We start from the raw sequence: 128,486 nt of genomic DNA on the forward strand, positions 1-128,486 counted from the left end.
CTGATACTCTCGTATACGGCATGATGGGCAAAAAAAAAAAAAGGGAAGGGATGGTTTGTCTTTGATTGGGTCAAATTTGCCAGTCTATTCCCCCGCTGCTTCGGTGCTATCCGAAAGCGCGGGTTCCTCGGCCATCTCTTAGAGAAAAGCTATGTACTATGGTAATGAAAAAGAAAAAAAAAGAAAAGAACTGTGGAGGGAAAAAAAAAAGTAACGACCGTTGTGAACACACACACACACACACACACAAGTCTTGCGGTGACAGTTTCCTACGTCACCCAACCTTTTTGTACCGTGATGCAAGTCCGAGTTATTCCCCCGCCCCGCCGCCGGCCGTGAACCAGATAGCAGGATCTGACGTGATCTCTGGATATCCCGCCCGTTCCAGAAAATAAGAATAAATAAATAAAAACAAGTACCAAGCCGGCCAAGAAGGCAAGGCATCGGTGTTTCCCAAAACTCCGTGGCGATGCTGAAGATCAAAAACAAGCGATAGAGAAGACAGCAAAACAAGCTCTGGCTACTGTGTAACAATGCAAATCGTGGGCCCGTCTTTTCGGTTAGACGTCCTTTCCATACCGCCTTTTTTTTTCTTTCTCTCTCGCTCCCGCCCCCCTTATTTTTTTTTGTATTTCGGCTATGCTGCCTCGTCTAGATGCAGAACTTGCGGTCCAGGGCCTGCAGAGCCTTGACGTCGTGGCTCATGTTGGCCGGGCGGTCAACCGGCGGGGGGAGCCCAGCGAGGGCGCCGCCTGTCCGCGGTGAGCTGTTGGCACTGTTGATGCTGTTGGGGTTCACGCTGCTGGCCTCGGAGGCGGAGGGAGTAGGGTGCAGAAGCAGCGCCGACAGGCTGGCCTTGTTGGGTAGAGGCGCGACGCCGTTGGCATCGGAGTGGGTGCTTCTCGGTGGCGAGACGGACAAGGTGCGGTTGGGCGGGGTGCGCGCGAGCGGGTGGCCGTTGAGGGGAGCGCTGGAGACAGCGTTGATGCCCGGCAGGGTGTTTCCGTTGTTTCGCGGGCCGAGTCTGGGGTCCATGACGGCCTGGGCAGCTTGGGCGGCCTGGGCCTGTAGATGGGAGATGCGAGGGGACTCGGAGGCACGCGACTGCTGGATCGAGGCCAGGCGAGGCGACTGGTGCTGGGGCTGCTGGATGTGGGCCAGACGGGGAGACTGGTGCTGCGAGGCGTAAGGGGCCAGGGGCTTCTGAGCCGTCGGCGGCGGTAGCGGCGCGCGCTCGTAAGGAGAGAGGTGGTGAGGAGGAGGAGGAGGAGGCTGCTGGGCGTAGTGAGGAGGCTGCTGGGCGGGCGAGTGCGAGACCTGAGGAGGCGGCAGCTGATGTTGCGGCTGCGGCTGGTGTTGCTGTGGCGGGTATGGAGAAGTGGTGTAGTGGCTGTAGGGAGGAGTGGCCACGGGCGAGGGAGGCCACGAGTAGCCCTGCTGTTGGGCGTACTGAGGAGGGTAGGGCTGCGGCGGCATGGGCTGTTGGGGTTGTTGTTGCTGTTGTGCCATGTAGGGAGTCTGCTGCAGCATCGGTCCTCTCGTCAGGGCGGGTGTAGGGTTGCTGTCGTGGAGGCTCGACTCCGGGTACATGCCCTTCATGGGAGTGATGTGCCTGAGCTGCGGGTCGGTGCTCGGTTGCTGAAGCTCTGGTGATCCGGGGTGCGGTCTTGAGTAGTAGGAGATGAGGTGGAGGTGCTGGCCAGTCGAGGTGGTGATGCTGAAGGACTGCTTCATGAGGCCGTCGGCCTTGTACCGGTAGCCCTCGGGCTCGCCGTCTTCTTGGTCCTCGTCGCTACCGCGGCCCGAGTCGGGCGTCTTGCCGGCACCGCGTCTGCCGCCGCCGAAGCCGCTGCCACGCTTGCCCTCCATCTCGCGGTAGGTCAGGAAGCTTCCCGACACCCTGCTGGCGCTCCATGACTTTCCGTCGGTCCACCTCCGCATGCCCGCTTCCCGCTCGTCCCAGACGAAGACTGAGCCCGACCGGATAGATTGGCGTTCCTTCTCTGATAGTCTGCGTTGGACACGAGGCAAGAGGCCGAGTCTGCAAGCCTCGAAGAGCTTGATGGCGTCTGCGGGTGTCCGCACGAATCCGTGGTATGTTTCCATTGTGATGGATGAATGTGTGGTGAAATGAGAATGGGGGCTTGTGGAAGGGAGGAGGAGAGATAAGAAGAAGAAGAAGAAGAAGAAGAAGAAGAAGAAGAGGAAGAAGAGGAAGAGGAAGAGGAAGAGGAAGATGGATATGGATATGGATATGGATATGGATATGGATAAAAGGGAGTTGGAGAAAGATGATAGAGATGGTGGTGAGGCTAGCCAAGAACCTTTAAAGTCGAGTGGTAGGTATCTGGATGGGAAGGGGAACCTTTTTAAGAGGAAAAGCGCCCGCCCTTGGAAGAAAAGAGTGTGTACCAAAGTAACCTTCCGATAGTCCTCCACTACGGCCCCACTGAGTTCGCCTGGGACAGGGATAGCTTGAATAGGAATCGGCACAAGTTGCCTTTGACCAAACAAGATGCTTGGCCGGCGTGGATGGCCACCCCTGTGGGAGCGGGACGGCAAATCTGCGGTATAATACGGTGGGGGAGAAGATAAAGAGGGAGACAGGGAGGATTTTGGGTTAAGCCGAGCTTGTGTACTCGTCGTCTAAAAAAGAACCCCCCCGTGACCAGAACTGATGGTGTCCTTCTGTCACGCCAAGAGATGACCCAAAGACAAGCCAAGGTGAGACGTCTCGGCGGCGGGAAAGTCGAAGAGGGTCTAGGTCTAAGCTTTTTTTTTTCTTTTTCTTTTTTCTGTTACTCGATTTAGAGAAATAGAGAGACGGAGAGATAATCCGTTTATGTTTGTTTTTGCCTCAAGACTGGGGCAGATGCGTGGTGGTCAGGGGATGCTGACCAAGCAAAGAAAGCTGCTTTGGGGATGAGAGAAAGAGAGAGAGAACGAGAAAGGTAGTTGCGTATGCTGGATGACGCAAAACGGCGTCGTATAGGTTAGCTCCTCTTCATGCCCTCGGTGACCCAGAGCGGCGGCGGCAGCAGCAACGTTGTTATTGATGAGATGATGGGGGGGGGGGGTTTCGCAGAAGACGACGGGTGATGATGACAGGAGCTTAATGGCGACGGGCTAAGGTGATGATGGGTTGAGTCGCATTGAGTCGTACGTCAAGCTTCGAAAGGGTGGAGTTTGGGTGAGAGGGTGAATTGGATGTTGGACTTGCTTGGGTGAGCGAGCAAGAGAGCGAGAGGGACGGACGGAGAAAGACAGCTCTATGCTTGTGGGGGCAGGCTTGCGAGACGTGCCGGGTATGGAGATCAAAGTTGTCCGTCAGACTGACTGGAGCAGCACCTGTACCATATATATCCTGATACAACACGCGCAAGCCCACACTAAGCAGTCGCACACCCCGGCCAGGCCAAGCTTTCGCCGACAGGGGAGTATAGGTAGGGGACAGGCCAAGGAGACAGGGGTATAGCAGAGTTCAAAGGGGGGCGTGTGGGAGAGAGAGAGAGAGGAGAGAGAAAGATGTACCTACTCTGTGAAGGGAGCATGGAATGGGGGGGGGGGAGGGGTGAAAGGGGGAAAAGAATGGGGTGTCAAGGAGTGTGGCCAAGACATGAGGATTAAGGTGACTTTGGGACTTAAAGGCAATACTAGGTAGGTAAACTACTCCGTACTCCTAGTGTGTCTACCTGTATGTAGATTAGATTACCAGAGAAAGTGGAGGCGACCCGAGTGACCCAAAATTCCTTCTGGAATTCCCCTGCACTCTCGCTCAAGCACACACCACACACACACACACACCTCTGTCTGTGACTCTCTCTCTCTCTCTCTCTCTCTCTCTCTCTCTTGTGCTGTCATCCTTTGGCGCGCCGTCACAGCCGATCCACTGAAGAAGATGACCAGGGGGTGGTCTACGACCTTTCTTTCTTTCTTTTTTTTTTTTTTTCCCCGACTAAAATTGCCTCTTGGATCATCCCTGAGCGGCCTCTGCAGGAGAGGCCGAGCTGGCCGATTGACCGAGTCGCACCTGGGGCCAACCAAGGAAAGACAGGCGATGTGCATGAATGGTGGGAGGCAGACAGGGCGAGTTGCGCGGCGACTTGGGATGACGATCAAGCCAGCCCAAGGCATCGAGGGCAATCTTTCTAAAGGACAAGCTCTCGTACATTCAAGCAAACCCCATGAACAGGGCTAGTCTCGTCGGCCGAGTGCGTGCGTGTGTGTGTGTGTGTGTGTGTGTGTGCGTGTGTGTGAGGGTGACGCAGTCAATGGAGGATCCCATTTCAAACCATATAGACAGATTGTGAGCCTAATGGACGAAGAAGGTCGCCTGTGACAGAAAGAATGGGGCCGGGCTGGAGAATGTACGGATACCATACGGGTTGGTAATGAGGCTCCTTGAAACGATGGAAATGCGTACGTTGCCTCTCTCTCTCGTATAATGGATGCTGAATGGGCCACAACTATGACGGCCTCGGCAGCGGATGCCTGTGTGTCGGTGGTCTCGTGTTGGATCGTCGTCCAAAGCCTGCCTGCTTGCCTGGCCTTAGCAACCGTCTATGGGGAATCTTGGCACTTGGGGATATAAGATTGGGACCTGCGGGAGATGAACCGACTTAGCGACAGTCGAGATTGGCTGCGGCGGCCTGCCGATTGCGCCCGTGTCGTTATGCTTGGTTAGTAGATGATGTGAGCGCTACCTATGCTACTACCTAGGTAGATTGTCTACATACTATGTACTATTATATGTAGCGACAGTTGGAACCCACCGTTACGGATACGTGAGTGATTCCTAGTCAGGGTTACCGCCGCAAGTCAAGCTTCCAGGGGTTGGAGGCAATCGACAGGAAAAGGGCGAGCGTGCGCAATGCCACACACACACTCCCTACGCAATATGTAGACCCGAGGGAGAGGACAGGTGTCTGGGATAGGTCCTCGACTTTTGCCTTAGTTACGCTGACTTAATTGCCGGGGGATGTTTTTTTCTTCTTCTTTTTTTTTTTTTTTTTTTTTTTTTTTTTTTTCCATCACTGGTAGCGGGTGCGCGAGTGTGTCGGTAGGACGGCGCCGATCAATAGCCCAGACAGCGGGAATCCACGGTACTACGCAACAAGCAGAGTTGAGAAATTCGACAAACTCCGACAGCCGTCAACTGAAGATGGGCAGACGTGCTTAGTGTACAGCAAGTACCACTATCTTAGAAAGCTTGGCGCTGGTGCAGGCAACGACAAATAAGGATGACAATGCCACCAAACAAAAAAGTCGGCGGTAAAACCCCTGGACCCGCCGTGGTTGCGTCAAGTTCTCGAGGAGTCGTGGACGGGAAGTGGGAGGTGGAGTACCCGAAGGAACTGTTCAGAATCTCAAGTTCCGACTGTTCCACGCCGCCACATTGCGATGAGTTTGTTCTGATGTGCCGTCGCGAAATAAGCTTGGTGTGGCGTAGTGGTTGGATCTACTCTCTCTCTCTCTCTCCCTCTCTTTCCGGGCAGGGTAGCATCGATGGCCATTCCACATCGCCGATAGACGTATGGGCAAATCTTTTTTTGGGGTGGTTTTAAGGAACGCGGCGTGGACTATTGAGGCTGATGACGACGACTCTGGCGTGATTGGATAGAGTATGATTTGTTTGAGTCGAGCATGCTCGGATTGGTGCAAGCTCCAGGCCAGAACTCCCCATCGGCCGGTGGCCGTAGCCACGGGTCCCCGGATAGCAGATACGGTTACGGGTATGCGGCAACGGCAGCGGCAACTGAACAGGTTGAATGGTGACAGGCGGGGGACGTACTACGTCTCGTGTGTGTCAGCGGGGGAGGGAGGGATGGGCACCCTTGGGAATAAGCTTCAAATGGGCTGGCTTTGGGATTGGCTCGGGTAGGATTGGTTGCCTTCAGGGTCTGGCGTGGGTGCCGACTGATCCAGATGGCGCGTTTGTCGTGCTTCAGCCCTCGACCATTCAGAAACCAAACAAAGTGGCGCCGGAGGACGGGTGATTGTTGGTCTTTTGGTCGTGCTCGGGTTCCCTCGGCAGCAGCGGGCTGTGGTTCGCACTGTTACTCCGCGGTGAAACTCGCCCTAGATCAGCCATGGCAGCAGGGCAGGAAAAAGCCCAGTACACAAGCGGCAAGATGGATGACGGTGGGAGTCGGGATGGGAGTGTCAAAAGTCGGAGAGTTCCAGCGTCGGAGGGTAGTTGTGGCAGGTAGGTCTATGTATGTACACTATGGCACGACGTCAAGTGGCCTCGGCGGTCAGACGACAGCCGTGCAAGAAGCAATTTGCGTACATGTACCCTCGGGAGGAGGCAGTAGGCCACCATGGGCAAGACTGGATGACAAGAGCGAAAGAAAAGCAGGTGGACGATGCGGGTGCGGCCTTGGCAGGTTAACGGGTTGGTTTGTTGGTATCGGTTGGTATGCGTTGATTCAATGCGGCTTGGTTTGGTTTGGTTTGGCCGTGGCTCGGTTAGCTGAATCAAGGTCGCACGGGATACGAAGACTTGGGACGGCGGAATGGGATGGGGGGCCTTCAAACGCCGAACACGCACACGTGTGGATGGCGCCGCCGCCGGTTCGAGGTTAAGTTTTCGCGGCAGTTGGGTTGAGTTGACGAGGCGAGGCGAGGCGAGGCGAGGCGAGGTGAGGCGAGGTGAGGTTAGGTAGGAATGGAATGGAACGTAATGGATGGTATTGGACGAGATGATGCGCCTCACGCACGGAGCATAGGTAGTATCTACTGTACGTACGTACGCAGTATACGTACAGTAGGATCCTGCAAGAGAGAGAGGCTGCTTTTTTATCCAACTCAAAAGTACATTTTGTCTCTTTGTGAGGCGCAGGGAAAGGCATGTACCTCTCATCCATCGTGGAATAGAAGGAGCCATGGCCGTCACTCGAGTGCATCCCTAGGCAGACACACACGTGCCCACCTCTCAAGGCAGCAGGTACGAATAGGTAGGTACCTCCCCAGGCAGGATGGAAGGAAGGATGGATGGATGGATGGAAGGACGAAAGATAAAAGCAGGAAAGAAGAGGGGGAAGCACAGGCAGGAACAAGCAGGCAGCAGGTACGTACCTCCGTTCCAAACTTTTTTTTTTTCCCCTTCCCCCTTCGCTTCCCTCCTCCTTCTCGAAAGAACAAAAAACATTCAAGCTTATTTCGACAGTCGCTGCACCAAGCTTTTTTAGAGTGGAGGCCGATGTATCCGAAAAGGTACGTACTTTCTCCCTTTGGCGATCGGCTGTCATTCCTTGTGGCTGGGAAAAGTCTGGCTGAGGGCAAGGGGGTGGGTGGTGTGGGTGGTGTGGGGTGTAGATGGAAACAGGCTGGCGGCGCAGAAATATAATATGGAATTCAATAAAAAGCATGGGCAGTGCAAAGTGCCTCTGTGCATCTCACTAACACTTACTTGCAATGGCAGCAAGCAAGCAGCATTTGGTGGCCAAGGGGGAAGAAGGGTGGGAAGGGACCGACCGACTACACTACGATATCACCAATGCCAAAAGGCCTTCCGTATTCCCGATGTGCATCTTGCACAGTACAAGATGGAGCATGCCGACTCAGAGTAACTGTATCTGTATCCGTATCTGTATCCGTATTTATGCTCGTACTATCCGTACAACCATTACATGCATAGCGCCGGTACCGTTCAGCTTTTCACCGCGTATCCACTTGCTTGACATTTCCACCCTTATCCCTGTCCCCTGCTACAGACAAATAGGGTTTGAATGTACCTACGGATACTACTACATACCCACATATCATGGTACACTCCCAAGGCCATAAGATACATCATACGTAGTATAGTAATCGTACATTTCCTGCATGTCTAGTATACATGCTACTTTCGCAGACCCCACTGCGGCCACCGTAGAGCTCCACTAGAGAAGGTAATCGTATAGCATTCCGCTGCCTCTACTCCGTACTCCGCATATACCGGTACCTACGAATGTTGAGTTGCGTCTTGCCTTTATTGCCCATCCTACCTCACCCTCACCCCCTTCCCCCCACTAGAGAGAATTGCATTATCATTCGTTCCGTCCTTTCCGCCAGGAGAACGTCACCGCCACCACCACCACCACCACCACCACCACTGTATCCGACATTCAGCCTTCTCCACCCGTCAGCCCCATCCTTCCTCCTGATTGTACAGGTACTGGTATAGGTGTTTCGTACGCGTACATAGTCGTGTATCTGTACACTACCCGATATGCATCCTTCTACTTGTGCCTTTGTGCCTACTACATCGTACGTGTCCCTATAGCCACGGAGCGTCTTGCCTCTTTTCGCCTTGTTCTTCATGCCTGGAATTGGTCGCCGGGTTTCCTCTCTCTCGTCCTTCCATGCTTCCGTGATACTGTCCGCGCTAATGTAGCCACTCGCAACGAACGGCACGCTCGCGCGGTCTGTCCGTTGGTGGCTGAGCCCCCTCTGTCGTAATACGGGAATCCCCGTGTCAAGAAATGCCACCATATCTCAGCATAGTGTATGCATCTCGAATAGATAAACGCCGAGCCCGAGATCGTCAGCCATTGACAAAGTAACGCTTACTAGACTCTCATATAGGGGCCGGTCGGTGCTTTTCTTACTGGATGTACGGATACAGTAAGTAGGTAGTGCGGGCATAGTCTTACACATCACTTGTGTGCATGCCTGTGCCCATGCCCAGAATGTCACATCGGCCTAAGATTAGATTAGTGCCACACACTGCCAAGGGCACATCCTATCTGTCGTACTTATGCATACATGCTTACTACGAGTGCCTTTTTGGCCAAGATCAACCCATTCGTTTGATTGTGACTAGCTGCTGACTCCAGCCTGTCTGCGGATAGTCTGTATTTAATCACCAAAACCCTTCTCCCGTCCGTCATGAGGTTCTTTTTTTTTTTTTTTTTTTTTTTTTCTTTTTTTCTCATCTCCGCCAGCGACCCCCAAGGATTTCTACTTTTTTGGTGGGGAAGGGTGAGGGGATCGGCCAAACCTTGTTATATCAGATCAAGCATTTTTGCCGTCGCTAGAATAACTGGCGCAGGACACAAATCATAACATTGCAACCGCCATGGGTAAAGGCGAAAAAGAGAAAGGGAGATTAGACTTCTGCTATCCCACAAACGGTAGCCGCTAGCAAATACCAGTCCGATCACAAATCAACCTAAAAAAAGGCTACAATTCAAAATGCCACCGCCGCCCTGTGTGCCCGAGTGGGCTGGTTCGACTCTCCCCTCCCTCGTTTCCGCAGAACCCTAAAATCTGCCACCAGTTGGCGCCCATCGGCCCAGTCTTGGCGTAATTACACATACCAAGAAGGCTACGGGAGAGGGGAGGGGAGGCAGCGGCACCAAGACCCCCGAGAGTCAGTCCAGACGGAACTTTTCTTGTGCTTTCATGTCTGGTATGATGAATGACGATGATGATGATGCCTGCAGGCCAACCACAGCGCAGGGAAGTCCTGCTCCGCCTGTGTGTTTATTATGGTATATACGCTACCTACGACTGCCACAACAGAATAGCCTCCATTATTTGGGCTTGGCCTTTTGCTTGGCCCGATCCAGCCATGTCACTCGCAGAGACATTTCAAACTGCCAACCCGGAGCACAGCCACCCCTCCAAGACATTCCAACCCACCGGCCCTCAGAAACTGACGGACAGCAGTGTGCGTACACTTAAGTCCACATTTGGCGCCGCTTGCCAAGCGCCGAGGGTGGTCGGGATATCACCCAGATGCAGGCGTTGGATTATACGCGGCCGCTCAGCAGACACACACACACACACACACACATACACACACGTATATGCACACTTGCGCAGATACGGCGAGAAAGAAAAAGGGGGAAAAGTGCAACTCAAAAAGACAAATGCATCGCCCGATGCCACGAGGGGATATGCAAAAAGTTTGTTCACGGCTCAGGCTCGACATATTGACTCCATTCAACCCTTCCCTCCCGTCGATAATAAACCATCTAGTCGCTGGTGGCAAATGTCCAATACGATAACTTCCCACACACTTCCGTTCGCAAACGCACGTCCACGGCCAACCAAACCCCCCTACCCCCCCGAGATGGCGGCCGACGTCTCTCCCGGGCGATCGTTGCACTCCAAGACCCCCCCCCCCCTTCATCGCCAAATCCACCACATCTGGCAGAGAAATGGGATTAACCATAACCGCAACCGAAGAAGCAGAACCAGATCCATAAAAGAAAAGAAAGAATTCCAAGACAAACCACAACCACCCACGCTGACCAGGCTTGGAGGGGCCTTACCTTCAAGCTGACGACGGCCACATTCCAAACAGGCAAATTCCTGGTCATCAGGCCGAGCTGGTCATGAGACATTCCTCAACCAAAACCCCCCTCAACCTTGCACAGGTCCACCACGCCATCGGGTTTAGTCCAAGTCAAACCAACGTTAATTTAGTGCTTCTTTCGAGGTCCCGGTGCGCCCTCCCCCCCCCCCCCCCCCCCCTCCTCCGTATCCTTGGTTCCGCAATACGCGGCCTCCCTGCTCATCTCTGTCGAATTCTCGTGGAATCACTTGTTATGGGGGAGGGGTTCAGACAAACTGGGCCTCAAAACCTTATTACGCAGGCGCGCGCGAGACGAGAAACCACATGATTCATTTCGGCGATAGAGTGGCTCTCAATTCCGCCGCTGGCTGGGAACACTTTGTCTCACTGTGTCCGTCTGTCTGCCTGTCTATCCATCTGTCGTCAAAGTAAAAATAGCGACGGTCGGAATTATACCATTGCTAAGCCCCCCCCCCCCCCCCCCAGCGCCATTAAATGAGCCCACTATTATGCTCACTCGGAAGTTCCGAATGAATCAAAGGCTCCAACTTCCGGCATTCCGTACAGAGTGCCTGGACCTTGGATTCCTTCCAACCTCGCCATAACCGACAAGTCTGCAGCTCGTGATGCGCGCCAAAGGGTTCCTTATGGGCCTCCCTGTCGCTCTCCCTCTCCCAGGACTTGCCAATACCAAGCTTTCCTGCTTGGAAACTGTATGCATCACACACTTTCGTGCAACTTGTCCGGGTTCGCGCTAGCAGAACAAAAGGCGTCAACCCAAATAAGAAGGGTGCGCATCCAAGGCCTTGCCCTTCGCCAAGTCCGGTGCCCTCCCTGGTCACCTGCTCTTAACTCGAGTCAACTAAGCAAGAGCCGTGTCAAAATACACAATAGGTGCTTACATCGAGGCGCTCTATTCAAGGTAAGGTTACCCAACGGATCCAAACATTAGCACGCCCCCCCCCCCCCCCCCCCCCCTCCTTAGCTCGTCCTTCTACTACGTAGCCTCAGCTCAGCGACAATGAGGAGGACAAGGAGGAGGACGACAAGGGTGAGGGAGAAAACGTGTCCTTTGCATACCCGTTCAGACCGACCTTGCTACAATCCGAGTCACCTTGCTACAATCCGAGTCCATCGGGTCGACTAGTTCATATGCGGCAAAGCCAAGTGGGCAGCGCATAACCAAGTAAAAGAGAGTTTCCCGTGCGTCACCATTTTGCCCTCATCGGGAGGGCCATATCCTCTCTCGGTGCGCGCGCACTACCACCAGAGGTTTCATGTTCATTCGAATCGTTTGCAAAGAGAAGATCACCAGTGCTAGGGATCGGGCAAGATATCCCCCACGACGACGGCACCGCCGTCGCCGCGTCGATCGGCCACGACGCTGAGCTGGGGGAGGGGGCACGCCAGCCAGCCGTAACTAGGGGCGCCAGCGTCGAGACACACACTCAATCAGCTGTCCTGCTTCTCCTCTGACTCATATTCGCATCCCTCTCCGTCCAACAATAGGCGGCGGCGGCGGCGGCGGCGGCGGCGGCGGAGACATGGCGAAAAGCGTGGGGTTCTGTCATGCCGTTCGCCTCTCATGACCGTGACAAACTTCTGCCGCCAGTGAGTGACACCACACCAGACATCAGACAAACAGCAGTGCCCGTGGGCGTCCAGGCCGCAGCACATCTGAACGAACGGACCGCCGCCGCCATCCAGCCGTCCGGTTCCCGACTTTGGTTTCCCTCTCTCGCCGTTCTAGCGGAGCGCAGCGCCCGGATACCTCCATCCAACCCCGTTTTGGAGCTCGTAATGACACTGACATTGAAACCCCCCCAACTCACTCCCCGCTTCTCGAATCATTCCTATACTGTTTTCAATTCGATGGGGTTCAGGGTGGACATCAATATTGACAGGCAAAGGATAATAAATCTCACTAGAACACCGCCTCACTTACCTTGGTTCATTGTCGCTCGTCTTGGCGAACGGGCCTCCACCATACAGCGGCACTACCCACCCCTCGTTCTCGCTCTCGGCCCACCGTCGATATCATCGCCGACAGGGCACACCTCTGCCCTGGTCGGACGGCGTTCCCCATAACGTTAACGATGGGTGGTTGCCAATCATGTAAATCAACCCTGTGTCGCGGCCCTGATTCAGCAGAACACCGCCGCCCCGCCTCCATACGTAGCTCGCTACTATTGGTATAGAATCTATCTCTCGCCAAGGGCCGTCGTCCAAGCGTAAGCCCGTTCTGTTCTTATTCCTTTGGGCCGCCCGTACTGTGCTGCGTGTGCCCCTCCCTCCACCCTACCGGAACGTGGCTGAGGCTGTGTTTTAAGGCCGACCTGTCAAAGCAAAAGCCAAACCCTAAACTGCAGCAGGCGAGTCACAATCAGAGGGGAAAATAGGTCTTAACAGCACCAGTCATCTCCCCTAGCGTCGCGTTCGATCTGGGGTCTGGTCTCCCTTCAGTCACAAAACGTGTATTAGATATGACACACGGTGGTGACCTTAACGGGGGCTTTGTGTGCAGTGAAGCGCAAGGGCCATATCGCATGGTATCGGAGTACAACGTTGTTATGGTCTGAAGGTGTAAACGTGTAATGGTATACCGACGGACTCTCTCTCATCCGCGCGGCTGGAAGAAACGGCACTCGCTCTGAAGGCAGCCTGTTCGAAACCCCCTCTTTCCCCACGTTTGAAACAGATTGTACAGGATGGGAACGGGGAGGAAGAAAGAAAAGAAAAATACGCCATGTCTTTGTTATCTTGCGGCAGATAATTCCCCGGCGGTTGGGTGATGTTGCTCGGACAGCCTCTCTTCCTCCCAAAATCCGATTGCAGATCTCGCATGAATAGCTGCTGATCAGTACGGCTGACTCTGCCATCCTTGTTCTGTGTAAGCTTGGAAACGACGAAATGGTTAGAAACCCCAAAAGAATTGGGATCGGTTGGAGTTCGAGAAGCGCCCCCCTCGGGTGGTGCGACCCAACGTGTTCTAAAACAGAGTGAGCGCCAAACGGTCCCGTGTTACTCAACGGCTATCCCTCTCGCGTGCGGCGTACTTGTGTGGGCATGTTCATCATTTCGTCCCATCCCCTGCCCTCTTCCCAAATATGGCTACAACTGCGCAATGTCTGTGACTCCCAGCAACCATTCCCCGTCTCATGTTCAGTGTAATGGGACGGACAAACATGGTAAGATGATGATGGTGGCGGTGGTGGTGATGATGGTAGTGATAACGATGATCCAGTGATCGGGGCGGTTGCGCCCAACAAGTCAACCTCCTCAGCCTTCCGGTGTCATCAGCCTGCGCCTGGACAAGTATCCGGGAACGGCCACGTCATGCGCCAGTTGACCATCGATCAATCCAAGACCGTCGTCGACGAGCGCCGAGGCCTTCTCTCTTGGCATCCGACGACGCCTTTGCAACCGTCATGGGCGGCGCCCGGCTCACGTCCACGGCAGCGCTTCAGCGAACGGGGTGGGATGCTACTCTTCGCCGCCAACTCTGAGGCTGAATCATCCATGCCACCAAAGGCCCAATGCTCCATGTAGAGAAGACGAGACAAGACACTTCCCCCCCCCCCCCCCCGAATGCTACTCTCAAGCCGCAAAAGATGGACGACGCCAGCCCACGAGACGGCGCATAGTCCGTACCAGGTGCCAGGCCAGTCAGCTAGCTTACACCGCCCTCCCGAGTCCGGCGCCGTGTATCCGTATACCCCGTCAAGCATCACCCACCAGCCCCCCCCCCCCAAGGTTGCCGTCACACCGTCCACGGTCCGCCGTTCCCAAGGGCGCAAGAGATGATGCGCGAGACAGCCCGGCTGACACCTGCAACGCAAACACGCCGGCATCGCCGGGCACGTACACCTAAAACGCACCAGCGCGGCAGCACAAGACGGTGTGCACGATCGTGGGACCGCCGTTGGTACGCTCGGCGGCCGAGGCTGAAACCCTCCCAATCACTCTCCTCTTTTAGGGCAGTCTGCCTCTCTCTCTTTCTGCCACTCAGGGCCGGCCTCGGATTGCTCATCATCATCCAGCTACAGATATACATGGCCCGGCTTCTAGGTCCTCCCCTTCCTTCCCCGTGATACGTAAGGTTTCGGTTGATTTTAACCTTTTGGCACATTCGCTGGCAGCTAGAGTACGTCCGACCCAGACACTTCGTACGCCCGACCGCACCGTAGCTTGTGGAAGCGTGCGTGCACACAAGCCCCCAAGCCTAGGAGCGTCCCTCGTACAGCATACGGGAGCCGGCAAGGTGCAATGTAATGGTGGGTAAATTACGAGCATAATCTCGTTGCGGAGAGACGCGGCAACGTAGCCGTCTGCGTACACATGCGGGACACACACACACACACACACACACACAGTATTGCCGTTATCACCACTACACACGGACTGTAGTTTGCTTCACGGCGTTACGAGTCCCCGTTGGCGATCGCCGTCTGGGACGCTGGAGAACCGCTCGTAGCGTCGTATTGCAGTGCCGCGCACTCCGGAACCCCCCCCCGGGGGAATCCAAAGCAGGCATCCCTCAAACCCAACGTCTCCCGTCTTATCCGAGATATCACCTCGCACCCCCCCTGCCCCCCCCTCTCTCTTGTGGCTGTCCTCTTTGACTTTAGATTACTGTCCTTGAGCTTAAATGGCCTTCATCGAGGGATCATCCCAGGTGCTTTCGGCTCCCTGTCAAGGTCAAACCAACGGCTGGGGGGTTCTCCTGAGGCGGCTACGCGCACAAAGAGCCCAGTGCCAAGAAATGTCAAGTCTCAGCAATATTACCGGTCGTACCGTATCATTTCAAAGGGGGCCACGGTCGGTGACACTCCCAATCACAAACATGGCTTGGGCAATCTCGAAATGTCCCAAACCGGCCGGTGCTCTTCTCCAACTGGAAAGGCAGAGAGAGTCTCGAAGGGTTTTGACGTGCAGGGAGTTGTCCATTTTGAGGAATTAAAAATAAAAATAAAAAGGTTACGAGGACCGTCCTGGCACGGCCTCGTAACATTTGTGAGACGGAGCGTCCTTCTCTTTGTTTCCCCCCCCCCCCCCCTTCAGCTATGCTAGGGAGGGGGTGCAAACACCTGGTTCTCGTGAGACGCGGCCCGCAAATCATGACAGGTTGTGTTTGGGTCGGACAAATCCCAGAGAGACCCGCCTAGCAGAATCAAGCTTCAATGAAGTGGCCATCAATCACGGGGAACCGGGGGGGGTGTCGCCCTGGGTTGTATTTGCAATGGCGACGATGCGAAAACGGGACGCGCACAATGTGCTTGGTTGCCCGCGAACCAATCGACCAGCAGAATCTCCTGCTGCTCGTGCAAAATACTTTTCATGGTACTCCGTACACATACGGATACGGATATGCGCAGTGTGAACTTTGGTCCGGCGAATCGGGCAGTTTTGGCACCCATGTGAACAGGTCAGAGGGTGTGTATTGCCGCCATGCACGCACGCAACTACGTAGTACCATTCCATTTCCAGGGACTCGACTTCTTCAATCTCGCTCGAGATGGCCTCAAGGTCCCCCCGGTTGATGGTCATGCGTGGTGATGGCCGGCCCCCGAGCTGCTCGTCCGTACGCGTTGTAATGTGTCGAGCACTCGCAGCACGACTGGTAAATGCTGCTCGTTGGCAAATTAAGGTGTATCGTTCCCAAGGTTTGTCACAATCTGCGTCCGCGCCTGGTGCCATGTACCAACAACACCATTAAGGTTAGCCCAGAGCGTGTCCCTACTCCCACCATAACCGGTATCCCTCTCCCATCCCTCCTCCCTTGCTCCCAGTCATAGTTCCCTAAGGTCGAATCGGACGAACGGGTTTCCGGCTCATAGGAGGCGCACCACCTGGTGCCAACCGCGGTCACGCCTCCTCCCTCGTTCCCAAGGTCTTAAGGTTCTCCATAGACTATTAAGGTCTATTGGACGTCTCCCAAGGTCTCCCTTTCGTCGCTTGGCCGGTTCGCTCGACGCCGAGAGGAGAATGGCCGGCGTCAGACAGGTAACCCCCCCCCAACGGACCAATTGCCAGCGCGCCGAGCAGCCGGCAGACGACTCACGACCGCCTATGCAATTTCAAGGGGGGCCCAGGGACAATTATTGAACGACGCGCGTGGTAGTCAGAGTGAGTGGTGCTGGGCAGCACGGAAGGACACGCAATCGTCGTTGTCGTTGTTGTTGCTGTTGTCGTCGTCGCCCTCTTCCCTCTTCCATCTTGGCCGGAACCATGCAGCTGCACTCCGCCAGCCTGGTCTAGGTTTCTTCGCAGCCCAATGGCATCTACTCGGATTGGGCCTGCGGCATGGCGGCCCCTCCAAATCGACTTTGTCCGCTCCATTGGCCGGTCTTGGACACCTTCATGCTGCTCCTCAGCAACCCGGCAGTAAATACTAGATACCGGTAATCCTCCTGCACAAATCGTATGCTACCTAGTAAAAGGGGGAGGGCAGAAAGGCTTATTTGCAGAACCATCAGCCCTGTAGGCTGCTACAGGGTGGCACGCGCGAGCAGTGGTAGTCGGGTAATGAGGCACGCGGCGCTGCGCCGACGGTCGGCCGGGTCAGCCAGCCCCAGCCCAGGAGGAATGCTGATCGATAGAGCCCAGCAGCCCCGTCCTCATCCGAGCCGACTGTCTGTCTGTCTGTCTGTCTCTCGCCCCTTACCCGATCATCGACCATTGGCTGCCGCAGCTGGTTCATCTCGAAAACGACCGTTCGGTGTGAATGGGGTTTATTAAGCTCGAGCCCAGTCGAGCCAAATAGATGAACTAGTAATCATCAATGCCCATGATAGGGGGGGGGGACCAGGACGATCCCTTGGCGGCGACTAAGCCGGCCCCCTCCCCATGTTGCAGAGAGATATGCTGGGTAAATGCCGGGTCTACAGCACGCCGGGGCACCCACTACAAAAACAAAACAAACCCCCCCCGGACCTAGTGTCTCCATGACTCTCTTGCTAAGAGGGACAGGGGAGAGGAAGCAGAGAAACGAGGAAAGCCGGCAACAGCCTGATCGTCGGTCACCAGTCTGTGGGTTGAACGGACACCGTATCATCCGCACAAGACAAGGGGATGGACGCCTGTCCACCGCTTCCCCTCTTGGCCTGCCCGACCGAGCTGCGACTTCTGAGCTTGGCGGTGATCCTCCGTAAGGTGCTTTCCCTTATGACGAGGGAGCTGATATCGTAGGCCTTGGCACATGCGGCAGCGACATGTGCGCCCACCGGGGGCAAGCTCGGGGGCACTGACGAGCGCCCCGCCAAGGTGAGGTTAGTGCCACTGGGCATTCCGTGGCATATGTTTTGGGCCCGTTCGTATTATCCTTTGGAGTGCACATACAGGTATATGGAAGCAATATGTCCACAGGCCACCATCTCTCTCTCTGGGTCACTTGGACGTCCTCGGTCGGTCGACGAAGGGCTCGTAACAAGGTAGTTGTCGCAAACGCCGGCCAAAGGCCGCACACGAGGAAGAAGCAAGTTTGGCAGAGCGGGACCGCCCGTGTGTGGCCGAGGTGTTGAGATGTACCCCGTACATAGACAGAGCATAACCGGCAATCAACCGAGGGCCACGGTCGCTCTTTGGTAGAATTGCCGGGAAAAGAAGACAAGAGGGGGGGGGAGGGGCAACGAGACGCCAATCCATCTTTTGCGTCCAGTCACGATCCAAGATTAGGCAAAGACAAGCCGGGTCTGAGGCAAATGGGTGTGTGTGTGTGTGTGTGTGTGTGTGTGTGTGGCCCGCTCGAATAGCGTCGCCGAGCGGCGGCCGCCCTCTTCTTACTCCTCGCCCTCATCCTCTGCCGGTTCATGATTGGCAGAGTCGCAGACTGGCGTTCAGGTTTCTGCTGAACGGGGGACCAAACATGGTTGGCTTTCGCCAAACCGCCAAAGGGAGCCCTTTTTCTTGGCCTGCGCCGCCGAGAGGAGGGCAGCCTGCTTCTTCTGCCAAACCTGCTAAGGGCCAAGCAGCTCGCCACCACCACTGCACCGTGAGCAGTTTTAAGCATGAATTTAAGCGTTGTCAGCCACTTTCTCTAGCGCCGTCTTGGTGGTCTTGGCATACCTCACAACTCCTCCGGGATCTGTTGATGTTCCTCCTGGCCTGTTGAGCAACTGTCGGGAAGGGATGGGGGAGGGGTGATCCTAGTAGAATGATACTTACACAAGAAGAGGTACATCGTATCTGCGCCCACACCCACGCCCCTCGACAGATGATATAGGTACCGTATCACACACTAACTAGCCCATGTAAACCTCCTCCAGCATTCAAAAGGTTAGCGCAGCTATACTAAAAGTTTGTAATATTGACCATCCTCGGCGTTATGGATCCAGTCGGGCTCTTGGGCACGCTGGTGTCCGAGATACGATTCTGGAAGGGCAGACATGAGCCTGAAGGGTGGCAAGCGGAAGCAAAAAAGAAAAACACAAGGAAAAAAAAAGAAAGTAAAAAGAACAAGATAAGAAACAAAAAAAAACCAAGGAGACGGTCTGATGCCCGTTGCTTTGCTTGTCAAATACTGGTTAGGCGTGGTGCCCATGACTACTACTATCAAGCACTTCATCTCGGAAGGCTTTTTCCAAGGAGTGAGACGGTACATCCTTCAAATGTCTCTCTCACTCCCCAAGGTTGTCCGCTGCACCGGATAGAGTGTTGCCCATTGAAGACTAAATGAAGAGAGAAAAGCCTATGAGCATACTTCTATAATGTGTGGGTTATAGTAACTAACTTTCGCTTCCGTCCGAAATGAAAAGAAAAAAAAAAGTAAGGTGGCTGATCAGACGGACTTTTCGGTGATTTGTTGTTGCTCAAGCTCCCAACCATGCCCCCGCCTTGAGCTGTGCGTACCGGCGTCGTTCCCGAATTCTGTGGGAGAAAAGCTCGTTATCGAGATCGCGAGATTAAACTTTTCCCTTGCTCCAAGCCCCCCCGCCATCTCGGGCGACCCGTGAACCTCGTGCGGGCGCGTTCTACTCGACGGGATTATCCCATCTCGTGCGGCCGACGGAGGGAAAGCTTATCGGCAGGGTTTTGCGGGTGCTCTCTCTCGGCAAGAAAAAGATGGACTCCTCCTCGCCCATTGACCGAACGAATCTCGGGCCAAGACAACCCCAGCGAGAGACTGAGAGCCTGTCCCAGAGACCTCAACTACTATACTAGACTATGCGCTGCTACGTCGATCGCCGCGTTGCGTTCCGTTTGCCGGTTTCGACGACGGGCTCGAGTCAGGAGGCCAACCCCCATCTCGTCCTGGGAAGAGAGTTCCCGCGAAGGCGATAAGATGGAAAAGCCAAGAGAGGTGTTGCGACGCGACGCTTCAAAGAATAACCCGAATGAACGAACCAACAGGGCTATTCTTACAAACATTCCCCCTCCTCCCTCGGGCCAAGCAAGGGCCGCCACGGCTTGGCTTTCCTTTCCAAGTCGGCTCTCTGACGCCCGAGACGATGACTGTGCCCGCCCGTGCCGCAATGTCCAAAAGATGACGGCAGCGTCAGCCCGGACAAGGTCAGCCAGCCAGCAAGCCAGGATTTCTTACCAAACATACGGCGTTGCTTACGATATACCGAACCTTCCCGCCATCCCATGTTCGAAGTTCCACATGCGCTAGTTTAGTCAGTGGCCACAGGCTCCAACATTCCCAAGTCTGACATGCTTCCATGGGTGTCGTTGTTTACAAAGGGCGATTCAAAGTACTTGGAAGTGGATTCGATCCTGCACGAAGGGGGAGGGGGAGGCAAACTCTGCCGTCCGAGCGAATGTAAAGACTACGTGTACGAAGTATCCGTACTCCTGCACTCCGTAGACACACTTAGCAGCACGGCATCTTCCGACCTCTAGGTTGTGAGCATGTTGCTCCACGGCCATATGCTCAGCTACGTATGCTGACTTTGGGTTGTCGTAAACCTGAAGCCCGATGAAGCCTCTACTCCCAACGGACGACCGTCAGTGACCCCTCGGAACAAGGCCGATGAGAAAAAGAGAAAAAAAAAGAGAAACCTTTGAACACACCCGTCAACTCCGACAGCCCCAAGTGACACATCGCAAGACCGTGGGTCCAAGGCTCCCAACTCCATCTGGGCGCATGTTCCTAAGTAGATACTAATCAAGATCGGAATAAAGATAAGAAAACGGAAACAGCAGGGGTATATGGAAAGCCACCGATGCATAGTACACACGCCCTGCCCAAACCCCTCTTTCTATACGCCGCTCCAAACCGAGCGGCCGAAACCTGAAAAAAAAAAAGAAAAAAAAAAGAGAACAAGAATCGGCCCAGCTCAAGGTCCCACGAGCCTCTACGACAAATAATGTGCCAAAGCCCTGCTACATAAAGTAGCAGGTCATGAGTCAAAGATCAATCACACAGTGTACACCTTAAGCACTATAATCTTATGCTATATAGCTTAAGGTCTATATACCTAAAAGTAAATATATAAATATAGATAGATAGTTTAAGTATTTTAAGTATTAGTTTACTAATATACTTTTAGCTTTAGAAGCTTAGTAATCAAGTAATAAAGTATTTAAGTAATAGTCTTAAGGGGAGCTTTAGTTATAGTAGACTATAGTGTTAAAACGGTATGGTTAGTACTATATTTACTAGGGGCTAAAACTATCTCTATAAGGCTTTTCTGTTGATCTACTATAACTCTTAAACTTAGTCTTTTCAAGATAAAGTAAATTAATAAATAACTATAATAGATCGTTATAAATATATTTTTGTAAAGGGTTAGGCCCACTAGTGTGGGCGAAGTACGGCTGCCAGCATATCACGGCCTTCAGTGTATAGTGGGATAGGCCTAGCCCTCTGATGGGCCTAGACGCACGCGCACACGCGCAACACTACTAATTAAGCCACCCGGCAGAATAGTCAAAAGGTACGTAACTACAAGTCAGCAACTTGTAGTCTAGCAGCACTTATAAAGGCAACTAGCAATCGCGATGGGCTTCAGCCCATGCCAATTGACCAGGCATAGCCCGTAACAAATTTATAAGAAAAATAACGAGTTTTTTCCCTAAGGTAGTAAGTTATTAGGTATCATCAAGGTAGTAGGTTAGTGGATTTAATGTGGTGCACTGTAAGGTGATCTGAGACTTGCGACACCTCACTGTATGTCTGTACAAAAGATATATATTACCGTGCAGGGCCCTACGTCCCCATGACTCGGTGCGCATAAACGGATGTGCCGTGACAGCCCAAACCCTAACTCTAAAAATGTAAGAAGGGGAGGCCGAAGAGACCAGACGGGTGTGTGGGGGGAGGCCGGCCTTTGGGGTGGGAAATAAAGATTAACGTCGTCCGGGGTTTCTGTCCGTGCTATGCACAAATTATTTAATTCCCTCGCGCATTGAAGCCATGAATAGGATCCCGGTTCTAGACCGTACTACGTATGATGGGTAAGTATAAACTCCCTAGCAGGTAGTGTGGAGTTGTGACCCACGTACGAGAGACTCTCACTGGCCAAAATTATGATAGATGTGCACAAGAAGCTCAAAGTACCGTCGCTGGGATAATCAAAAAGCACGGCCACATTTACCTGACGAGGGGGTTAAACTTTGGCCCGATACCGTAGTAGTCTACCATGCACATAGTAGTACCAACCGCTGATTCCTCCCCCCTTCATTTGGACGAGACGGAACAAAACCAGACGCCGCTTTCGAGGTGACCGTCCTGGTCGTGACGTTAAGTGGCGCGCAACTCAAGTGGGTTCGTCACTTGTCATTTCTTGACTTGCTGCCGGGGGCCACACGTAGAGAGTAGAGTCCCTGTATAGTGTCTTGCTTAGCCCGGAGCCTGTTTGCATCGTCAAGATGGCAACTGTGGAAATGAGCGAAGCCGGGACTGGGCACGGGTGCCTCTCTTCTTTTTCTCTCATCCATTTACTTTTGTGGGCGCCCGAATACAAAGTTACGTTTGATGATCCGTTTAGTCGCCGAGAGTCACTTGAGACTGTCACCGTCCGGCCGTTTTGCCAAGGCCGAGCCCCCTCCACCTACCCAGAAAACCCGCGCACTGCCGTCATCAGCGTGATTGCCCCCTCGACGGCCTTGGTTGTCTAAGTCGGCCGGGTAGGCGCCTCCATCTTGGAGTCGACGTCGTCGACGCCGCCACTGGACGCTAAGCCTGATTCTCCCATCCCCATCATCAGGGCGTCATCTCTGGACTGCGAGAGTGTGTTTATCTCTGTTTGCCGGTGCGAGTAACATGGCGTGATTCCAGATCCGCGGAGAGACTCTCGTGCTAATCTTGGCCAGACGCTCTCCAGCTGTACGGCGCAGCAGCAGCGAGGCTTTGACCTAGTCCGTCCCGTTTGTGCATACGTCCATGATTTCTTCCTTGACGCTTCGTCGGTCGAGTCAGCCGAGGTGCGGTGCGGTGCTGTTTGCTGCGAAGACGGGCCGACGTTTCGAGGACCGAGATATCTGATAACCTTCATTTCACCCGTCAAACAAGCCCACAGGGGGGGGGGGGGAGCAAACTCGGGGTTGTACATGCATCAGCTCAGGAGTTGCACCCAGCCTCCCGGATTCTCAGCATGGCAGCCGAGCTGAGGCATCTAGCCGTTCCGGGCCAGGTCAGGAGTGATGTCAGCTCATTGGTGGCTTCGAAGCCATTCGCTAGTGCGTCGCGTGGGAAGCGGCGTATAACTCGATTTACTCGTCGACGGCCGCATGTCGATGGTGTATCAGGGCTCAACCAGTTGATGCAATCGATTACTGGCTGAGCGCCTGGCGGGCTCTGGCGCCAAGCCATTTTTTTTTTCGGAATGCGCTAGCTCGTGTGTATCTGCTCCGAGAGAGATAGAGGGATGGTTCGAACCCGTTGGTCGCATACGAACGAGTCCAGGGTCCTAGTGCTAAGCCTGTCGGTGTCGAAAGAGGGGGTGTCACCAGGCGAGGGCAACACCCAGCTGGAACTCGTAGGCGAGATGGCATCGGATTCCCGACCACTTTAGCCAGAACCCGTCTGCTGGGTTCGCGGGGCCGCACCTCGCTTGAGGGAGGGGAGGTCGCGTGAGCGCGAGGTATGTTGACAACGGTCCTGACTAGGCTTAGGCTGTCAATCATGAAAGATGTCACACGCCGGGTGACGCGAGCGACAACGGCCCGGCTGGCTGGGTGGGCGGCGGTGCGGCATCCCTCCCCATGGGAGCAATCCTTACCATAACGTGAGACCATTATCTCTGCATGGAGAAGAACGGTACGCTGCCGGAGCAGCGCGGAGCACAGTCACGGCGGCACTCGCAGCATCACCGCCTCCCCAGGTAGATGAGATATGCGCGGACGGCTGCCTTGCCCTTGTTGCCCTCGACGCCCCTCGCAGAAGACGCCTTCGAGGCACTCAAGGACTTCCCGACCCTACGGTGGCGGCCAGTCTGTAGCGCTCGACGGGATCGCGAGAGATGCGGGCGTGTCCGGACCCTTGCGCCGAATGCGTTAGCGGCAACCTCGACACGACATGCTGTCGAGCAATAACCTCGCGCTTCCCAACTCTATTCCGTCCTCTCAGGCCGTCGGGCAATTTCCCGCCTCGCTTCTTCCATCGGAGGGCGGGAAATATGGGAACGAGACATGGGTGGTTTCTTGGTTGACTTTGACTAGTCAAGCCAAGCGGAAGCTTGACCATAACCATGGAAATTGCGGCATGGAAGCATCAACTGAAGGATCCGTCACCCCAGCCCAACGAAAGTTCCTTTCAGCCCTGCTTGCTTAGGCCTCGAGCCGAACGGGCAGGTAGCCTAGGATGAGTGCGCGAGTCGGGGCGGGGCGGTGATGAATGATATTGAATGGTGATTTCTGCTTAAACGGCACAAGAGACGGTGCCGGTCGAGGACACCATTATTGGACGGTCGCCCGGCTATGTCGGCCACACCCCTCCCTTCCCCATGACCAACGGCGGCGCCCAAGAAGACCCGGTACGTCGGTTTGGCCCACCCCATACAGACTATGAAGAGACCTAGGCTATTTCAGTTCAGGTGGCCGCCGGATTTATGCATCTATCACTGAGGCAGTGCTGCTGGGCATGAATCCAACAGCTCGTAGCTCGTTGAGTGGAGATGGTGACTCGAAGCGGAAGATGAGAAATACAGATTTCCATCGTAAGCGAAATCGGTCCCGATGGCCCCTCAAAGCCATCCTATTTGTATGCACCTTATCAGGTTGACGACAACCCCAAAGAGGTATAAAAACAATAAAATAAAAAAAGTAAATGAAAAGCATCAGGGTGTCATGGCCCGCTTGCCGAAGGGGGGGTCGACATTTTGACTCGGCGCCGGTGTTCCAGTCGGCGTTCACGGGGCCTTCCCATACACACCCACTTTTCCATGTCAACACAGGTATTGTCCTCGAACCATCGTCGTACTATGTCGTCTTATGGTAGAGGACAAGTTCCCCTTAGCCTGTTGGTGGGCTTCCCCCCCGTCTCTTCCTCGTCGCGTGGTCGATGTCACTCTCGGTTCTTAGGACATGGATGCCGCCCATGCTTCCGAACGACTGGATGAAACTGTCTTTGTTGTTTTGATGGCAGGCTTCCATTCCAGTATCCGCATGTGATCAGATATGGAAACCTGGACGTCTGCTTATCGGACCACCCTGGCACTACGCCCTGTGACCTCCAAAGTATTGATTGAACTCCTTCTAATACGGCATGTCCGTTGCAACGAGTTGGATGAGGAGGGCATGATTCGCGCCATGCCTCCCTGGCTATGAGGAGAAAAAGCCACGCACAGGCCGTGATTCGGCACAAATCAGCATCCATCCTGGGCTGCTGCTCTTGGCCCGTTTCCCACAACGATCCCGAGCGTGTGCTTAAGCTTAATTCGATGCTCGATAGCAGCACCACGCCATCTCGGCCTTCATTCGTTCGATGCGCCCACCGCGCCCCACCCTCTATTCTGTGACTCTGTCATCCCCCCTGCCTTGCGTACGAAAACGAATGCTTCGTCGGCTGCGGTAGAAAAGCCATCGGGTACCTGTGTCTTGATGAGTAGGATAGGTGGTGGGACCAACGGACCCAGGGGAGGTGGAGGGGTGTGTGTGTGTGTGTGTGTGTGTGTGTGCGTGTGTGTTCGTTCTATCCAAGACGAAGCTGAAGCTCTCTTCCACTTGGTTCGCTGACGCGCGGCCCTCGGAGAACGAACACTTTAGCAATCAGCAAAGGTTGAAGGTTTCTGCGCTAGTCTCCAACGGCGGAGCGCCATCGTGGTTAGCATCATGGCGGCCCTTCGCATATTCCCTCACCATCACTAACCAACCAACCAACAAACCTGTCCGCGCCAGTCACCCCACCCACCCGCCTTTAGCATACCTATGAATCTTCCCTTCTTCAATCCACAATCCCTCCTCCACAATCGCTCGCGTTGTGGGCAGCAGCGGACTTCGGGCGGTGGGCCTTTTCCGAGGGATCGGGGGCTTGTCGATAAGTTCGATATGCTCCAGTCAGCCGTCGCAAAGAAGACGCCGCAACTAATTGCCGTGAGTAAGGCCATCTCGACAGCTGCCGCAAAAACATGGAACGCTTGGACTGGATTGTTAATCGAGGCTTTCCTCCGACTCTCCACTTCAGGCGAAGCTTTTGCGCATCTTCTGTCCTCTTCGGGCCCTTGGGGGGTGTCCCTCCCCACCGGCCGTCGGGTTCCCTGTCCATGTTCCCGCTCCTAGAATGGCAGTATCCCCGTGGCCCCCAAGTCTAAGCGGGAGATACTCTCTGGCTTGACGGTTTGACTGTTGGACATGGTGGGGGCGAACCCGTCAAGAGACGATACTGATACTACGCCAATGGCTGGTTGTTCCACGATGCTCCTCACTCTCTTCTTGACCATTGCTACATGGTGACACCATCTTCGTTGATCGTAGGAGGGTCTTGTCCCTAGCCAGGTTTCCCCCCCACACCGCTCAGGCGCGTGCCACTGTACCAACTTGTTGCTTCTTCCTGTTACGTGTATACATAGTAATATAGCCCAAGAAGCACGCCTGCCGTTGGCTCAAAACCTTTGCCAAGCAAGATCCAAGGTGCTTGGCAGATTTGGCGGATCCGTGTTCGAATCCTAGCAAGCCGCTCAGTCCCAACGGGGACTCACCACACTACTGCCAAGGTGGGCGTGCACGGAAATAACGAGGACAAAGACCTTGTTGTCCAAGAGAGGCTCATCCCTTGGCATTAGTAGAATGTCGTAGATAGTGGGGGCCGCTCTTGGTGTCTTCTTGTCCGAGTACTCAACAGTCCCGCCGGCTACCTCGTCTGGCATGCTGTCGTTGTACCACAGTTTCTGTGCCATGGTCTGGATGCGCACTGGAACACCGGCCAATTTGGGTTCGGCTTGAGACCGTGGAATGATCTGATGCTCTGCGTTTGTTGACACGGCCATGGCCTGACGTTGCCTTTTTTTTTTTCTCTGTACCCGGACCGAGGCCTACGGTGACACAAGGTAGAGGTTCAACTGTCCTCGGCCGCATGGTGACTGCATCGTAACGCTTCAGTTGGAAAAGGGTCGAATACTATCGCCCTGTCTCCTCTTCGGATACCCACTGAACCATGCGGTCTTGGTAAAGGCCGCCGTAGTTTCACGGGTCATACGGTCGAATAATTGCAGAGTGGCCAGTTTTCTATCCAGGCCGTAGCTAGCGATGAATGATCCAAAGCCGTTACGAGTCTTGACCGTCCATTATATGGCGTCGTCTAGGCAGACCTTTCGCTGTGCTTCATCTCCCATATTTAGGACCTTCTTCAACGGCATTTCAAGCATCGAGGCCAGCCTGGCTAGGCGATTGACAAGACGCTGATGTCGACAGCCAGATGCCGTCAGATGTCCTACCTGTTTGTCGCATCAGGACGTTACTTGGTTAATGCTGACTTGTTAGCATGTAAGCTGTCACAGCAAGGTGTGGTGGAAACAAGTGAGACCATTTGTTGTAAGGTATATCACCAGAATGTTCATCGCCGTGGACGCCTTAGAATCTCTCAAGACACCGGGCCCTCGAGAAGACGCCCAGTTTAGTACTGCGCCCCATTTGTCCTTGATGCCATCTTTCGCTAGCTCCCGAAAGGTATAATCTATTGACGGGAAGACCTCGAGCGTGTCATGACGATGGCTAATACCAATTCCCTCAGTCTTGACAACGAGGCAAGCTGGGTCAATAAATGAGAGATATCGAGACGTGTGATAAAGTATTGTACAAGATATTGATACAAAGCCTTGGGCCGTGGTATGTGACACGAACGTCGGCCCATGGGTTGAGTACAATGCAATTGAACATGTGTTCCGTAGCGCACACGGCACGGGGAAGGGCGACGCGTACGGGGTGAATGGCCGGGGCAATAAACATCTTGCTTGCCGCACTTCGCTATACAGAGCGTCATATCTGATGGTTTCTCCCTGTCGAGGGAGCGGCCATCGTCGGCTCCGTTCGGTCGGATGCAGTCGTGTTCTTCGCGTCTTAGGGCCAGGCTGGTACCAAGACACCGATTGCCTGTTCCCGTCCGTCGTGCAACATCGCGTGATTACCCCGTGAATTTCTCGTCCTGTCATCTGCATACTGCCGGAGGATGAAACATTAAACTTGGGAGGGGCAGGTCGTCTGGCCGAGGCAACCCACCAGGTAGAATAGTCGCCACACAGCGCACATGGACGAGGTGATTGTTTGTTCGACTTGACCACTTGAGTAGGACGAGTGAGCCGATCGCCGTGTAACGTAGATTGCGAGTGTTTCATCCGGCTCGACTTCCAGAATCCCAGGTAGGCAAAGCTTAACGAGGGCCTGTGTCGGTAGACGGCACAAGCGGCGAGCGAATTATCCAAGGCCCTCCTCTCATCCGGTAGAACTTAGCAGTCGCATCGGCCAAACCAGCGTGGAAAGGCCACAACGTCTCTGACGTTTGGAACGCCCACGAGGTAGCTGAGCAGTCTGTCGAAGCCCAGGCCGAATCCACCATGAGGGTTGGAGCCCCAACGGCGGAGGTCGACATACCAGTCCAGATCGCCACCGGAATGGCTTCCACGTCCATCTACGGATGGAGAGCCCATTCCGCGGGCTTGCATGGTTTCCAAGAGGGGTTCCAAACGATGTTCACGCATGGAGCCACCGGCAATCTCGCACAAGTCAGGTACAAGCAGGTCGAAACAGTCGACCGTGTCACCAGACTTCTCAGAGATGCTAGCTGAAGGGTTCGATCTTCGCATGTAGAATGCTTTGATCTCCCTTGGATAGTGGGTGACAAAGACGGGGGAGTAAGCGCCGGGGTCGTTGGTGGCACCAAGGCTTTTGGCGAGGAATTTTTCATGCTCTGAATGTAGACCACCTTCCCATGTAGGCTTGTGCTCGAACCGGCCTTGCTCTGCCTGAAGCATCCTGATGGCGTCGGCGTAGGTGATGCGCGGCCACTTGAGGGTTGGGTTCTGCATCAACCCCAACCACCGACGCTCCACTTGCTCCATCGGCACGAGGTCGTCTTCGGCTGTACGGGTTTGGCCAGACTCTCGCCGTTGGCGCAGTTCCTGTGCAGCCCGAGTCTTGTATAGACCCGTGGCCAAGCTGCGGAGCATGTCCTCGACGAGGTCCATGACATGGTCCATGCTGTCAATAAAGCTCATTTCGGCTTCCAACATGTAGAACTCGCTCATGTGTCTCGAGGTGTCGCTCCGTTCCGCCCGGAAAGTTGGGGACAGGGTCCACACGTCACCCAGCGACTGTGCCAAAGCCTCGAGATGAAGTTGCGACGAGACAGTGAGATACTTGGGGGAACGAAAGAACAGATTGCCTGCCGCCTTGTCCTTGCCGCTACTCATTGGGGTCGTTGATGTCTCGGCGGAGCCCGTGGTAACATTGAACACCTCTCCTGCTCCTTCGCAGTCCGAGGATGTAATTATGGGCGGATGGGTTTGTACAAATGACCGAGAGGCGAAGAACTGAGTCAAGACGGCGATGGCCTCCGATCTCAGACGCAAGATGGCGGCGTTCAAGGGTATTCGGGGACGAAGATGCGGCATGGTACGGAGGTAGTCGGGCGTCTGGTACTTTTTCTGGATGGGAAACGTCTATTCCGAGAGACATGTTAGAGCACATAGTTTGAGATAAGGTAAGGGAGAAGAATAATAATAATAACAATAACAACTCGCCTTGGCGTCAGAGGGGCCGAGAATCTCGACATGATGGACTTTCAATTCGTGACTCTGGCCTTCCGTCTTGGAGGGAACCCATGACCCGCGTAGGCGGACTGCGGCACCGACTCGCAAGTTTGCGCTGGAAGACTGTCAACAAAGCCAACTTTCCGGGACAGAGACAAGCTACTAGAGCCGAGATGAGCCCACCTTTCGTCATGGCTCCTCGGGACCAGCGCCTGGATGGGCGTCCGGGAGGAGCCATCGCCCACGTTGACGAAGCGCTCCGTCTTCATGTTCCTGACAGATCTGACGTATCCGTTGAGGACGACATCCTTGACTTCCGTCTCGGGTTTCCAGTCCAAAAACTGCGCGACTGTCTTCCGCGGCGCAGTCGAGAGCTGTCGTCGACCGAGGGGCTGCGCCGAGAGGAGGAATCCCCCGAGCCTTGAGGAGGACATGGACATGATTGCTGGGATTCGCATCTTTGGGAAAGGAACTTGACTGCCTCAACTACCGTCGCATGTTGCAAGGGAGTCAGAAGATGAGCCAGCGAGCACCGAAGGGAAGGCAAGAAAGGAGGGGTTTGGCGTGATGTTAGACAAGGTGGAATTGCGAAATATGGCGGCGGCGCAAGGGACGAAGACGAAGTATCGCGACGACATGGCAATGAAGTTAGTGACTGAGGTTCGACCTCGAAGCTAAAATAGTAGCTGATAAGCACCAATGGGAAGCTTCAATTAGGTAGTGGATACTGCTGGGGAGGACAAGGCTTGTACTCGTACGTTGAAACCGCAGCAAATCGTATGCAGAACAAAGTACATCCACACGGCCAAGTCCCGCACGGCGACAAGATAGGTACCAACAGGGAGGTAAGCACTCCTGTGCCTACCTGGCAGCCTAGGTGGTGAATGGAAGCTGATAGGTTGTCGGGACTTATATGCTTATATAAGCAGAGCCTTATCTCAGATAAGACCAAAGGAGCATCGCCAGCAGGTACGTACCGATATCTCTCAGTGACGTTCTTGTCTCTCCCCTGCGCACCTCACGACACTCTCCTCTCCGTCTTCTGCATCGCCTTCACCACAAACACCTTCGTCTCCCCATTCCAGGACCATATCCCTGGTTCTCCAGCTCTCCCGGCTCTGATCTACTTCTCCGTTTCTGTCTCCGGCAGAAAACCAGTGACAAAGATCGTCGTACAACACAGCATGAATGTTCCAAATTGCGGTCCGACTTGTTGCAGGAACCCGGGCCCGAGTCTAGACAGACTGACCGTTCGAGTCGTATTATTGCTGTTGCTCAGCTCCGCCTTCGACTCCCGAGACACCAAACAGTGGCCACGGCTGCCGGTTGATGGATGATGGTTCTCGGGGCAATGCAGTCGTTAGTCGTTAATTCGCAATCCCATGATATGGCCCTGGGAATGCGGCCGAGTCTCCGTCCACCTACTTGCTCGTCTTCCGTCATGCCATGCCCGTTTGCATCGAGACTCCCGGTGCAGCCCAGAGAGACTGTGGATCAAAGCTTGACTGGAACCTTGGTCCACGCAGAGATGGCCAGCCAGGCTCGACTCGGATTGACTCACGGGAGAGCAAACAGGCAAACATGGAAGCCTTGTCATCTCCCGACGGCATCTTTCTTGTCTCGCCAGATGAATGTCTATGCTTTTCTTCACCGCGTCTAATCCCTGGCAAATCTTCTCCTCAAGTGGGGGTCCAAGAACCACAATGCTGGGTTTCTTTTTCTTGCTTCTCTCATACCCAACTTATTGCTTATTAGCACAGAGACTAGCCCAACCTAAAGAAGCTACAAGGCATTGCCAGGCATGGCCGATCCGACCCTCGCATCCTGTTCTCCCTCGCCATCTTTCCCTTTCCCTAGACACCTTGGCTGGGACCTCGTCGACATGTCTTCTCCACCCCCCTCCCCCCCTAGTCGACATGGACCATGGACCATCGACCCTTGTTGCACTGCCTTTCCCAATGGGGCTTCCCCGGCTGGGAGGATCGCCTCAGTTCAGATCTTGGTACACAGTAAGATCTCGTATGACTGCGGCAGATTGCAGTAGTATCTCGATCGGTTTCCACTTACCAAGACCACGGGAAGCTTGACGTGACACCACCCGGGTTTCTCTATAAGCAAGACATCACAACCACGGCAAACCCACCCACCCTCTGCGCGCCCTTCCTACACACTACCCTGGAATGTCGCAGACGTGACTGAGATCCGGCAAGTATTGGTTACACTCCCCTCGTCCAGCCTTCACCGCTCTCGCTTCCTGGAGAGGCAAAGCAATTCCTCCGTAGAGGGCATTGGGATACCATGTCATTGTTTCTTTTTCTGCCCTCCACGCGGCTGGCCTACAAGCCGCATTCTATATCGACTGTAGATTTGCTGTTCGTTGCAGAGAGATATTTAAGGTCGCAGGAGGCGCCCATATCCAAGCCCACATTGGTTTCTTCACTCTCGAGCCATACACACTCCCCAGAGCTTCTCCAGTTACTAGACTTCTACTACCAGGGATCCAGCCTTTGTCCGTCACTCTTCCTTTCAAGGTACTGGTAACTCTGTCGAGCCCACAATGCCTTCTTCAAAGCCTTTAAAGATCAAGCCTTCAGAAGTCGCCGCCGATACCAAGAAGAAACTCATCCCAGAGGTCAACAGACATTTCCGCGAGGAATGGCCCCCATACTCCATTCTCTACGCCCAACCACTGCTTCAACTCCATCTCACCCGCCCAAGCTTCATTAGCTCAGACCTGCCCAAGTTTTGTGAGCAACACCAAGACCAATCCATCCATCCATAAGAGGGGCATGGCAGCTAACAATACTAGATGTCGTCCACAGTGATCCTGTCGACTGCGCCCTAGGTTGGGCTCAGACCGAAGGCGTTCGCATCCCATTCATCTGTGCCGCGAATGAGAAACGACCAGGAGGTGACTGGGAGACTGGTGTAGTTGGCTATGAGGTAACTATGGCAGACATTTGTGATCCAGGCCCGACCAGTTCTGACTCAAAGCGTTGCAGGAGAGATTATGCCGCCGCAGTAACCTGTCAGCAACACTGGGCACACCCCATCCGGAATCCTACCAGGCGACCAACTATCCGATCCCGATCGAAGGGGCCATCTACTCCCCTGATGTCGGTAGGAATAAACCCTCGGTCTTAAACCTTTGGTTGGTTGCAGATTGCTAATTCGCGCCTCAAAAGTCCGCTTCCGCCAGTTCCAAGACCGAATCGAGTCGCTGGATATGAAGGACTGGAGGTCGCTCCCGGTCATTTCCATGCCGCCAGCAAGATGGCCGAAGCTAACGGACCACGGAAGAAAATACTCCTTCTCGGAGGAGCGAGAGCTGGTACGGAACAAGATGCGAGCCGCGCTGCGCATCTGCGTCTTCAACGGCTACAACCACGTGGTCATTGGCGACTTTGGCCTCGGCAACGGATACCGCAACCCGCCCAAGGAGCTGGCCGAGCTGTGGCGCGACGTTTTCCTCTATGACCCGGAGCTGAGGGGGCAGTTCCTCGCCGTCATGTTCGCCTTCGAAGACGACAGGCAGTGCACGGCCAAGTACATTCTCGACGACATTGCCAAGAAGACGAAGGGGACCAGCAGCAGCAGCTCTTCGAAAAGCAAGTCCAAGAGTTCGTCGTCGTCATCGGGCTCGAGCAGCAGCTCTTCCAGCCACAAAAGCGACTTCAAAATCTTCAGCGAGATCTTTGCGCCTAATGAGATTGCCCGAGTCCGAAGCCAGCCCGACCCCCGGTACGCCTTCTCGGCCATTATGGACGGATCTTGACTTGACTGGCCTACTCCCGGCTCACATGCACTGAGTGGTTTGTCTCAGTCCCTGGTGTGCCCGGTATCGGTCTCTGGGACGGGCGGGGGTGGGCAGACGTCAAGCGGGCTGAGAGGGCGGCGTGCTCTTGGGGAAAACTTTTTGTCTTCCCGTGCGACCTGTCACATTGATACCTTTGGCCAACAACAAGGTGGTGTGTGTTTGTGTCTTGCAACACAACTGAGCAACACCACCAGGCTCTCGACACCCTGTCCCTGGAACCCCATTGGTCTTTTCTACCCGGGCAGGGAGTGACATTCCTGCGCTGTCTGATCAGCCCTCAATCTAGCGATCCATGCTCGTTTCTTTTTCCGCCCTCGGACGCGCCAGGCTGAGGCTGCTTGCAATTCCGTGCGACCTCAGATCTATAACGTCGGGCGTTGATTTCAAATGAGCAAAGACTTTCATTTCATGGGTTCCGCCAAGCCGCCCTTCTCCTGTTTCTTTTCTTTTTCCTCTCTTTGTCTTTCCTTCTTCCGTCCGAGTCTTCAAGGGGCTCGGGATCTTCTCATCGTTGGTATTGTTTACCGGTCGTTTCATGACCAGCGGCGTTGGGACTGGAAGCATGGTCGGGACAGGGCTTATGGGAACCGGGGTGGTTTGGAATTCGGGGTATTTTTTTTATTTTTATTTTTTGCAGGCGTTTGGTGTCTTCACCTGGTCTAAATCAATTCCCCCTTCAAGTCCGAATCAGGAAATAATATTCTAGCATGAACTGTCCCTCTTCCCGATGACGAACACATGCGTTGAACTCGCCACGAGGACATCCAGACTTAAGGGAGGCCAATGAGTGAGCGGTATGTTCGACTTCCAGGCGATGATAGGTGCCCCGGGAGGGGGGATCGCCCGCCTCGTTCTCGTCATATTACTACTGCCAATATGTCCAGGGTACGGGGTCTCACACGCGCAACAAAAATACCGTCAATGTACGCGGCGCTGACATGATGGCTAAGCGGTCAACAGTTCCTGGATGCCAACACCCAGCTCGATCGAGGGCAGTGGCCTCTCTATGCTGGACGATCCCTCGCAACAATATTCCGGCGCTGACATATCGAGTCGATACTCATCCTATACTCGGTCGTCTAAGACTCTAACTACTACTAAACTTCTCGCCAGAAGAACCCTAGCGCCAACGGCAAGCCCAAGGTCTGAGGCGGTAGAATGAACCATGACGCCCATCGGCCCTCTGTTGAATACAGGTCCCATTGGAGTACGGAGGCCGTCTAGGCACGTGCCGCAGCGCCTCCCGAGAAGAAGAAGAAGACAACAAGCTGGTCTTTGACTTGCCCAGCAATGACAAATTTGAACATATCGACACCTCCCCAGGGAGAAGCAAGTTTTGCGTGCGGTTAGAGACAGTCGTCAAGGAGCAAACAGCCTGGCAACGAACAATGGGCTCAAGGCCTGCCGCCCTGCTGGAGTATGATCTTCGGTAGGGTTGCCAACTACCCGTTGAATGGTTTGGAGGAGGCGTCCTACCTTTCTCTATGCTTGCTTTTTCGGCGGCTGGCATTGATCTAGGCATCACAAACCAAAGGTGATTAATTTCCCTGGTCATTATGAAAAACTATTGGCAGGTAAGTGGTCCGGAAATCAAACACCCTCGCTAGTCTACATCATCGGATCTTTGACTGTGTGCCACTTAATCCCCTCTCAATGGTTGGGTATTATAGGCAGCGTCCATAACCCTCCGCCGCCCATTTATCTTGAGCAATAATAGCCCCTCGGCGAATTGCATGGTTTGGGGGACGAAGCTAGTGTAGGGGCGAAAATCCCACGACCACGGCGAGCTTCTGTCAGTTATCAGTAGTTCTTCTCAGCTCCCATACACCCCTCTCCAATGAGGGATCTATCATCTGCCATGTGTGACGCTTATACGGCCGAGACGCAGAGGTACCATTACGGCCTTTACCTGAGGAACACCCATGGGTTTATCATCTTATCCCCTACCCGCCCCTTCAAGACCCCTCGGCGGGCAATGACCACAGTCCCCCAGCCCGACGGCATCGACCTTGACAAGGCACGCGGGCGAGACGATCACGGGGCCTGGACCAGGCAATACATCTCAGCCCAATACATCTCAGCCCCCCCACCCTGTTGATGGGGCGCCGGAACCCAACCGCGCGGAACCGGAGACGTGTCCGGGTGGTCATTTGGTGCCTGCAGCCTCGTGTAGTGTACTTTGCAAGGCCCTTGCATCGCCCGCCCAATCACAACCCGCGCGAAATCTACGGAGCTCAGACTCCCTGCCCATTCCCCGATATGGGCTTTAGGGTGGCACGAGACGCAGCCCGCCGCAGGCCGCCCGGGGGGGGGCTGGCGAGGTGAAGACCCGCGAGACACATTCTGCTGAGAGTGACTCTTCCATCACTCCCCTTCCTTGAGGCGTATCGCTAGGTTCATGACTTACCCCCGTCGGACGAGCGGCAGTCAAGGGATGCGAGGGCGGCGCGGTGCGGCGCCTCGGCGATTCGGCAACCAGGCGGGAATCATTCCTTTTTCGCAGGCCACCTCATGAGATGGTTTCCCCTTCCAGCTTGGCAGATCAAGGGCCGCTGGCGCACCTGCGTTATGTCACCCTTCCAGGAAACCCTTGCGGACGAAGACCGGCGCGTCTGATGTTGTTCTGTGTACTCCATACAAGGGGCCAAAAGGAGGGGGGGGGTCGACGATCTCCATGACCAGCCTTTGAACCCAAAGAAGAGAGAGCATGAGGGGGTCCAAATAGACACAGCATGTCACTACAGATCCAATTGTGGATGCGTCCCAGGACATGATCTGACGGCGTGCATCCCGGATGAAGATCCCGCCCTGCAATGGGAGGCAGCCCCTCCCCTCCCCGTAAGTGAGACGGGCATGCAAGTCTCCAAGGGAACTTGTGAGAGATCTCTCTCGTACAAAAAAAAGAAGTATGAATGCATATAATAATAAATCGTAGTGATCTCCGTCAGGGATCACACCCGCCTTCGCAGATCCGGCGTCTCTCCTTGCGCTTCCATCACATCAACACCCTGTCTTCCTTGCCTTGCTCTGCCTCTCCATCCTCCTGGGAGCTCGGGGCTCGAACAGGATGGATTCCAGCTCCATGGGAAGCCAAAGGGCTAACGCGGCCGATCCTCTGCCCATGTTGACTCTGGGTCGGAGGCATGCACGTCTACCTACTCTGAGCCCGCGAGGCTGCCTCAGGATCTGGGAATAAGTCAGCCCCAAGGGGGGGTTGGGCTGTGAGGGACGTATATACACAAACGCGGCAGGCCACATGTTTTACCTAGACACACCATCGACAACCCGCTCTTTCTGGTTTGGCAGCCGGCTGAGGTGGAAACACACAAACAAACCATGGGAGGGCAAAGGGGGGGTTCTCTCTCTCTCTCTCTTTCTCTCTCTTTCTCTCTCTGCCATCCCCAACGGCTCGCTAGTGACACGTCTCACTACGAGGAGACAATCAAAAGAGGTATGCTGTACGGATACATAGCCGCCCACTTGAATGTTGTGGAAATCTTGGCGCAGAGGAAAGGGGGGGTGGGGTGTAAAGGGTCTCGCCTCGTAATGGCTTCATTCCTCGTGATTTTTATATTGTCCATCGTCATCGTCTGACGCAAGACTTATCCTTTGGTCTGTTGAGCCGGCAAGCTCCATGTTCGGGAGGTTGCCTGTCACATATCACACCTCAAAAGCTTCCTCATGACGGAATCCGGACATTCCATAGGCCCAAAGAGCGCTAGACTGAGGGGACGATAAAGATCCCCCTTGTACGTCGAGGGGTGGGGTGGGGAGAGGCCAGTGTGTCAATGGGAAATAGTGTCTTGTGTAGAGACGAGAAGCCAGGGGCGTGTGGGATGTAGGGGCTCGCCGTTCCTTGCTTGGAAAGGAGGGGTGAAGGATAAAGGGGAGGGGGCTGGTTACTGACGGAGTTTTCTATGTGTCTTGGGCCTAATTGATCACTCCACTTGGTGGATGTTGAATACTCTCCTTCGTGGGAGGTTCAGGTGGACATATACACACATGGATATACTCACACGCATTGACGGCTCACACACATTGACGGTTCTCGATCCCGCCAGACCATCGCTGGGAGGTGTCTATCCGCGTTAGAAATATTGTTCTGTCATTCTCGTCACTATCCCAACGCGAACCGGCGCGGCGAGAGCAGCATCGCAGATTATCGTCTTTCTCCCGTCTCACAAATTCCCAGAATAGTGTCACGGAGCTTTTTCCGTCTCCCGACACGCCGAGGGGGTGAGAGGGGTGAATCACCTGCCTGGCCTAGAGACAAGAGGGTCTCCCGCGTATCTTTCTTTTCTTCCAGCCAGCCAGCCAGCCAGCCATCCCCCCTTCGTTTTCCCGTTGCCGCCGGTGACGGGATGTAACCATGAGGATGACGGGAAGATGCGGGATGGCTGAGGGGGAAGGGTGATGTTTAGGCATGAATGTCCCGGTATTTTGCTAATGCTGCCTGCCTATTTTTTCCAGCCGTACCACACAGTCTTTCCTTGGGCGAGGGCAAGGGGGAGGGGGTGACAGGTTCGAGGGCCATCATCCCCTTGCTTCTTTGGAAGCCATACACGCGAGAGTGTTATCACATGTTGCAAGGGGCAGGGACTTGCTCGGGCTTTCACATATAACACACCAGAGTGAGAAACGTAAAGAAACAAGACAATTCGATCAGCGGGTATGCCAGAGACTCTTCTTGCATAGCTGTTTGCTTTTTTTTTTTTCTCTCTCTCCCCCCTTGACACCCAAATGTATATGCAGTTCCGACAACGCTTAAACCATTTGAAAAATTCGTTCACATACCACCCACCCGTCCACCCTTTTCTCCCTGGGTCTCTTTGCTTGCCTTGACCCCTACGCGTTACCAGTAGTTGGGTCTCAGGCCGGCAAAACCTGCTAGTGCGCTGGCGTCCGTCAACGGGTCGTCCTTCTTCCTTTGGCCGGACAGCTACGAGAAGTGATTAGCCAAGAATTCGTATGAATATTGTGATGGAAGGAGCAGGACATATCATACCTCCAGCTGGACGCTCCTGTGAAGGTGCACAAGCCAGTCGACGTAGCTCTGTGCCTCGTTGTTTCTGTCCTCGACCAGCATCCTCGCGAACTCATACTCGGCACCATCGATGCCCTGTCTTGCGAGCTGGATACCCAACCCCTTGGAGCCGCGCATCGTCTTGAGAAACTCGATGATGTTGCGTACTTGCGCATTCAGGTGGGTCTGGAGTATGGGTAGCGACGACGTGTACGCGTCGAGGCTCTGCAGGGTCGTCTTGTCCTCGCCAAACAAGTCGGCGATGAGGTTCGGCGACGTCTGCGCATGGAACCACATGAGGCACTGCTGGCCATTGTCGACGAGGTAGGCGCCACCGGGCTCGACGCGAGAGAAGGAGGTACGGATCGCGGGGGGCACCCTGAGGTGACCCGACTCGTCAGGGAATCCGTCCTCCGGAGCGAGGTTGTGGATGGGGATCATCCGTGGATACAGGTACAGACTCAGCTCCTTGGCGCCCATGGACCGGATCATCCGCATCTCGTGCACTCTGCGGTCGGAGCTCTCGTTGCCGCCCTTGAACGCGCGACACTTGAGGAGTCCCAGCATGTACATCGAGAACTCCTTCAGTCTCTCCGGCATGACTAGCTGGCCGTCAGGCTGGGCCGATGTGAGGAAGTTCTTACGGTACGCTGACAGGATGTCGATCGTGCGCTCCGTCAAGTGGTTTCTGACGTCCTTCATCGACGCAGAGGTGTTGGCCAATTTTGTGCTGGCCTCCTTAGCAAGGATCGTAAAGACGGCATCTTGATCAATGAACTTGACACTATCTCTCGGGTTGTCGCAGACACTCGCAATCACGTTGGAGCAGCGCACCCTGCGCTGGCCAGAGGCTGTTGTGTAGAGGAGCGCGGATTGGAAGTGAGCATCGAGCTTGGAATCGAGCTTGCCGTCGTAGGAGAAGGTGACGCCCATGGCCTTGTCGGCGTCGATGACGCCGATCTCGAGATCGGCACCAAACGTGTGGTAGATGAAGTTGCCATGATAGCCGTTGATTTGCAGACCGTTTGAGCAGCGAACCTTCATCAGAGCCTGGAAACCAGTCTCGCGCGTAACCGCATGCTTGATCTCCATGGACAACTTGGTGTTGTCGCGGGCCCCGATGAAGTTGGGGTAGTAGAAGGTCTCGCCGCCGGTCGAGGCTGAAACGTGGCCGACGGTGGCGATATCGAGGTAGCCGCCCGACGGCGAGGCGAGGAAGAAGTCGGCACCGATACCAGTGGCCACCATCTTCTCCGCCATCTTCTTCCATGCCGGGTGCTCGGTCGTGAAGAGCTTCTTGTCAATCTCACCGCCGGGGTGCTTTCCATCATCCCTGAGGAACAGACGGCCAGGGCCCCAGGTGGGCAGCGCGGCCAGAGAGCAGACAATCTTGCCGCCCGTCTTCTCCAGCGCGGCCACGGCAGAGTTGAGGGTGGCAAGAAGGGCCGGTTCTGGGTTCTTGATATCAGAGAACATTGTGGGCAGCATGGTGAGCAGTGATGTGATGACGTCCCTGGTGCGTGTTAGTCGAGGCTTCCACTTGCAACAGGCCGAGCAAGTCTTACTTGGACTCGTAGGGGTCGACAAAGAGGCCGTCACTCAGCGGCACGAAAGGGTCTTCAAGATCAGGCATGATCATCATCTGTGCCTGGTCCAGGGCGGGCTGTGGGCTGTTAGTGGGCGATGCTCGAGAGGCATGGCGAGCAACTCACGTTGACATTGTAGAAGTGAATGTCCTTGTCGTAGGTCACGAAGCCGACCTTGGCGCCAGGAGGTATGCTCCTCTTGGGCTCGCCATGCTCGTCCCTCTCGGCGTCCTCACCGCCGTACAAGGCGGCCACAATGCCCTCACAGAAGGACTCGATGAAGCCCTTGTTGAAGGACTCCTGCGTGACGTCGATTACAAACAGCCAGCGCAGACCTGTGGGCTCTTTCGTCCAGTACTCCTTGGGCACGACAAACTCCACAGTACCTCTGGTCAGCTCTGGGCGCTGATCGCGGTCCACTCTGACACCTTGAGGAGTGAGTGCGGAGAAGTATTCGGGGGGGGTATCATTGGGGTAAGTGCACAGGTTGCAAACAAACTTGTTTCCGCCCGAGCGGAACATCATAAAGGGGTTGATGTAGGCTCTGCAGCGGCGGCATCTCGGAGGGCCAGAGTCACCAAAGTCAAGAACGGGGATCTCGAGCTCGCCGGGCTGCAAAGGAGCCAGGGGTTGCAGGAGGAGACCCATGGGAAGACCGGTCAGAGCCAAACCTTCAGCGTTGGAGGGGATGCTGTTGAGGGTCAGGCGCGCAAACTTGGGCGAAGCATTGCCCTGGTCGTAGGCTACGTATGAGACGGTCGAGGGAGGGGGCAGGTGCTTCTCGAAGGTGGGATAGACGTTGGTGAAGTAGTGCTGTTGCAGGGCGTCACGAGAGAGCGGCACGCTAGGCAGGTCATCGAGGGACAGCTTCTGGTGGCCGGAGGCTTGGACCACTGCGGGGGGTCCTGCCGAGCCGGAGCCGTTCCGAGCGGCAAATTCGGCGGGGGAGGCAGGCATGGCGGGTGTGAAGGTCTCGCCAGCAGCAACAGGGAACTGGTTCATCTGGGCGAACTGGGCTTGGGAGGGGTCGTTGAGAAAAGCGGTGGCGTTGGTGCCGGCGGCGGGGATGCCGTTGAACGGCTGCGAGGAGCCTGTCGCCTCGACCTGGTGGTAGGCGTGGCGGTCCTTCTTCTTCCTCCTGGCGGTGCCGTGGCCGTCACCGAGCGACATGCCTCCCATTTGCGCCGCCAAGCTGTCCTGGGATTGGAAACCCGGGCTCTGCGCATATTCCTGGCCCGGAGGGGCACCGTAGGGCTGACCCTGGGGCGGCACCGAGCCGGGCGGCCCGCCATAGTATTGCTGTTGTCCCGGGGTCGAAGGAGGCCCGTAAGCGGCGCCCTGCTGGTGCTGCTGCCCCGCGATGGGAGGTGAGAAGGGGGGAGGTGCGGGTTGTGTCGATCGGTTCGGGTTCGCGGGGTCCTGCTCGCCCTGGCCCAAGTGGTGATATGTGCTGAAATCAGACATGTTTGCAGACGTCTTTGGCGGTGGCCGGGGGTAATAAGGGGGGAATGTTGTCGTTCTCGAAGATGGCCGTAGTGAAATCAAGTACGGGTAGCTTCCAAGACTAGGTGGAAGAGGCAGACAGACAGACAGACAGAGACAGGTTGGCTGTTGGTAGAGCTCTTGTGCGCCGTAGTTTGCCGGAATGGGAACTCGCTGGGAAATTCTTCGTCATGCGCGCACGCAATTAAGAGTGCGCCATTCTCATTCTCTTAAGCAGACGGGTTCTTGGAAGGATTGATTGTCGGCGGCAGTTTCGGGGACCGGCCAAGCTTATCCAAGAGAGCAACAGCTTGAAGTGTGTCCCTTTTCGAGCACCACGGGTCGGGTCAGGCCGAATCCACGAATCGACAGGGATTAGAACCAAATTGACACGATGACATTCCGATACGTTTTTCCAGTCCCGATAGCCCAGTTCAAGTACCTAGGTAGGTACGGATAGATAGCTAGGTAATACACGTGGGTACCTACCTAGAGGGCGTAGCTACGCCAGACACTTAGGTACCTAGATAGGGAGGCGGTGTACCTATAGCTAGCTACCTGTTCAAGTTAACGCAGCAGCCTCCCCCCCACTTCCTGCCGAACAGCCGAGCTAGACCATTTCGGGACCGGAATAACTCCATCACCGTTCAGAGACCGGCTAATGGACCCATATTATTGGCCCCTGTACCTGCTCCAGGTAGATAGGTATCTGAAGTACCTAGTCTACCAGGTAGGTACATTAGCACTACTGCACGTCCGCGGTACGTACCTGCTGCCGATGCATCCTGGACTTTGCTTTGCATCTTGGATTCTGCTACGCGACAATCCAGATTTCCCAGCCAACATTGAATCCGACGCTCGACGCCATGGTTATCGCCTACACCACTCCATCTTGAAGCGAAGCGACTTGGTGCCGAATCAACTCCCAAATACAGGTTGAACCCCCCCAAACGATGCATCGCAGCCCCTGCTGCATAGACACCAAACATGTTTACTTTCTGTCCTCTGCAAGGCGCTCTGTCCGAGTCATCGGCGTCGCAATCAATCCTCGAGCTCGATGGAGGCGTCAAGATCCTTATTGATCTCGGCTGGGATGAGTCTTTTGACGTCGAGAAGCTCCAGGAGCTTGAAAAGTAGCCATATTCCCATAGCACTCTATTTGCGCTCCCACAGACTAACATTCCCGTAGACAGGTTCCCACGCTATCCCTCATCCTCCTGACCCATGCCACGACATCCCATCTGGCCGCCTTCGCCCACTGCTGCAAGAACTTTCCATTATTCACGCGAATCCCCGTCTACGCAACGCGGCCCGTCATCGACTTGGGCCGCACCTTGACCCAGGATCTCTATGCCTCGACCCCTCTGGCAGCAACCAAGATACCCCTCGGCTCTCTGACCGAAGCCGCCTATTCCTTTTCTCAGCAATCCACGGCCGGTAGCGAGTTCCTGCTTCAAGCGCCCTCTCCCGCAGAAATCACCCGATACTTCTCCCTTATCCAACCCCTGAAATACTCGCAGCCGCATGAGCCACTCCCGTCCCCCTTCTCCCCGCCGCTCAACGGACTTATAATTACTGCGTACAACGCGGGCCACAGTCTCGGAGGAACGATATGGCACATCCAGCACGGTCTCGAGTCCATCGTCTACGCTGTCGACTGGAACCAAGCCAAGGAAAATGTCTTTGCCGGAGCTGCTTGGTTAGGCGGTGCCGGGGGCGGCGGCGCCGATGTCATCGAGCAACTGCGCAAGCCGACGGCTCTCGTCTGTAGCAGTCGAGGCGCAGAAAAGGTGGCTCAGGCTGGCGGTCGTGCGAAGCGCGACGAGCAGCTGATCGACATGATCAAGACTTGCGTTGCCAGAGGAGGCACCGCCCTCATCCCGGTAGACTCGAGCGCCCGTGTTTTGGAGATCGCCTATCTGCTTGAGCACGCGTGGAGGGCAGACTCGGAATCCGACAGCAGCAGTCTCAAATCAGCAAAACTCTACTTGGCCGGGCGTAATATGTCGAGCACCCTGCGGTACGCACGAAGTATGCTGGAGTGGATGGACGATAACATCGTCCGTGAATTCGAGTCGGTCGCGGATGGGCAGCGCAAAGCCAATGGCACAGAGGCCAAGAGCAAGGAGGGGGTGCCGTTCGACTTTAGATATCTCAAGCTGGTGGAACGTCGTGCGCAGATTGAGAAGCTTCTCTCCGGGTCCGGTGACAATGTTCAGGCAGAAGGGCGGGTCATCCTCGCCAGCGACGACACTCTGGAGTGGGGGTTCTCCAAGGATTTGATCCGCGGTCTCGCCAAGGACTCCAGGAACTTGGTCATTTTGACGGACAAGCCGGCCAAATCTCGCGCCGAGCAGCCGTCAATAGCGAGAACGCTGTGGGACTGGTGGACTGAGCGCCGGGACGGCGTCGCGGTCGAGCAGTCCAGCAATGGCAATAATCTTGAGCTGGTTTATGGCGGTGGAAGAGAACTCGAGGTTCAAGAGGCCAAGCGGCAGGCTTTGGAGGGAGAAGAGCTCAACGTCTATCAGCAGTGGCTGGCTACACAACGCCAGCTCCAAGCTACCTTACAAAGCGGCGGAGGAGCCTCGTTACAAGCGCCCGCCGACGCCGCCGACGATGTCTCGTCGGATTCATCCACCGACTCGGGAGAGTCGGACAACGAACAGCAAGGCAAAGCGCTCAACATCTCCACGACGATGGGCCAAGCGACGCGCAAGAAGGTCGTTCTCACCGACGAAGACCTCGGCATTAACATCCTGACCAAGAAGCGCGGCGCCTACGACTTTGATGTCAGGGGCAAGAAAGGTCGTGAGAGGTCGTTCCCTCTCGTCATGCGCCGTAGACGCGACGACCAGTTTGGAGACGTCATCCGGCCCGAAGACTACTTGCGAGCTGAAGAGAGGGAGGAAGAAGCGCCGGAGAATGATGGTCTTCGAGGAGATGACGACGAGGACCGTCTCGGCAAGAAGCGCAAATGGGACGACGGAAACAACAGGTTTTCAAACAAGCGCCAGAACAATAGGGCTGCATCCGCAGACCACGTGGACGCCAACGCCGCAGGCGATGACGTTACCGACGAGCTGGACGAGGTGGAGGACACTGTCGAGGAGGAGATCCAGGGCCCGTCCAAGCTGGTCGTGTCACGAGAGAAGGTCATGGTCAATCTGCGCATTGCGTTTGTTGATTTCAGCGGACTGCACGACAAGAGGAGTCTGAACATGCTGATCCCGTTGATCCAGCCGAGGAAGCTCATCTTGGTGGGCGGCACCCCAGACGAGACGAGGACGCTTGCGGCAGACTGCAAGATGCTCCTCGCGCAGCAGTCGGGAGCTTCGGAGGAGAACGGCATCGACGTGTACACTCCTGCGATGGGCACCTGGGTCGACGCGAGTGTCGACACGAACGCGTGGGTGGTCAAACTGGCCGACAGCCTTGTCAAGAAGCTCAAATGGCAGAACGTCCGCGGGTTGGGTGTTGTGACAGTCACGGGCCAGCTCGTGGCGGAGGCTCTAGCCAAGGGCAAGATGGCGGAAAAAGACGACGGGGCCAACAAGAGGCAGAAGACGGAGGCGGAAGACGCCGAGACCAATGCTGATGCCGAAGAGGCCGTCAAGGATGAGGAGCAGGACGACGACGACGAGGAAAAGAAGGAGAAAGAAGAGGAGGTGGAGGTGGAGGTGGTGCCGACACTGGACCTCTTGCCGTCCAACATGGCGTCGGCGGTGCGTTCCGTGGCACAGCCGCTCCACGTGGGCGACCTGAGGCTCACGGACTTGCGGCGTGCGATGCAGTCGGCGGGCTACACGGCCGAGTTCCGGGGGGAGGGTACGTTAGTCATCAACGGGGCGGTAGCAGTGCGGAAGACGAGCACGGGCAAGGTGGAGGTGGAGAGCGTGAGCATCGCGGACGCGGCAACGATGATGCAGCACCGCAGCACCTTTTACGAGGTCAAGAGGATGATTTACGATGGTCTGGCCGTGGTGGCCGGAGCATGAGGGACGGGTCTTTTTCTTTTTTCCGTGGGGATGGGAATTGTCCCCCCCCCCCCCCCCCCCTCCCTTTATTCCAGTAACTTCCGCCCAAGGGGGTTTTGGTTGGGCATGTACTTTGTCTGTAGCATAAGATGGACCGGACCATCCGCGTAAGGAGGGGAAACGTCCTAGCCCGTTTTTGGTGGCCAAGGCCCTGATTAGACTCTCTTCCGATGTTGAGGTTCTCAGATACACATCACCTCGAACGTAGGCATTGGTTTCTGATAATGATGGGACGTCCCCCGCGAAGTGCCTCGTAAGGCTTGGAGTGTCGATGAGACGAACTCGGACGGCATGGAGGCCAAGAACCCAATTCGGGGGGGAGCGAGCATGACATGCGGCGAAAGTTGGTAGGGCCTTTTGATGCCGCGCATGAGAAACCTTTGCTGGTTCTCACGATATGATTCATTTATTCATTTATTTCAGTGTTTTTTTCCTCCCCTTGTTTTTCCCTTCCCCCTTTTTTCCCCGTCACTTTCTAAGCGCCGCACGGTATTGCATGTGAAGAGTGGGTGTGTCAAGATAGAGAGAGTGAGTGTATGTGTGTGTGCTTGAGGCCGACTAGGAGAGGGGGGGCATTGTCTGGCCATGGGCAAAAACAACCTACCCCCCTCCAAAGACCGTCTGGTGTTTATTTTTATTTGCTTTTAGTCTGCATGGAGGGTTTGTGGTGGGAGTTGTCCTGACTCCTGTATGGCATTGTAGGTTTCTGGATCGCAGTGACGGGAAAGCATGACGGAACGACGAGGAGGGCCGTTCTTTTGGCTTCGGGACGGGCCTGGGGAAGGCTCCGACGCGGTCGTATCCGGCCACCCTTCCCCTCCTCCCCTTCTTCCCCCAATCCAGCCAGATCTGCTGAGGCCGCCGACGGACATTACGAACGGCAGGTCGAAGCCTCGTGTCAGTGAGATGAGCTGCGAGCCCTTGGGACATTAACCCGGGGGAAAAGGATGAGCGGCGGTGGTAGGAGGCGGGAGAAGACGAGCAAGAACACGAACATGGAGAATTAGAGAAAAAGGGGGACGAAATAAGGTTAACTCGGGTATAATCTGATTTATGTTTTCTTGAGTTTTTTTTTCTCTTCCCTTTCCTTTTCCTTGTTTCCCCCTCCCATTCCATTGTAGATTTCTCTGCCTCTCTCTCTCTCTCTGTGCAATCTACACTGGGCCAGACTGGAGGGGCAAGAGTGGTTGACCAAGCCACATGAGCATGGAAGATTTTAGCATAAACGATGCCCCTTCCGTGCCGTGCCGCGACGGGCATGCGCGCTTGGCGAGGCCGCCGCCGCCGTCGTTCGCTGACTAACACCGTGACTGGGGTGGCTGCGTGTAGCGTGTATAGGCAAGTAAGTGTGTAAGTGTGCACGCCTGTGTGTGGCACGGAAACCGCCAGAGGTTGGTTACGCAACACGGTGTAGTATCGAGGGGTTCATCCCACAGGCGAGCTGGGAGAGGGAGAGAGAGAGAGATGGCCAGGGAATGGGAGGTTAAGAGTGAGGAGGGGGGTGAATAGGGGTGGTTGGGGTTGGTGATGGGGATTGGCAGTTGAGGACGTTCATCCACGTCATGTCGCGGGAGATTGCATTACGGGGGGGATACACACAGTACACCGATGGAGAGAGGTGCATCACATGGTCAAAAGCTTGTGTGTGTGTGTTGTGTGTGTGTGTGTGTGTGTGTGTGTGTGTGTTTGTTTGTTTGTGTGTGTGTGAGTGTGTGTGTGTGAAGACGACCAGAGTGGGGGATGGAATGGATAGGAGCATTCACTATGCTCACAGGCTGCAAAAAGTACGTTCGATGATGGGCTTACAGAGGGCACATTGGACGGAATATCTTTTTTAGCTGGCTCCTCCTTCGTTGGCATTTGGCCGCGATGCACCAAACGCGCCTGAACCATGGAGCGGGGGAGACAGACCCCGTGAAGTCATTGCGTGGTTTTTATTTCATTTTTTTTCATGTGTTTTCTTCTTCTTCTTTCTTTCTTTCCTTGCTTTACTGAGGTGTCCAAACGCTTTCCCCGTCGATCCAAAGGGAAAATCAGGGACTGGGATGCATCTGGTAAGCCAACCCGGGAGGAGCCCGTTGCGACGTCACCGCGCGGTTCGACGCCGGTAGGTAATAAATAGTGTGTCAGTGTATCCGCAATGTGATCGACGCGGTCTGGGGCTGCGTGCGTACCAACAAACCGGTCTTTTCACTCCTTTTTTTCTTTACCGTCCTCCCCTCCTGCGTATCATTCGTTGGAAGGAGAGGGAGGGGGAGAGAGAGAGAGAGAGAGAGAGAGAGAGAGAGAGAGAGAGAGAGAGAGAGAGAGAGAGAGAGAGAGAGAGAAGAGATATAGAGAGAGAGAGAGAGAGAGAGAGCGGCGTGACCATGGGCGATCTTGGTGCTGATGAGCTGGCACTTTGTTAGCCTGCGCGACGGTGCCCCCCCCCCCCCCCCCCCGTGGAATCTACATTACATACAAGATGAGCTCGGGGTGTCAAAGTCGGCCGAGATGTTGATGAGATGGGTTTGGGTGTCCACGGTGCTCCGCGTGACTGGCCTGTGGAGGCGACGGTGGGATCTGAATAGCCGCACATGTCTTTGGATGATGAACCACCGTCGAAACGAGATTCTTCTCCCCGCCGTCGAGTTGAGGCTGTTTGTCCTCCTGCATTTGGGTTGCTGTGCACTAGACTACACTAGACTACACTGCACTACAGATATCCGTACTACGCAGTACCTATACTCCGTAGATGGGTGCAGTTGAGATCTGCGTCCCGAAGTCGGCATCCGGGCCAGGAGGTGACAGGGCCCTGGCTCACCGACGACCAACGACCGGCGACCCTTCTTTCTTCACCTGGTCACTTCCCCTCGAGGTTTAACGTGACGACAGCAGACGACGACGACGACCCGGGCCACGGGGTTCTCGGGGTCCCCGTTCCCCGCAGCGCTAGTGGCACCGAGCGAGGGGACCTGAAGGCTGAACTGAGGCGGCCCGTCTTTAGGACCGCGTTATGGTACGGATATGCCGTAACTCTCTGTCTTGTTCTGTCTCTCGACTCAGCAGAGGCATGTCTGTACTGCAGTTTTGCAAATGCTATTCCGGGCGGCGGGACGTGACAAACCTGCTCACGACGCCTCTTCAGCTGCTGTTCTTTCTTCTTCTTTCTTCTTCCATCTTGCTTCCTCCTTCATTTGAGCCACATGTAATAGAAGATGCCCACCCATACTTACGACGTGCATGCGAAAATACTTGATAATACATACGGAGTATCCGTAGACAACGTGACAATCAAAAAAGGGGAAGGGGGGAAGGTTCGATGGGGTTAGGTACCTAGAGATGCAATGTCAACGGACCCCGCTCGGTAAGGGGAGGATTGTCCAGCTGGGCAGGGGTTTTCCGCATTGTAGGCAACATGACGGGCGGTGGTTGATATTAAGGTGTCGACGGGGGGGAGAAGAAGGGTTCGCTACCGACAGTCTCACTGTCCTTGATCCAGGGCCAGGACGCGGCCCACGGGGCTTGGCTGCGGCTCCCTTTGCTCGGTGATGTCGGCTCTCCCCCCCCTGAGTCGAATCAGACATATCATCTTGTATGGTTTTGGTTTGGGGAAGGGAGAGGGTCAGTCAGGGGCATGAGACGCATACCGCCATTTTGGTCAATTGGGACACTGCCGATGTTGGTGTCTGCCAACGGGATGGGGTACGAATACCTAGGCATCTTGGATATGCAAGTTCAAGACTTGGACGTGAGTGAGGCGTGGAAGGCTGCTTCGATACGGGACAATAGTAACGAGACACGGCGCGCGCCCCTTGGACTCGGATACGCTTCGCAGAAGACGCGCGGGGGGGAGGGTGCAGTTACATGGCGTGCTGAAGATGCATGCGCGGGCGAGGAAGTGTACATAGTACATAGTAGTGTCGCTCGCATGCATGCATGCACTGAGGATATCCATCCGTACTATGAATAGCAAAGACTGGAAAGGGGGCGGCATATTTTCTGCATGGACCGCGGGGTCTCTCCCGTCCTGAAGGGGTAGCATTCCAGAGCAGTGTGTGTAATCGCATATCCTTCTCTCTCTCTCTCTCTCTCTCTCTGTCTGTCTGTCTCTCCCCCGACGGCCCCAGGAGCGGCATCAATCTTATTTGAGAACCCATCATTCGGGGGTTACGACGCGCCCTACAACGCACGGGAACGAGCTTGCCAGATTGGGAGCGTCGTAGCTGATTGGAACTGTCGGTGTCCGAGTCGGAAGCCCAGTCGGTCGGCCGGCAATACGGCGTCGAGGGCACGTCTTGGGCCTTGGCTGGGCGGAACACGACTGGCCAGTTATTCGTCTTGGCTGGTGCTCGCTCTGTACGACTGACCCAGTGACAAATGGCCCTGTCGACCAAAAGCGAGATTGGGGCAAGACTTGGCCATGCGGGATGGATGGATGGATGATGATTAGCTAAGACCGGAGCGAGTACGGATATTTCTACGCATGTCGGTAGTGTACCTGCTACCTATGCCTAGCTATGTTAGTGCTATGTCCCCGCTAGCCGAGTGCGTTATTAGGGCGCTTGCCATCATGAAAGCCCGGCTGGATGATGGCTGGACCGGTCCACTTTGTGACGTTTCGGCGAGGTTTTTCTTTCTTTCACGGTCGAGGCATCGTGTCGGGTGCTCGTGACGATTCAAGCAAGCGAGAGAGAGGGGGAGAGGGGGAGAGAGGCTAGGAACAGGGAAGGCGAGGAAGACGACAAAGAGTGAATGAATGGCAGACCAGCCACACACACACAGAGAGAGACAAAGAAGGAGAGAAGGACCACCGGTTCATTTCCTGCCTTCCCAGGGTGGATGGCCAAGCCCCGTTTAGTCCTGGTCCACAGCGCAGAGGCCCCGTTGTTGGCCAGTCAGAGACGCCCATTCTCCCCTTCATTTGGGAGCTGTGGGTCGGCAAGTATCCTCCAACCACGCGCAGTGCGTCGAGATACATTGTTCCCGCCAAAGTCGCGCCTCCTCCCCCTTATCCAGGAACCTTGCAGCCTCAGGTAATAAAACAGAACAACGCAACACACACAGCAACGGGGTACGTACCTCAAACCTCTGCCACCACAACCAGGTCGACCGACGGTCCTGTCCTGCCTACCTCCTCACTCTCTCGAGTCTGCTTGCCTATTTGTTTTTGCTTGCTTGCTTGCTTGCTTGCTTGCTCGCTTGTTCGCTCGTTCGCTTCTCAGTCTCAGGTACGTACCCGTGAGTCGACTTGTACTGGGTAGGTGGATAGGTATCGGGTATGCACTCCCTGCCGCCCATGGTATGTATCTATACATTACGGATACCAACCTACCTATGCAACTATCTAGGCTTCTACCTATCAGTTCTGTCAAATGTACCCATGTGTTGTTCTTGCTTGCCCCCAATCTGCAACGCACCCCTTCCAGGTTCGATGCACAACGATGCATAGGCCGACCGGGGTGAGAGGCTGACTTCCAGAGGCTGGTCGGGTAGGTACCTACATACAGGTAGGTACCTAGTCCTGGACAGCTTAGTACGATAGATAGGTACACTATCCGTACAGAATGTAGTGTAGGTTGGGAACCCCATACCCATGGTTGGTTCCTCCTGATTGCGACTGGGAACTGGTGGCTTTCCTTTAGTGGACCGCTGCCCTGTTCTTGTCTCTCCCTCCAGGGCGTCCTGGCCGCCTCTTTCCCTGTCGGGAGCCCACTACGCACTGCCCACTGCTCACTGCCCACCACTCTGTCACCCTGCCCAGCTTCAGTGGTCCACTGCTCGCTGTTCCAGTACAATTTACTTAGTACATGGCATGTCTGTCAGGCCTGCTTGTCTAGGTACTCCCCCCGTAACGTAACCTACCTACCTTACCAACATAGTACCTTAGTACCCAAGTACGCAACGATACCGAGTACAAACGTCGTCTCCCCTCTCCCATCGTCAAAACCTCTCTTCCCCGGCTTTTTCTTCCCAATACCATCTTCGACCGAAATCACCCACGCCCGCCGTCTAAGCCATGCCTATCGTCGCCCTCGAGACATGCCCGACCCATTGAATTATCCTCCTACGTCTCGACTCGCAACCCTCTTCATCCTCGTCGACGCTCCCGTTGCGCCCGCAGCCCCATCCTCGACGACCTAGACGGCGTCCTCGCGGCGACAACGACGTAGCCACCACACCACCAGTCAGGAGTACCATCAACGCGCTCCCGAGTCCCTAATCTCCCGCTTCCACCCTTTTGTGACTCGTCTCGCAATCGAGCCACAACACGTCCATACTCGCTCCTGATCGATTGCATTCGACACCCTCCCCGGCCATTTAACGATACCCCTAAAAGAAAGGGAAGAAAAAAAAAAGTCTGAACCAACGAACGATACGAACGACGGCCGCAGTGTATTCTACTCTTTGCGTTGATTTGTGCCTTTTTCTCCCCCCTTCCTCTCTGCCGCTCTCTTCGTCGTCACAAAAGAATGTGCTGAGGCCTCCCTCGGCCTCTCGGTTTTCTATTAGGACAACAAACGAAGTTATACAAGGACACGGCCTCGTCTCCTGTTGCTGCTAACCTGCCCTGCCCATTGGGAAAGGAGACCAGACCCAGCGCAGGAAATAAGAGAAAAACGACGACGTCGCTCAGATTAGTCGTAATTGTTCCCCCCTGTCACATCCGCACCCACGTCCACCTGCCTCCAACCTCCCTCCCAACGGCTTGACCCCCGTCCGTCGATCGACCATGCCCACCTACCTCACCCGCGAGAACTCCCGCATCTACTCGCCAAACTCAGACATACTGGACCTCGACCCAAACAACACATTGGACTTGTCAGGCCACAAACACCCCGTTGATGGGCTCACTCACACCCTGCCGCTCCGTCCCTCGCGCTCAACCAACCTCCATGATAGCTTCGACGAAAGCTCCACCTCGTCAACACACGCCTCGGACATCTCTGATTCCATCCCCACGCAGATGAACGGGACGAGGCCGACGAGCATGAGCTCTTTGCCCAACGGCTCGGCAGGCGCCGGTGGAGGCCCAGACTTTGACTATCACGACCTCGATCACGATGGAGACTCCCATCACAACCACAACCACAACGGCTACGCCAACCACAAGCACCCCTTCCACAATGGTGCCGCCGTCACAATGCCCGATCGGACGGCGCCGCCTCCCCCCATCTCCGTTGTCAAGGAACCCGCCTCCGATACCGACCATTCGAGCCCGACGGACAACTACCTGACGCCGCCGACCATCGGCTCGCCTGCCGGGGCACCCATTGACTACACAAACAAGACCAATGGCGCCAGCAGTCCCAACTACGTACCACCGCCAATACCCTCTCAGAGCAACGCCGCCAACGGCCATGCAACGCCTGCAACCGCCGTCAGCACCGCCTCGCCGTCGCCCGTCCCCACCGCGCACAAGCAGCCCCCATCGCCACAGCCCCTATACAACTCCGCCGCTGCGACGCCCAGCGCGTCGACGCCGACGAACCTGCAACCACCGCCGCCAAACGTCGGCCTGAAACATCGACACACGCTCGAGGTCCCGGGAACGCAATCCAACAGGGCTTCCAAGGACGGCGGTTCCGACGCGGCCTTTGCGAGCGGGCGCTTCTCCCCGACGAGCACCACGCAGAGGGTTCGTAGGGCGTCCCTCAACCTGGTCCGGAGGGATACCCGCTCCATGCAATCCGATGTTCCGCGTGACGAGGTCCTCCCCGACGAGGATGCCCTGCGCTGGGCCGAGCATTACCGGCAAAAGCGGGCGAGCAAGAGGAAGAGGAAGGAGGAAGAGGACGATGACCGGGTGTTGGTGGGCACCAAGGTCGACGAACACCACGCCAACTGGGTCACGGCCTACAACATGCTGACGGGCATTCGCGTCTCCGTGTCCCGCACCAACGCCAAGCTCGACCGTCCCCTCACCGATGCCGACTTCGAGGCGAAGCAGAAGTCGACTTTTGACATGTACGTCAAGTCCCGCGTGGCCCGTTTGCGTGTCAAGCTCACTAACTTTTCCAGTGCCGGCAACGAGTTGGTGCCCTCGGCAAAGTACGATTTCAAGTTTAAGGATTATGCCCCCTGGGTCTTCCGGCATCTGCGCAATCTGTTCCGCCTCGACCCCGCCGATTATCTCATGTCGTTGACGGGCAAGTATATCCTCTCCGAGCTGGGATCCCCGGGGAAGAGCGGCAGCTTCTTCTACTTCTCCAGAGACTACAAGTACATCATCAAGACGATCCACCACGCCGAGCACAAGTTCCTGCGCAAGATCCTCAAGGACTACTACCACCACGTCACCGAGAACCCAAACACCTTGCTCTCCCAGTTCTACGGCCTCCACCGCGTCAAGATGCCCTACGGCAAGAAGATCCACTTCGTCGTCATGAACAACCTCTTTCCTCCCCACCGGGACATTCACACCACATTCGACCTCAAGGGTTCCACCATCGGCCGCGACTATAAGGAAGACGACCTCGACAAGAACCCGCGGGCGACGCTCAAGGATCTCAACTGGATGCGGCGGCAACGCCACCTCGAGCTGGGCATCCAGAAGAAGCAGCTCTTCCTGGAACAGCTGCAAAAGGACGTGGTGCTGATGAAGAAGCTCAAGATCATGGACTACTCTCTACTCATCGGTATCCACGACCTGCAGCGCGGCAACGAAGAGAATCTCCGGGGAAAGACGCTCCAGGTTTTCAACCCCGGCGGGAATAACACACAAGAGGAAGGCGAGCCGCCATCGGTGCTCCTGCGGACCCCGTCCAAGCTGGAGAACGCCCGCAAGGCGAGGGAGCTGAGGAACATGATCAGGCACGAACGCCCCGTGCCCATGGGCGAGTCGGCGACCCAGATGCCAGACGAGCTCGACGAGGGCCACACCAGGTCGGGATACATCTTCAACCAGGACGACGGCGGATTCCAGGCGACCCACGAGGACAACTCGCCTGCCGAAGAGATTTACTACCTCGGTGTCATCGACTGCCTGACCCACGTAAGACAACCCGATGCCTCGTGTGCTGCTTGACGGTTTCACTGCTAACGAACAACTCCAGTACGGAATGATCAAGAAGATTGAGCACTTCTGGAAGGGCCTGACAAGCGACAAGAACAAGATCTCGGCGCTCCCGCCCGACCAGTACGGCGACCGCTTCTACAACTTTGTCGAGGGTATCACCATGTCTCCCGAGGAGGCGATACGCGAGAAGCAGAGGAAGGACCAGGAGCAGATTGAGGCCGCCGCGGCCGCAGAGAATCAACGCGTGGCCAGCTGGAGCTCGAGCATGCGCCGTAGGTCGACGGCGAATAACATCCCGCCGATGCCCAACTACCAACCACCGCCGACACCGCCTAACGGCGCCCCGATGTCGCCGGAAGCACGCGAGACTGTCGAACGAGCGCAGCAAGACGCTCGCAGGTCAGAGAGATACGGTGCCTCCGAAGCCAACGTGCCCGAAATGGTCCTCTCGACGGCCAAGATGACGGAGCGACGGGAGTCTGGCGGCCAAGGAACGCCTATCCTGCCCGTGGTGGAGGAGGCGGCCGAGGCATCGTCGCTCGGTGGGCGAAGCAAGAGCGGCGGCAGCCGGAACAGTGACGACTACCGACCTGCCACGCCAGCGAAAACGGGCATGGACGCCAGGTTCGCGGGGCTGAGGGACTACGCACCGCCCACGCCGCCAAAGGGTCACCATCTCAAGCCTGAGAGCCAGGACAGCGGCTACGGAGCGCTGCCCAACGGCAACGGCTCCGCAGTGGGCCGGGAAGACTCGATCAAGCCTCGTCTCAGCCGGGACTCGCTGGATAAGGCCCTGCCGCCGCTCCCCAACGAAGCAGGCAGAAAGAGCAAAATGCGCGCGGGCCTCGCATAGGGCGCAAGTTTCCTGACGCGGAAGTGAGATTAGGGAGGGGTCTGCATTGTCACGAGTATGAGTAGGGGAGGGTGCAGCCGCGCAGGAGCGGAAAACGAGGAGAGGGACACGGCCGAAGCAGCGGAAGAGCCGACGAAAGCAAAACTACAATCGCATCAACGTGGGGTCTATGACGAATTCTGCAAGCTCGTTCAACGAGCCAAGGTCCTACAGCGGACCAACTCAACAGAGAGCCGAGAGAGAGAGAGAGAGAGAGAGGCGAGCCACAGAGCTTTTTACTAGTGTTTTGTCATATGGATGATACCACCATTGCATTGAGCATGCTTCGTTTTTTTTTCTTCTTTTCTTTATTCACCACCACTTATTTTCCCTTCTCTTCTCTTTCCTTGGGTTTTCTCATCAAAACCTCTTGTTTCTTGGGTTGGTGTTTTTTTTTTCTTTTCTTTTTTGCCGAATACAGAAAGTCTCTCATACATACAGGTCATCACGAATGAACAAAAAAAGCCATTGTTTACTTATCCGATGATGACCACATAAGAGCCCGGAGACGGATCCAGAAACGAGGGAGGGGTGGGAAATGGGAGGGGAAAGACGGGACATGGCAAACTCAGGAGGGGGGACTTTGTAGTGTAGCACCAACACCTACCTTGGCTGTGAAGCGGGCGGTTTACCTTTTCCCCGTTGTCGGGGTGGGTCTCGTTCCGATATAGCATTAAATAGAAAGAGTTTCTCGAACCGTCCACGAGTCTGAAGCGTGGTGTAAGTTATGGTTGGTGCGTGACGTTAGGAGAGGCGGTAGATAGACATGGGGTGAAATCCCCCGCGACGAGCTATAGTTTGGTTCATGAATACATTATTCTACATGTGTATGTGTATGTCCTCGTATCACAGTCAGTCTTTCGAGTGACAGTGTGTGAGAGAGTATATCTATGGCAGGTGTTGTACATGGAAAGACCGGAGACGAGGAAGAGGTGGGGAGATGTCGGCATCAGAATGGCGAAATGAGGTTTCCCATGACGGCCGTCGTCAGGGGAGAGTCGGGGGGAGGGTTGAGATGGTCGTACAGAAGAAGTAGGCCGAGATGAGGTCGACCTGGGTTCCTTTTCTTTTCTTTTCTTTTTTCTTTCCTTTTCATTTGGTGCTTGCTTGTTTGCGATTTTCGTTTCCTCCCTCCCTTCTCTCTCTCTCTCTCTCTCTCTCTCTCTCTCTCTCTCTCTCTCTCTCTCTCTCTCTCTCTCTCTCTCTCTCTCTCTCTCTCTCTCTCTCTCTCTCTTTTACTTCCTCCTCGAGGCAAGCATGTCCTGCAGGTCGCCCTTGCTCGTGGCGGGGGTCTGGTCGGCAAAGGTGGTGGTGACGTCCATCTTGATGGCGTTCTCGGCCTCGAGCTGGGCTATGCGCTGCTTCTTCTGGATGTCGGCGACGCGCCACTGCTTGAAGTACTTGACCTGTCAGGAAGAAGAGGAATGTTTGTCAGTGTCTGGCCGTAACTGGATGTTTTGTTTTTGTACTAATTGCTAACGGAAAAAAATAAAATAAAGATGAAGAGAGAGAGAGAGAGAGAGAGAGGCGGGTGGAACGCACCCAGGCGGCGGCGCAGTCGCGTTCGAAGACGGCGTTCTCGGCGGGACAGGCCTTGCGGGCCTTGGAGTCGTCCTTGACGGCATCGACAATGGTGTTGCGGTCGAGGCAGCCAAAGTAGGCGTCGCGGGCGTCCCAGCACTTGCGGCGCTCGCTGCGGTCCGGGGCGCGGGCGCCGGTGCGGACCTCCTCGGCGCGGCGGGTCTCTTCGGACTGGAAGGAGGAGAAGAGGCCCATTGTGCGCTCGTGCGTGCGTACGAGTGTGGCGGTTTTGAATGCCCTTTTTTTCTCGGGAGAGATACGGGGTCTGGTTCGAGAGGAGGCTCGGGAGGAAGGCTCGTGGCCGGTTCGTGTCGATTAGTGTTGGAGGGGTTATGTGTATTCCTTCAATGACGGTCGGTTCCTCTGGTGTTGAAGATGGGCTCTCGAAATGTCCAGGTTCGGGCCGGCAGAAAAGTCGAGCGGTGTCCAAAGATAGACTAGCGTGCTCCTACAGGGGTCAGAGCGGTTCCCGCTTCAGCCTCCGAGCCCTGCGGGCCTTCAACCCAGTGACTTGGCGCGAACGGGGAGCTCCCCTTTGCTGCTTCAGAAGCTCCAGCCCAGGCAGCTGTGGCGCAAAACTGTTGACGCCTCCCGCCTTTCGTGTCCAAGTGTCAAGATCCCACCCAGTGGTGTTGTAAAGTGTGGCAGCTCGGACGTGACATGAACAGAACCTACAGCAAACCAACACTTTATTACGACTCACGATAACTCCGTAACTTCTTTTACCTGTTTTTTTTTTCTTTTCTTTCTCTTCAAGAAGGGGGAAACGGAATAGGGACGGATCCTGGCGAACGGCTCGGAAATTTCCCAGATTACGACAGGGAAGCCCGATAATGCGCCGCCCGTAGCGAGATTCCCAAAAGAAAGCACCAACGACGCCGGCGCATCTCAACTTTCCATCCTCCCTCGCCAAGTGAAACCCGCCACGCTCTCTTCTCTCTCCCTCTCGACAACCCTCACATTCCTCCATCTCTCCATCCCTCGAAATCCAAGACGGAAACGCAAAAGCAGCTGTGACATCGACATCGTCAACAGCAACAATCACACAACGACCACGACCGCACGACTACACCGGCTCCGCGCCTCGGACCGGGCATAACCCCTCCTCCTTCCCCCGACAGGACACCTGCACAGCGCCGCGCGACGCTCCCCGCTAACCGGGGAGACCAGCGCTGGACGAGAGATGCCCCGCCGCCGCAAGCCGCCCCGGCCTGGCGCCCTCGCCGACCTCCCGCCGCTGCGCATCGCCTCGCAGATCGCCGCCCTTCAGGGGCTGTACTACGCCGCCGCCCTCGTGCTGATGGTCTTCACGGCGCTTGTTGCCGGCACCGGCTTCGGCCTCGACCTCGTCTTTGGCTGGGAGGCCGTCCGGGGGGACACCACGCAGGGGTGGCTGGGCGCCTTTGTGTGGGTGCTGGACGGGGGTCTCTGCATGTGAGTGCTGTTCCTCTTCTTCGTGTCTGTGTTTTCGTAGCGCCACGGCTCTTGAGATTCCTCCTGTTCTCGCAGAGAGGGGGAAGGGGGTGGGGGGCTACGGAAGGAACTGTGGACGGCTCAAGTGTATGTCAAAGAGGATGAAGAAGCTAACCGGAATAAAACAAAACAGGGCCGTCGCCATCATCGTCCTCATCGGCCGCTCCAAGCTCGTCCCCGACTTCGCGCTGACGATGCACGGCATCCACCTCGTCGTCGTGAGCCTGTACACCGGCCGCGTGCCGCGGAACACCATGTGGTGGGGTGCCATGGTCGCCAGCTCGGGCATCTGCGTGGCGCTGGCGATCTGGGGGTCCAGGTATCGCGAGCTGCAGCCGATATCGTTCGGCGGTGCGGGCGCGGGCAACGGTGGTGGTGGCGCCGCGGGGGCCGGCCGCGGCGACGGAGCGCAGAACGGGGGCCCAGGGGGTGACGAGGAGGCCGGGATCGGCTTCTCGAGGGGCCGCGGGCGCGGGAGGGGGAGGGACGGAGAGGGCGGGTACGAGATGGTGGGGATGGACCACGAGAGGAGGGATTCATGATACGGGGACTCAAGGGGTGGTTCTGTGGCGGCGCGAGGAAGAGGCAGAGAGAGAGATAGGTACTGGATTGGCACTAGCTGCGAGGCTGGAAGGTATAACATGGCATTGCTAGGCGTTTCTTTTCTTCTTCTTCTTTTCTCGGTTGTACGATTATTATAGAGAGGGATGCAATTTTCCTGGACCTTGTTCGCGGTCTGCGTCAGCTTATTTGAAAATGGGGACAGACTGTTGACTTTGAGATGCGTTGTCGAGGCGGTTGGCCAACGTGCGCCGGCCCTCGGGGCTTGCGCCGTTTGTTCGAGACTCGATGTTGCCATGTCACTCATTTTCACGTCGAGGTCTCGGTCTCTTTGCTTGGACAACCTCTGGTTTCTTGACTCTTCGTCCGTGTATTGGTACGTCTACAGGGGCTGCGCCGGCTCTTGAGGCTACATATATATAAGGAGAGTGTTGGGGGGCTTCTGAACTAATCGACAAGAGCTTTGAAGGGCTTCTCCCAGCGTTCAGCACACTCAATACATATATCTATCTGCTTGGCGCACGCGAGCCGTTGCCCCATTGCCCATCCATCGCCCTACAGCATGCCCAATTCTTGGTTTGGAGACACATCAAGCAAGGCAGAGAACTTCTGCCCAGTTGCCCGTGGGCTTTGGTTATCGCCGCCGGGCTACCTTGTGGATGGACTCAGCTTGAGGCTGGTATTGCTACGGAGGTCTTTAGGCCTTCTATTTTTGGGGCTCACCACGACCCCTAGCCAGGACCGCCAGGTGCTCTCGACTCGTTGGTGGTACGCGATGCTGAGATTTCTAGCCTGAACCCTCTTGTGGTTCCTTTTTGTTGTGGAAGTATTACTTGGCGACTACATATGGCTAGCTAGAGAACACATGCTTGTCATAAACGTAAGTAGTATGCTTTTGTGCTGAAAGTACTACATACATTATCGGCTTTGTAGATTACGCACAAGCCTGAATGATACTCAGACGGCGTTTTCCAGCCGAGTGGGTCCAAGAATAGAACGAGGCCGAGCAGGAGAAGAAGTGAGAGCGGGCGTAGACATACTGGTGTTGTACTCAAGCCTGTCGGTCGTACAAATATATCTCATCCCTTTTCGCCTGGGCGTTATGACATGATGAGTGTTAAAGCTCATCAGCCTTCAAAGCAGACGGGACAAGTCGGACCTGCGTGGCGCCTCGAGGTTGGGGGACGTAGATACAACGCAGCGTGTGTGGCTGCGCTCAGTTAAAGCAGGCTTTCTTTCACGACTATATCGGTGAAGGCCAGACCACGAAGACCTCTTCGCGGTTTACTGGTTGTAAGACTTCCTTTTCCGGTGTAGTATTCATGAAATATTGTATCTATCCATCTGGTCGGCCTTGCTTGAGTGTGGGAGTGGACGCCGGAGGTTTGGTTTCGTTCGGCATGTTCCGCTAGAAACGGTCGAATCGCGTACATGGCCTCTCTTTTGGAGTCGGGCACGAAGTAAGAGAGACATATGCCAGCAGCCACGGCGTGCCGATTCTACAAACCGCAGCCGCCGGCTGTTCGTCCGCCAACAAAAGGCATTCCCCAACTTTGTGCCGAAACAGGGTTAGGTAGCATCTCCATTGCGGACGTCAGACCGCTCCGTCGGCTTTTTGTCTTTTGCCGATTTGGATATTGGCTATCATCGTTCCCCTTGCAAAAAGAAAGAAGACGACGGGAGAGAAACGGAGCGTGCATGCAATCCCGTTCCTCCAACTTACTGGCGTGTGCTTGTTTTTCCGGACCGCTTATCGTTGTTGATATCGTCAATATCTGATGCGACTGTCATACCAAATCAGGGCGATTAAACACGGCAGCAGAAAAGGGACAAACATGTGAGACATACCAGGCTGGACTTTCTCTACTCTGTCACTTGTGGCATTTAAAAAAAGAAGAAGAAAAAAATACCCTACCAGAAAAACGATTGGAAGACTACAGTAAAGGCTTATGGCACCCGCGAGCCCGAGACGGCAACGGGGGGGATGGGGAGTAGATATCACGAGTTTGACGTCTTGACGACATAACATAAAATCAGTTTATTTACTCATCTCGCGTTGTCGTCTAGGAATTGCCACAGTATTTCCGATAAATGTAACTTGACACGTATACGCATGGCGTCTCGCCCATGAGAGGAAGAGAGTCCCCCTCCGCGTAACACTACCCCTTACCCCCCCCTCATTGTACCTATGCCCGTTCTTTTATGCCGTTTCCCCATGCCCTCTCGACGATAGCCACCGTGGCTACTTCTCCATATATTTTTCACGGGCCGTTAGGAATTAGGGTCATGCAGTCATATTGGTTGACGTAGCCGTGCCTGTTGCCCGGATGCACCGATATGTATATCACACACGCTACATGCCAACGCGCTCATACAAAGGCCTGAATACCGGTAATGGCCCGACCGAGAATGAGGCCTGTGAAAGAAAGATTGGTTAGAAAAAATAGATAGCAACCCCACGCAAGGCCACCAGGGAAAGACTCACTGTGGATGTCGCTCTGGCCCTCGTACGTCTGGGTGACGAAGAGGTTGGCGACGTGGCGACCGATGGCGTACTCGTCGCTGACGGCGTTTCCGCCAAAGATCTCCTGCAGCACGCGGGCGTTGTGCAGGGCGCGGTCGCAGTTCTGGCGCTTCACCATGCTGATCATCTCGGGCGTCGCCTTGCCCTCGTCCTTGAGGCGGCCGACCTGGATGGCGGCGACGGTGCCGTAGGCGGCGTCGGTGGCGGCGTCGGCGAGCTTCTTCTGCACGAGCTGGTAGCGGGCGAGGGGGTTGTTCTTGAACTGCCGGCGCTCGAGGGCGTAGGCGCGCGCGCGGGCGACGCAGTCCTCCAGGGCGCCCATGACGCCGAGCGCGATGCCGTAGCGCGCGCTGTTGAGGCAGGAGAAGGGCCCGCGCAGGCCCTCGACGGAGGGGAACATGTTCTCAGCGGGCACGGGGGCGTCATCGAGCTGGATCATGCCGGTGATGGAAGCGCGCAGGCCGTTCTTGTTCTTGATCGGGGGCGTCTCGAGGGTGCCGGCGGAGCACTGCGACCGCTCGACCAGGAAGCCCCTGATCTTGCCCGTCTCCTGCAGCTTCGCCCAGACGAGGAGCACGTCGGCGATGGGCGAGTTTGTGATCCACGTCTTGGACCCGGAGAGGGAGTAGTAACCCTTCTTGGTCGGATGGGGCCTCGCCACCGTCTCCATCGAGCCGGGGTCGCTGCCGTGGTTGGGCTCCGTCAAGCCGAAGGCGCCCAGCATCTTTCCCGTGGCCATCGCAGGCAGGTACTTGTCCTTCTGCTCCTGTGTACCGAACTCGGCGATGCCGCCCATGACCAGCGACGACTGGACGGACATGCCGGAGCGGTAGCCACTGTCGACCCTCTCGACGGCCTTGGTGATGAGGCCGCCAGCAACGGTCGACACACCCGCACAGCCGTAGCCCTCGATCGTTGCGCCGAGAAGCCCCAGCTCGCCCATCTCCTCGAGTATCTTCTTGTCGTATTGCTCGTCGCGGTAGGCCTCTGCGCCCACAACGTCAGTCGCGTGCTGTACGGGCGGGCGGGCAGAAGATGGGACTTACGGAGCACGCGCGGTAGCATGCGCTCTTGGCAGTACCGCTCGGCAGTCTCGGATATGGCGAGCTCCTCATCGGTTAGGAGGTTCTTGGAGTTGAGGGGGTCCTCCCAGTTGAAGACGGGGCCGTCGGAAGTCGAGGCGAATGTCCTCACGGCGGCGGCGGGCACAACACGGCGGGAAGGCGCCACGGCGCACCGCCTTGCGCATATCCTCAGGGCGGGTCGATACATGTTGAAAGTCGGTCAATTGGGTCGTCCTTACGGCGGCTTGGACGAGTATCGTGCAGACATGGTGGGCACAGGAAGCAGCATCCACGGATGCCGGCCCAGGGGCGCCTTTCCCCGCCGATAACCGTCCCGAGCGTCATCCGAGGCACAAATGGACCATCAACCTGAGGCGTCTCTCATTGGCTGGCGTATTGAGAGAAGCGATTACCTAAGACCCGGTGTCGGCGTCACGCATGACGTCGTTGCAGCCTTTATCGTCAAAGTGAACTCTTTTGGATTTTGGATTACCACCCCGCCTCGATGAGCAGCTGCGGTTCCTCAGAACAGTGCCTGCCGTATTTGATGGATATCTCGGTCCATCGATGCTGATTAGTAACTACATGCTATGAATTTGATTGCCCATCACCCCGGTGCCAGGAGATGAGGCTCTCTATGGGAGACCAGGGACGCAGCCACAATATGCATGGAAGATCAGCACGGCGCTGCGCCGACGTAGGGACAGTGGGCTAAGCCGGGAAGTAGCAACAGCATAATAGGAACCGAGGGCGCTTTGGAGGTTGAAACGTGCCAGGGACAGCCTTGGGCCTTGACTATGTAATTAATGTAGCGCAGTCGGCAACAGCCGGCAGAGGAGAGAGAGGGTTCAGACCCAAGATGGGACGCTTCGGTGGCGCAGAACAGATAAGGTACCTGTGGCGTCAGGCACCACTCGGTGCCCAAGGCATGACATGTGCAGTACACGTATCGGGTCCAGTCCAGAGAGAACAGCGGCATCATTACAGTAGGTTCCGTATACTCACTCTCTCGGGCTACGATGGGATGGAAGTTGCCTAACAGTGAGTGAATGAATGATGTCCTGAGAGTAGCGTCGATGTGTGGTGGTCGTGGCACGCCTGTAACGGGACGCAAGGCCACCGGATATCCCGTCCAGATTGCCGCCCCAGCCCCAGGCGTGAGAAGACGGCTGGTGGCCTCAGGGTCGGGCTCGAAAAGCATCGTACTGCTACCATTGCTACCGGCAGCGGGAGCCGATGCAGATGCAGATGCAGATGTAGATGCCACCAGAGAGCTGAAGACGGGGGAACATGTTGGTTGCCCTGGCATGCTTGCAATCAGATGGGCAGCAGCAAGCAGTCTAGTCATTCGTGGAAGACCAGGGAAGGACGGAGTAGCTAAAAGTACCTTACGTAGTGTGGGCCCGGACATTGGTGAGGCTGAGTTATCCGCTGAGTAACCGACTGTCATTATCAATCCCGCCACAGGTCAGCAATTGTCAGCCGTTAGCGCTCCGAGTACATCTCGCTGTGTGTGTGGCGGTGCACGAAGTGCCCCCTCAAGGTTCCTCTTCTCCTCCCCACTGTAGCTAGGAGCAACCACTAGAGTCGCTGTTTGTTTGGATTCGGATGACGCTGTGGACGGCGGCCAATCTTGACTTTGAGGATTGCATGTTCGGATTGGGCACCCTAGTGACTACGAGGGAAGGAAAAAAAAGAAGAAAAAAAAACCCAAGGGTATCTGAGGCAAAGTGATGAATGAGAATCCAACGTGTATGTACCTACCTAGCTGAGTACAAGCAGTCACTCGTCATTCGGTATCGGCGTCAGGTGTCTGTCAGTGTGTCAGTGGTCAGCCATTCGGACCAAGTCATTGTCCGCTGGCCTTTCACTGGAGAGAGTGGTGCCTTCCAGCCCAAGCCCAGCCACTGTGCCTGCCTGCCTGCCTGCCTGCCTGCCTCCCCCTCCTCTCTGCGCCCCTCCTGCCCTCCTTCCCACCTTGCCTTCCCCTCCAAAGTGGCTCCTCCTGCCTGCCTACCCAGCCCACGACTCGCCGCCCTTTCCCGTCATTTTTCGCCAGGCCCGACCGTGACTTCCTTCTCCTTCTCTCCTTCCACCCCCAAACCCAAGCAAGCATCGACATCAACCTGTAACGGGACCGGACCTAGCGAATCGGTTGCTCCACGAACACTACTCTTGACGATCGTTGTAATCTTCACAACCCAACGCGGGCCACGAAACGAGCCAACGAACCGAAAACAATAAAAAAACAGCGAAACCCCTCATTCACTCTCGGCATTTGTCTACGAGGACAAACTTCCTCGTTCAGGTACGCTTCGCCCGCCCCCGCCCGTTGCACTCCACGCTCTTCATTCCTCCCGCACGCCGACCTGCTGCTGCTGCTGCCGCCGCCGCCGCCGCCGCCGCCGCCGCCGCCGCTGCATCGACACCTGTCATCGCCCAACAGAGAGTGAAACCCTCCATCGGACGATACTATACAGTCGACGGACAATACAACAAAAGCCTCGACTCTCTGCATCGTCGCTGCTGGCAAGCTTTTTGTTTCCCTGGGCAGCGTGACCCTTTACTACCAGCCCCCCTCCACAGCACCTCCGGCGACAGCAGTAGCAGTGGCAGCACTAGCAGCACCACCACCATCCATTTTGTCCCGCATTCAGAAAAAAAAAGCCCACCACTGCCGACCGCTTTCGCTGACTTTTGCCCCTCACAACAACAGAACACAGCATCTGCGCTTCGGCGATCATCCATCTCTAGATACCCCTACACCACAAACCACATCCAAAATGGCTTTGAAGAGAATTAACAAGGAGCTCACTGACCTCGGCCGGTATGTCAAATCTTCTACCCCTCTCCCTCTTTGTTACCGCCAGAGACGTCTGGTGGGGCCGCCGGAGTGAGCGGGGGTTGTCTTGTTCAACACGTCCTGCTGCAACGCTTTATCATGGCGTCCACCCCCGACGACGGCGGTCGTTGAGGCCGCGAGATTGATCATGAGAGAAACAACATGCTGACCTGCATTCTTTGACAGTGATCCTCCCTCTTCCTGCTCCGCCGGCCCCGTCGGCGAGGACCTGGTACGTCGACCCCATCTTCCCGATAAGCGCCCGTTGTGGTGATGCTTCCAACCGTGACTCAACCGAGCACGACATCGCGTCTTCGCGGCGCTTGTAACCCGTAAAAATGCATCCAGTGACTGACGTTTTCACAGTTCCACTGGCAAGCGACGATTATGGGACCCGTAAGTTCTCACTCCCTTCCGCCTTGCTTTGTTGGTTTGGTTGGCCGTGGCTCCCAGAGCCGAGTGCCTTCCAATATCTATCCATCACCAAAACACAGCTCGAACCCAATGGCTGACTTGATCTCAGGGTGACTCTCCCTACTCTGGCGGTGTTTTCTTCCTCGCCATCCATTTCCCCACCGACTACCCCTTCAAGCCTCCCAAGGTCAACTTCACCACCCGCATCTACCACCCCAACATCAACTCCAACGGCAGCATCTGCTTAGATATCCTGCGTGACCAGTGGAGCCCGGCGTTGACCATTTCCAAGGGTATGTCTCGTAGAAACCTATCGTCGTCCGCCTTCCGTGCTAACCCCCGCCACAGTCCTGCTCTCCATCTGCTCCATGTTGACGGACCCCAACCCCGACGACCCTCTTGTGCCTGAGATTGCACATGTCTACAAGACGGACCGCGCCAGATACGAGGCCACGGCCCGCGAGTGGACCCGCAAGTACGCCATTTAGACGGAACTAGAGGCATGGTGGTTGGACGAGTATGACGGGCGACGGCTTTCCTCTCTCTCTCTTCGACAGCTCTGGCGTACGATTAGGTCAAGGTCATTGCTCTGCGTTGCGGTTTGGCATCTCTTTGGGCCAATAACTGAGAAGGCGGTTCTGCCGTCGGTACATCAATGACGGTGGATTTGGCATTCTTGAGAGAGGTTACGAGGGCGGAGTGTATAGAAAACAGACCGATCAAATAGTTAGCAGCACAGCTACCACGTACGGGCTTATCATAGGCAAGGCTTCTTATTACATCGGGGCTGCTCTTGATGCGTGCGTTTTGGTTGACCGCTACAGAAGAGACGGCCGGCAGGCATTCGCTATCATGGTTTCGTCTCTTGTGATACGTTTTGCGCTGTGATGATCTGCCCCTTTGTGATTTCGTGTGATTAACGGATGGTGCGGTGCGGTGCTGTGAGGTGTTGTGAGGTGTTGCCCTCTGGGCTAGTTGTTCCAGCGTTCTGGGCACCGACATGTTGGTCTACGGCACGCAGTGACCGATGCCTGCGGCAGCATGGGCAATATGCCTCTCACGGTCTCGCGGCCGCGGCGCCCATTCCAGCGAGGGCCAGGAGAGGGGGCTAGACGATACGGACGCCTGTGAGATGACGGCAGCTTAGTTTCCTACAGTGGGCGTGTCGACGGGTGGCCGGATGCTCTTGTTGAAAATGGCCTTGGCGGTCCCTTGGGGCGGGGAGGGAGGGACTAGAGGGCAAGTCGGTCCGGGGCGGCCGAGGTGGCCCGAGGAATATTTTTTTCCCGAACGGAGATTCGGGTGACGGACGGATGGGATGTGTGGACGGAGCTGGCAGACCGGGCCCGATGGGTCGGATATGGGAGGGGGGGAAGGAAAAGGGGAGGGCTATCTATGGCACAAACCCGCGCTCCCCGGGGTGGCCGGAGCGGCCGGGGGTTCACCGTCTATCTAGGGCCTTTCGGGTTTCCCTCCTCCCTTGATTTCCTTCGTCCGCCAGACGATGGCTCGAGGACCGGCGCAGGGACGGCGGTGACGATGGCGGGTCCCGGACCGACCGACCGAGCCCTTCGGCGGACAAGGTAACAACATCTCGGACCGTGGAGGGGGCCGGCTTGGGCGAGGCACGCATGCACAGGGGCCTAGTTCCCCCCCCCCCCCCCCCCCCCCCCGAACCCTCACCTCTTTCTTCTCTCTTGTGCTTTTCGCCTCCTCTCTTCATCTTCTTCTTCCGACGTGGGATGGTTCTGTCTGTCTACAAGGGCCTGGGGATGGGGCGGACACAGACGGACGGTCGGTCATGATGTCGACGATCCGGGGGTGGTGCGCGCGTGGTCGTGGCGCGGGCAGTGAGGTGATGTGAGGCGAGATGAGGCGATCCAAAGCCGGGCGATGATGGGTTTTCTCTTGGCACATCCAATCTCTCACGCCCCCCTTCCCTTGTTCTTTTCGTCTATTACACTACTTCCTTGCCTCTCGCACCCTTTTTGAGAGGAACGCCTCCCGCAGGGTGGGGACCGGACTGTTTATTCGCTAATGAAACTACGGTGGGAAGGGCCTTGAGGCGCGCGAGACATGGGATGGGCACAAAAGATGTGTCTCTCGTGTGTTCTAGATAGTCCGCAGACCCAACGACTTGTATCACGTACTCACTGAGAGCGGGTTAGCCGGCCAGCCAGCCAGTCGTGCCGGTCCACTGCGGCACTCTGTTTCTGGCAACTGCATCGTGGCGGGCGTGCCCGTAGCTTGGACGCCTTCTTGTCTGGGAGAGGTGGAGGCCAGGAATGCCTCTCAAACATCAGTCCAAACCAAACGTGTGAGGAAAGGAGTGGGGTAGATGAACGGGCTAGTTATGATGCCGGTGGCGGTAGTTATCACGTTCGTTTGCCTAGGTGGCAAGAAGAACCGTCCAGCACCAAGCGGGCAGATAGGTGGACAAGCCAGGATGGGATGGAACCACAATTGGGGGGGTGCGTACACACATCTACGTGTGACTACAGCAGCTGGCAGATGCTGTATGCGGAGGGAAGGCGTATCCCTAGGTCGCGCGGGTTCCATTCGTCCTAAGAGGGCGAGTGACATAATGATGGTATGTGCGGCTTCGCGCGGGCACGTGGTTTCGTTTGGAGATGCAGAGAGGGGGGGGAGTAGGCAGGGTCACTTGAAGTGGTGGGTGGACACGAGAGAGGGAAGAATAGGCGGGAAGCCGTACTGCCGGCAGACTTTGGCACTACCGCGAGTGAGCGTCCTTTACACCAAGGGAGTTCGACCTCGGAAGAATTACGTTTTCGGGGGACGGGATAAGACTGCCATGTTTTGAAACCCGGTGTTTGGAGGGCTGAGATGGATACCTTGACAGGGAGACATAGAGGGGCAGAGGAGGCCTGTGATCCATGGGTTGGCCTCTTATCGGGAACGGTTGGTTGTTGCGACATGGGGGAGCGTGAGAAGATGGGCTTCCTCGTCGGGAAATGGGAAGAGAGCAGCGACTCCAATGCTCCGGGTAGATGTGCCGTGTAGGTATACTCGAGGCGTGGTGAACCAAGGATCTCTCGTGTTTTGCAAAGGTGGGCAGGGGAGGGGTTTGTGTCGTCTGCATTTCAAGGGATTGTTCGAGCGATGGGGCACCGCAGGAAATGGAATTGCAGAATAGTGAATTAACACGTGTGATGCTGATAACAACGGCATCGAAATACAGTCCAGTCGAGATATGCAGTCGCCAAAGTCGCCAAAGTCGCTGAGGGAGAGGGGGGGGGGGGGTCGTGGTTGGAGACAGTATCGAGGTAATTCGCCAGTGAGTATCGGATAGATGGATGGGTGGAATGAGGCTCATGACGGACGAGGTCGTAAAGTGGGAAGCTCTTCCAGAAGGGCAAAGCGCAGACGTCGAGTTCGTCATGACCGGCAGATGCAAACTATGTGCCAATCTCGAGAACCGTCCACGGAGCGAGGGTTGGCCAGATACGGGCGGCGTCAAGGTGTGATTGGCGCGCGCGATGGGAGCTGGATGGGGCTCTACTTTGTACTTCTGGGATGGCTAATGTGCCGCTGCCGGCTTCACTTGCATGCAGCGGGCTAAACCCTCGTGAGTCAGTCGGGTGGCCTACCACCAACTAAAACGTAGGTTGCGAGCGCTTCGCAAGTCAAGTGTAGGCGAGCGGGTTGACAGCCGACTTAACCGTTGTTACGTCTTTGACGGTTCAGTAAGGCCGCGTCTCGACGGGTTTGAGCAAGGGGAGGCGAAGAGCGAATGCTACATCGTCGATGTGGGACGGGGGAAGAGAGAGAGATCCTAGGGGAGACTTTGACGATCTACCCAAGTGGACAGGTGGGAAAAGGGGGCAGAGCGGCTTCAGATATGAACTGATGTTTTTGTCATCTCCCGATCGGGTTGAGCTGCCACGACTGCGTACTGCGTAGGTCGTGAATGATCTCCGCCCAGGATGCTGCGTGGTCGCCAAGGGATCAATTCTGCTTGGTGATGAGATGAGATGGGAGGTTTGGCAATCAGCCGAGCCGTGGCAGGTAGCAGTCAGCGGTATCGTATCCATAGGATGGGAAGGAGAGTCGAGAGATGACGGCCAATAGGCGTGTTGAGAATGTTCCGGCAAGAGTGGGTCGATGGCCGATAAGTTCTGAGAAGGGAAAATGAGAACCAATGAAGAAGTCACGTGTCTTGGTACCTAGGGAGCAAACCAGCGGAGATGCTGGCGGATGAGTAAGCGGGCAGATGAGTAAGCGGACGGACGAGGCCGTGGAGATCAGGCCCAGGTTCCGGTACAGCGTCTGTAATGGGAAAGAATGAATGCGATATCCACCACTAGCAAGTGCAAATGGACAGACAGTATCCGTAAGTACATACCATACTTGCGTACCTACCTACCTAGTAAGAGGGCCGTCAGTTTTGTGGGAAGGAAATGCGAATCTTAGATTGTGTCAAAGCATCCCTGACGAAACAAGCTGCGACACAGGCTCAAGCGACGCATCAAGACGCACACCCCTCTTTACCGGGTGGGACTAGTGCCTTTGAACCAATGAGAAGCAGGAAAAAGCCATCGCCAAGGGTACGTACCTCAATTCTGAATCTGGCCCCTGGTGTCGGCGATGGGGCGGGAACAGGGTGGCAGTCGGCGGCGGCGGCGGCGGCGGCGGTGGCAGGCGATGGCAGGACTGTCCATTCGCGGCTTATCCTCGGGAGCGTCGAGCATGGCTAGGCTTTGGGTGCCTCCGAGGTGTCTCGAGGTGCAACTGGACGGTTTGGGGGTTGTAGGGCCTCGGGGGTTTATGGCCTCATTACCCACATGTGCTGCGGGAGCGCAGCCTTGTTCCAAACGCGGCCCAAACAATGACGGAGGTGTGGGCGGTCACTGTGAGGCGGAAGGGGGCTGAGGGCTTGCATTACTGCTGATTGTGCTGATTGTGCTGTTGCGCCAGCGGGCTTTCTGTCGGCCAGTCTTTTCTGGATGTGCTGTCGGTATGCGGACGATGATGTCTGCTTTGTCGATAGGGCAATGGCCGAAGTTGCGAAACGGAGGATGACAGAGCTCAACAATGGAGTGTTGTGTGGTGTGGTGTGGTGGTGGGGTTATTGTTTCGACATGCTCGCTCCGTAATGGCGTCCGGGGGTGGGATGATAGGGAGGTATCCAAGATGGACGACTTGAAGTAGCTTTTTCTTGGTTTTCACAATAAACATTAGCTCGACGACAGTCGATAGCCGAATAACCTTGATGCACGGCTGTCTCATCAGCCTTCTCTGTGGGTAGGAGGGTAGACGCAGCTGTTCAACCCGTTCAAACGGCCCTGCGTTCTAGTTACGGGATATACCGGTAGCAGCAGCAGGTCCACAAAAGGAGGGCGCGGCGGCGGTACCAGAAACGCGTGGTTTGGCCGGGGTCATGTGGCTGTAGCTGGCTGTAGGGGGGGGGGGGGTGTTTGGTGTTGCTCGGCTGTCTTGTCCTCGGTCGCTGCTGCTGGTGCTACTTCGTATGTAGACGCGCACACAGCGGTGATTGCACACAGTAGGATAGGCTGGCTCATTTGATCCGAGTATCTAATTTGCCCAGAGGGGCCAACAAGAAGAGCCAAGACCGACAAGACGAGCAGAGTGCAGTGGGCTTCATTCCTGCGAAAGAAGGTCGTCCATCGTTGATGTAGTAGTTTACCAACGGCCAGCCCTGGGTGATTTCCACTGAGCCCATGTTGGCAAGGAATCTGCCCATAACCTGGTCATTCTGTCTCGATGGTGTGGTGCACATAGGGCCCGTCACTTGGCCTGAATCAAAATGTCTTGATGATGATGGCATCTCAGATTGGCCGACAGCCCATCACGGCGGCAGAAAACGGCTGCCAAGAGCCATGGTTGGTCTGGTGGTGCTCGAGGCCAGATGTCGACAAGCCTAAAGATTTGGTCGGGTCGTGGCATGGATTGGAGGACGAAGAGGATGCCGATGCAGGTACAGACAGAGAGACGCCGTCACGTCACAGAAGCAGCGCGGCAAACAACGAACGCTAGAAAGGTACATAGTACGGAGACTCAAGGGTAGGGCCGTGACCGTAGATGATTGGCTGAACCTGGCACCGGACCCACTAAAGAAAGCGTGGTGTTGCTGTCTTTGCCCCTGAGGCTCCAGTGGAGATGCTTGCCTTGGCGTCCCTGCTCTGGGCCCGTGCACGGACATCTATTTTATTCTATTTTTTGTAAAAAATCTTATGTTTTGCCGTATCCGTCCGGGAAGGAAAGGGAGCATTGCTACTTTTCCACTATTGCCTCTCTTTTTCTCTCTCTCCGTATCTGTGCTTATGTGCATCACATAGTTGCGTCGTATCCTTCTTCTCCTCCTCCTTCTTCTTCTTCGCAGGTCTGTTCGTCGTGGCCATGCTGCAGTCTTGGCTTTTCGTTTCTGCACTCTGCGCGGCGCTTCGCTGTGGCGCATTGCTGCGTTATCTTGGGTCTCCGTGCCGAGTGGCCCGTTCTACGTCTCTCTCGAGTCTCGTTGTGTTGCACCGCTAGGGGGAACTCTATGGCTGGCTGCGTCATCTCATATTGTTTGCCGCCTTCGAATATCAATCCATCCGTCCATCCATCCTCCCTCTCCCCCTGCGCAGTATGGTTCCGAATCCTCCTCTTCTTCCACACCCTCCCCCTTTAGTTCCACACGGCCTTGAGTCTAGAGTTCCGACCCCGACCACCCACCTAAGCATCGGTACCTCGTTGTGGTAGGCTGCACTCCCTCGAGCTGCCGTAAGCATGATGTATGTCGAGGCCTCTTGTTGCAATGTCAGGTTGTGTTGTCACTGTGTAATACCGGCTAACTCACCCTCGAAGATGATTCCGACTGGAGGAAGTAGTGTACCTACCCTCATCTCTCCTTCGCCCTATGCCTGCCGTGTCCGTTCCTTCACGTGTACATACTTTGTACAATTTTCGTAAAATGCAGGCACTACCTACATCCCTAGAAGTAAGAAAGAGCCACCCAAGTGGCCTTAACCCCCTAACCCCTACCCCTTCTGGATAGGTATCTACCTATCTACCTACCTACCTAGTTTGCAGGTGCGAATACTCCGTACACCAAAAGGGTAAGGCAGGTACAATCTGGCAGGACTTCCCCTTAACCCTGCTGCCCCACCCCACCTCCCCCTTCCTTCCATGTCCCATCCCCCCCCCCCCCCCCCCTGTTGCCCCCCTGTTCCCCCCCACCTCCATCCGAGACTTGTCTCCCACTCCCAGTCGTCGTCCTCTTCATGCTGAGATCTCCCACGTCCATGATTTTTCTGAACCTCTTCTTCCCCTTCCTTCCCCTTTTGCTTTCTGTCCCCACGCCCCTTTCCGCCGTGCCAAGCTGGGACTCAATAATAATACTGCGCCTTATCCTTCTTTCCTTGACTGTCTGACGGTCTCTCCTCCTCCCCCGTTCAAACTCGCGAAAATACCAAGCAGTTCTAGCCAGCCGCTCAAGTGCAGGCATTGAGTGCAGGTGAGTGCCGTCTGCCTGTCTCGACCCCCTTCATCCTACCACTCGTCAGTCCAGTGCGTGCATGCATGCATGCATGCGAATGGCGACGTCGCCACGGATTGCTGCGTCTGTCGCTGTATGATCTGCACAAAATCACCTTATGTTTCCCGCACTCCCCTGTTGGTCATCTATCTCTACCCATCCCCCATCCCTTCCCTCCCCCTTTGCTGGCCGTAGCTTCCGTCTGCTGCCCTCTCTGCCTGTCTCTCTCTCTCTCACTCACGCACATCTTCCAAAACCCTCCATATTCTACCATCCTCTACCCTTCTCCCCACCCCTTTCCTCAGCCACCTTCTGTCATTTACATTCCGCCTCCGTGCTCCTTTTCTCTTCTCACCCGCTTCGCTTCGTTGTCTCGTCGACGTCAGTTGATGCGCGAAACCGTCTTTTTACTGACCCAGTGACTGTCGGATTGCAGGCTCCAATATCCGCTCTTTTCTGTGGTTTTCGCGCTCTTCTTGGATCGACGCGCTTCTCTTCGTACACTTTCATTTAAATGCCTTGTTTTCTGCGCCAGTTCAGCAGGATCTGAATCAACACCCCCTCCGGATCTCAATTATACCCGCGACCACTCGCACCGCTATTGCCACTATTGCTCCCGATCTGAACATCAACCGGACGAGAAAGAGAAACGACAACTGAGAGAACGTTAGTTGGAAGAGTCCGAGAAAGAGTCGAGAAGAAGACCACCCAACTGGGACAGTTCGGATCAGAAGGGACTTTCGCAAGGGATCGATCACCGACAAGCCCCTGGCTAGCGACAGCCAGACCAACCCGCCTGCCATGGACTACTACACCGAAAAGCCCTCGGAGCGCTCGAGATGGACGCCCCTCACTCGCATGCTTCTCTCCGGAGAGATGACACAGGAGAGGCAAAAGGAGCTGACGATGCGGGAGCGCTTCGACCGTTGGATGATTAACGAAGGATACCGAAGAGTGTACGTCTCCCCTCGTCGCACCCGTGCCAGCGACACTAACCACCCACAGCTTCGTCTTCGTCTTCCTGATTCTCCACGGCCTGGTATTTGCCTTTGCCACGGTCAATTTCTCCCTGAAGGACAACCTGCAAATAGCCAGAAACACCTTTGGCCCGACCTTTATCATCGCCCGTGCCGCCGCCCTTGTGCTTCACGTCGACGTCGCCCTCGTCCTCTTCCCCGTGTGCCGCACCCTCATCTCTCTGGCCCGTCAGACCCCTCTCAACGGAATCATCCAGTTCGACAAGAACATCACCTTTCACATCACCACTGCATGGTCCATCGTCTTCTTCTCCTGGGTCCACACCATTGCCCACTGGAACAACTTTGCCCAGATCGCCGCCAAGAACAACCTGGGTATTTACGGCTGGCTCCTCGCCAACTTCGTCTCCGGCCCAGGCTGGACTGGCTACGTCATGTTGATCGCCCTGATGGGCATGGTTTTGACCTCGGTTGAGAAGCCCAGACGTGCCAACTACGAGCGCTTCTGGTACACCCACCACATGTTCATCATCTTCTTCTTTTTCTGGTCCATCCACGGCGCCTTCTGCATGATTCAGCCCGACTTCGCACCCTTCTGCACTAGCATTGGTACCTCGGCCATTGGTGTCTTCTGGCAGTACTGGATGTATGGCGGATTCGTCTACCTGGCTGAGCGCGTTGCTCGTGAGGTCCGTGGACGCCACAACACCTACATCTCCAAGGTCATTCAGCACCCCAGCAATGTCTGCGAGATCCAGATCAAGAAGGAGCACACCAAGACCAAGGCCGGACAGTACATCTTCTTCTGCTGCCCTGCCGTCTCCCTGTGGCAGTACCACCCGTTCACCCTGACAAGCGCCCCCGAGGAAGACTACATCTCTATCCACATGCGTGTCGTCGGTGACTTCACCCGCGAAGTCTCGACCGCCCTTGGTTGCGATTGGGACAAGAAAAAGGACGACGCCAGCAAAGTGGTTGGCGTCAACAGTGATTCCAGCGAGGTGGACCCCGCCCTCCGCCGTGTTCTGCCCCGTGTCTACGTTGACGGCCCTTTTGGCTCGGCTTCCGAGGACGTCTTCAAGTACGAGATCTCGGTCCTCTGTGGTGCTGGTATCGGCGTCACGCCTTTCGCCTCCATTCTCAAGTCCATCTGGTACCGCATGAACTACCCTCAGCAGAAGACACGTCTCAGCAAGGTGTATTTCTTCTGGATCTGCAGAGACTTTGGCTCCTTTGAGTGGTTCCGCTCCCTCCTTCTCGCCATCGAGGCCCAGGATGTCGACAACCGCATCGAGATCCACACCTACCTGACAGCCAAGATCAAGGCGGACGACGCGACGAACATCATGATTAACGATGCAAACGCCGACAAGGACACCATCACTGGTCTCCGTTCGCCGACCAACTTTGGCAGACCCAACTGGGACATGATCTTCAGAGGTATCCGCAAGCTGCACTCGCCAGCTGAGGCCGGTGTCTTCTTCTGCGGTCCCAAGGGTCTGGGTAGCTCGCTGCACATCTACTGTAATAAGTACAGTGAACCTGGGTAAGTGTCTTGGTGTCAGACTCGTTGCCTTTTGCTTTTTGCTAACAACCGTGACAGCTTTTCTTTCGTGTGGGGCAAGGAGAACTTCTAAGCCAGGCTGCGATTAAGTCAGCAAATTCGTTTCGTTTCCCTCTTCCATCATATTATTTGTCAGAAAATACCAGCATCGTTGCCTGTGTGCATCGTCCTGTCTCGGCGCATCTCGTATTGATGCTACAGGATGAGCTGCCACGGTCACGATGGAGCCTGATCCACTGGGTTGCATGTGGGTGCGCCGGACGCCAATATCAGGGGGGGTCGGCGGATTCTTGGAGGTAACGAGTGGCGGCGCCGGAGGCATGCCGTTGAGGCGATGGAGAAGAAAAAGCGTTTTAAGGGGGGTTGGAGAGCAGGCGAGAGAGAGAAAGTGAGGATTTGCATCGGTGGATGATGATAATCTTTTTGGCGTCATCCCCGCACTCCCCATGTGGATATACTATTATTACTACCGACATTTACATTGTATCTAGCGATGCCATCATCAGTACACTTAGATAACCTTTTTTTTTCTTTGAGGAAGCAGAGCCCAAGACTTCTGGCACAGTAACGCGTGTGCCGTCGTCTCGGTCGTATATTCTACGTGATGTGGCGGGTGCGCATGTGCATTTACACCTGCGGAAATACGGAGAGTGAAAGAAGCTGAGACGTGCCGAGCAACAACAAGGTTCTAGCTTGTACTCTTGTCGGTCTTGCATCGCCACGAGCCACTTGGGTGAGGACGCTCGGACGGGCCTCAGTCCAGCACAGGATGACGAGCTCTCGTTTCGCGACGCTTCTTGTAAAACATGAGACCGGGATGGCATTGGATGGAAAGGAGAGGAGGGGGGGGAAGGGTGTACGCGCACACCCGCCCGCACCAGGCGTTTGTGGGCAGGCTGGACCGGAGGAGGATTTCTAAGAGGTCGGAATACGCAAGACATGATATTATCGCGGGATCATAGGAAGGGGACAGGATCTGGGGGGGTATGCGTGGTGAAGCGGGTGATTCCTTTTCTTGGCGATGTCGGGTATCTCGGACGGTACAATGGCGATGGTCGCGATGGGACGACCGGGGGGGTTGAGATGGTTGGCGTTGAAAGGGCCATGATGAGCCATTCGCCTTGACTTGAGAGGCGCGGCATGCGGGGGGGAGAGCTTTCACGTCTCAGGTGGCTTGTGCCGCGCCGGGTTGGGCTGTTCAGGAACGCTGGGGGGGAGGGGGCTAGGTACAAGAACCGTTCGATATTGCCAAGGGGATGAATACGAATATCTTGGGCAAGTCGAGAGATCTTTCGAGACGGTGTAAGCCTCTGGGCCTCCTCTCCCTCTTCTTCTTCTTTGGACTGTTCTGCTGGAGTAAGGCACGGTGGTTCATCGACAGTGAATGCATGGCCACAACTCGGCCTTTTACCTTTGACGAACGATGTATTGCACTGGCTTCAGAGAGCTGGCCAGACCCCGCCCTGCAAGAAGAGGGCCGTTTGGTTGGTGTGCATAGGAGGAGTTCTCAACTCCCAGAGTTCAGCGCAATCGAAAGGACTAAGCAGAGAAACCCTTGCAGTCAGAGCATTTCTATGCACACACCGAGGACATCCAACCATTGTACTTTTCTCGCGCTTATGGTGACCAGCTAGCGGTCTATAGCCCGTCAACAGATAGCACTTGTTAACCAATCAGATCCTTCGATCAGTGGAAGGGTGGCCGAGTTGGTTATGGCGCCAGGTTAAGGTCATCTTAACATCTATTTCCTGGTGGGGCAACCCGCGCGAGTTCGAGTCTCGTCCCTTTCAATTTATTTTTTTTGTTTTCTTCGTTTCTGAATCAAGCCTTCAAGGGCATAAAGCCTCAAATTTCCCTGGCCGAAAACCCTCATGAGACCCGAAAGTAGAACACATGTGATGGCCCACACTTTGCAGACCAATGTTTAATCATATTGACCTAAAACACGATTGCTCATCTCTTGCCTAAGCAGTATCAAGTGGAGCAACAAGTTGCTTGCTGCTCTTGCATCATGCTCCCCTCCTCTGTATTAGGCTCCTTGACTCAAAAAGATGCGGCCTGCCGAGGTGCTTGCTGCGCCGGCATCCGCGGCCGGATTTTGGAACACCGGGGAAAGTGGACCTCGGACCAGCCGTCGCGTGACGCCCGTGCCGGTGCCGGTTCGAGGCGTATCACCACCCACCGGCCCTGTTTCCCCGGTCAGACACAGACCCATGTGCTTCGGGAGAGAGAGGGGAGTTTCCAGGACAAACCAAAGCCGCGCGCCGTAGGCTGTCAAGCGTCCTGGCGATCCAGAACATCCCGCGCGCCCTCGTCCTCGCTGAGTTGGCATTCATATTCCCCGAGAGTTCCAGGTAGGCCAAACTTGCCGAACATAGTGAGACCCCCCGCGCCCGCCCATGAAGATGAATCACCGGTCGCGTCCGCGAAACTGATGGCTCGGCGACCAAGGACGGGGATGAAGAGATGCTGAAGACGCTGATTCGCCTCCTCCGCTCCGACAAAGACATCAACCACGCCTATTCTCGCGTCTTTAAGCAGATCGGTATCGAGATGCAAGATACCATGAAGTATCAGGGTATCAGCGACGGGCTCGCCATCGTCTTCTGGTCGGGGTTCATCTCCGTCACCTGGCTGTACACCTTCAGCTTCTCCGCTGCCTGCAGCCCGTTATTCTGGATCGTGATCGCCGAGGCTCTTGACACGGAAGCCCGCTCCAACGAGTTGAGCATCACCACGATGGTGTCTTTTGCCTTTGATACTAGAACTGTGGGTAGCCAAGTAGGTCTCTCTCTCTCTCTCTCTCTCTCTCTCTCTCTCTTCCCACTTGTCTCATTCTCGGTAGAAACTAACCGTTGACAAGGCCAAGTCAGTTCCGAGGGAACGAAATCCGTGGGACACCGTTCTACCTCCTCTTCGTCGTGTGCAACGTCACAAACGCCATCATCTTGTGAGTGTTCCTGCCGGAAACCGCCTGCGGACGTGCACGCCGAGGGTGCGCGCACCCAGACGAAGTAGCTTTAGGGGCAGTAACCAGGGGTTACGAGGGTTGCATTCAGAGCAGACTATCCGGGTCTTGCAGCTTCTTCAATAAATTCGAGACTGATGTGCACAATGTTATCCAGAGGGACCAAGTGGTGCACTAAAGCAGTTTGCATTGGTAGTGACGATGATTCGTCGCCCCTATGCCCCTAGATTAAGCTGCAAAGTTCTGTCTTGCCTTTTTCTCTTCTTTATCTCACTTCGTTTCGAGCAGCTCTTGGGGCGTGCCCTTGATCGCCTTCTGCTCACCCGGTGTGAGTGCAATACCAAAGTACTTTTCGATGGCCCTGACCCGCTCCGCCTCGTTCTTCAGAGTCTCGAGAAGCTCGAGCTTGTCACCAATCTTGCGTTTGACCTCGTCCTTATGTAGCGCGATCGTGCCGTCCGCCTTCTTCGTCTCGGGGTTCAGGATCGTCCGCATGCACAGGACAGTCTTGACGAAGTAGCTCGTGGGCAGGCTCATGACGGCGTAGTTCATGACCTCAAAGTCCTCACGGAAGAACTCCTGCTCCGTGAAGCAGTTACGCTGTCGGAAGGGCCCGTCGGCGCTGTCCGTGGAGTAGTACACCCACATGCGCTGACCTGGATCGGTGTTCTGCTCCAGCCTCTCGTACACGAGCTTGCCGCGCAGGGGCGCTATGGTGGTGAATTCGGCGCCGGAGTCCTTGCGCAGCGGAGCGGGGACCATGGCCCCTCCCTTGCCGAAGCCGACGTCTACCATGTAGCGCTGGCCGTCGATGGTGACGAGGTTCAGCATGTGCGCCCTAGTTGATGTGAGCGAAGGGAATGCGTCCGGGGGGGGAGGCTACGTGCGGCGTGTCTGCTTACCACCCTCCAAAGCGGTCCTCCCCCTCCTTGACCTTCCCACCGACACTGATGAGGTCGAAGCCGAGACCTTTCAGAACGGCGCCGAAGAAGGCATTGAGCTCGAAGCAGTAACCACCCTTGCCCTGAACGACCACCTTCTCGAAGAGGTCTCCCAGGTCCAGGCTGATCAGTCGATGCTCCGAGTAGTGCAGCGTCAGGCTCTCGAAAGGGACCCTCGCAAGCTGGTGAGCCTGGAGCTCCGTGAGGAGTTGCAGCCGATCCGATGCATGCTTCTCCCGGGGGTAGTTGATGTGCTGGAAGTACCGGTCCAGTTGCTCCTCGCTGTATGACATGGCGTGAATGCGATGTTGCAGAACCATGAGTCGGGATCCAAGCTCGTGCCGCCGCCTGTGGAGCTTTCGTCTTGGCTTCTGGCCGTATGACTAATGATTGAATGGCGTCACAGATCCTGGATGCTTACTCCGTACTTAGACTTGCATTGCGGTCCCAGAAGACATCTTCGCGCCCTGGCGGATCCCCAATTCGTCAGGCAAGCAAGCGGGGCCTGGATTGCATTCTTCCGCTGAAGGATTTCCAATGAATCCTTGGCGGTTTCCTGTACTCCGGACCACCACATCACCATTTGATAGGTCAACGTCAATAAAGAGGATAGGAATTCAAGTTCCGCAGAACCCTTGATCTAGGCAACTGTTTCTGAGAATCCCGCGAAATGCCTAACCAGCCTCAGCCCCTGTTTATAGTTCTGGGCAAAAAAAGGTGTGACGAATAGAATGAGATACAAAAATGGATTCATGATAGCAGTGCTGCGATTGTGGCTTATATCACCCGTGCCCGAAAGGCACCTGATCACTGAATACGGTAAAGTCACCATATACAAGGGTGGCCTCAATCACAACGTCCAATGGGGACTGTTTGTGGCGGTGGGAGTTCATATCCCGCTGCGGCGTGAATTCAAGTAAGCATATTATGAGGCCATCCATCTTTTTGTCGCGTCGCCCGACCACCTTGTACAGGGTGTTGTTCACTTACACACACTTATATATATGCTCAGCGGATGTGCTGCGGTAGAAACTGACGTCTAATAAACGGCACTTTCTCCTTTGCGCTTTGGCTGAGCATAACGCCTGGATTCAATAAACTCCCTGGTATGGCAAGGCATTTATTCCTATCGCTCCAATCTTTGACTATTCGACTCGCCGGACAGTATCTCTCAGTGACAACATCGAGAGACCTGATGGGCGAAGTGGGACAATCGAGCTGGCAATTGCCCCCGTTGGTCCCCGACGACCCTCCTCCACCATATTCCAAAGAGGACGACTCTCATGAGCTCTCGCCAGATTCGCCGGGAAGGGTATGCGGGGCATCCGTGTTCCATCAAAATCTCAACGGTTACGGCTGGAAAACACTCTCTGGGGGGTCCTATTACGAGCTCGGAGCCTCCAGGGAAGAACTGAGATTCGGCGTCTGCGTCAAATGTATCCTGAGCGCGAGATCGGAGTACCTTCACATCCACGACGGACTGGAGCCAGAAAATGACATACTCGCCAACATGAGCAGAAATTTCGAAGCAACGCCATATGGTGGGAAAGAGCAAGAGGTTTTCAACTTGACACTACATGCTGTCGAAGGCCCGAGAGAAGCGGAAGAACAGGTCGAGATGTACCAACTCCGGGACTCCGAATGGGGACATCGCAACACGCTGGACCTTGTGATCGACATCGGAGGGCGCTCGGAAAGGTTCCAATGGAGGCATTCCAAGGGGAAGGAGGTCAAAGGTCTCGCGGGATGCTCGAGCGGCTGGAAGCTGGTGCGCCTGGGGTCGCAGGAGGTCGGCGTGGGGGGGAAGAGGAAAAGCAGGGAGTATGGGTTCACGATCGACGGGAAAGAGGTCGTCGCAGTGATTGCTCAGCCTTTGAGTTTCAAAAGGGATTTTATGTTTGCATTCCTAGGATCGGGCCGCTCGGGTGCCCTTGGCAACGCGTGGGAGACTGCGGCCCTGATGTCCGGGATCTGGAGATGGTGGAACTCTGTCAACGCGTCGCCGGACTGACGTCCATGCCAGCATCAGCATGGCTTTTTGATTCCGGGTAGTCATTCGGGCGCAGCGTTGGATCAGCCACCGGGGAAAAGGTGTCATCTTTTCGGTATCGGTCAGGTGGACAACGATGAATACCGTCATGTCAGCGGAGGGTTAGATTGTGTTTTAGATACCCACGCACCGGCAACATTGCTGCCGGAGTTTCAACAACACCATTTATCATGCGTTTATTGTTTACCAGTCTTCGTGTATGGCTCGTGCTATGTTGACCAATCTTCACTATCGAGATAGCGGCCTGTTTTGGGGGCATTCGAAGGAAGTCTGATCCCAAACCGCGGTACTATTTCAGTTACCCTTGAGTATTTTCGATAAAAGATGGCCCATCTCTTCATTTCACGGAATGCTCAGCGGATCGTTATCTCTATGCTGCCCTCCCTCCACCTCGCCCCTATGGACTTAGCTGCCTCCGGTATCGGCTGTCAAGTTGTGACAACTTGCTGCTACAGATATAGCCAGTGTCTTGGTTATGTGCCTGCAACAGAAATATGAGATCTCAGAGTCTTCAACACCTGTCAGGTTTGCTCTACGCGTATAAGTCAAAGATTCGACCGGAGTTGGGAACACCCGGTTTGTTGGAATTCCCTTTTAGGACGGTGACGTGACACCGGGATGAGGATGACAGGGTGCTGCACGTGGCACTTCGTATTTGGCACGAAACCCACCCAGTTTGATTCTAACATCACACTCCATTAACTACCTCGCGCCTCGAAACTGATGCAGCTGATCCTTCTTGCATTCGTGTTACACTGGATTCTAGCCGCTATGGGCGAAAAGTTCATTGTCGAGTTCGGCAGCAGCAAGGTACGTCTACCCGGACACCTTGTCCTTCCCCGACCAGCACTTGCGACGCCATACATGAGGCAATGTAGATCTGACGACGGCGCTGCAGGAAGAGGATAGGAAGGCCCTGATCAGAGAGTTAACGGCCGACGAGAGGACCAAAGTCGTTAAGCAGTTCGATCACGCCGTCTTCTCCGGAGTTGTCATCGAGACTGGCAACCATAACCTGGACACTCTGCGAGCCCTTCCGAATGTTGGCAATGTGTGGCCATCAAGGAATGAGGGGTTGCTAGGGGCACTTGGAGGACCACAGTCGTAAAATGGGATAAGGGCATCGAGCGATAACAACAACGACATAGTCCAATTGTGTTTCGTATGTTTTTTTTGAACAAGGTCGACCGTCCACCAGCTCTCGTGGCATGCGCTCTGTTGTTCCGCAGAGGACCAGCTCGGCTCTCACTGGACAGCACCAAGTGAATGGCTCATGTCCACTTTCCTTTTCTGGCTCATCGGCGCATGTTGCCTTTGACTTGCTTTAGTCCACGTACCGACCGAAAAGAAGCCAGTCGAGAATCGACCCGTTCTTTGCGGCATCGTAGGCAGACCGGAAACCACTGGCGCCCAATGTGATAAACCCTCTCCGCGGCAAACCAGCCAAATGACTGATATCTTTCGCCCAGTCTCGCAGGCCACAACCACAGCCGAGCACTCAGTGCTTCGTTCAACATCAAGACAGTCGCCCATGCAGACAAGACTTTCCATGGCCACTGTCCGCCTAAGAGATGCTGCCCTACATATTGAGCTCCATGCATTTTGAGGTGCTAGATTCAAGAAGCGGCGGAGTACTTGGCGTTCATACTTCCTCTTAAAGAATGCAAACGAGTTGGTAAGCCAGAAGTGAATTCGATGCGCCTTGATGCTCGAGAGAAAGGGCATGCTGTCCTCCAGCTGGATTTCCGAATCAAGTATCAGTGAGATGCAGCTGTAGCCAGTGTAGGTAGATACGAATAGTGAAATGAACGATAATACCTAATAACTGATTTACGCTTCAGTTTCGTAGCTGCTGAGATGCTTTCCGGCAAATCTGTTGGACTTCTTTGTTCCCTTTAGATGCTTTCCAAACAATATGGAACTACAAACAGATACACTTGTCTTGGTCTGTCACACGCGCTCAGTTAACCTGGCCGTTAAAACTTCCGTTTCCAATGACAGTCGTCCATTCTACGTATTGGTTCACGTTGTGCGCCGAAACATTTGCTCAGGCCTGTAGCTCAAGGTTATAGCCATCGAGGTAGCAAGCCATGAGCTTCTCATCTTTCTCCACCTCCTCCTCATGGTCCTCTTTAAATTCCTCGTCCTTGACAAATAGAACCACGAGATGTCCGAGACCATGCAGATGTAGCGGAGGCGGCTTAAACTCTGGGAGCTCGTCCGCCGTCGCGCATCTGCTCCCTCCTACGCGGTGCCAGATGCCTGCCAGTGCCGCGGCGTACGCTGCATCACGTGTGACTGTGTGTGTGATGTTACAGCTCTGGGTGGTTTGACTTGTCTCCAGAGATAGGTAGATGGAACTTGAGTGAGGGTGGTGATGGATTCTCAGCCTACCTGCCCCATGGACGGTTCGACGGAGGAGGATTGGGTGACGGCGAGTCGATGAATACGACGGCTCTCATGAGCAGTGGAGGAGGGACAGGAGACCACGGCAGCAGCAGCTCGGGGAGTGGTGATTCCGGTAGTAGCAGTGGAAGTAGTAATCCCGGTGATAGTAGTGGTAACAGCTATTAACTTAGTCTATGGAAAACCAGCTCATGAGTTACTCTTCCTTGGATTGGCTAGGGCCGTGGGGACATAGGTGTCTGTCACGACCCTCGAACTTGTGATCCAGCAGTCAGAAGAGAAGGGGAGGCTGGCTGAAGTCCGGTGGTTTTGACGCACTCATGATAGTTCCTGCCAACGCGTTCCTCATCGTTACATCCATAGTTCAAACCGAGTTCAGCATCAGAGGTAGCATTAATACTCTTTCTGTTGAGTCAAGATAGCAACTGAATGAAGAGTCCAGCTGATTTGAGACCAAGTTTTCCAAGCCTGCTCGCGTGCAAAAGCCTATTGTTCTCTTGATTAGCCGTCGAGCAGCGACGGTAACTATTATAATTGCCTAGAGTTAAAGGGTAATCAAGTTTATTTTAGGTACCTGTAGATCTTCTTTTCAGGGGTTCCGGGTAATCATTTTATCACCTGTGTCTAACGCTGGCGTCTTACCCGGTTTATCGTAAAAGACAATTATTGGGCAAGGGGTTTCAAGTCGAATAAGCTGTATGATAAACAGAGGTTCTTTGGTTAATCACATATCAAGATCTGCCCACACTCAATGAATTACTATGGTGGCAAGACTGATCTGGTTCACCGTCGGAGATATGCTTTGCTACAAGCCCAATAACAAGCCGCAGGCTAATGCTTCGTCTCTTCAGACTGGACGGTAATATCAGCCTGAATTAATGGTATGTCTATCAAAGTAACGGGCCTCTGACCCTGTGCCGTATGCCCCTCTAAGAGAGCTGCTTTCGAGTGTGATGCACAAAAAATGTAGGTATTACCCATTGGTCTTTTGGCTCGAAGATCCATCCCCTCAAGGGTTCTGAAATGCAGTCACCTCGGAAACTGTCTTGAGGAATCGCGGTACATCATGCCCGAACCTCCCAAGAAATAGTCCATCCACAGCCTCTCCTAGCCTCTCAAATAGACCAGGCCCCGCGCTGCCACCGTAAATCACTCTCGTTGTGCCCGTCCTCTTCTTAACACTTTCAAACGCCCTGATTCCCTTGACCACCTTGATAACATGGTCCTCGCTAGCCGGCTGGCTTGCACCAATGGCCCAGACGGGCTCATAGGCAATAATGACCTCCGCGGAGTCGGGGACATTGGCCAGAGATTGATCGATCTGGGTCTTGCATTCGCTCAAGGCAATCTCCAAATCTCCCTCCGTCTTCTCGCCGATGCAGATCAACGGGGCCATGCCGTTCCGACTGGCCGCGGCGGCCTTCTTCGCCACGACCTCATCGGTCTCCCCAAAGATCCTCCTCCTCTCGGCGTGGCCGACCTCTACAATGGTGACCCCCGTCTCGCTCAGGACGACCGGGCTGACTTCCCCAGTAAAGGCGCCGAAGTCGTCCCAGTGGCAGTCCTGCGCCCCGAGTCGGATGGGAACCGGCGAGGATTTCAAAGCCTGGTTGACGGGGTGGAGGGAAACGAAATCAGGGATGAAGAAGATGTCGACGTTGTCGAAGGTTTGAGGGGGGAGAGACTTTAGCTCACTCTGGACAGCGGCGATGAAGTCGAGGGTGCGTTGGAGTGGGAAGTACATCTTGGTTGAGAGGCCGATGAGCCTCCGATTCGGCGATGGCGTCATTTTGGAGCTGGAAAGGGGTTTGGAGTTCTGAGCTGTGCTGGTTTCGTCAAGTCCGTTGTCCGGTCCTATGTCTACGGCCAACCGACTTGTATGCGTACCTTGGTTGTGCGATGTACGTGCGTGAGTCTGTTGCGAGGCAGACTGTGTCGCATGTCGTGGTGTTTCTATCGGTTTTGTATTGCGGAAAATCGGTCGATTCTCCGCTTAATGTGCACGCGTATATACCACCACCCCTCACCCCCGCGCGTACGTATGGGGATGTATGTACGGAGTATGCGTGTGTGTGCGTGTGTGTGTGTGCGGAAAGGAAGTCCCCGGGAACCAGCAGTTACCGGTTCTCCGGCCTCTTCTCGTTTCATTCCAAGACTGAACAAGCTCATGTCCTTGATTTGCAGTCTTATCGTAGAACGCGTAACCAGCACACCATGTGCGGCAAGGTGTCAGGGTGCTGACCTCTCTGCCATCGTTTATATATATATAAAGCGGTGCAAGCCCCGACGGCCTTTGGCCTGTATCATATTCAAACTTCCAACTTAACATACCTAGAAATGGAACTACTACACTGACTTCAGAGGCCACAGAGCCCACTGTTAGTGTTGTGGGCGTTACTATTCTGCGCTACAGCATGTACCATGCATGACTCGTAGGTGTGACGAGGTGGGATTGGAGCTCAAGATGAATCATTATACGCTAATTAGATCACTAATACCTCCAAATATATCCTTTTCATGCAGCAGCCTCAAGAGTTTTGATCACATGAACCTTCTCTGCACTCTGGCTGCTGGGATCGAATACATATCCGAGCCAGTCTTTTGCGAGCCTCCTTGCAAGCTCCAAGCCGATTACCCTCTCGCCCATACACAACACCTGCGCATCGTTGCTCAGAATCGACCGTTCCACACTGAAACTGTCGTGTGCTGTCACAGCCCGGATGCCCTTGACCTTGTTGGCGGCGATGGCCATGCCGAGCCCCGTGCCGCAAATGAGCAGGGCGCGGTCGGCTTTGCCATCGGCAACCAGCTTGGCTGCCGCCGCCGCCCTGTGGGGGTAGGCCGTCTTGTCGGCCGTTTCGTGGCTTCCGACGTCCTCGACGAACTCGACGCGGGGGTCCTTCTCGAAATCGGCCTTGATTGCGTCCTTGTAACTGATGCCGGCCTCCTGAAAGGGGTGTCAGTCCAGCGCCAGGTGGAGAGCGTAGGAGGTTCTCACATCGCTTCCGACGACAATGCGATACTTTGGGACTGAATTGCTGCCCATTTGAAGTCTTGTTGGTTGAGATGCTATGGATGCGAAGACCAATGGCAGCAGGAAATCAGGTACAAGCTGAAGACTGGGGGATGTGGCGGTGAACTACTGGGCAATTTGGATTTATGGTAATGAGAAGAAACAAATCCGGATTTCAACCTCTTTCTTAATACTTATACAGGACAGAGATGATCACCAAGGACCTCGACGTAATGCAGATGCGCTGTCGGGGGTAGCATGACGCCTAGCCGATCTTCCGCTGCGGAAATCCGGGGGTGTTATGCAGCTGAGGCCGACCGGCCGGGTCTCCGGAAAATCGCACACTAACACCCGACCGTACACCATATGATGCCGCTCGTTCAGCAGATTTTCAGGTGTGAATGACGAGTCAAAGAACACACGCCTCTTGAAGCAATTCTAGTTCGTGCGAATAAGTGTTTCCAAGCATCCACCCCAAATCCTGCTGGCCAACAACCACACAGCTCTTTGGCCCCAACAACCATGTCAGACCGGCATATCTTCACGTCCTCCGAGGGGCTTGTCGACAAGTCTCTGAGGGGTTTCATCTCATACAACCCCTCACTCGGTCTCGACCAAACCAACCGCGTAGTCTTCGACACCACATACGACAAGTCAAAGATCAGCATCATCTCCGGTGGAGGCTCAGGCCATGAACCGGCATGGGCTGGCTACGTGGGCAAAAACCTACTGGCCGCCTCCGTATCGGGTGACATATTCGCCAGTCCTTCCGCAAAGCAAATCTCAGCGGCCATTGAGCGCGTGCCATCAGACGTCGGCACCATCCTAGTCATCACCAACTACACGGGCGATTGCCTTCACTTCGGACTTGCAGCCGAAAAGGCACGAAGCCGCGGCCACAACTGCCGCATGATCATCTGTGGCGACGATGTCTCGGTCGGTAAGAAGAGCGGCGGCCTGGTCGGTCGGAGAGGTCTTGCTGGACAAATTGGTGTTCTCAAAATCCTCGGTGGAGCGGCCGGCGCTAATGCCGGGTCACTCGACGACATTCACAAGCTCGGCGTCGCAGTGGAGTCTGAGATCGTTTCCATTGCGGCAACGATGGATCACTGCCATGTGCCGGGTCGCTCAGAACACGCTCGCCTCGATGTCAACGAGGTGGAGATCGGAACCGGGCCGCACAACGAGCCCGGGTACAAGAAGGTAACCCCGAGCCCATCGCCTGAGGCTCTGATCGATCAGTTGTTGCGGTACTGCCTAGACCAGAACGATCCAGAGAGATCGTATGTCAAGTTCAGCCCAAATGACGAGACAATCCTGCTGGTCAGCAACTTTGGCGGCATCTCCTATCTGGAGATGGGCGCCCTGGTCGACGAGCTTCTTCAGCAGCTCGACGAGAAGTGGTACATTCGCCCGTCGAGGGTATTCTCCGGTCCCCTCGAAACTTCGCTCAACGCCCCGGCGTTCTCAGTATCCCTCATGAACATCACGAAGGCAGCTGAGAAGTGCTCGTTTTCAGCAGAACAGATCCTCAAATTTGCTGACGTTAAGACCGACACACACTGGGAATCCATGGCCGGCTCACAAGCTATCAGACGCGACCGGAAGCTACAGTTCGTAGTCTCCCCTCCAGAGAAACCCAAGGCGATTGAGGCGAGCAGGGATGTGAGAATGGACCCCGCGACTCTCAAGTCCATGCTGCGCACGGCCTGCTTGGCCGTCATCGAGGCTGAGCCTGACTTGACGAAGTGGGACATGGTCATGGGAGACGGAGACTGCGGTGAGACCCTGAAGACGGGCGCGTCGCACCTCCTCGAGGCCTTGGAGCACAAGGGCATTGCCTCCGAAGGCTCCATCGTCTCTGTCCTCCACGAACTGGAAGACATTGTGGAGAGCAAGATGGGCGGCACGCTAGGCGGCATCCTCGGCATCTTCTTCGTCTCGCTGAGCAACTCCGTCGAGGAGAACGCGCACCTCGCAAAATCCCAAAGCATCCTGTCCCTCTGGACGCTGGCCCTCACATCCGCCCTGGAGCACCTCAGCCACTACACGCCCGCCAAGGTCGGAGACCGCACGATCCTCGACGTGCTGATCCCCTTCGTTTCGGCCATCAGCAACGAAGGCTTCGAACAAGCCGTCGAGGCGGCGGTTCAAGGCGCCGAGTACACAAGGAAGACAAAGGCCAAGCTTGGCCGGGCGACGTACATCGCCGTGACGGAGAAGGATACCACATTCCATCCCGACCCCGGTGCTTGGGGCGCGATGGTCGCCATCAAGGGCTTGCAATCGGGCATGGCATGATGAAATCAGTTATAATCAGCGTTAGTTTATGGTTAAGATTTGTAATTGAACAAAACACCGTCTTTTGAATAAACTGCCGTATTCCTAATTGATATTGGATCAGTGACCTAACCATTATATGATAGCAATGTCCCAACTACGACCAACTCATCGACTTGTGATCAATAAGGCCTAATATCGCTACAATTCAACATTGTCTCCTCAAAATGTTCAATTGCCAAGTTATTACAGACCTTGGAGATTGCGGTTTTTTAGATACAAGAACCTCCTCTCTATCATAGCTGTGGCAGCATTCCTCTTTCATGCTCCCAAGTTCTATGGATCCCCGCGTCCAGCTCTTTAATTACCAGAAAATGGGAGAAGAAAGAAGAAGGGAACCGGATTACCGACTTTGCGATCCCCGGCTTCAGCCTGTGATGATATGAACATGCGTGTACTGACGATCATGAATTTGTCATTGCGATCGCCGATTACTACTGGTTCCTAACTAGAGGGGAGCAATTGGCACATATTGTGCGAATCTCTGACGCACCACAAATTGCCAACCAACATTCGATGTTGATCAGATCGATCGATTCTACACGTGTACAAGAACTAATAACCAGCCGACGGTGACGGAAGCATGCAGAACAATTCTGAAGCGGAGCATGCAAAGCTGCTCTATAGTGTAGTTGTTTCTCTACAGTGGTGGGTGAATGTGACAGTTCGGAAAGTCGCAACAAGCCAGAAGTTAGTTCATGCCCAATAATTAATCAATGTCCAAATATCGTATGCCGAAGCCGCACAAGACCCAAGCGTGGATGTCCGCCACGATTCATAGGGTGACACAGCATGATGGGCTCGGAAGCTCGGGGAACCACCTCGCTGCCCCCGTTCAAGAAGCGAGCCGGTCAGTCACCTGGCTTGAAAAGACCAGGGTGCTAGACGGAGCCAAATAAAGCTCGGTGGCGGCTGGGCTTTCTGCAAAAAGGCGGAACCAGGAACCGGTGAGTGAACTCCTTTCCCCAGAATTGCGGAAATGGGCTTCACACGTCCCCGCAGCGCCCACTCGCTCCAGGGTATCATCGTCCGGAGAGGGTGTGTGTAGACCTTGTCACTTTTCCGCATCTTTCGTATTAGATATTACGCACTTCCCACGTTTTTGTCCTGGAGGCTGGGGGCGAGAACAATGTGTGTGGGCGTGCGTGGGCGCGCGTGTGTGTCTGCTCTGTGTGGAGCTTTGCCTCTCCGTCGGGCGAATGCTTTCACGCAGCCACGACAGACGGCGTTCCCAACTGCTTCTTGGCTGTTCCTTATGGGGGTCATGCGACCGGATCATGAGAGGTCCAGACTTTGTCAATTCGAAGAAAACCGGGTACTCTCCCGTCCTCAACGTCGCATGTTTCTTGTTGGATGAGACCAGAACCGGAACTATTGAGGTGGTGAGGGTCCCGAGGAAATCGCATGCGCCGGATTGCCCAAAACGGTAACCCGAGGGCGAGGCACAGACGCCCCGGGGAATGGTGGCGGCGGGTTGGCTTGGATGATCCTTTTGAGTTCGACGGGTTCCAGTATGCGGGAGTCTGGGGGTTCGCGGGGGGGCAAGGTTGTGGCGTCTTGAGGGTCCCCGGCCCGGACGACGTTCCGCGTAGTGCTGGTATGTAGGTACTCCGTGTTGTACTACTATGTGAGCACTTTCGAGGCTTTCTGGCGACCTCGGGAGTTGGGTTAAACTGACACGCATTTCAGGTCCCAGATCCATATTAGAAGATAATGGAATCTCACGATGGTGTCTGAACAACGGCCCCTCACAATTGAACCCGTGGCTACGTCTGAGCCCCGAGTTCCCTAGTCAACTCGCTCACGAAGTGGTTCGCTCCGCCTCTTCACCGTTCAGCTGGCGTCGCCCCCTTTACTGCCCATCCCCGGGCTCCCCGGCACGTCTTGTCCGGCCTTCATCCCGCGCCCTCGAAAAGAGCAATTCCAACCACACCACGAACCGCGTGCAGCTCAGTTGCTGTTGGTTAATGACAATTGGCTGACGTTATGTCTTGAGCCGACATGGGGCGAGAACCACACTTCTCCCATCATCCTGAACTAGGGGGGCGTGTGCGTGTGTGTGTTGTTCGATGTTTAGGAATGGAGGTCCTAGTCCTAGAAGGGCAATGCCGGAGACTTTCTTCTCCCTCGTTTCGGTTCTATAATAGCAAACATCGTGAACTTTGAACAAGGTTCGTTGGCATCCAACATTTCTCCTGGCCTCCCGCCGCATGACTTGCATCCTCAGTCGCCACCCACATACAAACGCACCCACTCACCCACATAAGCACAAAACTCGACCGTATTGACCATTTTTGCTCCCCAGCACCGGTCATTTTGAGAAACAATCACTCAGAGAAAGACATCCAGTAGCCACCATGACCCGAACGCGACATGCCAGTCGCGCGAGCTTCGCATGCGTCCGCTGCAAAAAGGACAAGAGGCGCTGCGACATCTCACAAATTCTCAGTTCAGGAGACCAGCCCGATCGATCATGCACGGCATGCCGCAACAAGAACGAGAAGTGCGAGGTCCGGTACGGCGAGGACAAGCGCAGTCAACGCCAACCGAACGAAACCAAGGTCCTGCAGAGGCGGATGCAGGCCCTGGAGGAGTTCGTAAGGAATGTTGCCAGGGCTGAAGGAAACCCTTCATCATCAAGAGACAAGATGGACGTCGACAGCCTAATGGAACAGACTCAACGCGCCTTTGAAGACTTTCAAAATTCCAGGACACAAGCGATTCCGAGTCCCGCCAACTCCTCAAGCCCCAATACGCACATGACCATCTCGATATCTCCCCCAGACGACGAACAGGCTTGGTCGAAAACGCAATTGGAACCTGTACCAAACTCTCTTCGATCCGCGTCCTTCTCAGCACAGAACAGACCGAAGGTCGACAACCTTACACCTGACTCACATCGATCCGCATCCTTCTCCGTCCCGAGCAGACCGAATTTCGATACCATCTCTGACGACTTTCCTTCGGCATTGGAGGAGGTGTCGTCTCCTGCAAGCATACACGATTTCGATCCCTTTTCAGACTCTGCCAGTCTGTTTCCATACTCCGAGAACGCGAAGAAGACGACCGATCCGAAGGAAGAATATCGTCCATCAGAAAAAGAATTAAATATACGGTCGCGGATGGCCCTCGAGACTTTTCCCGAGCCCGAGCCCATCGTGGCCTATTTACTAGACCTTTTCTGGCAGTGGCAGTCATCCCACTTGCTCGTCGTTGACCGGGCACTGTTTCTCCGTCATAGGCAGATTTGGGACAGGAGTGATGGATTGGGGGATCGGGACTTTTACTCCCCATGCTTGCTGTACGCGCTGCTCGCGCTCGCGTCAATGATCAGCCTCGACAAAGGGGTCACGCGATACTCCTCTCAGGCGGATGGTGTTGCAGGCGAAGCTTTTGCGAAACGGGCTCGCGCGTTGTTAGAACTAGAATTAGACCATCCCAAAATCACGACAGTCCAGGCCGCGTTGATCCTCGGCTGTCGATACGGGTCCATGAAGGACAACTCTTTAGGATGGATGTATAGCGGTACGAGCCCCTCGATATCTTGCGATCGGTGCAATCACGACTGATAATGTCTCCAGGAATTGCTTTCAGAATAGCCAGCAAATTAGGCCTTCACTTGGACAGCACCAAGGCCGTAGCGTCCGGCCAAATGACTCCCGAAATGGCCGAGCTTAGGCGTAGGGTATTTTGGGGCTGTCATATGGAAGACAAGTAAGTAAACCCTACAGAAAACAGCCATTTGTCCTGCATCAAGCATGACGGAATCTGATTGGCATCAAATAGTCTTTTCAGCGCTTATTGCGGAAGACCGATTTCATTCATGGAGTGGGACATTACTGTAGCTGTTCCTGATCGAGCGATAGATGATTTCGCACAGAAAACGCCCGATTTGTCGTTAACACTGTTGTGTGCTACCTCATCTCTATCTGTGTTGTGCTCCAAGATACTGGTTGGGATTCATCGACAAAGACGCCAAACAACAACTGGCGAGCTGGGGTCGAAAGCCTCTCATTTGCACGAAGAACTATGGAAATGGCGCCAAGGATTACCCGAGGTTCTGAAATGGTCTGGCGATGAGAATAAGTCGGCAGAGCCCTGCGTGTTCATCTTACAGTAAGTGTCTCCCACACAGCAATAGCCCCCTATGTCATGGTCGGACTGCTTTGCTGGCCGACTTCCTACAAGGAAAACGAGCTAACAGGGATCATTCAGAATGAATTTTTATTTCGCCCTCATACTACTTCATCGCCCATTCATGCGGTTCCCTCGAGACTGTGACGACCTCAAGTCCAGCACCACCAAACCGTCACAATCGTCAATGATATGCGCCACGGCTGCGGCAAACATCACCAAGCTGGTTTTGAACTACAGGCGGTATTATAACATTCGGCAAATGCCGCCGTCAGTAGTCCACTTCATTTTCATCGCCGGGAGTATCCACCTGGTCAATCTCCGTTCGACAAAGCTTGAAAGCCACAACACCCTTCTCCAGAGTTCTTTGGAGGCACTCTCGGAAATCGGAAAGTCCTACCCTGTAGCTGAGAAGGCATCTTTGGAGCTGGAAAAGTTGACCGCAAAATGGAAAGCCTTGAACCTGGCCGAAGCCGCAAAGCTCCACAACAAGCAAAACAACATTCAAACGCGGGGCGTTACCTTCGGTGGTGGCGGGAAGCTCCAGGCCCCTCACGCGTTCTCCAACTTTTTGGATGTGGACTTTTCTCCCCTAAAAGAAATGGAAGGGTATTTCGATGCTTGGAGCAACCAGCAACCTGCCGCTAATATCAGCTATGACCACCTGGACTTGGGGTATACCGAGAGCGGGCCCACGCTGGACCTCGGAAATGACTGGATACACGATGCCGATTTCGGGAACATGGACGAAGGCACCTGTCCTTGGCTGTACACCTAGCTTTCATGATACAAAAAAGAGAAACAAAAAATTAATACCGGGCTCTCTCGGTCTTCAGCAGCTTGCTCCATCGCACCAGTATGACTGTCGAATCTAAGACAACAGATAGAAGACGAAACATAGAATGAAGCGAGGAAGAGACTTGGTGGTTTGGGAAAAGAGGATGGCATCTCTGCCCAAAATGGTACAAGTGATTGTGTGGGAAAGTAACGAATAAGCAAACAAGAGACCGGACTAGAGAAACAAGCGTAGTAGTATAATAATATTTCTCTTAGGGCTTGGAGGGAGAAACTTAGCCAGGTTTAGGTTCTCGTACCCAATTGTTGTCTCTGTTCAAGCCACAGAGGTTGAGACTTTGGCACTGAAATCTTAGAGAAGAGAATATGGATATACGGTCAGGTTGTTGAATGAAGATTAGCAGAACTACAATAAAGTACAATACTCAAGCACAATCTAATGGTAGTTCTCTGTATACCATGAAATACACTCGTCATAGGGTGAGCTATACTTGGTTACTCTGACGGGATATGTTCGAAGAGCTGGCTCATCAACAAGAATGAAAATGAATGTTGTTTATTATCAAGGCAGATTTAAGACCGACTATACATAAAGCCATTAGTTGAAAAGTGATTTATACATCACTAGGAACGGTTCTTCGTCGGCAATCAGTGGCCCTGACGAGAATTTGACCCGGAGACTGGTGATGTGCCGGCCCCACTGAGGATAATGAGGCTATCACAGTGGAGTGCAGGTATCAAGTGCGAGGGTTGGATGGCCAAACGTCCCACCAATAGCTGAACTAAGAAACCTAGAAAAGGGAAAGGTCGACGTTCAGCTGTTAGTGGCCAAAAGAATGGAGGAATCGAGCCTCCAATGAGACACCCCTATTCAAAAGCTACAACAGATAGTGTAATGGAGCATGGGAGATTGAGGGCTTTCGACAAGATGTTCTGTTTGAGAGGGATGAAAAACGTCTAGAGGATGAATGAGAAGAATCAAATAAGAATCGAGATCCACTTGATTGGCATGTGGGACTACGTCAATCCAGCGGTGATACCAGACCGATGACCCGTTTGTGAGAATAGCGGTGACAGGCACGTTTCATTATACCAGACTGACATTGTCATTCAATGTACGGCAAGCCCCAGTCATCTTCTGTTAATTAAGGACAGCCTAAAAGACATGAAGGGTATCTCAGTGAGTAATCAAGGAGGTCTAGTGGCCTAGTAACCACATGTGGCAATGGCGGTAGTTGGGACCTTGTGAAAGACAGGGTTCCCGGGGATATCACTAAGGCGGCAACCTAACAATAAAATACCACATTTTGATCTGTAATTCAGGACTAATCATCAGCAATAAACCTTTTGCCGTCGAGATTTTGCTGTTCTATGCTCATCCTCAAGTCTGTCATTGGCATACTAGGCTTTGAATCCCCTTGAAAGTTTCATTCGCTCTAATAACTATTAGGAAGCTACCGTCAATGAAGTTTCCCAACAGTCTTTTAGAAGTGTCTGTAAACAAAATGAGAGGATTTCATAGCCGCCCCCCACATCAGCCTCGCCGCTTGAAAACGAAAACTAATCTAACTATTTCAAGACCCAAAACATCAAGTTGCGGCTACCAAATTCAACATCAAGATAGCGGACACGCGCTCTTGGAAATACTTGGTGTATTGCTGCAGCTGTTTCATGCCTTCTCGGGCACATGGTTTTTAATCTCACTCTGCCGAATACGAACCTGAGCTAACAATGACTAGGAAATTGAAGCCTTCGATGGTATTCCTATCTATTCAAAACCCCGGCGGTCACCCTGTTGCTGGGAGTAGAATGGAGTAAGGTTAATGTCAAGGAAAGAGGACATGTGGTAGTTATACTTCTTGTGGACCATGAAATACAGAGGGCCGTTACTAATCATAAAGCTACAAGGAATTGGCGTATCATCAACACGGGGCTTTCTCTAGCGCAAAGAGATTTCAAGCACCTGATGATTTTGAAAGCAGGTCTTCACGACCAAAACTGTCCTGAAAGATGGGAAGGTAGTCGGCGCCAGTTTGATTGAAGACTCGAAGACGCGATCATCAATCATCAATACATAATCCCGCGGCAAGCACAAAATGGTAAAGAAGCACGGGATTTCAGCAACATAAGATCAATGAGAGGGGGGAAGCTAGATTTGGAAACGCAAGAATAAGTCTAGACGGCAACTTACTCGCTGCTGGCATTAGTATCCACCTCTCTTACTCAAGCTTTCGAAAAATACGAACTACCTACGGGTAGAGCGGCTACAGGGCCCCACCAAGCAAAAGCTTGTCTGTCGATCCAGCCTGGGTTGCGAGACCACCTTCCCATCTGTTGTTGCAGCTATGTCGAGGATTAAGTGATGCATATGGCGATCATAAGTTACAAGTTCAAGGTGGTAATGCCTTCTATATTTCCGGCGTTGGCGAGCCCAAATGTCAGGAGGCGCAAGTGAAAACGGTTGTGCAACACACTCATAGATGGTAACCGAGAACGATGCAGAGCGTGCTAACTGACGAAATCAGGCAATAAGAAACGCTCGATATATAAATGAAAGTAAGAATAACGATATACAGCTATAATCTGAGCTTCGTTTGGATGGTATAGAGCAACTCGAGTGTTTGTGTGATGATGGGAGCTCACGACGCAGCCTGCCCAAGTGATCGCGTCATACTGTCACTATCTCATGTCTGCAAGAGATGCTTATAAGTTTTGATGTGAATAAATGTCCGGCCGCATGTCTCTGAAGCAATTACAGTCATTTTTCTCTCAACTGGTCAGCTTGTGGGGTGACTGAGCTTTGAAACCCAATTCAATTCGATTATACATATACAAGGCTGTCGCGACTAGCAGTCGGAACCACTGTGCCGTTCATAATTCATATCTACGAAGCTCCCGCTGTTCCAAATTGTATACCCATTTCTTTCAACCCGAAAGACACCCAATCAGGTAGCCTTCGCAGCAGCAGCAGCAGCAATACCGCACTGGCCGGCAATCTGTGCGGTCTTGCCGTTGACAGTGCACAGGCCTTTGGCGTTGCAAGTGCCCGCGCCTTTTCCATTGGTACAAGCCAGACCGTTGAACTTTGCCTCAGCGGCGGCGTTGTTGTTGTTGTTGTTGTTTTTGTTCTTGTTGTTGTTGTTGTTGTTCTTATTCTTGTTCTTGTCGTTATTCTTCTTTGCAGCGGCAGCAGCAGCGGCCTTTTTCTTCGCGTCAGCATTCTTGTCCTCTCTGGCAGCGATGGCGGCGGCGTCGTTTGCTACGAAGTCATTGGCACGAGCTTCGACTGGGAGGGCGACATTGTTAGACTGGAATGTGGGGGCTGAATAGCTTGTTAGTCCAACGTGTCCATGCGGATAATACGTGTCAACAATGAACTTACCAGAAACAACGTTGCCGGCAAGGAAGCCAAGGGCAATAAAGGCAGCAGTGGAAAACTTCATGTTGACTGATTTGTAGATTTATAAGAATGACTCCAGGTCTTGGCGAGAAATAATCGAATCGAAGAGGGCCGCGCGCAGCACGGAATGAAAAATAATATTTAAGAGAAAACTGAGTCGTTGACAAACACTATGTGGAAAAGAACAGAGACGGATCAATTTCGATGGTTCTGTCCAGCACTTATATGTGCCCTTGGTTTACAACTTTCCTACTAAGTGCACACTTACTTTGGTGTCACACCCTGAAACTCGGGACGGCGGCACCACTCCGAGTGCTCACTTGATTTACTACACCAGACGAGAGTTTGGAGCCGAGATGACAGCTCTGAGCCTCATTGTGCAACGACACATGTTCGGATGCTTGTTGGTTCCATCACATCTATCTCTCAAACAAGGCTTGTTGTGACGCTGACCAGGCCCCCCCTAGTTGCACCACTCGGTTAGGACGGGTTTCCCTCCTCAATCCTGTCGCAGAGTCTGTCTGCGTCGCTGTTTCAAGCTTTGCTCTGTAAAGTCAATGCAACCAAATTCATCATTGGATCGCTGTTGGGCCAATGCCACTCAGGTCGGGACCCCGGCACACTTCAGACCAGATCCGAGCTTGTTCTGCCAAACACAAAACCCCGCACCAAGGGTTTTCGTTACGCATAATTTGGAAGAGAAGCCGTACCTAGCTGACACCAAGCCTTAAGCTTGTTTTCAGACCCGTGCTTGTGGTAATTGAAATCACCTTAAGGGGCCTTATGGTGGCGACCAGAGTCGCGGAAGCGCAGTTTCTCCAGATGCGTGGTGTTCTAGACGGGACAGTCTCGTTTGCGCCAAGAGGAGGTAGAACAGAAAAACGGGCAGCCCCAGAAAGCGATACCTATTGTCCGGGACTTAGCTTACGAGGATCAGCGCTTTTGGTACGTTCCAAGAGAGTCGGCTCGGCGATCATGGAATGAATCGGATCACACCTGTAGCTGGGCACAATTTTTAAACAGCACCGCCTTTGATCTAGCGGGAGCATTCGGATGAATCGTTCAGACGAATTATCCTCTTCAATATCATCTGGATCCGGGGTAAATTGCTGGCAAATGTCGACGGATAATTCGGCCGGCGTTGATCGTGAAAATCCATGTCAAGGGCTCGCCAGCGGCAACCGCTCATTAGAAATTGAGCGCGATGTTTGAGACGAACCCTCAAGGACTGGTCCTGGAATGTAGCTGACACAGCCATATGCTACCACATGACTATATTATAGTGCGATATTATCCGTACTGTTACAGAACTTGGCCCTGGTAGAATACGTGAACATCCCTGCAATAACACCAGCGGATTTGGCTGTGCCTGTATCAGGTTGGCAGCAGCATGTGCCGTGGGCCCGACACACCAAGTCTGCCTTGAACGTGAGTAGATAAATCCTTCAGAGGCAACTCCACGCTCAGATCGTCAATCAAGGGAGGCAACTTGTTTAGCTTGGCATTGTCTAGTGCAAGGGCCTATAGATGCAATGATTTTCGCTTGGGTATTTAGGGAAACATGTTGGGGATTTGATATCTACGCCAAGAGGCCCCATGTGGGTCGGGTCCATAATGCTTCTTGATGATGGACTTATCAATCGCGGCAGGAAGTCTTCTGTTCGTGAAAGACACCTCCTCTAATGAATTGACGGAAGCGGAAGCGGTGACATTGCCTACCTAGGCTCTTCGAGCTTCTGAAGCGTCTAGTGCTTATACAGAAAGTAGGATTGCTCAAGGAACTCCCAAGGCACCAATAACTTGCCTTTTTCTTCCCCTTAACGGTACCGAGCAAGCGAAGAAGCATAATGTGGGTGGAAGCATCTAAATCTGGCATGATGGTGCGGCGGTGCTGACGAGAGCGGAGGTTGTGGTGGAAACGGAAACCCCCCTTTTGACGCCGGGGTGTCCAACACCAAGGGCAAAGTCAGCGTCGTATCAAAACAGATGCCACACGTTGACTCACGGAAGACACGGCGCACGCCGGACAGAAAGGACATGGGATTCGGCACCTGCGGCATCAACAATAATATGGTAGGATGCACCATTGATAGCTGACGAAGAAGCAGTGGTCGTGCCGAAAGCCGCAATAGCAAGGCAATGCTTCACTACAATTTAGATTTACTGCACGGACACTGAACAGAGCCATGATAGCCGAAGGGCACACGCAAACAGCAAATGGGGCAGTAGAACGATAGATAGAACTGATAAGCGACTTAGGTTTACACTTGGACACCACCACAGACCAGACAAACGGTAAATAAAAGCGACATTCTGTCAAACATTCAGTACGTCAATCTAAATGATTGCAGAAAATTTGATTCCGGACAGATACCACAAAGGGGGTTGATGGTGCGCTTTCTACCGTTGACAGGTATAGTGGCATGTCGCCAAAGAACATTGTCCTTGGAAGAAAGGAAATAATATGTACATAAATAGGTGTAGACCATAGAAAGTAATTTGCAACTTGTTAGGTGTTGCAGTTGCGTTGATATTCTGGTTGGACCATTGCTTCAAGCCTATTGACGTATGCTTCAGCCACAATTAGTCATGATGGTCGGAGGCTGGTGCTTTTTGTAAGCCGGACTTCAAAGGGGGCCTCTCATGGCTTCTTTCTTTGCCTTCTTCTCAGCGTTAACCCTGACCTCCTCCGGGGCAACGTTGACCACGGGACCAGTGGTGTTGATGTTTTCAGCTTGTGAGATGGCATCAGCGCGAGCCCGACTGTACCACCGCCCGATCTGGCCACGTTTCTGCATCTTGACTTTCCGAGCTGCCGGGCATATCGGAGCCTCAATCAGCACACCGACTTGCGGGAAAGGCTCGAGGGAGCCCCAGATGTTGTTCTCGTCATCTCTACCGACGCCCTTGGTCAAGAACTCCATCTGAGAGAAGTCGTACGGGACTGGGGGTACTCCGGGAACGTCTTGCTCGCCAGGGACCCAGACATTAACGGGCTGTACATAGGTACCCGCTGTGATCCCGTTCTTCGTGACCCGAGTCTTGGCCACGCCATCAATCTCAGCTGTGACACGATACTCGCGGGTATACCGAGAAAGAATCTCGTTGCGGTGTTCAAACTTGTTCTGGGCGTTACGGCCACCGCGAAGCCCCATAGAGGCGATAATACGATCGGCGGTGTTCCCTGTGCAAGGATCAACGTCCATTGCAGAAAAAGTGACCGTTGCACGGTTATTCGAGACAAAGCCTATGAACTTAAGAGACTATCAGCTTGTGTTGTTTATAATCTATCACATTGACGGACTTACTCGAGACTCGGCGATCTCAGCGTTTGAGCTGGGATTGTCTATGCCAAGCAGACCCAACTCCATCCTGACATAGACAATATCGCCGAGGGTGGTGATCTGGACGTTCTGTGCGACAGTGCTGAAAGCGATGACCTTCCCACCGTGTCGAAACCCGGAGAAAGTGATGAAGTCACCAGCTTGAAAAGGCGCCATAACAAGCGGGTCAGGTGCAGTGCTAATTAATAGACATTAGTCAAGTTCATGATGATGGTTTTCGATCGTGTGAACTAACAAAGTGCCCGGCCCAACGAAAGGTCGGTTGCTCAGCGGACAGAGGGGGTCGGTGGTGTTTCGTGGGATACACATGGGGAACCCGGAGAAGGAAGTGATGCTGGGGCTCTGGTCATCTGCAGTCATCAAAGGTGCCCCCGATTAGCCTTTGGAGAAGACAGCATTCGGGTCAGAAATCCTAACGACAGGGCCATTTTGAATCTTGAGACTTCCGTCTTCAAAGTCGACAGACTCAACAAAACCGCTGCTGAGACCCTCAAAAAACTCGTAGAGCTGGACTTGGGCGACTCGAGGCTCTCCGTTGATGCTGTTGCCGATGACCTAGACATGCAAACTTAGCACTTCCTCTGTCTGCTTTACGATTGTTTTCGGATGCAGTGAGCCTTACGAGGGTTTCATAGTCAGCAAAATTGCCCTTGTTGGCAACGAACTCTTTCCAAGGAACCCAGGCACCTGGAAACTGCACCAAAAGGTTCTTTGGAACGTTCATTGTAAAGCCGTTCACCACAATGGTTCCGCCGATGTTGAAAGTGTCATCCGTGGCTGTAGAATCTTCAAAGCCGCCCTGAATCCAGAGGAAAGCTTCTTGAGACACCACGACGGCTGCAAAGAAAGCCGACACGGTCAAGAAGATTTGCAAGTACCACATGATGGATCAATGAGTGCGAGAAAGATGAGGGTGATGAGAATAGGGATGAGGATGATGATGATGAGATCCCAAAATACAGAGGAAACCATCTGCTTTATCATAAACCAAAGAAGACTGATACTCACTCCAACACTTTCAAACTCATGCCACTTGCAGCGATCTGAAGGCGCCCAACATTGTCGACTACTGGAGATTAATCTGAACATGGCATCCCGAAGCATAGGAGGCCTGCATGTATGGATCCTTCTCCGTGTTGGTGACCATTGCCAAGATCGCCTCATTCAAGTGTTGTGCTGTTCTCCTGGGTGCAAACGTTGCGGTGAATCACGAGTTCTCGTATACCCGCAGAATGGATCTCTGCAAGGTAACTCTGCACATTTCAATATCTTTAGTCAAAAAACACTCTAGGTATAGCATTACATGCATCAGCGCGACCAATATGCTTCCAGGATGCTAGCTTGCGATCAAATGAGTGATCCAGCCCGTATGGTCGACGAGATCCTTTAGGATCAATACCACAAAAAGTGCCCACATGGAAGGAAAGATGAAGACGCTCTATTCACGAGCCTCGCCTGGCTTCGCTGCCAAGAATATTATTGCCAAGACGTCTCTCTGTCCAATCCAACTGAGCCATTTTTAAGCAAGGCATATTTGGCCCGGCATCATGGAGAATCTTGGGGTGCGGCTCCACCCTCAGTATCGCTTTCGCTACTGTCTATAATTGGCTATTCTTGCCGAGATTGTTCGGAGGAATTTGCGTTGGCTGCCAAGAGGTGACATGGTAGCCGGATACGGCCAGAACTCTTTGGCAACTTCTGCCGGTGGAAAGGGGCTACAGGAGACAGCTCCAGAGTGATCCTTCCGTAAAGGGGCTTTATGAGCAAGAACTAGCGCGTAGGATGTGTCTCCCGCAATAAGTCGCCTAGACTTCCATTCTTAGAGTCATTGTTAGAGTGTCGAAGTACAACCACTCCTGTCCTAGTTCGTTGGCCACCTTGTAAGACGGGTTCATCGAGATGTTGGTAGTTACCAAAGGCACACTGGGCGGTACAATAAGATTTTGTTTAAAACATAGCTTGGCTCAATACACAACCGCTCGTTCGTTTCTAGCATTGGAGACAAAAAAGAAAAGAAAAAGAGCTTGATCCAAATCCGAACCGCGCGGTAGTGACAGGGAGATGTGGAACTCCTGCACGCCCAGTGTCGCAGGTTTTGGCTAACAGATCATGACTAGCTAGGCCAGTCACAAGCTGCCGCTATTGACGGTGGTGCTACATCTTGGCGGCTTCAGCTGCAATGACCATCTACAAATCGTTCATGGTCAGCGACAGAACCATATGTGCAAGAGAGGAGTTGGGTCTGGCCACATTTGAGTGACATTCCGACCCTTCCGATGTGCAGACACTCTGCTCGAACCCTTCCATCATGTTATGAAAACCCGTGACCTGAACTGGACAATTCGGGCCACCCCTGAACGCATGACATGCCGTGCCGAACTGGTTTTCTTTTTGCAAGATCCGCTTGCCGCATTTCAACACCTTAGCACGAGTCGCGGCTCTTCCCGCCAAGACCTCCTCCGACAGTGGAAAGTTTGTTGGCATTGCTGCCACCTTCTACTCCTGGAAGCCGATGGAACCCCCACAACATAGATGCCCGGCTCTAAATACCATTGCAAAGTGTTGGTTGCTTATTTGCGGGGGGGTGTGGGCCTGACAGCGGCAGGGTCCGAATGCAACAAGGATGGATGACAGGAATCATCTGGGCATCTCTGGTCGTGGCATGGGCGGCTCACTGTCTGTGAAGTTTTCAGTCAACCTGTTTTATTACTCGGATCTAACAAGAAACGGTCGTGTCAAAGCGCCTCGCATTCAGTCAACTAGGTTTCTCCGTTCGAGATGAAGCACAACAGCGATTCCTAAAATCACATGTTGGATTTTATTTTTGGACAGAGTTCGAAGCAGACGGCCCGCGTTCGGGAAGAGTAGTGTTTAAGCTTACAATTCAAGGTTGACAGAACTCTGATTCGACCCGAATCCGTCAGGACGCTTGTACAAACTGTGTTATGGACATGTCGTAAGTTGATTGACAATTCATGACAAACTCTGAAGGTCTGAATGTCATCCCTTTACGGTGCATGCTGTGTGGCGAAAAACGATGAAACCCCTGCACTGCTTAAGGGAAACACGGTTTGAAAAAAGGAAGCAGCGGCAACTGATCAAATTACAAGGGCGTTTCCTCGCAGAATCATTCGTCTACATCGGCCCTTGCCTGTTAAATTCAGCGATCCTTCTTGTCGTTCGACTTGGGGCAAGTTCAGTCGAGATGGATGGGTAACATTTGGGCCCGGTCCAGGACCGCATAAGAAGCCATGTGGCTAACATAGTTTGCCGTCTTTGAATATCTGGGCTCCAGAGTTGCATAGTGACACTTGGCAGGAGGCGGGAAAGGCGAGGAGGGGTTGTATGAGGTGGTCTTGATCCACCTTGACAAGGTTCTAATTACATAGTGCCCCTGTATACTCGTATCCTTCAGATCTAGTTATGATGTAAATGATGAGGGACTATATGCCTGGTGAAAAGGAGGTTGGCTCAGGCCATAGAAACGCACTGCTTAGCTATATATTGCAACCGTAGGCCTACGCCGTCACTAATTGTATAATCCATGAATTGTCTGTCATGTTGGATATGCCTGATGTCTAAACATCGATATTAGTCACCATATCTGACTGAAGTCTGCACAGCATCAGGGAAAAAAGGAACACAGAGCTTAGTCCAAATAGATCGAGTTACTGAAAGCCTTCTACCAAGCTTCCAAGACCATTGCCGCTGAGCCATGTTCATCTGCTGTATGGTCCTGATTTTCTATTCAAATGACTGGAAGCCCGTGCTCGGATTTCTGCCCGCTCTTGTCCCGCCTAGATTGCTGCTTAATGACTGACCACCCCTTCGACTATTACATTCCCGAGAGACTCGCACCTGCCGGTATGGCCCGGTCCCCGTTATCCCAGCCGTGTAACCAAAGGCCGTCCACATCTATGACTAAGGTCTATGAATGCGTCTGGAGCCAGATGTGGGTCTTGGAAAAGAAAAACTACAGACTGTCACTGTATGTGGATCTCCTGGTTACTCTGCCTTAGACCCCTTGCTTGATACGACGTCTATGTTGCCCCCGAGCCGCAATATTACTAGGTAAGATGATACTATTATCAGCTCCAAGTCTTCTGACGAGGCATTTCGTGGACAGTTTGCGTCGGGTATCGATTTTCTATCCAGGTACCAAGTGAGGAGAACTCGCCTGTACAGTATCGTCCATGTCAACCTGTAGAAATTATTGGTTCTAGTCTTGGCACTGGGTCGGCAAGTGTAGCATGATGCATCAATGTGGCTCGTATTCGAACTAGTTGCGGTGTCCTGAAGGGAATCACAGCATGCCGAGGAACACGACTCTGTTGTGCACTTTCCAATGTTCTCAAGATTAGGATATAAGGCTATGTCTTCGCCCAGTCTGAGATTTTATTTCTGGCACCTCCATCAGCGCATCTTCTCATATCGTTGGCTACTAACTAGTCACTTGTCAAAGATTTATCCCATCGTTATATCGCCACCATGCGTTTCGAACTCGCCGTTGGCGTTTTTCAGGCTGCTGTATTTGCCAGTTTTGCTCAGGGGCAGAACTCCTCCTTCAGCGATACTCACATATCCCGGCTGCCCGAGGAGGAGGTCCAGCTCTTGCTCGGATTGTTGAGGATGACCCTGGGGATACCTTTACTCTTGCAAAGGACTGGCTGAGCCCGGAGTATACCTTGATCTATAGAGTGGCTCTTCCGATTCCACCAGTGAAGAAGCCCACCAAGTAAGCAAGTCCCCCAGCGTTTCCGTCAATTCAATATATCTTGTCACTAGGAAAATCCTAAGCCCGGTGACAGGCAAAGAAATCTGGTACTATGAACTAGAGATCAAGCCCTTCACGCAGGCGGTTTACCCCAACCTTCGCCCTGCCACGCTTGTAGGCTACGATGGCATGTCTCCCGGACCGACCTTGATCATCCCCCGCGGTACGGAGTCTGTAGTTCGATTCATCAACAACGCTGCTGCCGAGAACTCTGTTCATCTCCATGGCTCATACTCCCGTGCCCCATTCGATGGATGGGCTGAAGACATCACCAACCCTGGGGAGTATAAGGACTATTACTATCCCAACCAACAGTCCGCCCGGTTGCTTTGGTACCACGATCACGCTATGCACATTGTGAGTCTACCGATCTCGATTTTGTTGGCTGAGAATTGAGCTAATATAGAGGACTCAAGACAGCTGAGAACGCCTACATGGGTCAAGCAGGAGCTTATGATTGAGGATGAGGCAGAGAAGGCCCTCGACCTGCCATCAGGCTATGGAGTCTATGACATCCCCCTTATTCTCACCTCAAAGCAGTACAACGATTACGGCACGCTGTTCTCAACCAAAGGGGAGACAAACAACCTTTGGGGTGATGTTATTCATGTCAATGGTCAGCCGTGGCCCTTCCTTAATTTTGAGCCCCGCAAGTATCGGTTCAGGTTTTTGGATGCCTCTGTATCCCGCGCATTCGCGTTGTACCTCGTCAACTCCAACGCGCCCAACGGGAAGCTGCCCTTCCAGGTTATCGCCTCCGACGGTGGTCTTCTGACGAAGCCTGTTCAAGTTTCTGACCTTGTGAGTAAGGTGCTCTTCCGATCCAGTATGTTGACTAACAAACGATATTAGTATGTCTCCCCGGCCGAGCGGTATGAGATTGTGATTGACTTTGCCAAGTACGCTGGACAGAGACTCGAGATCCGTAACTTTCCCAAAGCCGGTGGTGTAGGCGTTGAGGACGACTTCCTGAACACCGAAAAGGTCATGCAGTTTGTCGTTGACACGACCGCATCTTCACCCGACACCTCCACAGTCCCAGAAACCCTTCGTTCCGTACCGTTCCCCGAGTCAGTCGGGAACGAAATCGACCACCACTTCAGATTCCATCGTACCAACGGCGAGTAGCGCATCAACGGCGTGGGTTTCGCCGACGTCGAGAACCGCATCTTGGCCAATGTTCCACGAGGCAGCGTCCAGATCTGGGAGCTGGAAAACAGGTCAGACGGTTGGTCGCACCCTATCCACGTCCACCTCGTCGACTTCAAAGTAATCGGCAGAGATGGTGACCACGGTGTCATGCCGTACGAGGCAGAGGGACTCAAGGACGTCGTCTGGCTGGGCCGAGGTGAATCTGTGCTCGTCGAGGCTCACTACGCACCTTGGGATGGAGTCTACATGTTTCATTGCCACAACCTCATCCACGAGGACAGCGACATGATGGCGGCTTTCAACGTCACCGTTCTTCCTGATTTTGGGTACAACGAAACCAAGTTCATTGATCCGATGGAGGAGCGGTGGAGGGCAAAGCCATATGTCATGGCAGATCTCCGCACGCGTGCCGGGCCCTTCTCTGACACCGCGATCGAGGAGTGTGTGCAGTTCATGGCCAACACTGAGGCTTACAGTAAGGTAGAAGATGTCAGCCAGAAGCTTGGAGAGTACTGGGACATCCATTGAGTGGGCTAGGGAACGGACCAGCATGGTACTTGATTGCTGAGGGCTTTCTCCAAAGCTATCGTTTCTGTGGCTTTTGAATACTCTCTTCCGACTGACAGTGTTGTAGATCCGTTTTGGACTACAAAGACGTAAACGCAATTTCTTTTCGTAGGATATATTTGAAGGGTTCTTACTAACCCGACTTGTTGATGTGTTTGGTAGCTTCAAGAGTGGTTGGAGAGCAAAAGCCCGTAACTGGCTCAGTTACCCAGTTGACAAACGAATTTAGAAATTTTTGGAACTTAAACTCTAAACATGACAACACATCCTTTGTGTGCCCTCACTTTTTGTCTCGGATTATTGGCAGGCTAAGTGTACTCATCAGGACCACTCACCAGGCCAGCCCTTGATGATACTTGACACAGCCTGCTTGAATCAACCGAGCAGCTGTAAGAGTAGCAAGCTGTTGACCTTACAAAGAAGCCAATATTCCCACTCAAAAGCTCGTTTACTCATACAACTCATCACTGAACAGATAGGTGCCCCGTGGACTACGTGACAGAAGTGTTGGGTTAGCCAGGAGGAAAAAGACACCGTTCGGACTTGAAAGCAACGCCTAATCAGTACTTGCCAGGTCAAGCTACGCGTCCTGTACGGTCTGCTTCCATTCCACCGCGGAGTTAGGGCTTCGAGGCCTCTCGATGGAATGCTGTTGGACAGGCTGCGAAACCCACGGCGGATTCAAACTTAACCACATTGATAAGTTTTTCAGGTAAAGTAATGTTCAGTACAGGTACAGAAAGAGTGAAAAAGAAATAGAGACAGGTCGGTATCATCTGTACAGTGACTATGAATGCAAGAGCATAAGCCAAAGCGCTTGTTGCATCTCAACAACCTAGCAGGCAACATATCCCCCTCAATCCAATGCAAGAGCCAGATGGACAATACCCAACACCGAACAGAAGTCTAGCAACGACTTGATTTACCCAATGAAGTTGTCTGTAATTCCGACTGCAAAAATAGTGCGAAAGCCTGTGCGCAGTTGGCACCAAAACGATGCCAGAACGTGCTGTTTGCCATAGCTCAGATCATGAAGGGTCTCCACCAGACCCGAGCTCATTCATCAAAGAAGTCCCCAGAAAGCCAGTTTGGCTCTCTATCTATACGTGCGTGTAAAAGTCCAAGTACCGACCCCATGAAGTCTTCAAACAAAATCTGCAATAAAACCCACCCAATGATGCGCCTGTTTCCAGAATCCCAATGTTCCGTCCAAAGCGTGCGTATGTACTAGTTACTACAAGGCAACGGCGGCCAATGCAGCAATTCCTGCGCCGACAATGCCGAAGAAGCCGCTCGTCGGCCGTACGGCGGCTGCCGAGGGTGAGGTGCTAGCTGTCGCTGCTGCGCCGCTGGCGCTCGCGGTGCCGATGGCGCCAGTGACGAGACTCGACGCGGCTGCGATGTCGGATGCGGCCGGGTTGTTGCTGACTTGTGCGCAGATTTGGGGTGCAATCTTTGCAGCTTCTGTCGCAGTTGTTAGCGCTGATTGTTCTTAAAAGTCACGATGCAGGGTGGGAAGCAAGACGTACCACCAATCTCGTCGCTGGAGCAGCCGGCCGTCAGTACGCAGGGCGTCAGGGTGGAGATGAGTTGTTCCTGGCTCTTGCAGAGACAAGCGAAGTCTGTTGCTGCGCAGCCGATGCTGCTGGCGGCCTTTTCGATACAGGAGACGGCGCACGTAGGCAGCTGGCTGACGAGGCCAGCAAGGCCCGTGGATCCGGAAGAGGGCGCGGTGGTGGTGGCCGACTGAGCGGCGGCGAGGCCGGAGAGCAGACCGAGCGTGACGATGAACTGCATCTTGAATAGTGTGGATGTGTTTTGGCGATATACTGGAGGCGGTTTGAGAGGTTGGGAACGTGGTGGACGAGATTGTTGATGTGAAGATGACAATGATGTCTGGTCTCGGGGTGGCAATGAACAATCGAACAGTCAGATGCCGGAAGATGAAACGAGGAGCAATTACGGAACAAGGCCCCGGAAAGAAAAAGTGGTGCCGTCGATGTCGGCGGCCGCGGGTATATACTTTTATCTGCTGTGTGCAGATCAAGGGGTCTGGACCGGGGAAGCAGGCTGGAAAAGTGTTGGACGATGGAGTCGAGAACGATTGTTTGTGTTTGTTGTAAAACATGAGAAAATGAGAAGAAAGGCAGCAGTATATCAAACCCCCAAACCAAAAGAGTAAACTTGGACGTTTATGAGGTTCAAAGGGAATATGTCTGAACTCAAATCTGTAATGTAGAGGCCAACAGACGCGTTGCCCAGAGAATACGAGACGTGTGCCCAGGGACTGGAAACGGCAGGATTCGATACCAGAGAGCGAAGGGTTGGTCTGGGCATTGGCAATCTCGCAGCGGCTGCTGACTTGGCTGAGAACGAGATGAAGCTGTATGGCTGTTCGATCAGCGAGGGATAGCTCCGGTTTTCTGGCAACACTGCCTCGATGCCGCGCGGCGGTCGTCCTTGGCACATAGGTACTGACCATTCATCTGGATCCCTTCACCCCGGACCGGATCCCCTAGTCTCCCTGGCTGTGTTTGCTGGGCTGTGTGTGTGTTCATGTTACTGGTATAGGGCTTACAGTGTGGACCGTGTCCATATCGATAGCAGAGTAATGCAAGCTCGGAGCGAGTCGCCGACTTGGCTAATGCATAGAAGCAAGAGTCAAGATTGAGGGAATACTAAGGTTGGGTCCTTGGGTGATTGCAGAATTACAATAGGGAATACAGCATGAAGACATGTGTTCGGCACACACATCCGTTGCAGTGAGTGGTTCCTTAGCTAGAGTTCAGCAACGGCCCTGTTCACCAACACGCCATCCTATTCACAGTCCCATCCAAAGTCTAGAACTCACAGGTTCTAGATGGCCCTTCGAACACCCCGTCTGTTCACCGTTGATCTATGCATGTTTATGTACAATAAAACTAAGAAAGGGGCTCGGCACGCACAGCACGTTATGCTCGCCCCCAGCGTGATGTCATTTTTATTTTGGTGATTAACCCCTGACATGTCTCCGCCTAGCCAGTGCTTTACTTGGAAACTCGGCAACCTGGTGAGGGTGAGACTGTAAGAGAATTGGGCCTTGCACTGCCAATCTCTGGGCCAAATCCCCCCACTCAACGTGAGAGGCGTGGATAGTGCTTGATTGGCATGAAACGCTGGACGGGCATTTGCCGTCCGCGTCTCAAGCGAAGGAGACAAGAAACTTTCCTCGTCAGTGGCGCCTCCAACTCTAGTTCCACCCCCCACATACGGAGTACATCGTACTACTAATCCTTTCTCGTTCCGTACCAAATTTAGCATGTACCACTTTCTGTTAGCTTCTACGGGAGGCCTATGCTAGCTGGCTCGGCCGCTGTCGCTTTCTAGCTGAGAAGCCGCCCCAGTAAGCAGTAAAAATAACAGCAGAAGCGCCTAGGTACGAGGGTGGGATGCCGACGGGTTCCAGTATCAGTCACCCCTCCCGCGGACTTCGTATTCAGCGCAGGCTAGGTCTACAGCCTTCCATCATTGGTTAGGCTGTAATCTATTGGCCTGAGAGAGAGATGGCGATGCCCAAAATACGCCTGGCATTTAAACTGCAGTCTGCCTGATCCCTGGTATGATATATCCTAGGCCGCCATGAGATGAGCGCTCAGCGAGTGAGCACGGGGAGATGCAGCCCTGGCACGGCGCCGATCTCCAGCCGATGAACCAACCCCAGATAGGCTCTGAATGCTTCGCGTCCGCACGGCTATCATGTTTGAGGACACCCAGGTTGACAGTGGCTGATGCGTCGAATGCCGCAAGAATGATCATCGTGCTGTCTGAAGCGCCCAGCCGTTGCTCTGAAGCTCGAGCCAAGACGGACCGAACTTACCAGGGGCTGTTCAGGAACTTGAGGCAGTGCAGCACGGCGCCCCAAATATTGGTTGAGCTCATTTCGCCAATACCTTTCCGATCAAATATCCTTCCGCCACCGCTACGGTGGATTCAGGCGACAATTACTCTTGGGATCTTGAGCAATGTAAAGCCATTCCTAGGAGTCATCTGCATTTGTTGACATGCGAGTTCGTCCATTACCACATCATCGGCTGACACTTCTTCACCACCAAGTATGTTTTTGAGGATGAGACTTCGCGCAAAATTCCCAACAGTCCTCATGAAGAGGTTTAGGTGCCTAGATTTCTTTTCGGACGCTGCGTATCACACCGAGGAACGTCCCTACCCAAGAGGCAAGACTTGTTTGACTTGGGCATTTCAGTTGACTGGATGAATTATGCATCATGATGGGAGAGGAACATTTCTAACGCCAACGGCTAAAATGCCACTTTCACTGACTACTTCGGCGCCGATTCCTGTAGATGCCCCATATCGGCGGTCTATCTACATCAGCACGGCACCGAAACTTGCCCCCCACCCCTCCGCGTCGGGGCCGCAACGGGACTCGTGACGTGCCCCGGGTTGTAGGTGGGTGATAAACAAAGCTACCTGACAAGGAGGATAAAGGCTCCTTCGCCAAAAGACCATCTGATGGCCTTGAAGTTACCAACGTCCTTGCTACCAAGTGACAGGCACGAACCACATTGACGACAATACATCCGTACTTGTACAGGTATGTATGAAGCACCCTGACCACCGAGCGGCTCCTTTGGGATCAGCTCCGGCTCGTCAACCCCGAAAGCAGTGACTCCGCCATCTCCGATTTCTCCGCCATCTGCATGGCCTTCCTAGTGACCGTTGCAGAGGCCGTGCTCGAACCGCACAACTTCTCGCGCTTCCACCTCCTTGACCGGTCTGTGGACGGCCTGACTAGGTTGTTGCTGGCGCCACTGAATTAACGTCCGTCCTGAGCTTGCCCATCATCAAGGGCGACCTCCCCTCAAGAACTGCTGCCTCAGCAGGCAGATCTCTGACTTCTCTGCCGACGAGCCGTCGGTTCCTTCATTAAAAGTACGAGGCGATTGCCGGCGTACGATAACGATATTTGTGCAGCAGCGCTCCGAGCGAGGGTGCACCAGGAGGCAATGAGACCGACGTCTGAGTATTACATGGTTGACTACGCAGACAATGACGCCCTAAACATCTTTGGAGCACTCCCCTCTCCAAAGAAGTTGAGTTTTGGCGTGGCATACAACGTCCTTACCTCCTAGCCGCGAATCGCCCGGGCGGGGATTGAGCTGGCTGGGCCAATATACCGGAAAGCGGCTTTTGTGTAAAGTACACGAACCCCGTAACTATGTGGGAGCATATCGATAGGGTTATGGGTAAACCTTTAGAATACAAGACTAATTTCGTTGACGTAGTGGTTGAAATACTGGACTACATTGCGTATCAGTATACATTAGGCAATGTAGCTGGTGCCATTGAGCCCCGAGTTGGGAAAAGGATTCGTCTCGTAGTGAACGTCAACGAACAGGAAACTGTATCACGAAGAAGTCGACGAGTGCAATGACGCATCGTCCTCAGGTTATACGCCGTAAAGTTCTAGTTCTCACCCACACCCAGAAAATAGGTCAACGAAACATGCTAAATGTATAACGCAGTGATTTGGCTCTGGAAAAAGCAAGGCTAAGGAGAAATCCCTCCCGTACCGTGTGGGCGACTTGCGGTTGGTCTCTAGTAAAGTTGACCGAGTGACGGATGGTTCTCCGTCCTGTTAACCAGGCCTGCAGCTCAACAGATTTAGTCTTTTCCTGAGCATAAAGTAATCTCACGAGCATTTGGATGACGTGATGGCGAAAGCTCTGGGATGTAGCTCCGCAAGTGATCCGGTTGGATGGAAGTTTATCAGACACCTCATTCCCGGGTTAGCAGGATCGGCCTAGGTCATTTTACCTTTCTCACTTCAGAGGACCTCCCGTGTCAGTATCTCTGTGCATCAAGCTATGCCCGGCAACCCCAGCTCCATTCCCCGTTCGATCGCGGCGTGCTTCACTACTTCGACCAGAACCTTTCCAGCCTGTTTGGTAATCCAAGCGTCGATATCGAGGTTGCCCACTGTTATGCAAATCGGGCATATTCTTTTCAGCCAAAAGAGAGAAGCCCACTACCACACTGACGATAGTAACCGAGTTAGAGTTGTTTAATCGTATCACTTTGGAAACAAAGCTTCAGCGTGGGGAGTGATTTTGGAAACGACAAAGTTGTCGTTATGTGACGAGGACAAAAAAACGGACGACTAGGAGGCTGGCAGGCAGCTGTATAAATATCTACCCACCTAAGAGGATTGTTGATTGATCCCGAATTGCCGCGTTGACATCGAAAATCTAACACCGGGCAAAACAATTTGATCAAAAATGGCTCTTACACCCCGAATGGATCCATATGCGCGGCTGCTCTTCCGTTTATATGAGGCCCTTGTTTTGCTTTCGATTTTGCGGCCAGTAAATGGGTCACATCTTATCACACAGCTCAGCAGCTACACCATTCAAGACGCTAGGAGGCGCTTTCTCAAAAACTTGTGCTTCCTTTGCGACTACAAAAAAGGGGGCGGCAGCACCACTGCCATAGCCGTGGAGGAACGTGAAGACTGCCATGTGTTCTGGGTTTCCTCGAACGAAGGGCCTGGCGGGGGCATCACACGTCACATAAGTGATGTTCTTGATCATGTGCAGCGTTTTGCCAGTCACAGTGAGGACCGTGTTACATCAGAGGAGGCTTTGTTGGTCATGTGCACTGCGTTTGCTTCGTTGCGGATCAGGCAGCTGATCAGGATTCTACGCAATGCGGCTAGAAAGTGCCGAGTGTCGCTGGAGGGCGCTCAGAAGGAGCACAGTGGGTGCAATCTTCAAGTCCTATTCAAGTTTCTGGTGAGCTAGCTAACACGATCAGACGACGGTATCATGAACTGGCTTCGAAGTTTCGAGGATAACAACTCCTCCGAGCTGTCTATGTGCCGGGCAGCGTATTGCGCTCGCAATGACGAAGAACTGCGTCAGATAGAACAATTTGGCCAAGAATCCGAAGAAACCCCGGATGTAATGCAGACTTTGCCCGCATTCCGCGCAGTCAAGCATATGATCGGCCGGTTGGCAGCTTATATCCGCGCTGTTTCTCAGCTCCTTGACGATGGAAGCCGTTTGCGAAAACTTCTTATGGACTATCGCATCGTGTACAGTGTTCAATGCCCTGCGAGCGCGGCAGTTCCTGAGGCCGACCCGCACACGACCTTGAGCGGTGTACTCAAACGCTTGCTCCCCAATCAAGACATTCGATACCCGCAGTATCTTCGTTTCCTCGCGGACCTGGACAAACAAGTTCATCTTGAATCCAGGCTACACAGGGAGTTCGAGCCAGGCAAACTGGAGCCTGGCGTTCATGCCGAGGTTCAGCTACTGCATCACTTTTACAGCGAAAAACGCCAGTTCGCTGCCAAAGATAGATATATCGCGTGTAGCAAGCCTGCATGCATCTGCTGTGAGCTATACTTTCGTCATCATCCTGCCAAAGTCTGCCTACTCGACTCCCACCGAAAAGTATACCCAAATTGGGGGATCTTGAGCCTTGAAGGGGGGGCAGAGAACCCTCACTGGCTCGAATACCGCAGAACCATCAATGGTGTGGTGGGAGACCTAAAGTTCATGGTCCTGGACCAGATCTCGGAGCTACAGATTTTGAGCTGCGAGCGTCAAGATACGTTAACACAGATAACTACGTCCCAAGGTAGCGTAGATGGCGATTCGGATTCAGAAATGGACACATTTGGAAACTTCGGCAAGATTGAAACACCAGTAAATCGTAAGTAAATGTCTTATTTTATCCAGTTCAAACCCTTTTTTGAACTTTTTCTAACTACTCTCTATCCAGATGTAAACCTCAATAACACTATCGGTCTACAAAGCCTTTCATTGAACGTAGAAGTCATCTCAGACGATAAGACTAAAATAACAAATAGGACAGCGTTGTTATAAGTCTTCAAAAGGTTTAATTAATCATGAAAAAGTATGTGTGTAGTTATTTCTGCCTCTTACTTGTATTTATTTTAAATGTGCTATTTCCACTTTTGCCAATTAATAATCACATAAAAAAACAGAAGACACTACTTTAAATTTAAATGTTAGAAAAACAACTATTAAGCTCTCTTTCAACTTTTTTTTGTTATTTCTGGCGAGGATCATGGCCTATTCTTCTCCGAATATGACGGTTGAGGTTGTCCATTCTTGTAAAGGACGCTCCGCATTTACACTCGAACCGGGGCTGTCGAAAATGTGTTCCGTAGTGTTTTCCCATGTCCCGTTGACACGCTGATGTGTTGGGGCATACAGGACACAAAACAGGCTTGTAGTGTGTTCTGATATGCTTCCTGCTTCAACCTTCAGTACGCCCTATACCTTGACCGATCGTGTGCAATCTTACATACCTCCAGGCGCCCAAACTCGAGAATCGCCTACCGCAACCAGGCCACGTACATCTTGATATCCCCTTTTGGCATTCTTCGTCAACACACAGCGGCAATTCCTTCTCCTTAAATTTGATTCGATTGCAGGGATTTACTTGTCCGAAAGGAAAGAATGAAGAAGGTCCGTCTGGGCTTCTCATCCCAACGGAAAAGTGTTCTGCCTTGCTTGCATTGTTACACTCTCCCGATGCATTTGCTGCTAGTCCTACGCAAGGGTCCTGGGTGAATGCTGAGTAGTCACTCTAAAGAGGATTCGAAGCATCAAAAAGCCCAGAGCTATCCCGTAGGTCAGGAGAGGTGTCTATGACTGCCTTCATCGTTCTGTTCGTAGGCATCTCTGTATTGAAGCCCAAAACCGACGTGGTTTCCGAAAGGACTTTAGATGCCAGTCTTCTGCTTGCCGACTTGACTTCCATCTCTACAGTGAAAGACACTTGCTTCCTATACGTCAAGATCGTACAGGCCATTAGGCACTATGAAGGGTTAGTCGGATTCTTTTGCGGTTAAGGCATTCTTACAGTTGTGGTCCACCATCTGCAGAATCTTGCAACGAAGGCAGCAGCGCCTAGTTTGGGCGACGTGGCTTGTCCCTCTTATCTATTTCTTTTTCTTTGTCGTAAATATCGTATCAACAGTGGATGTTGATAGGTATTTTGGGCATTAAAGTTCCTGTTTTCAAGCTTTGTTGGGGTTGTTTAGCACTATTTGGCGGCAAGCTCATCAAGCTGATCGGGCTAGCAGGCGTCCCAAAATGATTTGAGATTGCCTCTTGTACTATGAAAGCTCAATTTAGTCATTAACGCTACAGTAGCATGTCAAATAGGAAAACAGCCCTCCTAGTGAAGCAGAAGCGGGGTCTCCTCGAGCTGAAACAAAGCATGTGGCTGAACTCAACCTTGTTCCGCCGGACGAAAAGGGAAGATAAACCAACGATTGTATGACAATGGGGATTGCAGGTACAAATATCAAGTGCCGTTATCATAATGATGTAACCAAGATTCTGATACACGGGGCTTTAACTCAATTTGTAGAAAGCTGGTAACGAGCCTTCCCAAGCACGGATGAAACCTAAGTTTCGGCATCACAGAAGATAAATACTATGTACCTTACTGATCATGTGTCGGAGAAGCTGCCGGGCCCATCTGATCATAGCAGATATCTATGACGACCCAACTCCAACAATAGGACCAGGACGCCAAGAAGCTTCTTGTTTCTCGTCTCAAATCCAGCACCTACAGCAGTATCCAACCCTGGCACCATCCTCAACGCCGCGAAAGGGTTTACATAACACAATGTCCAGCAGGCCATGTGCGATGCCCTCTATTTGAGCCTTTGACAAAGCCTAAAGAATGCTGCCAACGACTCTCTAGGCGTCAGGAAGAATGTTTTCGGATTGGATGCAATATATCTAAGAGACTACATTCCAGCTGCCACCACATACAGTGACATTCAGAATGTCTGAAGTCATGTGGATAGGGAGGAGACAAGTGGTTGACTTCAGACTTTCTGCATGTCACTGCAAGTAAATGGAGGAATTAGCAACCAAACTTCTCCCTAAGGGGGACTCGAACCCAATCGGCGCAAACTGGGTGGTGCGCTGCCCAGACTGGTATCAGAACGACAAGCCACTAAACTGCATAAAGAGGCTTTACAATTATGGGTTGAGATATGATAGCACAATGTCCTTTTACTGAAATTACGTGCTGCACTTCCGAGTAGACATCTTCTACTTAGCCAGGAGCAACACTCAGCAGAGTTCCCTTTCCGAATTCGACTTCCAGAGAGCAGCACAGTCCTATCAAACTCTTCAACACCCAATAATGCATTCCAAAATTGCCAACAACAGCATCAAGGAAGAACAAATTTTCTACGGCACCAACGTCAGACGAACTTTTAGGAAAGTAATTTTGCACTTTGAACATGAATTGTATAGAGAGGACTTCTATGTCATCCAAGATTGTTTAAGTATTCTTGGGGCCCTTCTTCGGTCTAACTTTCTTGGGATCAGCACTGCAATGTTTCGGTATTGCAGCGACTTATCCAGATCCAGAAAAGAGCAGCTGTATTGCCTCTTTTTCGAATAACCGAGCAGAGCTCGTGGTGAAATAAGAGTCAATCAGGTTACTAACTTGGGGAGTTAACTAGAATCTACGCCGATGAGCTCAAAGAGTTCCGGTTCTCCAACAATCGAAGTTTTATACAGGCCCAACGCCACAGTCGTCTCATAGTATGGGGTTCTGGGAAGGCAGCAACAATTGGGGACGCGGAAGGAATAACTAAATTTTCTAACAACCCTCGAAAATTGGCTATTACTGAGCTCAGGAGCCTCGATGGGACAACTATGCGAATCGAAAATGAGGATCTGAGGATACAAACCTACGTTGTAAATACGAAGAAGGTCATTTTCAGAGGGCCAGCGGTTTGATAAAGTATGCTTGAACAGCATTACCCACCTGAACAGGGACCCGTACTTTGGGACACGTCACACCAATCTGCATATCCATGCTTCCTAGAACGGAAGTTTGACTACTACAAATGCCTTCATGAAAAAGATAAGGCAATAGAGGCGGCAACGCGGATTTTAAACATAGCGCATTACCAGACCGAGCGCTGGATCGTGTTTGCTGTCCAGTTTAAGTCTTGACTGTGGAGAACAGGGAATATTGATCTGTCTTGGTGGTATGACTATGCTATTGTCCAACATGGCTCAAGGTATGAAGTACCTCGGAGACTGTTCACACTGGGAAGGGCGAACAACAGGCTGTCATATCGATTGCGTCAATTGGCTATCACCTTGTCTCCGACACGCCATTTGTAAAGCGCCCTATTGCCACCTCTTATCAAGAAAGCTGGGAGCGAGAATGCCATGCAGCCTAGCGATAAGACGTGTGCTCTACTTTTGGGTTGGCACTTAGACTATCTAATCTACACTGTGATAGTGAGGCGGAAGCTGCGCCTAGAAAGCTGGCAACCAATTGAGTTTCAGTCAAGCCGGCGTTCTTAAGCAAACCAGCCCACTTCGTATCTTCTAAGGAAATGTGATGATGCAGGCCATCGGCCAAACGCACTGTCAAGGCCCAAGACGCCGCCACTGGCCAGGGTTCTCCGGAGGTTGGATTAAGGTTGGGCTGTTCCAAGCTGCATCTCCTGTGCACATGCTACAGCACCAGGTCAAAAGTCTGGCAACGCAATAGGGATGGCCCATTCAACAGCAACAGTAGGGTCGTGAGACACACGTCCTTCGGTGATGCATTGTGAAGTGACCCTAAGCTGACGGGTCCCTTTTGTGACTTCTGATTGGATTGTTCTTATTGCTGTTGCCAGGCTTTTGACCTATTACTGTAGACGTTTCCTAAAGCCGTGATGGAACTCAGCGCAAACCCACCAACCCCGCTTCTTACGACGCCCGTCCACCCCATCCCACATTGACCTATCTTTAGATATCAATTGTTGGTTATACTTCATACCACCTGCATCCCATTGCCGATATAAAATCACTCTGTGGAGGCGCTTCTTAGTTCGCCATGATCCCCTCACTCACAAGACAACTATTTGTTGTCTCTTGGCTCGTCCGGTGTTCGGGGGGCAACAACACCTGCACCTACCAAAAAGCACATTTGCCAATGCACAGTTGAAATGCGGCAACCTTGGGCAAGGCCCTGATGACGTCGCTCTGGGAACCTCGGCACGATGGTTTTCAGGGCTACAGGCGCGTCTTCAGCATCTAAGTAGTAGCGCCAGCTCCCCTCGGGTTGTAGAAGAGGCTGATCAGCTGCTGCGACGAACTGATGAACAATGGATACAACTTTTGGCAGGAAGCCAAGGCTTGCTTACGGAGCTAAAATGGAGAGGCTTAGACAATCATCAACTATTCTGGGGCGACATGGTACGCTCTCGGCCAGCGACTGCTGGAACTCCAGTCCCTCCTTATGTGATGAATGCTAACGGTAACTTTAATTAGGACAGCATGGCGAGTGTCTTGGTCATTATTATACAATCATGTCAGGCTGTGAGCTTACAGTCTTAGGTTATGTGCAATTTGTGCCTGCTGTAGTGATGGTGTTTCCTTTGCTCACTGTCATTAGGTCATATCAACAACGTTATGTACAACCGCTATGTCGAGACAGGCCTGGTCCAGTTCTTTCGGACCCATGGAAAAGATTCTGCAGCCGAAGAAAAGAAGGAGTGGGAGGATCTCGTAACCCCGCGAGGCCTGGGAGTCATTAAAAAGACCATTACCACCGAGTTTAAATTTGTACGTTGACGAACCGGAGCACAACATGCAATGATTGCTGGTCCCTAGCACTTTCACCTCTGAACAGCCGATGAAATTTCCCGACAGAATCCATGTCCTGTACAAGTTGAATGAACCGCCAACATACGACACGACTTCTCTCAATCTGGAGGCATGGGTCTTGTCGGACCAACACCGCCGAATCGCCGCAAGATGTATCGAGGAGACCGTGATTTATGATTATGCGGTGGGAAAGAAGTCCATGCTGAAGCCTTTCATGATAGAGAAGCTCCAGCAAACATTTTTGATGCAGGAGAAGTCTAGGGAAGCTTTTCAAGCCGAAGCTAAACAAGTCATTGCAACTGTCGAGAATCTAGAAGATCAAATGGACTGAACTAGGTACATGGCCTCATTTGGTTTCATTTGGACGACATAGAATCCATTGAATATGTATACCAACCTAGATGGCGATCAGAAGTACTATACATCAACCGCAATGGAAACGAGAAGTGACCGAGAAGTACGACGGGCTCTACAAAGCCTTACTAATGGCCCCAGTGCTACGTTTAAGTGAATGCTGGTTTCCAATTACGAAAATATCCACGGCGCGAGTCCGGGGTGAGGCATTATTACCTGTTTTCTCGTTGCGGCAACCGTTAAAAACGTCAAGCTCACTCGTTACCAATTCAGCTTGGGGGCGGGAGTAAACGTTCATGTTGGTATACAGTAGGTATGCTTTGGGGGAGGTGGTTACGTGATATTTACGTAACACACTGCCTCCCTTAGCAGTATCTACCTTACTACTAGTATACTATCTAAAAGTCCAGATTCACTTTATAACTAATATAATAAGTAACCACTACATTCTATATTACGATTTGTTACGTAATCTACAGGATATCCCTCTTATGTAATTTAACTAACACTAATTAGTATATAATTAATTACTAGATCACTACTGTAACAGATTAGTAAGGTTTTTTGCGTAAAGCAGAGAGGATTAGCAGCCTATTAGCATAAATCCTCTATAACTTAACTATTATTATTATTATTATAACTTTCTTTAATTCCTTACTTTATCTTAACTAAATCTATATTAACAATAAGTAGAAAAGAAAAAGGCAAAAAGCTACTGCTAGTAACAGTAGGGCTATTAAGTTAACTAGTAATAAATACCTATAACTTATATTTATATTTACACTTACTATCCTTATTATTATACCTCCTATAACCTCTTCTTTTTCTACCTGCCTTTATCTACTACGTTAATCTAATAACATAAGGTAACTATATTAACTTTAATCTTAATAAGTTAGACCCCTATAAAGTTAGATTATATATAATATATATAATCGCTATATAGTTAGACACTAACCTCTATAGCTACTGCCTTCTTGCTGCCTTTTAGTTAGATTTTATAAATTAGACTATTAGAGCCGGGTAGGGCGATTAGCCTAGAGCAAGGTAGTATACAGGCCAATCAGAAGATCCTAATCCTAATTAAGTAGAAGATATAAGCTAGCGTTAATAGACTTAGAGATAGGCACGTAGAATTTATCCTTTATACTTATACCTACCTTCTAATTAAACTAGAGCCTCTCTATAATTTACTTTTAATTATAATAACATAAGATAATTAGGAGTAATTACCTACCTAATTAGGGTATAATTATACTTAATCTTATAGTTTAATACTTATAATTAATATTAATTCTAGATAAATTAAGATAATTTATATACTAATTAGTAAGGAGTCTTATATTACTTTTAGTAGTTATAGTGTTCTATATAGTTACTACACTATAAAGGTCCCTTTATACCCTATACGCTTTTAATAGTCTCCCCTTTTAGAAGATTAACTATAGGTTTAAACTAATTAGAGAGATATCTAGTTAAGTACACTAAGTAAGTTATTATAAAAAGTAATAATAATAAGATAATAGGATTATAAGAAGTAACTAATTAAGGGAATAAGGAAAACCTTAAAAAGATAATAAGATAATAAAGTAATAAATTAGTAACTTAAATAATAAAAATTACTTAATTATAAGACTAAGATAATAAGTTAGAACCTTAAAAGTTACTAATTTATAATAATAACTAAGATAGACTATAGAAATACTAAAGAAGCTAGATAAAGCTCTTAAAGGTCTTTATAAGTAAGGTAGTCTATTATAATTAGTTACTTATAGTTAATTAATATAAGATAGCGCCTTAAGAATTACCTAATCTAGAGATATAGAGCTATTAGCCTTAGGACTTTCTATAAGTATACTAATTTAAATAACTATTATAACTTTATAAAGAAATTATAATAAATTAAAAGACTCTTTTTATTAAAAGTTAGTTAATAAGTTTAGCTAGGGCTAAAGATAATTATATAAATTCTATTAATTAGGGGTATAGCTATAGTTTAAATAATAAGATAAGTTACTTTAGTACTCTTAAGAAGGATCTTAAAAAGTTTAAATTAGTATATAATTATTAGAATTTTTAACTTAATTAATAAGTTATATACTAAATAACTACTAACTAATATAATAAGTAATAACTATACTACTTTTTCTTAAGAGGCTACTCCTAAGTATACCTTAGGCTTAACCCTAAATACTACTTTAGTAAGAGGACTAGCCTTTACTAAGTATTAAGAGCTAAAGGGGATTAATCCTTTTAAAGATAAAGAGAGTAGTAATACTTCTAATTTTTTACTTATAGTACTTAATTAGAAATAAAAACCTCTCTCTATCTCTTAAGAACTTAACTTTTTTATAAATACTCTTTTTACTACTCTTACTACCTAGATTTAGCCTAAGGTCTTATAAGTAATAGTAAATATAGTCCTTAACTAAGGAGAAAACTTAAACTTTTTTAAGATACTTTTTCTAAGCTAAAGTAGTACTATAGTTTTTTCTAGAGATAATATTATTAACTTCTTAAAAAAATATAAGGATTAATATAAGCTTATATAAGTACTAGACTAATTAAGGGGTATACTAATAGCTTATTATATAAGGGGAGATTATTAAACTTTAGTAAAGGATATAATTAAGGACTTACTTTAGGTCTAGGCTAGGGCCTATCTCTTAAAGGAGTATAGAAAATAAGACGCTAATTAATTCCTTAATAAAAAAAAATAAATTAAGAAGGTTATAAGGGGATTACTAATCTTTAGCTTAGACCTATACTTAGCTAAAGCACTTTTTACTAGTGTTAATAATATAATTACTAAGGTAAAGTAATAAGGCCTTTATATAATTTCTAATAAGAGCCTAATTAAGGCTATATATAAGTAATTTAACGCTAAGACTATAGAAAAAGTAGTAGATAAGATAAAGATTAGCCTTTTAGCCTTTATTTAATTAATAAAGTACGTAACGTTTAAGAGTAGACTTCTTAATATAATTACTTATAAGAAGGAGTATAGGCCCCTATTTACTAATAGTAAGGCTAATAGTACTTTTATAACTTAACTAGCCTAGTAATAGTCCTAAAGAAACTCTACTTATTAGTATTAAGATTACTAGTAACTAAGATAATTAACTATTAACGTCTAGGTTAACTAACTAGTCTTAAGTAATACTAATTAAGACCTTACTAATAGTATAAGTAAACTTAAGATATATTAGAATTCTATCTAGCTAAGGGGGTCTACTTAAGTGTTTAAGGTTAGTGTAGTATAACTAGATTAAGTAAAAGTATTAGGACTAAAGGATAGATATTAGTACTACTAGTCTAATAAGTATTAATTTATTTAAAATTATTAGTAATATACCTTTAATAAGGATATATATCTTATAATCTTAGTCTAAGGAGCTTAGTATTATAAGAAGTAAGATAAGTAAAGTTTAATAAATAATATACTGCTTTTAGTAATTAAAGACAGCTAATAAAGTAAAGTTACTAATTAAGTTACCTTACTTTTTTATATTATAAATATATTTACTAATAAAAACTATAAGTTCTTAGTAAAGCGTATTCTAGATTAATAAGTTAGATACCTTTAGTAAAGCACCTTAGATCTACTATTTATAGTACTAATAAGTAATATTAGGTGCTTATATATAGTATAACTAGAGGATAAAAAGTAAGAATATACTAACGTCTTTATAGTATAATAAGGTAGGCCTCTTAAGAACTATACTAGCTAAGATAAATATACTTAGGATAAATTATAAAAGGTATATAGTATAAAGAAGTTAGTTAGGCCTTAGCTAATTAAGAAGAAAACTATTTTATTTACTCTAAAGAATAAAAAGATTATAAAGGTTAATAATAATAGTAACTATAATTATAATCTAGATTAGGTGTCCCTACTAGCTAAGATAAATATAACTATTTTACTATAACTAAAGCCTATAGAACCTATAACTACCCTTAAAGACTATAAACTATATATAAGTAAGGGGGAGCCTAATAAATTAAAAGAAGTTATAGCCTTTAAGTAAGCTTAAGGCCTTAATCTATATTAAGAGGTAAGGAAGTTAGCTAATAAAAAGCTAGACGCTTTAGTCTTACTTCTTATTAGACTTCTCTAAAAGATATAGCTAGAGTTTAATATAGCTATAAGTGCTACCTTATGTAATTAAGGGTATATTAACACTAAAGGTGTTTAGATTAAGGCCCTAAAGTCCTTAATTAATCTTAAGGAAACAGCTTAATAGTAAAAAGATATTAAAGAACTACTAAATAAGTATAATACCTTAATTAATAGTAAGTCCTTAATATCTATTAAAATTAATAAAGTATAAGGTATAAAGCCTATAGTAAAACTACTAACCTTAGTTATTTTAAATACGTACCTATAACTAAAGGTCTAAATATTAAGCGTTAGTTAGTTAAATAAAGGCCTTTTAATCTTAGTAATTCTTAACACTAAAGCGTAAGTTAATATCTTCTTAAAGGAGTACGTTAAAGCTACTAGGATCCTATATATAGTCACTAGTCTCTAAATAAGGACTTTTAAGTCTAATCTAGGTAGTAATATAACGTTTAATAGCTTCTACTTTACTAATGTCTAGATTAATAAATATAAAGTAACCTCTTACTTCTTTATTAAAGATAAATAAAAAATAACTAATTTACTTCTACTAGGCCTACTTTTTACTTAGGACACTTAACTCTCTTTTAGGTATAGTAAGTAACTAATTACTATATATATCTAATATATATAATAAGTAAGCGCGCTAGACAAGCAAGCGCGCTACTAAACTATAACTATCCTACTATCTGACCTTTCCCTTTTATTCCTCTACTAATAATAATAAAATTAACTTATAATAAAGCCTAGGTATAGCTGGCCGTCTAAGCGTATGAAAAAGATCTAAAACTTAGTATTTAAGCTGTAGTAAAGATATATAACGTTAGTTACAATTTAGTAACGTGTTAATTAAAGGGTACACTATTATAACGTAATATTATGCCTAACTTATAGAATTTAATAGAACTTAAAGAGAGGAAGCTAGTTAAGTTTATTTTTAACCTAGATTCCTAATTATTTCCTCCTTACCTTAGTGGTGTTAAAGAAATAGCTAATTAACTGCTTGCTAACTATAACGCGCCTTTAGTTAGTAAGCGCTAGGCCTTAAACTTTATTAAATAAACACTAGAGCTCTAAACGCGTTTTTTTTATAAGTATAACTATAAGAGGGCTTAATATAAAGATCTAGACATAATAAACGTGTGGTTTTGCCTTATAGTAAATATAATTATAAAATATAGTATTATAAAGTCTAATATCTATAACTTTAATAAGACTAGCTTTATAATAGGCTAGATTATATTTAGAATAGTTATTATAAGCTCTAAAAGATATTTAAACATAAAAATAGTGTAGCCTAGAAATTAAGAATAGGTTATAGTTATTTAGGCTATTAGTTTGTTTAGTTATAGCGTCCTATTATATATTATTATTAAAGGTAAAAATCTTCTTTTTACTTAGTATATAGAATTTAATCTCTTACCTAACTAGGTTATTATAATATCTAAAAATAGATAAATAATAAATAAAAGAGGCCTAGATTAGCTCTAGTACTTTAATTAATATTTAAAGTTATATATAAAAAGGAAATATTACCTTCTTGTTATTAATAGGCATAAAAGTTACTATTTTATAGACTTTAAGCTATATTATAAGGAAAATAATATTATTACCTTTTATATACTACCTTATTTATCTTATTTACTTTAGCCCTTAAATATTAGGTGTTTTAGGCCTTTAAAGCTAGTGTATAGTTAAGAAATTAAGGATAAAATATAACAGCGTAATACCTATATTATAAAGGATAACTTCTTTTTAGTATTTTATAACGCCTTTAAGTAAGCTCTTATAAAAGTAAATATTTAAGAAGGCTTTAGAGGGGCAGGGCTTGTCCCTTTAAGTCTAGAGAGTGTGCTATTAAAGCTAGATATTAAGTTATACACTCTAACACCTCTAGGATCCCTTCTAATAACACTACTAGCTTAGACTTCCTAGACACTATATAACGTAATAAAGATATCTTCTTAAGGAACTTTTATTAAGGATTACTTTATTAATTATCTAAATAGCTTCTTAATATATAGATTAATAGCTACTAAGTATATTCTTAAAGAAGCGTTAGGAATTATATATAAGAATACTTTATTAAAAGCTAAGGTTAAAACCCTTTATAAGGAGAATAACCTACTTAACTAACGTAGAAAAGTAAAAAAAACTTATCTAAAGTAAGGAGGGAGTCTTAGTGTAGCTAATACATAGGATATTTAGTTATAGAGAGAGGTAATAACCTAGATTAAGGAGGAAACGCGTTAGAGTAGTGGTTACAGATTAAGGACAGAAACAGGTGAACAGTAGTGTGGCACCTGTAAGAACGCTAGATATAATACGTAAACATGCTAGTTTAATAAAGAAATGTCTAAAGAACAGGATTCTAAGTAGTTTAAATTAATTTTATTGTTTTGTAGTTACTTCTTAGTTATATTTATAAGGTAGCTGTGATTAGGTGGCGCGCTTACTTATCTAGTGCGCTTACTTATTATATACGTTATATAGAAGAAGCCTTTTTAAAGATTCCTATTAAGGTAATTAGGATAAATAGCTTAACTAAGATTACTAATATCTTACTATAAATTAATAACTATATTATTATAGTCTTTAAATTAGAAAACTAGATTTTAGTAGTAAACTTAGGAGTACTACTAGATCTAATAAGTTTTACCTAGAGATTAACCTTAAGGAAAGTAAAAAGATAGTAGCTATAATTAATTAAAACTAAGCTAAAGAGATTATAGCCTTAGTTATATAGGCTATAATTAAACTATAGGTTACTTATATTTATAAGGTAATAGTAGTATGTCTATTAGATTAATAGAATTATAAACTAGTAAAGAAAAATCTTTATAATAAATTTATAAGAAAACTAGTCTCTTACTAAAAGGAGTAGTTAGTCTACTATAAGATCTAAAAACACTAAAATAAAGCTACTTATTAGTATAAGAGAGTTAAAGAAGTAGCTATAATCTATATAATATATAAACATAAGGATTAAAAGGTCTAACTAGTTAATAATACTTTATTTAATAGATTAGTACCTAATAGTAACTTATACTAAAAGATTAAGAAGCTTAAAGGTGTAAAGTAGAAGCTTTAAGAACAGATTAGACTATATAATAATATTATTATACTAAAGATTTCTAATATTAAGCCTTAATTTAGGCTTACTAATAAGCGTCTTAAAGTAATTATAAAAGATAGCCTATATCTATTACTAAGAGAGAAGGACTTATTTAAGTATATCCTCCTTAATTAAGAGAAATCCTTAGTATAGGAATTTTTAAAGTGTAGCTAATTAGACCTAATAGTTACTTTACTATAAGTAATCTATACTATCTTATATAAAGTATAGTAAGTAAAAGGTATTTTAATCCTAAAAGCCCTCCTTCTAAAGGTGTTTAAGGTAATTTAATAATAAATAGTAAAGAAGATTATTAAGGAGAGCTATACTACTTATTATAATTCTTAGTTTCTTATTTTAAAAAAAAATAGTAGCCTTAGACTAATTAACTTAGCTATAAAGGTTAATATAGTAACTTTATATAACATATAGTAGCCTTTATTTATAGATTAATTCTTTAAGAAATACGCTATAAATTAGCTTATCTTTTTTCTTAATTTCTTCTTAGGTTATAATTAAGTTACGCTTAATAAGAAAAGCTATAATCTAATAACCTTTTTAACACCTTTTAGCCTCTTTTAATACTATACTTTCTAT

At 52.2% G+C, this 128,486-nt stretch overlaps 28 protein-coding genes and 1 non-coding gene across 29 annotated transcripts; 15 read left to right on the forward strand and 14 right to left on the reverse strand.

The window, feature by feature from the left end:
* Positions 1-651: 651 nt before the first annotated feature.
* Positions 652-2,106, reverse strand: GLRG_09315 (Gti1/Pac2 family protein; the record flags this gene model as incomplete). The annotated part of the gene is made up of 1 exon (XM_008100000.1): positions 652-2,106. The coding sequence occupies one exon, from the start codon at positions 2,104-2,106 to the stop codon at positions 652-654; it is 1,455 nt and encodes a 484-aa protein (XP_008098191.1).
* Positions 2,107-22,341: 20,235 nt separating this feature from the next.
* On the reverse strand, positions 22,342-22,612 carry GLRG_09316 (uncharacterized protein; the record flags this gene model as incomplete). The annotated part of the gene is made up of 2 exons (XM_008100001.1): positions 22,342-22,551; positions 22,607-22,612. The coding sequence occupies 2 exons, from the start codon at positions 22,610-22,612 to the stop codon at positions 22,342-22,344; spliced, it is 216 nt and encodes a 71-aa protein (XP_008098192.1).
* Positions 22,613-26,343: 3,731 nt separating this feature from the next.
* Positions 26,344-26,652, reverse strand: GLRG_09317 (uncharacterized protein; the record flags this gene model as incomplete). Its single annotated transcript, XM_008100002.1, has 1 exon — positions 26,344-26,652. The coding sequence occupies one exon, from the start codon at positions 26,650-26,652 to the stop codon at positions 26,344-26,346; it is 309 nt and encodes a 102-aa protein (XP_008098193.1).
* Positions 26,653-28,107: 1,455 nt separating this feature from the next.
* On the reverse strand, positions 28,108-29,867 carry GLRG_09318 (asparaginyl-tRNA synthetase; the record flags this gene model as incomplete). Its single annotated transcript, XM_008100003.1, has 3 exons — positions 28,108-29,319; positions 29,440-29,524; positions 29,593-29,867. The coding sequence occupies 3 exons, from the start codon at positions 29,865-29,867 to the stop codon at positions 28,108-28,110; spliced, it is 1,572 nt and encodes a 523-aa protein (XP_008098194.1).
* A 2,099-nt stretch (positions 29,868-31,966) lies between these two features.
* Positions 31,967-33,184, forward strand: GLRG_09319 (uncharacterized protein; the record flags this gene model as incomplete). The annotated part of the gene is made up of 4 exons (XM_008100004.1): positions 31,967-32,156; positions 32,219-32,352; positions 32,412-32,529; positions 32,595-33,184. The coding sequence occupies 4 exons, from the start codon at positions 31,967-31,969 to the stop codon at positions 33,182-33,184; spliced, it is 1,032 nt and encodes a 343-aa protein (XP_008098195.1).
* A 4,894-nt stretch (positions 33,185-38,078) lies between these two features.
* On the reverse strand, positions 38,079-41,299 carry GLRG_09320 (Sec23/Sec24 trunk domain-containing protein; the record flags this gene model as incomplete). The annotated part of the gene is made up of 4 exons (XM_008100005.1): positions 38,079-38,165; positions 38,232-39,762; positions 39,815-39,912; positions 39,962-41,299. 4 exons carry the CDS (start codon positions 41,297-41,299, stop codon positions 38,079-38,081), a joined length of 3,054 nt encoding a protein of 1,017 aa, XP_008098196.1.
* Positions 41,300-42,304: 1,005 nt separating this feature from the next.
* Positions 42,305-45,315, forward strand: GLRG_09321 (RNA-metabolising metallo-beta-lactamase; the record flags this gene model as incomplete). Its single annotated transcript, XM_008100006.1, has 2 exons — positions 42,305-42,450; positions 42,507-45,315. The coding sequence occupies 2 exons, from the start codon at positions 42,305-42,307 to the stop codon at positions 45,313-45,315; spliced, it is 2,955 nt and encodes a 984-aa protein (XP_008098197.1).
* Positions 45,316-52,066: 6,751 nt separating this feature from the next.
* Positions 52,067-55,205, forward strand: GLRG_09322 (phosphatidylinositol-4-phosphate 5-Kinase; the record flags this gene model as incomplete). Its single annotated transcript, XM_008100007.1, has 3 exons — positions 52,067-53,301; positions 53,356-54,328; positions 54,390-55,205. The coding sequence occupies 3 exons, from the start codon at positions 52,067-52,069 to the stop codon at positions 55,203-55,205; spliced, it is 3,024 nt and encodes a 1,007-aa protein (XP_008098198.1).
* A 1,274-nt stretch (positions 55,206-56,479) lies between these two features.
* On the reverse strand, positions 56,480-57,020 carry GLRG_09323 (uncharacterized protein; the record flags this gene model as incomplete). Its single annotated transcript, XM_008100008.1, has 2 exons — positions 56,480-56,650; positions 56,787-57,020. The coding sequence occupies 2 exons, from the start codon at positions 57,018-57,020 to the stop codon at positions 56,480-56,482; spliced, it is 405 nt and encodes a 134-aa protein (XP_008098199.1).
* Positions 57,021-58,008: 988 nt separating this feature from the next.
* On the forward strand, positions 58,009-58,840 carry GLRG_09324 (uncharacterized protein; the record flags this gene model as incomplete). The annotated part of the gene is made up of 2 exons (XM_008100009.1): positions 58,009-58,259; positions 58,432-58,840. 2 exons carry the CDS (start codon positions 58,009-58,011, stop codon positions 58,838-58,840), a joined length of 660 nt encoding a protein of 219 aa, XP_008098200.1.
* A 2,388-nt stretch (positions 58,841-61,228) lies between these two features.
* On the reverse strand, positions 61,229-62,655 carry GLRG_09325 (acyl-CoA dehydrogenase domain-containing protein; the record flags this gene model as incomplete). Its single annotated transcript, XM_008100010.1, has 3 exons — positions 61,229-61,275; positions 61,345-62,370; positions 62,430-62,655. 3 exons carry the CDS (start codon positions 62,653-62,655, stop codon positions 61,229-61,231), a joined length of 1,299 nt encoding a protein of 432 aa, XP_008098201.1.
* A 2,575-nt stretch (positions 62,656-65,230) lies between these two features.
* On the forward strand, positions 65,231-66,191 carry GLRG_09326 (ubiquitin-conjugating enzyme; the record flags this gene model as incomplete). Its single annotated transcript, XM_008100011.1, has 5 exons — positions 65,231-65,274; positions 65,476-65,521; positions 65,656-65,685; positions 65,813-65,996; positions 66,052-66,191. The coding sequence occupies 5 exons, from the start codon at positions 65,231-65,233 to the stop codon at positions 66,189-66,191; spliced, it is 444 nt and encodes a 147-aa protein (XP_008098202.1).
* Positions 66,192-74,002: 7,811 nt separating this feature from the next.
* Positions 74,003-75,815, forward strand: GLRG_09327 (ferric reductase like transmembrane component; the record flags this gene model as incomplete). Its single annotated transcript, XM_008100012.1, has 3 exons — positions 74,003-74,157; positions 74,207-75,724; positions 75,782-75,815. 3 exons carry the CDS (start codon positions 74,003-74,005, stop codon positions 75,813-75,815), a joined length of 1,707 nt encoding a protein of 568 aa, XP_008098203.1.
* Positions 75,816-77,433: 1,618 nt separating this feature from the next.
* GLRG_13229 lies at positions 77,434-77,532 on the forward strand. Its single transcript has one exon. It is a non-coding gene; the product is annotated as a tRNA-Leu (tRNA).
* Positions 77,533-77,753: 221 nt separating this feature from the next.
* Positions 77,754-78,937, forward strand: GLRG_09328 (uncharacterized protein; the record flags this gene model as incomplete). Its single annotated transcript, XM_008100013.1, has 4 exons — positions 77,754-78,008; positions 78,194-78,511; positions 78,616-78,692; positions 78,907-78,937. 4 exons carry the CDS (start codon positions 77,754-77,756, stop codon positions 78,935-78,937), a joined length of 681 nt encoding a protein of 226 aa, XP_008098204.1.
* A 43-nt stretch (positions 78,938-78,980) lies between these two features.
* GLRG_09329 (N-acetyltransferase) lies at positions 78,981-79,944 on the reverse strand (the record flags this gene model as incomplete). The annotated part of the gene is made up of 2 exons (XM_008100014.1): positions 78,981-79,548; positions 79,613-79,944. 2 exons carry the CDS (start codon positions 79,942-79,944, stop codon positions 78,981-78,983), a joined length of 900 nt encoding a protein of 299 aa, XP_008098205.1.
* A 902-nt stretch (positions 79,945-80,846) lies between these two features.
* Positions 80,847-81,662, forward strand: GLRG_09330 (uncharacterized protein; the record flags this gene model as incomplete). Its single annotated transcript, XM_008100015.1, has 1 exon — positions 80,847-81,662. The coding sequence occupies one exon, from the start codon at positions 80,847-80,849 to the stop codon at positions 81,660-81,662; it is 816 nt and encodes a 271-aa protein (XP_008098206.1).
* Positions 81,663-82,472: 810 nt separating this feature from the next.
* On the forward strand, positions 82,473-82,809 carry GLRG_09331 (uncharacterized protein; the record flags this gene model as incomplete). The annotated part of the gene is made up of 2 exons (XM_008100016.1): positions 82,473-82,511; positions 82,600-82,809. 2 exons carry the CDS (start codon positions 82,473-82,475, stop codon positions 82,807-82,809), a joined length of 249 nt encoding a protein of 82 aa, XP_008098207.1.
* Positions 82,810-83,748: 939 nt separating this feature from the next.
* GLRG_09332 (uncharacterized protein) lies at positions 83,749-84,104 on the reverse strand (the record flags this gene model as incomplete). Its single annotated transcript, XM_008100017.1, has 2 exons — positions 83,749-84,021; positions 84,096-84,104. 2 exons carry the CDS (start codon positions 84,102-84,104, stop codon positions 83,749-83,751), a joined length of 282 nt encoding a protein of 93 aa, XP_008098208.1.
* A 1,012-nt stretch (positions 84,105-85,116) lies between these two features.
* GLRG_09333 (triosephosphate isomerase) lies at positions 85,117-85,896 on the reverse strand (the record flags this gene model as incomplete). Its single annotated transcript, XM_008100018.1, has 1 exon — positions 85,117-85,896. The coding sequence occupies one exon, from the start codon at positions 85,894-85,896 to the stop codon at positions 85,117-85,119; it is 780 nt and encodes a 259-aa protein (XP_008098209.1).
* A 726-nt stretch (positions 85,897-86,622) lies between these two features.
* Positions 86,623-87,153, reverse strand: GLRG_09334 (ribose 5-phosphate isomerase; the record flags this gene model as incomplete). The annotated part of the gene is made up of 2 exons (XM_008100019.1): positions 86,623-87,054; positions 87,106-87,153. 2 exons carry the CDS (start codon positions 87,151-87,153, stop codon positions 86,623-86,625), a joined length of 480 nt encoding a protein of 159 aa, XP_008098210.1.
* Positions 87,154-87,642: 489 nt separating this feature from the next.
* GLRG_09335 (dihydroxyacetone kinase) lies at positions 87,643-89,421 on the forward strand (the record flags this gene model as incomplete). The annotated part of the gene is made up of 1 exon (XM_008100020.1): positions 87,643-89,421. One exon carries the CDS (start codon positions 87,643-87,645, stop codon positions 89,419-89,421), a length of 1,779 nt encoding a protein of 592 aa, XP_008098211.1.
* Positions 89,422-91,817: 2,396 nt separating this feature from the next.
* On the forward strand, positions 91,818-94,372 carry GLRG_09336 (fungal specific transcription factor domain-containing protein; the record flags this gene model as incomplete). Its single annotated transcript, XM_008100021.1, has 4 exons — positions 91,818-92,985; positions 93,042-93,174; positions 93,247-93,576; positions 93,676-94,372. The coding sequence occupies 4 exons, from the start codon at positions 91,818-91,820 to the stop codon at positions 94,370-94,372; spliced, it is 2,328 nt and encodes a 775-aa protein (XP_008098212.1).
* Positions 94,373-97,334: 2,962 nt separating this feature from the next.
* GLRG_09337 (uncharacterized protein) lies at positions 97,335-97,832 on the reverse strand (the record flags this gene model as incomplete). Its single annotated transcript, XM_008100022.1, has 2 exons — positions 97,335-97,711; positions 97,772-97,832. 2 exons carry the CDS (start codon positions 97,830-97,832, stop codon positions 97,335-97,337), a joined length of 438 nt encoding a protein of 145 aa, XP_008098213.1.
* Positions 97,833-100,416: 2,584 nt separating this feature from the next.
* Positions 100,417-102,016, reverse strand: GLRG_09338 (uncharacterized protein; the record flags this gene model as incomplete). Its single annotated transcript, XM_008100023.1, has 5 exons — positions 100,417-101,043; positions 101,098-101,311; positions 101,369-101,475; positions 101,551-101,688; positions 101,756-102,016. 5 exons carry the CDS (start codon positions 102,014-102,016, stop codon positions 100,417-100,419), a joined length of 1,347 nt encoding a protein of 448 aa, XP_008098214.1.
* Positions 102,017-105,621: 3,605 nt separating this feature from the next.
* GLRG_09339 (multicopper oxidase) lies at positions 105,622-107,587 on the forward strand (the record flags this gene model as incomplete). The annotated part of the gene is made up of 6 exons (XM_008100024.1): positions 105,622-105,755; positions 105,830-105,868; positions 105,919-106,264; positions 106,328-106,708; positions 106,760-106,981; positions 107,036-107,587. The coding sequence occupies 6 exons, from the start codon at positions 105,622-105,624 to the stop codon at positions 107,585-107,587; spliced, it is 1,674 nt and encodes a 557-aa protein (XP_008098215.1).
* Positions 107,588-108,860: 1,273 nt separating this feature from the next.
* GLRG_09340 (CFEM domain-containing protein) lies at positions 108,861-109,423 on the reverse strand (the record flags this gene model as incomplete). The annotated part of the gene is made up of 2 exons (XM_008100025.1): positions 108,861-109,090; positions 109,156-109,423. The coding sequence occupies 2 exons, from the start codon at positions 109,421-109,423 to the stop codon at positions 108,861-108,863; spliced, it is 498 nt and encodes a 165-aa protein (XP_008098216.1).
* Positions 109,424-113,901: 4,478 nt separating this feature from the next.
* Positions 113,902-115,350, forward strand: GLRG_09341 (uncharacterized protein; the record flags this gene model as incomplete). The annotated part of the gene is made up of 2 exons (XM_008100026.1): positions 113,902-114,379; positions 114,437-115,350. The coding sequence occupies 2 exons, from the start codon at positions 113,902-113,904 to the stop codon at positions 115,348-115,350; spliced, it is 1,392 nt and encodes a 463-aa protein (XP_008098217.1).
* Positions 115,351-120,105: 4,755 nt separating this feature from the next.
* Positions 120,106-120,631, forward strand: GLRG_09342 (uncharacterized protein; the record flags this gene model as incomplete). The annotated part of the gene is made up of 2 exons (XM_008100027.1): positions 120,106-120,258; positions 120,326-120,631. 2 exons carry the CDS (start codon positions 120,106-120,108, stop codon positions 120,629-120,631), a joined length of 459 nt encoding a protein of 152 aa, XP_008098218.1.
* Between the last annotated feature and the right edge of the window lie 7,855 nt (positions 120,632-128,486).

Source organism: Colletotrichum graminicola (assembly GCF_000149035.1).
Source record: "Colletotrichum graminicola M1.001 genomic scaffold supercont1.47, whole genome shotgun sequence".
Classification (NCBI taxonomy): Eukaryota; Fungi; Ascomycota; class Sordariomycetes; order Glomerellales; family Glomerellaceae; genus Colletotrichum; species Colletotrichum graminicola.